The following is a 143,548-nucleotide window of genomic DNA, read 5'->3' as shown; positions in this document are numbered from 1 at the left end:
GTTAGGACAAAGATTCTAGTAGAGGTGGCCTCTTTTACCCCGTTCCAAAAAATTGGAAAACTACCTTCAGAATACACTGACAATGACCATCTACTGTCTCCTCTAACTGTGTATTGTCATCATGCATATCTTGTGTATTATTTATTGTAGTTGGTTTTGTCATTCTGTAAAGAAGCCACCTTTCAAGGCACTATATAAAATAATGTTTGTTATTATTATTTACATTTTTCATCGTTAAATCTGGCGAAGAGTCTTAAGAGAATATCAAAGAACACGTTGCTCTTACCTTTCCATTCCAAGAAATGCCCTCAGCTCGGATTGCAGAGATTGACCTCTCTGTCTCAAATTCTGAGAAACATAGACTCGATTGAAAAATGACCATTTCCTAAGATTCACATAACATCACCAGTCAACATTTGCCACTTGACATCAATAGAAACCATAGAGTACATGACATTTCCAATCAGTTTTCTTTCAAGGTACAATACCAATCGCCTTGCCAGAAGAGTTATACTGCGGTAGATAAATATTACAAATGTCAGATACACGCAGAGTTGTTTGGATTACTATGAAAAGATTGGCAAATATATTTATGTTCATTATATTTCTTGGAGTGACAGAGCTAAAGAGAAAACAATACTTACCTTTATCTCTGCAGACAGGATCGCAAGGGATTCCCTTATACTGGGTTCCTATGTAAGAAATAATACATTATTCAAAAAACATGATATTTCTCTGTCCATTGGCAGCATGATTGTTTATCATTACAGTTTTAGTTAGCTTTAATTTTGTAAACCCCAAGTAAACATAGTTTGTGCCTTTCTCTGAACTTTTTGGCATTTCAATTCAGTTGTTTGTAAGCTTATTTTACAGTTGCTAGGTTGATGAAGTTCCTGAACTGTGCAGTATTTCTTTTGGGTTTGGTGCGAATCATATTCTAGCGGTTGGGGGAAAAAAGCACAGGTGCCATCCCACCATTAAACCCTGAAACTTACCTTAGCCGATTCTTCAACTAAACCAGACATGTTAACTAAGTGTTACAGTATGTTTCAAAGTGTGTATTTTAGCAAACACAACTGAAGTTCTGTTGTTTCCTTGGAGACACCTGGAACTGGTGTGATGCTGGTTCTATGACATCATTCGTTCTAAATGTAAATGCAGGTATTGGCACAACATAGTAAATTGATGTAAAGTTATGGATCCATTTATGATTTTCACTCAGTTTGAAAGAGTTCCTGTCGTGTGGTTAAACTTTGTGTTACGGAGGGTTAACTGGGGTTCTGGCTACTAGTTAGGCTTGGTCATTCAGTCATCTGGTTCATGAAATAGGAAGCTAAGAGATCTGTGTTTTAGTTTTACTGTTTGTTTTTGTTCCATAGAATAAGAAATGTTTCATTAATATTAGTAATAGAGTAGCTGTTTCTCTAAACAGTGTGTGTCAGTTTGCACTGCAGGTGTGCCAGGTAGAGACCATTTAAGAACCCAAAAATATGCTGTCATTTACTGCCGTGGCTAATTTCTGTTAACCTTGTCTCTCACTCACTTTGATGAGCAAAATGTTCATACATAAAGCATACATTTCTGATTGGTCAGAAGAAGCTTCTTAACATATAAGGTATAAAGAAAGTCAGAAAGTTAGGCACTTAGGTCAGCCTTAGGCCGTTAACCAAGACCATAATCCGATAAGAAGCTATTCCCTTTCATGTTGCTAAATCACATGTAGGATACATGAGTTACACCTCCACTTAAGAGACCTTAAAGAGACCTTGGCCAGCCAGGAGTGTAGAAAACCGTAAAACAGTTCTTGAGGACCTAATTGTTAACTCTTAACAGGCAAAGGTTCCTTCAGTCCTATGAGAAATATTTTAGAATTGAACTAAAGTGTGTTTCCGATACAGGAGCATATGTCTGTCAGGGCCTGTTGGAGAGGCCCTGGATGAGAACCCCTGGCTGCAGTTCCACATCCCCCTGAAAGTAAATAGAGCCATAAGCACGGAGCTAAGGACACTGCTCCAGGACATGCTGGCTGTCGATCCTGTCCAGCGACCAGAAGCCATCCAGCAGAAGAAGCAAGTCAGGCAAGCCATGGCACGAGAGAAAACATCTTTGTAGTGACTGATAGCAAGATGTCCGTGACCAAGGGCAATTCGTCTGAGTAAAGTCTGATTTCATTTTTATGTCCCGAAAGGCCACTGCCTTTGTGCTGTAGATTTCTGATTTAGACGGGCATTTCTATGGACAACTTTGACTTTTCTGTGGGTCCAATGAAAATAAGTTTTTTAACTTATTCTTTGTTACAGTTTTCGAAAGTTTAGAGACATTCACTGAGTTGACGATAAAGGAAAAGTTTCATCTTTCACCTCTTGGAAGGTAGGCCGGTCAGAGGTACAATATATGTCTTCATGTCTTCATCCTCCATGTTTGTAACTACAGGTTTCACAGTGTTGAGCTAAGACACAAAAACACCTACAAATGGCAGATCCAAATGTATAAACCTGGGCTGAAAAAGTGTGTACAGTATATACTCTGTGTAGGTCTGATAAAAGTATTCGAGTCAAAGTGTCATATGGATACAAATTCTCATGATTTTGTATTGTGTGTTTTTTCTCTGTTCTGCTTTATTGAAAGAAATCAGATGCTCTTCCTGAAACTTACCTTAGCTGATTCTTCAGCTAAACCAGACAGACTTCTGAAATTCTCAAATATTATCAAATCTTGTTGGTGCAGAGGTGGTGGAGCCCATTACCAACAGACTCACAGCTGAAATTGCTGTGAAAAGGGCTTCTACCAAATATTAACATGTGGGTGAAAATGTATACAATTGTAATATTTCTTTTTTTCCCATTGAAAGTATAACATATGTGGTGTGAGATAGAGGTCCTCATTTAATTGCATGAAACTCTGGCACTGGCGCAACAAACTGAACAAAGTTCAAGGGGGTATACGCTTTCTGTAGACACTTTATTTCCTCTATTTCCATACTCTAAGAAATGATTTGGGAAACCTGTGGGACACTGGAGGTCATTATACATGAGCCTCTTTCTGCACCTTTTAAGCCATTGAAACCTAGTTGCCTTGTTACAAGGTCTAATATTACAGTAGGTGTGGTTTCCGTCTCCTAATTTCTGAGAATGATCAAATTGGGGAATAAGTTGTAGGGAATACCACTCTTGCACTTCTAAGAAAAGACTATCTCAAATGAAACTCGCTATAGAAAGACATCTTGTTGAAAAATTCTTTATTTTTTGTCATTTCTAAAGAAAAAACATTCATCAAGTCCTTCACAAATGTTTTGTTTGTGACTTTCTCTGTTGTTCCCTTTCACACTCAACTGAACTATGTGTTATGTCTTGTAAACGTAATCAAACATTTCACTTAGGTGTGTGGGTTAACACAAACCCATATTGTATGAAACATTCAGTTTTTCATTCCCGTTTTTTCTAACAATTGCATCCATGCTAGGACTACAGTAAACAACACTTTTTACTAAAGTAAATGAAATTGTTCATTAAACAAGACACATTGTTTTAAATGTATGCAATACGACGACACTAAAAACAACACTGAAACTTTTCATTGAAATACTGGACGAGATTGTGCATATTCAATGGATTTCTCCTGGTGCTTTTTTTCATCAGTCTTTTCATATTCTTGTTCTCTACTCAGGTGTCTCCTGTTCCTTTGGTGATGTCTGCTGTACACACATGGTATCATACACTTGAGCAAAGTGTGATACCACCGTTTGTTCTTCTCCTAAAATAAAGATGAACATTGACAAAAGTCAGAAGCACTCTTTTCTTTGACAGACGAACAAAACAATGCAAGAATAACCATACTCTCTGTTCCTTACTCATTTCTACCTGCCTGTTTGACCACTTTGTCTGCTTCAGTCAGGACAGGGTGCTGGGGCTGACTCTGAGCAATCTGAGAAGAGCTCTCTGTGATCTTCTCCCCTACAGTGGCTACATTGTACTCTGTTTGAAATCCAGGTATCGCCTCCGGTAAGTTCCTCGGTCCTTTTTGGGACTTGAAAGGGTAGAATCATTTTGTGACTACATTTCCTTGTCATGCACTGATATGTTCTGGTTTGTGTTCGATTACTGCAGGCGTTCAAGTACTTTCTTTTTGTTCTAGATTGACAGTGTTTGAGATGGTAGGAACTTGTCATATTCTCAACTCTGAATGCTCTGTAAACATACTATTTTAGCAATTCTTAGAAATCTGAAAGCAGTGTTACCTGTATCATTTTTTGTCTTGGTAGTAGTATTGCAGCTCCAACATCAGCACTTAAATAATGGTTTGTGATGTTACTTGTCCTTGGAGTTAGTATACTCCTGAGAAGTCAAGAGAAATCTTACGTAAGCATTAATTATGTTTCACTTTTGAAAGCAAAGTACGTGTCAAGTACTTTGAAGGCATTTGTTGATACTTTTAAGCACTTTCGTTGATTATTATTATCCTTCAATAAGTTATTACAAGTCCAACATTCTCTACATGATCTCACTCCATATTCAGAATGTGGGAATACAATTGTTTTAAGGAAATGCCACTGAATAGATAGTAGCTGCACTCTACAAAGATGAATTTGCTAATTAATCAGTCAGGGACACAGCTTATACTTCAGTAGTCTTAGATCATGTAATGATGATTATTGTACTTTATAACTAGCAAAATCCCCATATCCTGTTCATTGCCCCTTTTTCAGTTATGTGGATTGACTTATCCCTGAAGTGGTTAATTCTCACCTTGACATCTCATAGAACAACTGAATCTCTACCAAGGGTGAATGTGTCCTTCCTCTTAATGTCTAAAAGAAAAGGTTAAAATTCATTGAAGCAAAATGCAACAACCCAAAATGTTGGGGAGGTCGTTTCCACAGTTATTTCATATGACAGTGCTTGGAGTGAAACTACATGACCATGGTGAAGAAGAAAAAACACTTTACCTTGTTCCTCCTGACTGATGTCCTTATGCGTGTTTTGCACAGTTGAGCGTTTTGTGTCTTGTCGTCTGTGTAGGCAACAGCCCTCTTCCCTGGGATAGAACTAGGTGATATTTAGACACGTTAATTTGACTTTTCCATTGCTCACATTGATGTGGATATGATTATAATGCTCTGTTTTGTGGGCTTCCCAAGAAAACAATAAATCCCTTACTACTTGTTCGAAATGCAGTAGCACAGATCCTAACAAATACAAGAAAGAGAATAGCATTCCTGTTTTGAAAAAACTTCACTGGTCACCTGTATTATCTAGGATAAATTTGAAAGTTCTTTTACTTGTTTTTAAAGCTTTAAGCGACCTAGCACGTCTGTACCTGAATGTCTGTCTTCATATGTTCCTATACGTGACCTGAGATCTGCACATACTGGCCTACTGCAAATACCACATGTGAAATGCAGAAAGAGTGGAGAGGCTGCTTTTTGTTTTTATGCTTCTAAATTATGAAACTCACTTCCACTTTTTATTAGGCAGTCAAGCTCGGTACATTGTTTTGAAAAACATTTGAAAATGTTGCTTTTAGTTAAAGTGGTTCTTTGTTCTTTCTATTTCTGTTTCTTTTTTTAGTTCTCTTTAATTGTTCTTATTTTATTACGACTTTCCTAATTTTTATTTATTTAATTGACATGTATGTTGCTTTACTGTATTGCTGTATTTTCCTTTACAACTGAAAGTATATCTCTCAATTTTAATATTTTATTTTTACGCTTGGTTTTTAAAGCACCAAAGCACTATTTGTATGAAAGGTGCTCTATAGATAAAGTTTATTATTATTATTTTTAATATTATTATTATACTTTGTTACATTTTTGGTTAGGACAAAGATTCTAGTAGAGGTGGCCTCTTTTACCCCGTTCCAAAAAATTGGAAAACTACCTTCAGAATACACTGACAATGACCATCTACTGTCTCCTCTAACTGTGTATTGTCATCATGCATATCTTGTGTATTATTTATTGTAGTTGGTTTTGTCATTCTGTAAAGAAGCCACCTTTCAAGGCACTATATAAAATAATGTTTGTTATTATTATTTACATTTTTCATCGTTAAATCTGGCGAAGAGTCTTAAGAGAATATCAAAGAACACGTTGCTCTTACCTTTCCATTCCAAGAAATGCCCTCAGCTCGGATTGCAGAGATTGACCTCTCTGTCTCAAATTCTGAGAAACATAGACTCGATTGAAAAATGACCATTTCCTAAGATTCACATAACATCACCAGTCAACATTTGCCACTTGACATCAATAGAAACCATAGAGTACATGACATTTCCAATCAGTTTTCTTTCAAGGTACAATACCAATCGCCTTGCCAGAAGAGTTATACTGCGGTAGATAAATATTACAAATGTCAGATACACGCAGAGTTGTTTGGATTACTATGAAAAGATTGGCAAATATATTTATGTTCATTATATTTCTTGGAGTGACAGAGCTAAAGAGAAAACAATACTTACCTTTATCTCTGCAGACAGGATCGCAAGGGATTCCCTTATACTGGGTTCCTATGTAAGAAATAATACATTATTCAAAAAACATGATATTTCTCTGTCCATTGGCAGCATGATTGTTTATCATTACAGTTTTAGTTAGCTTTAATTTTGTAAACCCCAAGTAAACATAGTTTGTGCCTTTCTCTGAACTTTTTGGCATTTCAATTCAGTTGTTTGTAAGCTTATTTTACAGTTGCTAGGTTGATGAAGTTCCTGAACTGTGCAGTATTTCTTTTGGGTTTGGTGCGAATCATATTCTAGCGGTTGGGGGAAAAAAGCACAGGTGCCATCCCACCATTAAACCCTGAAACTTACCTTAGCCGATTCTTCAACTAAACCAGACATGTTAACTAAGTGTTACAGTATGTTTCAAAGTGTGTATTTTAGCAAACACAACTGAAGTTCTGTTGTTTCCTTGGAGACACCTGGAACTGGTGTGATGCTGGTTCTATGACATCATTCGTTCTAAATGTAAATGCAGGTATTGGCACAACATAGTAAATTGATGTAAAGTTATGGATCCATTTATGATTTTCACTCAGTTTGAAAGAGTTCCTGTCGTGTGGTTAAACTTTGTGTTACGGAGGGTTAACTGGGGTTCTGGCTACTAGTTAGGCTTGGTCATTCAGTCATCTGGTTCATGAAATAGGAAGCTAAGAGATCTGTGTTTTAGTTTTACTGTTTGTTTTTGTTCCATAGAATAAGAAATGTTTCATTAATATTAGTAATAGAGTAGCTGTTTCTCTAAACAGTGTGTGTCAGTTTGCACTGCAGGTGTGCCAGGTAGAGACCATTTAAGAACCCAAAAATATGCTGTCATTTACTGCCGTGGCTAATTTCTGTTAACCTTGTCTCTCACTCACTTTGATGAGCAAAATGTTCATACATAAAGCATACATTTCTGATTGGTCAGAAGAAGCTTCTTAACATATAAGGTATAAAGAAAGTCAGAAAGTTAGGCACTTAGGTCAGCCTTAGGCCGTTAACCAAGACCATAATCCGATAAGAAGCTATTCCCTTTCATGTTGCTAAATCACATGTAGGATACATGAGTTACACCTCCACTTAAGAGACCTTAAAGAGACCTTGGCCAGCCAGGAGTGTAGAAAACCGTAAAACAGTTCTTGAGGACCTAATTGTTAACTCTTAACAGGCAAAGGTTCCTTCAGTCCTATGAGAAATATTTTAGAATTGAACTAAAGTGTGTTTCCGATACAGGAGCATATGTCTGTCAGGGCCTGTTGGAGAGGCCCTGGATGAGAACCCCTGGCTGCAGTTCCACATCCCCCTGAAAGTAAATAGAGCCATAAGCACGGAGCTAAGGACACTGCTCCAGGACATGCTGGCTGTCGATCCTGACCAGCGACCAGAAGCCATCCAGCAGAAGAAGCAAGTCAGGCAAGCCATGGCACGAGAGAAAACATCTTTGTAGTGACTGATAGCAAGATGTCCGTGACCAAGGGCAATTCGTCTGAGTAAAGTCTGATTTCATTTTTATGTCCTGAAAGGCCACTGCCTTTGTGCTGTAGATTTCTGATTTAGACGGGCATTTCTATGGACAACTTTGACTTTTCTGTGGGTCCAATGAAAATAAGTTTTTTAACTTATTCTTTGTTACAGTTTTCGAAAGTTTAGAGACATTCACTGAGTTGACGATAAAGGAAAAGTTTCATCTTTCACCTCTTGGAAGGTAGGCCGGTCAGAGGTACAATATATGTCTTCATGTCTTCATCCTCCATGTTTGTAACTACAGGTTTCACAGTGTTGAGCTAAGACACAAAAACACCTACAAATGGCAGATCCAAATGTATAAACCTGGGCTGAAAAAGTGTGTACAGTATATACTCTGTGTAGGTCTGATAAAAGTATTCGAGTCAAAGTGTCATATGGATACAAATTCTCATGATTTTGTATTGTGTGTTTTTTCTCTGTTCTGCTTTATTGAAAGAAATCAGATGCTCTTCCTGAAACTTACCTTAGCTGATTCTTCAGCTAAACCAGACAGACTTCTGAAATTCTCAAATATTATCAAATCTTGTTGGTGCAGAGGTGGTGGAGCCCATTACCAACAGACTCACAGCTGAAATTGCTGTGAAAAGGGCTTCTACCAAATATTAACATGTGGGTGAAAATGTATACAATTGTAATATTTCCTTTTTTCCCATTGAAAGTATAACATATGTGGTGTGAGATAGAGGTCCTCATTTAATTGCATGAAACTCTGGCACTGGCGCAACAAACTGAACAAAGTTCAAGGGGGTATACGCTTTCTGTAGACACTTTATTTCCTCTTTTTCCATAGTCTAAGAAATGATTTGGGAAACCTGTGGGACACTGGAGGTCATTATACATGAGCCTCTTTCTGCACCTTTTAAGCCATTGAAACCTAGTTGCCTTGTTACAAGGTCTAATATTACAGTAGGTGTGGTTTCCGTCTCCTAATTTCTGAGAATGATCAAATTGGGGAATAAGTTGTAGGGAATACCACTCTTGCACTTCTAAGAAAAGACTATCTCAAATGAAACTCGCTATAGAAAGACATCTTGTTGAAAAATTCTTTATTTTTTGTCATTTCTAAAGAAAAAACATTCATCAAGTCCTTCACAAATGTTTTGTTTGTGACTTTCTCTGTTGTTCCCTTTCACACTCAACTGAACTATGTGTTATGTCTTGTAAACGTAATCAAACATTTCACTTAGGTGTGTGGGTTAACACAAACCCATATTGTATGAAACATTCAGTTTTTCATTCCCGTTTTTTCTAACAATTGCATCCATGCTAGGACTACAGTAAACAACACTTTTTACTAAAGTAAATGAAATTGTTCATTAAACAAGACACATTGTTTTAAATGTATGCAATACGACGACACTAAAAACAACACTGAAACTTTTCATTGAAATACTGGACGAGATTGTGCATATTCAATGGATTTCTCCTGGTGCTTTTTTTCATCAGTCTTTTCATATTCTTGTTCTCTACTCAGGTGTCTCCTGTTCCTTTGGTGATGTCTGCTGTACACACATGGTATCATACACTTGAGCAAAGTGTGATACCACCGTTTGTTCTTCTCCTAAAATAAAGATGAACATTGACAAAAGTCAGAAGCACTCTTTTCTTTGACAGACGAACAAAACAATGCAAGAATAACCATACTCTCTGTTCCTTACTCATTTCTACCTGCCTGTTTGACCACTTTGTCTGCTTCAGTCAGGACAGGGTGCTGGGGCTGACTCTGAGCAATCTGAGAAGAGCTCTCTGTGATCTTCTCCCCTACAGTGGCTACATTGTACTCTGTTTGAAATCCAGGTATCGCCTCCGGTAAGTTCCTCGGTCCTTTTTGGGACTTGAAAGGGTAGAATCATTTTGTGACTACATTTCCTTGTCATGCACTGATATGTTCTGGTTTGTGTTCGATTACTGCAGGCGTTCAAGTACTTTCTTTTTGTTCTAGATTGGCAGTGTTTGAGATGGTAGGAACTTGTCATATTCTCAACTCTGAATGCTCTGTAAACATACTATTTTAGCAATTCTTAGAAATCTGAAAGCAGTGTTACCTGTATCATTTTTTGTCTTGGTAGTAGTATTGCAGCTCCAACATCAGCACTTAAATAATGGTTTGTGATGTTACTTGTCCTTGGAGTTAGTATACTCCTGAGAAGTCAAGAGAAATCTTACGTAAGCATTAATTATGTTTCACTTTTGAAAGCAAAGTACGTGTCAAGTACTTTGAAGGCATTTGTTGATACTTTTAAGCACTTTCGTTGATTATTATTATCCTTCAATAAGTTATTACAAGTCCAACATTCTCTACATGATCTCACTCCATATTCAGAATGTGGGAATACAATTGTTTTAAGGAAATGCCACTGAATAGATAGTAGCTGCACTCTACAAAGATGAATTTGCTAATTAATCAGTCAGGGACACAGCTTATACTTCAGTAGTCTTAGATCATGTAATGATGATTATTGTACTTTATAACTAGCAAAATCCCCATATCCTGTTCATTGCCCCTTTTTCAGTTATGTGGATTGACTTATCCCTGAAGTGGTTAATTCTCACCTTGACATCTCATAGAACAACTGAATCTCTACCAAGGGTGAATGTGTCCTTCCTCTTAATGTCTAAAAGAAAAGGTTAAAATTCATTGAAGCAAAATGCAACAACCCAAAATGTTGGGGAGGTCGTTTCCACAGTTATTTCATATGACAGTGCTTGGAGTGAAACTACATGACCATGGTGAAGAAGAAAAAACACTTTACCTTGTTCCTCCTGACTGATGTCCTTATGCGTGTTTTGCACAGTTGAGCGTTTTGTGTCTTGTCGTCTGTGTAGGCAACAGCCCTCTTCCCTGGGATAGAACTAGATGATATTTAGACACGTTAATTTGACTTCTCCATTGCTCACATTGATGTGGATATGATTATAATGCTCTGTTTTGTGGGCTTCCCAAGAAAACAATAAATCCCTTACTACTTGTTCGAAATGCAGTAGCACAGATCCTAACAAATACAAGAAAGAGAATATCATTCCTGTTTTGAAAAAACTTCACTGGTCACCTGTATTATCTAGGATAAATTTGAAAGTTCTTTTACTTGTTTTTAAAGCTTTAAGCGACCTAGCACGTCTGTACCTTACTGAATGTCTGTCTTCATATGTTCCTATACGTGACCTGAGATCTGCACATACTGGCCTACTGCAAATACCACATGTGAAATGCAGAAAGAGTGGAGAGGCTGCTTTTTGTTTTTATGCTTCTAAATTATGAAACTCACTTCCACTTTTTATTAGGCAGTCAAGCTCGGTACATTGTTTTGAAAAACATTTGAAAATGTTGCTTTTAGTTAAAGTGGTTCTTTGTTCTTTCTATTTCTGTTTCTTTTTTTAGTTCTCTTTAATTGTTCTTATTTTATTACGACTTTCCTAATTTTTATTTATTTAATTGACATGTATGTTGCTTTACTGTATTGCTGTATTTTCCTTTACAACTGAAAGTATATCTCTCAATTTTAATATTTTATTTTTACGCTTGGTTTTTAAAGCACCAAAGCACTATTTGTATGAAAGGTGCTCTATAGATAAAGTTTATTATTATTATTTTTAATATTATTATTATACTTTGTTACATTTTTGGTTAGGACAAAGATTCTAGTAGAGGTGGCCTCTTTTACCCCGTTCCAAAAAATTGGAAAACTACCTTCAGAATACACTGACAATGACCATCTACTGTCTCCTCTAACTGTGTATTGTCATCATGCATATCTTGTGTATTATTTATTGTAGTTGGTTTTGTCATTCTGTAAAGAAGCCACCTTTCAAGGCACTATATAAAATAATGTTTGTTATTATTATTTACATTTTTCATCGTTAAATCTGGCGAAGAGTCTTAAGAGAATATCAAAGAACACGTTGCTCTTACCTTTCCATTCCAAGAAATGCCCTCAGCTCGGATTGCAGAGATTGACCTCTCTGTCTCAAATTCTGAGAAACATAGACTCGATTGAAAAATGACCATTTCCTAAGATTCACATAACATCACCAGTCAACATTTGCCACTTGACATCAATAGAAACCATAGAGTACATGACATTTCCAATCAGTTTTCTTTCAAGGTACAATACCAATCGCCTTGCCAGAAGAGTTATACTGCGGTAGATAAATATTACAAATGTCAGATACACGCAGAGTTGTTTGGATTACTATGAAAAGATTGGCAAATATATTTATGTTCATTATATTTCTTGGAGTGACAGAGCTAAAGAGAAAACAATACTTACCTTTATCTCTGCAGACAGGATCGCAAGGGATTCCCTTATACTGGGTTCCTATGTAAGAAATAATACATTATTCAAAAAACATGATATTTCTCTGTCCATTGGCAGCATGATTGTTTATCATTACAGTTTTAGTTAGCTTTAATTTTGTAAACCCCAAGTAAACATAGTTTGTGCCTTTCTCTGAACTTTTTGCCATTTCAATTCAGTTGTTTGTAAGCTTATTTTACAATTGCTAGGTTGATGAAGTTCCTGACCTGTGCAGTATTTCTTTTGGGTTTGGTGCGAATCATATTCTAGCGGTTGGGGGAAAAAAGCACAGGTGCCATCCCACCATTAAACCCTGAAACTTGCCTTAGCCGATTCTTCAACTAAACCAGACATGTTAACTAAGTGTTACAGTATGTTTCAAAGTGTGTATTTTAGCAAACACAACTGAAGTTCTGTTGTCTCCTTGGAGACACCTGGAACTGGTGTGATGCTGGTTCTATGACATCATTCGTTCTAAATGTAAATGCAGGTATTGGCACAACATAGTAAATTGATGTAAAGTTATGGATCCATTTATGATTTTCACTCAGTTTGAAAGAGTTCCTGTCGTGTGGTTCAACTTTGTGTTACGGAGGGTTAACTGGGGTTCTGGCTACTAGTTAGGCTTGGTCATTCAGTCATCTGGTTCATGAAATAGGAAGCTAAGAGATCTGTGTTTTAGTTTTACTGTTTGTTTTTGTTCCATAGAATAAGAAATGTTTCATTAATATTAGTAATAGAGTAGCTGTTTCTCTAAACAGTGTGTGTCAGTTTGCACTGCAGGTGTGCCAGGTAGAGACCATTTAAGAACCCAAAAATATGCTGTCATTTACTGCCGTGGCTAATTTCTGTTAACCTTGTCTCTCACTCACTTTGATGAGCAAAATGTTCATACATAAAGCATACATTTCTGATTGGTCAGAAGAAGCTTCTTAACATATAAGGTATAAAGAAAGTCAGAAAGTTAGGCACTTAGGTCAGCCTTAGGCAGTTAACCAAGACCATAATCCGATAAGAAGCTATTCCCTTTCATGTTGCTAAATCACATGTAGGATACATGAGTTACACCTCCACTTAAGAGACCTTAAAGAGACCTTGGCCAGCCAGGAGTGTAGAAAACCGTAAAACAGTTCTTGAGGACCTAATTGTTAACTCTTAACAGGCAAAGAACTTGAACTTGAACTTGAACTTTATTGCCATATGTAACCGGTACTGGTACAATGGAATTCTTACTTACAGAAAGTCTCTCGATTGTAAAACAAGTGTAAAAACAAAACAAAGTGCAAACAGTGCATCAAGACAATGTGCAAACAATAGACAATGTGCAAGTAAACATGCAGGCAGTTTGAATGTAAACAATACAGACATGTAAACAATGACTGGAGACGTACAATAAATAAATTACAATGAGGTAGATGGTGATGGTGTGGGTGTGGTCCGAGGGGGATGGCTAAATGTGTTCGCCAGTCTCACTGCTTGTGGATAGAAGCTATTGAAGAATCTAGTGGTAAGTGTCCGTATGCTCTTATATCTCTTGCCTGAGGGCAGTGGGGTGAAGAGCTCATGCCCGGGGTGGTGACTGTCCTCTGTGATGGCCAGAATTCTACCACGGCAGCGGTCCTCATAGAGCTGTTTAATCTCGGTGAGACCGCAGCCAATGATCTTCTGGGCCATATTGACCATTCTCTGCAGTGCCTTTCTTTCTCGCGAAGAGGTGTTGCCATACCACACGGTGATCCCGTTGGTGAGGACGCTCTCGATAGTGCAGCGGTAGAAGTTCACCAACACATGTATTGGCATCCCCCATCGCTTGAGGCACCTTAAGAAATAGAGGCGCTGCTGAGCCTTCTTCATGATAGAGTCAGTGTTCACAGTCCAGGTTAGATCTTTAGAGATGTGAATCTTTAGAAAGGTTCCTTCAGTCCTATGAGAAATATTTTAGAATTGAACTAAAGTGTGTTTCCGATACAGGAGCATATGTCTGTCAGGGCCTGTTGGAGAGGCCCTGGATGAGAACCCCTGGCTGCAGTTCCACATCCCCCTGAAAGTAAATAGAGCCATAAGCACGGAGCTAAGGACACTGCTCCAGGACATGCTGGCTGTCGATCCTGACCAGCGACCAGAAGCCATCCAGCAGAAGAAGCAAGTCAGGCAAGCCATGGCACGAGAGAAAACATCTTTGTAGTGACTGATAGCAAGATGTCCGTGACCAAGGGCAATTCGTCTGAGTAAAGTCTGATTTCATTTTTATGTCCCGAAAGGCCACTGCCTTTCTGCTGTAGATTTCTGATTTAGACGGGCATTTCTATGGACAACTTTGACTTTTCTGTGGGTCCAATGAAAATAAGTTTTTTAACTTATTCTTTGTTACAGTTTTCGAAAGTTTAAAGACATTCACTGAGTTGACGATAAAGGAAAAGTTTCATCTTTCACCTCTTGGAAGGTAGGCCGGTCAGAGGTACAATATATGTCTTCATGTCTTCATCCTCCATGTTTGTAACTACAGGTTTCACAGTGTTGAGCTAAGACACAAAAACACCTACAAATGGCAGATCCAAATGTATAAACCTGGGCTGAAAAAGTGTGTACAGTATATACTCTGTGTAGGTCTGATAAAAGTATTCGAGTCAAAGTGTCATATGGATACAAATTCTCATGATTTTGTATTGTGTGTTTTTTCTCTGTTCTGCTTTATTGAAAGAAATCAGATGCTCTTCCTGAAACTTACCTTAGCTGATTCTTCAGCTAAACCAGACAGACTTCTGAAATTCTCAAATATTATCAAATCTTGTTGGTGCAGAGGTGGTTGAGCCCATTACCAACAGACTCACAGCTGAAATTGCTGTGAAAAGGGCTTCTACCAAATATTAACATGTGGGTGAAAATGTATACAATTGTAATATTTCCTTTTTTCCCATTGAAAATATAACATATGTGGTGTGAGATAGAGGTCCTCATTTAATTGCATGAAACTCTGGCACTGGCGCAACAAACTGAACAAAGTTCAAGGGGGTATACGCTTTCTGTAGACACTTTATTTCCTCTTTTTCCATACTCTAAGAAATGATTTGGGAAACCTGTGGGACACTGGAGGTCATTATACATGAGCCTCTTTCTGCACCTTTTAAGCCATTGAAACCTAGTTGCCTTGTTACAAGGTCTAATATTACAGTAGGTGTGGTTTCCGTCTCCTAATTTCTGAGAATGATCAAATTGGGGAATAAGTTGTAGGGAATACCACTCTTGCACTTCTAAGAAAAGACTATCTCAAATGAAACTCGCTATAGAAAGACATCTTGTTGAAAAATTCTTTATTTTTTGTCATTTCTAAAGAAAAAACATTCAAGTCCTTCACAAATGTTTTGTTTGTGACTTTCTCTGTTGTTCCCTTTCACACTCAACTGAACTATGTGTTATGTCTTGTAAACGTAATCAAACATTTCACTTAGGTGTGTGGGTTAACACAAACCCATATTGTATGAAACATTCAGTTTTTCATTCAAGTTTTTTCTAACAATTGCATCCATGCTAGGACTACAGTAAACAACACTTTTTACTAAAGTAAATGAAATTGTTCATTAAACAAGACACATTGTTTTAAATGTATGCAATACGACGACACTAAAAACAACACTGAAACTTTTCATTGAAATACTGGACGAGATTGTGCATATTCAATGGATTTCTCCTGGTGCTTTTTTTCATCAGTCTTTTCATATTCTTGTTCTCTACTCAGGTGTCTCCTGTTCCTTTGGTGATGTCTGCTGTACACACATGGTATCATACACTTGAGCAAAGTGTGATACCACCGTTTGTTCTTCTCCTAAAATAAAGATGAACATTGACAAAAGTCAGAAGCACTCTTTTCTTTGACAGACGAACAAAACAATGCAAGAATAACCATACTCTCTGTTCCTTACTCATTTCTACCTGCCTGTTTGACCACTTTGTCTGCTTCAGTCAGGACAGGGTGCTGGGGCTGACTCTGAGCAATCTGAGAAGAGCTCTCTGTGATCTTCTCCCCTACAGTGGCTACATTGTACTCTGTTTGAAATCCAGGTATCGCCTCCGGTAAGTTCCTCGGTCCTTTTTGGGACTTGAAAGGGTAGAATCATTTTGTGACTACATTTCCTTGTCATGCACTGATATGTTCTGGTTTGTGTTCCATTACTGTAGGCGTTCAAGTACTTTCTTTTTGTTCTAGATTGGCAGTGTTTGAGATGGTAGGAACTTGTCATATTCTCAACTCTGAATGCTCTGTAAACATACTATTTTAGCAATTCTTAGAAATCTGAAAGCAGTGTTACCTGTATCATTTTTTGTCTTGGTAGTAGTATTGCAGCTCCAACATCAGCACTTAAATAATGGTTTGTGATGTTACTTGTCCTTGGAGTTAGTATACTCCTGAGAAGTCAAGAGAAATCTTACGTAAGCATTAATTATGTTTCACTTTTGAAAGCAAAGTACGTGTCAAGTACTTTGAAGGCATTTGTTGATACTTTTAAGCACTTTCGTTGATTATTATTATCCTTCAATTAGTTATTACAAGTCCAACATTCTCTACATGATCTCACTCCATATTTAGAATGTGGGAATACAGTTGTTTTAAGGAAATGCCACTGAATAGATAGTAGCTGCACTCTACAAAGATGAATTTGCTAATTAATCAGTCAGGGACACAGCTTATACTTCAGTAGTCTTAGATCATGTAATGATGATTATTGTACTTTATAACTAGCAAAATCCCCATATCCTGTTCATTGCCCCTTTTTCAGTTATGTGGATTGACTTATGCCTGAAGTGGTTAATTCTCACCTTGACATCTCATAGAACAACTGAATCTCTACCAAGGGTGAATGTGTCCTTCCTCTTAATGTCTAAAAGAAAAGGTTAAAATTCATTGAAGCAAAATGCAACAACCCAAAATGTTGGGGAGGTCGTTTCCACAGTTATTTCATATGACAGTGCTTGGAGTGAAACTACATGACCATGGTGAAGAAGAAAAAACACTTTACCTTGTTCCTCCTGACTGATGTCCTTATGCGTGTTTTGCACAGTTGAGCGTTTTGTGTCTTGTCGTCTGTGTAGGCAACAGCCCTCTTCCCTGGGATAGAACTAGATGATATTTAGACACGTTAATTTGACTTCTCCATTGCTCACATTGATATGGATATGATTTTATTGCTCTGTTTTGTGAGCTTCCCAAGAAAACAATAAATCCCTTACTACTTGTTCGAAATGCAGTAGCACAGATCCTAACAAATACAAGAAAGAGAATAGCATTCCTGTTTTGAAAAAACTTCACTGGTCACCTGTATTATCTAGGATAAATTTGAAAGTTCTTTTACTTGTTTTTAAAGCTTTAAGCGACCTAGCACGTCTGTACCTTACTGAATGTCTGTCTTCATATGTTCCTATACGTGACCTGAGATCTGCACATACTGGCCTACTGCAAATACCACATGTGAAATGCAGAAAGAGTGGAGAGGCTGCTTTTTGTTTTTATGCTTCTAAATTATGAAACTCACTTCCACTTTTTATTAGGCAGTCAAGCTCGGTACATTGTTTTGAAAAACATTTGAAAATGTTGCTTTTAGTTAAAGTGGTTCTTTGTTCTTTCTATTTCTGTTTCTTTTTTTAGTTCTCTTTAATTGTTCTTATTTTATTACGACTTTCCTAATTTTTATTTATTTAATTGACATGTATGTTGCTTTACTGTATTGCTGTATTTTCCTTTACAACTGAAAGTATATCTCTCAATTTTAATATTTTATTTTTACGCTTGGTTTTTAAAGCACCAAAGCACTATTTGTATGAAAGGTGCTCTATAGATAAAGTTTATTATTATTCTTTTTAATATTATTATTATTATACTTTGTTACATTTTTGGTTAGGACAAAGATTCTAGTAGAGGTGGCCTCTTTTACCCCGTTCCAAAAAATTGGAAAACTACCTTCAGAATACACTGACAATGACCATCTACTGTCTCCTCTAACTGTGTATTGTCATCATGCATATCTTGTGTATTATTTATTGTAGTTGGTTTTGTCATTCTGTAAAGAAGCCACCTTTCAAGGCACTATATAAAATAATGTTTGTTATTATTATTTACATTTTTCATCGTTAAATCTGGCGAAGAGTCTTAAGAGAATATCAAAGAACACGTTGCTCTTACCTTTCCATTCCAAGAAATGCCCTCAGCTCGGATTGCAGAGATTGACCTCTCTGTCTCAAATTCTGAGAAACATAGACTCGATTGAAAAATGACCATTTCCTAAGATTCACATAACATCACCAGTCAACATTTGCCACTTGACATCAATAGAAACCATAGAGTACATGACATTTCCAATCAGTTTTCTTTCAAGGTACAATACCAATCGCCTTGCCAGAAGAGTTATACTGCGGTAGATAAATATTACAAATGTCAGATACACGCAGAGTTGTTTGGATTACTATGAAAAGATTGGCAAATATATTTATGTTCATTATATTTCTTGGAGTGACAGAGCTAAAGAGAAAACAATACTTACCTTTATCTCTGCAGACAGGATCGCAAGGGATTCCCTTATACTGGGTTCCTATGTAAGAAATAATACATTATTCAAAAAACATGATATTTCTCTGTCCATTGGCAGCATGATTGTTTATCATTACAGTTTTAGTTAGCTTTAATTTTGTAAACCCCAAGTAAACATAGTTTGTGCCTTTCTCTGAACTTTTTGGCATTTCAATTCAGTTGTTTGTAAGCTTATTTTACAGTTGCTAGGTTGATGAAGTTCCTGAACTGTGCAGTATTTCTTTTGGGTTTGGTGCGAATCATATTCTAGCGGTTGGGGGAAAAAAGCACAGGTGCCATCCCACCATTAAACCCTGAAACTTACCTTAGCCGATTCTTCAACTAAACCAGACATGTTAACTAAGTGTTACAGTATGTTTCAAAGTGTGTATTTTAGCAAACACAACTGAAGTTCTGTTGTCTCCTTGGAGACACCTGGAACTGGTGTGATGCTGGTTCTATGACATCATTCGTTCTAAATGTAAATGCAGGTATTGGCACAACATAGTAAATTGATGTAAAGTTATGGATCCATTTATGATTTTCACTCAGTTTGAAAGAGTTCCTGTCGTGTGGTTAAACTTTGTGTTACGGAGGGTTAACTGGGGTTCTGGCTACTAGTTAGGCTTGGTCATTCAGTCATCTGGTTCATGAAATAGGAAGCTAAGAGATCTGTGTTTTAGTTTTACTGTTTGTTTTTGTTCCATAGAATAAGAAATGTTTCATTAATATTAGTAATAGAGTAGCTGTTTCTCTAAACAGTGTGTGTCAGTTTGCACTGCAGGTGTGCCAGGTAGAGACCATTTAAGAACCCAAAAATATGCTGTCATTTACTGCCGTGGCTAATTTCTGTTAACCTTGTCTCTCACTCACTTTGATGAGCAAAATGTTCATACATAAAGCATACATTTCTGATTGGTCAGAAGAAGCTTCTTAACATATAAGGTATAAAGAAAGTCAGAAAGTTAGGCACTTAGGTCAGCCTTAGGCAGTTAACCAAGACCATAATCCGATAAGAAGCTATTCCCTTTCATGTTGCTAAATCACATGTAGGATACATGAGTTACACCTCCACTAAGAGACCTTAAAGAGACCTTGGCCAGCCAGGAGTGTAGAAAACCGTAAAACAGTTCTTGAGGACCTAATTGTTAACTCTTAACAGGCAAATAACTTGAACTTGAACTTGAACTTGAACTTTATTGCCATATGTAACCGGTACTGGTACAATGGAATTCTTACTTACAGAAAGTCTCTCGATTGTAAAACAAGTGTAAAAACAAAACAAAGTGCAAACAGTGCATCAAGACAATGTGCAAACAATAGACAATGTGCAAGTAAACATGCAGGCAGTTTGAATGTAAACAATACAGACATGTAAACAATGACTGGAGACGTACAATAAATAAATTACAATGAGGTAGATGGTGATGGTGTGGGTGTGGTCCGAGGGGGATGGCTAAATGTGTTCGCCAGTCTCACTGCTTGTGGATAGAAGCTATTGAAGAATCTAGTGGTAAGTGTCCGTATGCTCTTATATCTCTTGCCTGAGGGCAGTGGGGTGAAGAGCTCATGCCCGGGGTGGTGACTGTCCTCTGTGATGGCCAGAATTCTACCACGGCAGCGGTCCTCATAGAGCTGTTTAATCTCGGTGAGACCGCAGCCAATGATCTTCTGGGCCATATTGACCATTCTCTGCAGTGCCTTTCTTTCTCGCGAAGAGGTGTTGCCATACCACACGGTGATCCCGTTGGTGAGGACGCTCTCGATAGTGCAGCGGTAGAAGTTCACCAACACATGTATTGGCATCCCCCATCGCTTGAGGCACCTTAAGAAATAGAGGCGCTGCTGAGCCTTCTTCATGATAGAGTCAGTGTTCACAGTCCAGGTTAGATCTTTAGAGATGTGAATCTTTAGAAAGGTTCCTTCAGTCCTATGAGAAATATTTTAGAATTGAACTAAAGTGTGTTTCCGATACAGGAGCATATGTCTGTCAGGGCCTGTTGGAGAGGCCCTGGATGAGAACCCCTGGCTGCAGTTCCACATCCCCCTGAAAGTAAATAGAGCCATAAGCACGGAGCTAAGGACACTGCTCCAGGACATGCTGGCTGTCGATCCTGACCAGCGACCAGAAGCCATCCAGCAGAAGAAGCAAGTCAGGCAAGCCATGGCACGAGAGAAAACATCTTTGTAGTGACTGATAGCAAGATGTCCGTGACCAAGGGCAATTCGTCTGAGTAAAGTCTGATTTCATTTTTATGTCCCGAAAGGCCACTGCCTTTCTGCTGTAGATTTCTGATTTAGACGGGCATTTCTATGGACAACTTTGACTTTTCTGTGGGTCCAATGAAAATAAGTTTTTTAACTTATTCTTTGTTACAGTTTTCGAAAGTTTAAAGACATTCACTGAGTTGACGATAAAGGAAAAGTTTCATCTTTCACCTCTTGGAAGGTAGGCCGGTCAGAGGTACAATATATGTCTTCATGTCTTCATCCTCCATGTTTGTAACTACAGGTTTCACAGTGTTGAGCTAAGACACAAAAACACCTACAAATGGCAGATCCAAATGTATAAACCTGGGCTGAAAAAGTGTGTACAGTATATACTCTGTGTAGGTCTGATAAAAGTATTCGAGTCAAAGTGTCATATGGATACAAATTCTCATGATTTTGTATTGTGTGTTTGTTCTCTGTTCTGCTTTATTGAAAGAAATCAGATGCTCTTCCTGAAACTTACCTTAGCTGATTCTTCAGCTAAACCAGACAGACTTCTGAAATTCTCAAATATTATCAAATCTTGTTGGTGCAGAGGTGGTGGAGCCCATTACCAACAGACTCACAGCTGAAATTGCTGTGAAAAGGGCTTCTACCAAATATTAACATGTGGGTGAAAATGTAAACAATTGTAATATTTCCTTTTTTCCCTTTGAAAGTATAACATATGTGGTGTGAGAAAGAGGTCCTCATTTCTCATTGAAACTCTGGCACTGGCGCAACAAACTGAACAAAGTTCAAGGGGGTATACGCTTTCTGTAGACACTTTATTTCCTCTTTTTCCATACTCTAAGAAATGATTTGGGAAACCTGTGGGACACTGGAAGTCATTATACATGAGCCTCTTTCTGCACCTTTTAAGCCATTGAAACCTAGTTGCCTTGTTACAAGGTCTAATATTACAGTAGGTGTGGTTTCCGTCTCCTAATTTCTGAGAATGATCAAATTGGGGAATAAGTTGTAGGGAATACCACTCTTGCACTTCTAAGAAAAGACTATCTCAAATGAAACTCGCTATAGAAAGACATCTTGTTGAAAAATTCTTTATTTTTTGTCATTTCTAAAGAAAAAACATTCATCAAGTCCTTCACAAATGTTTTGTTTGTGACTTTCTCTGTTGTTCCCTTTCACACTCAACTGAACTATGTGTTATGTCTTGTAAACGTAATCAAACATTTCACTTAGGTGTGTGGGTTAACACAAACCCATATTGTATGAAACATTCAGTTTTTCATTCCCGTTTTTTCTAACAATTGCATCCATGCTAGGACTACAGTAAACAACACTTTTTACTAAAGTAAATGAAATTGTTCATTAAACAAGACACATTGTTTTAAATGTATGCAATACGACGACACTAAAAACAACACTGAAACTTTTCATTGAAATACTGGACGAGATTGTGCATATTCAATGGATTTCTCCTGGTGCTTTTTTTCATCAGTCTTTTCATATTCTTGTTCTCTACTCAGGTGTCTCCTGTTCCTTTGGTGATGTCTGCTGTACACACATGGTATCATACACTTGAGCAAAGTGTGATACCACCGTTTGTTCTTCTCCTAAAATAAAGATGAACATTGACAAAAGTCAGAAGCACTCTTTTCTTTGACAGACGAACAAAACAATGCAAGAATAACCATACTCTCTGTTCCTTACTCATTTCTACCTACCTGTTTGACCACTTTGTCTGCTTCAGTCAGGACAGGGTGCTGGGGCTGACTCTGAGCAATCTGAGAAGAGCTCTCTGTGATCTTCTCCCCTACAGTGGCTACATTGTACTCTGTTTGAAATCCAGGTATCGCCTCCGGTAAGTTCCTCGGTCCTTTTTGGGACTTGAAAGGGTAGAATCATTTTGTGACTACATTTCCTTGTCATGCACTGATATGTTCTGGTTTGTGTTCGATTACTGCAGGCGTTCAAGTACTTTCTTTTTGTTCTAGATTGGCAGTGTTTGAGATGGTAGGAACTTGTCATATTCTCAACTCTGAATGCTCTGTAAACATACTATTTTAGCAATTCTTAGAAATCTGAAAGCAGTGTTACCTGTATCATTTTTTGTCTTGGTAGTAGTATTGCAGCTCCAACATCAGCACTTAAATAATGGTTTGTGATGTTACTTGTCCTTGGAGTTAGTATACTCCTGAGAAGTCAAGAGAAATCTTACGTAAGCATTAATTATGTTTCACTTTTGAAAGCAAAGTACGTGTCAAGTACTTTGAAGGCATTTGTTGATACTTTTAAGCACTTTCGTTGATTATTATTATCCTTCAATTAGTTATTACAAGTCCAACATTCTCTACATGAACTCACTCCATATTCAGAATGTGGGAATACAATTGTTTTAAGGAAATGCCACTGAATAGATAGTAGCTGCACTCTACAAAGCTGAATTTGCTAATTAATGAGTCAGGGACACAGCTTATACTTCAGTAGTCTTAGATCATGTAATGATGATTATTGTACTTTATAACTAGCAAAATCCCCATATCCTGTTCATTGCCCCTTTTTCAGTTATGTGGATTGACTTATCCCTGAAGTGGTTAATTCTCACCTTGACATCTCATAGAACAACTGAATCTCTACCAAGGGTGAATGTGTCCTTCCTCTAAATGTCTAAAAGAAAAGGTTAAAATTCATTGAAGCAAAATGCAACAACCCAAAATGTTGGGGAGGTCGTTTCCACAGTTATTTCATATGACAGTGCTTGGAGTGAAACTACATGACCATGGTGAAGAAGAAAAAACACTTTACCTTGTTCCTCCTGACTGATGTCCTTATGCGTGTTTTGGACAGTTGAGCGTTTTGTGTCTTGTCGTCTGTGTAGGCAACAGCCCTCTTCCCTGGGATAGAACTAGATGATATTTAGACACGTTAATTTGACTTCTCCATTGCTCACATTGATGTGGATATGATTATAATGCTCTGTTTTGTGGGCTTCCCAAGAAAACAATAAATCCCTTACTACTTGTTCGAAATGCAGTAGCACAGATCCTAACAAATACAAGAAAGAGAATATCATTCCTGTTTTGAAAAAACTTCACTGGTCACCTGTATTATCTAGGATAAATTTGAAAGTTCTTTTACTTGTTTTTAAAGCTTTAAGCAACCTAGCACGTCTGTACCTTACTGAATGTCTGTCTTCATATGTTCCTATACGTGACCTGAGATCTGCACATACTGGCCTACTGCAAATACCACATGTGAAATGCAGAAAGAGTGGAGAGGCTGCTTTTTGTTTTTATGCTTCTAAATTATGAAACTCACTTCCACTTTTTATTAGGCAGTCAAGCTCGGTACATTGTTTTAAAAAAACATTTGAAAATGTTGCTTTAAGTTAAAGTGGTTCTTTGTTCTTTCTATTTCTGTTTCTTTTTTTAGTTCTCTTTAATTGTTCTTATTTTATTACGACTTTCCTAATTTTTATTTATTTAATTGACATGTATGTTGCTTTACTGTATTGCTGTATTTTCCTTTACAACTGAAAGTATATCTCTCAATTTTAATATTTTATTTTTACGCTTGGTTTTTAAAGCACCAAAGCACTATTTGTATGAAAGGTGCTCTATAGATAAAGTTTATTATTATTATTTTTAATATTATTATTATACTTTGTTACATTTTTGGTTAGGACAAAGATTCTAGTAGAGGTGGCCTCTTTTACCCCGTTCCAAAAAATTGGAAAACTTCCTTCAGAATACACTGACAATGACCATCTACTGTCTCCTCTAACTGTGTATTGTCATCATGCATATCTTGTGTATTATTTATTGTAGTTGGTTTTGTCATTCTGTAAAGAAGCCACCTTTCAAGGCACTATATCAAATAATGTTTGTTATTATTATTTACATTTTTCATCGTTAAATCTGGCGAAGAGTCTTAAGAGAATATCAAAGAACACGTTGCTCTTACCTTTCCATTCCAAGAAATGCCCTCAGCTCGGATTGCAGAGATTGACCTCTCTGTCTCAAATTCTGAGAAACATAGACTCGATTGAAAAATGACCATTTCCTAAGATTCACATAACATCACCAGTCAACATTTGCCACTTGACATCAATAGAAACCATAGAGTACATGACATTTCCAATCAGTTTTCTTTCAAGGTACAATACCAATCGCCTTGCCAGAAGAGTTATACTGCGGTAGATAAATATTACAAATGTCAGATACACGCAGAGTTGTTTGGATTACTATGAAAAGATTGGCAAATATATTTATGTTCATTATATTTCTTGGAGTGACAGAGCTAAAGAGAAAACAATACTTACCTTTATCTCTGCAGACAGGATCGCAAGGGATTCCCTTATACTGGGTTCCTATGTAACAAATAATACATTATTCAAAAAACATGATATTTCTCTGTCCATTGGCAGCATGATTGTTTATCATTACAGTTTTAGTTAGCTTTAATTTTGTAAACCCCAAGTAAACATAGTTTGTGCCTTTCTCTGAACTTTTTGGCATTTCAATTCAGTTGTTTGTAAGCTTATTTTACAATTGCTAGGTTGATGAAGTTCCTGAACTGTGCAGTATTTCTTTTGGGTTTGGTGCGAATCATATTCTAGCGGTTGGGGGAAAAAAGCACAGGTGCCATCCCACCATTAAACCCTGAAACTTACCTTAGCCGATTCTTCAACTAAACCAGACATGTTAACTAAGTGTTACAGTATGTTTCAAAGTGTGTATTTTAGCAAACACAACTGAAGTTCTGTTGTCTCCTTGGAGACACCTGGAACTGGTGTGATGCTGGTTCTATGACATCATTCGTTCTAAATGTAAATGCAGGTATTGGCACAACATAGTAAATTGATGTAAAGTTATGGATCCATTTATGATTTTCACTCAGTTTGAAAGAGTTCCTGTCGTGTGGTTCAACTTTGTGTTACGGAGGGTTAACTGGGGTTCTGGCTACTAGTTAGGCTTGGTCATTCAGTCATCTGGTTCATGAAATAGGAAGCTAAGAGATCTGTGTTTTAGTTTTACTGTTTGTTTTTGTTCCATAGAATAAGAAATGTTTCATTAATATTAGTAATAGAGTAGCTGTTTCTCTAAACAGTGTGTGTCAGTTTGCACTGCAGGTGTGCCAGGTAGAGACCATTTAAGAACCCAAAAATATGCTGTCATTTACTGCCGTGGCTAATTTCTGTTAACCTTGTCTCTCACTCACTTTGATGAGCAAAATGTTCATACATAAAGCATACATTTCTGATTGGTCAGAAGAAGCTTCTTAACATATAAGGTATAAAGAAAGTCAGAAAGTTAGGCACTTAGGTCAGCCTTAGGCAGTTAACCAAGACCATAATCCGATAAGAAGCTATTCCCTTTCATGTTGCTAAATCACATGTAGGATACATGAGTTACACCTCCACTTAAGAGACCTTAAAGAGACCTTGGCCAGCCAGGAGTGTAGAAAACCGTAAAACAGTTCTTGAGGACCTAATTGTTAACTCTTAACAGGCAAAGAACTTGAACTTGAACTTGAACTTTATTGCCATATGTAACCGGTACTGGTACAATGGAATTCTTACTTACAGAAAGTCTCTCGATTGTAAAACAAGTGTAAAAACAAAACAAAGTGCAAACAGTGCATCAAGACAATGTGCAAACAATAGACAATGTGCAAGTAAACATGCAGGCAGTTTGAATGTAAACAATACAGACATGTAAACAATGACTGGAGACGTACAATAAATAAATTACAATGAGGTAGATGGTGATGGTGTGGGTGTGGTCCGAGGGGGATGGCTAAATGTGTTCGCCAGTCTCACTGCTTGTGGATAGAAGCTATTGAAGAATCTAGTGGTAAGTGTCCGTATGCTCTTATATCTCTTGCCTGAGGGCAGTGGGGTGAAGAGCTCATGCCCGGGGTGGTGACTGTCCTCTGTGATGGCCAGAATTCTACCACGGCAGCGGTCCTCATAGAGCTGTTTAATCTCGGTGAGACCGCAGCCAATGATCTTCTGGGCCATATTGACCATTCTCTGCAGTGCCTTTCTTTCTCGCGAAGAGGTGTTGCCATACCACACGGTGATCCCGTTGGTGAGGACGCTCTTGATAGTGCTGCGGTAGAAGTTCACCAACACATGTATTGGCATCCCCCATCGCTTGAGGCACCTTAAGAAATAGAGGCGCTGCTGAGCCTTCTTCATGATAGAGTCAGTGTTCACAGTCCAGGTTAGATCTTTAGAGATGTGAATCTTTAGAAAGGTTCCTTCAGTCCTATGAGAAATATTTTAGAATTGAACTAAAGTGTGTTTCCGATACAGGAGCATATGTCTGTCAGGGCCTGTTGGAGAGGCCCTGGATGAGAACCCCTGGCTGCAGTTCCACATCCCCCTGAAAGTAAATAGAGCCATAAGCACGGAGCTAAGGACACTGCTCCAGGACATGCTGGCTGTCGATCCTGACCAGCGACCAGAAGCCATCCAGCAGAAGAAGCAAGTCAGGCAAGCCATGGCACGAGAGAAAACATCTTTGTAGTGACTGATAGCAAGATGTCCGTGACCAAGGGCAATTCGTCTGAGTAAAGTCTGATTTCATTTTTATGTCCCGAAAGGCCACTGCCTTTGTGCTGTAGATTTCTGATTTAGACGGGCATTTCTATGGACAACTTTGACTTTTCTGTGGGTCCAATGAAAATAAGTTTTTTAACTTATTCTTTGTTACAGCTTTCGAAAGTTTAGAGACATTCACTGAGTTGACGATAAAGGAAAAGTTTCATCTTTCACCTCTTGGAAGGTAGGCCGGTCAGAGGTACAATATATGTCTTCATGTCTTCATCCTCCATGTTTGTAACTACAGGTTTCACAGTGTTGAGCTAAGACACAAAAACACCTACAAATGGCAGATCCAAATGTATAAACCTGGGCTGAAAAAGTGTGTACAGTATATACTCTGTGTAGGTCTGATAAAAGTATTCGAGTCAAAGTGTCATATGGATACAAATTCTCATGATTTTGTATTGTGTGTTTTTTCTCTGTTCTGCTTTATTGAAAGAAATCAGATGCTCTTCCTGAAACTTACCTTAGCTGATTCTTCAGCTAAACCAGACAGACTTCTGAAATTCTCAAATATTATCAAATCTTGTTGGTGCAGAGGTGGTGGAGCCCATTACCAACAGACTCACAGCTGAAATTGATGTGAAAAGGGCTTCTACCAAATATTAACATGTGGGTGAAAATGTATACAATTGTAATATTTCCTTTTTTCCCATTGAAAGTATAACATATGTGGTGTGAGATAGAGGTCCTCATTTAATTGCATGAAACTCGGGCACTGGCGCAACAAACTGAACAAAGTTCAAGGGGGTATACGCTTTCTGTAGACACTTTATTTCCTCTTTTTCCATACTCTAAGAAATGATTTGGGAAACCTGTGGGACACTGGAGGTCATTATACATGAGCCTCTTTCTGCACCTTTTAAGCCATTGAAACCTAGTTGCCTTGTTACAAGGTCTAATATTACAGTAGGTGTGGTTTCCGTCTCCTAATTTCTGAGAATGATCAAATTGGGGAATAAGTTGTAGGGAATACCACTCTTGCACGTCTAAGAAAAGACTATCTCAAATGAAACTCACTATAGAAAGACATCTTGTTGAAAAATTCTTTATTTTTTGTCATTTCTAAAGAAAAAACATTCATCAAGTCCTTCACAAATGTTTTGTTTGTGACTTTCTCTGTTGTTCCCTTTCACACTCAACTGAACTATGTGTTATGTCTTGTAAACGTAATCAAACATTTCACTTAGGTGTGTGGGTTAACACAAACCCATATTGTATGAAACATTCAGTTTTTCATTCCCGTTTTTTCTAACAATTGCATCCATGCTAGGACTACAGTAAACAACACTTTTTACTAAAGTAAATGAAATTGTTCATTAAATAAGACACATTGTTTTAAATGTATGCAATACGACGACACTAAAAACAACACTGAAACTTTTCATTGAAATACTGGACGAGATTGTGCATATTCAATGGATTTCTCCTGGTGCTTTTTTTCATCAGTCTTTTCATATTCTTGTTCTCTACTCAGGTGTCTCCTGTTCCTTTGGTGATGTCTGCTGTACACACATGGTATCATACACTTGAGCAAAGTGTGATACCACCGTTTGTTCTTCTCCTAAAATAAAGATGAACATTGACAAAAGTCAGAAGCACTCTTTTCTTTGACAGACGAACAAAACAATGCAAGAATAACCATACTCTCTGTTCCTTACTCATTTCTACCTACCTGTTTGACCACTTTGTCTGCTTCAGTCAGGACAGGGTGCTGGGGCTGACTCTGAGCAATCTGAGAAGAGCTCTCTGTGATCTTCTCCCCTACAGTGGCTACATTGTACTCTGTTTGAAATCCAGGTATCGCCTCCGGTAAGTTCCTCGGTCCTTTTTGGGACTTGAAAGGGTAGAATCATTTTGTGACTACATTTCCTTGTCATGCACTGATATGTTCTGGTTTGTGTTCGATTACTGCAGGCGTTCAAGTACTTTCTTTTTGTTCTAGATTGGCAGTGTTTGAGATGGTAGGAACTTGTCATATTCTCAACTCTGAATGCTCTGTAAACATACTATTTTAGCAATTCTTAGAAATCTGAAAGCAGTGTTACCTGTATCATTTTTTGTCTTGGTAGTAGTATTGCAGCTCCAACATCAGCACTTAAATAATGGTTTGTGATGTTACTTGTCCTTGGAGTTAGTATACTCCTGAGAAGTCAAGAGAAATCTTACGTAAGCATTAATTATGTTTCACTTTTGAAAGCAAAGTACGTGTCAAGTACTTTGAAGGCATTTGTTGATACTTTTAAGCACTTTCGTTGATTATTATTATCCTTCAATTAGTTATTACAAGTCCAACATTCTCTACATGATCTCACTCCATATTCAGAATGTGGGAATACAATTGTTTTAAGGAAATGCCACTGAATAGATAGTAGCTGCACTCTACAAAGCTGAATTTGCTAATTAATCAGTCAGGGACACAGCTTATACTTCAGTAGTCTTAGATCATGTAATGATGATTATTGTACTTTATAACTAGCAAAATCCCCATATCCTGTTCATTGCCCCTTTTTCAGTTATGTGGATTGACTTATCCCTGAAGTGGTTAATTCTCACCTTGACATCTCATAGAACAACTGAATCTCTACCAAGGGTGAATGTGTCCTTCCTCTTAATGTCTAAAAGAAAAGGTTAAAATTCATTGAAGCAAAATGCAACAACCCAAAATGTTGGGGAGGTCGTTTCCACAGTTATTTCATATGACAGTGCTTGGAGTGAAACTACATGACCATGGTGAAGAAGAAAAAACACTTTACCTTGTTCCTCCTGACTGATGTCCTTATGCGTGTTTTGCACAGTTGAGCGTTTTGTGTCTTGTCGTCTGTGTAGGCAACAGCCCTCTTCCCTGGGATAGAACTAGATGATATTTAGACACGTTAATTTGACTTCTCCATTGCTCACATTGATATGGATATGATTTTATTGCTCTGTTTTGTGAGCTTCCCAAGAAAACAATAAATCCCTTACTACTTGTTCGAAATGCAGTAGCACAGATCCTAACAAATACAAGAAAGAGAATATCATTCCTGTTTTGAAAAAACTTCACTGGTCACCTGTATTATCGAGGATAAATTTGAAAGTTCTTTTACTTGTTTTTAAAGCTTTAAGCGACCTAGCACGTCTGTACCTTACTGAATGTCTGTCATCATATGTTCCTATACGTGACCTGAGATCTGCACATACTGGCCTACTGCAAATACCACATGTGAAATGCAGAAAGAGTGGAGAGGCTGCTTTTTGTTTTTATGCTTCTAAATTATGAAACTCACTTCCACTTTTTATTAGGCAGTCAAGCTCGGTACATTGTTTTGAAAAACATTTGAAAATGTTGCTTTTAGTTAAAGTGGTTCTTTGTTCTTTCTATTTCTGTTTCTTTTTTTAGTTCTGTTTAATTGTTCTTATTTTATTACGACTTTCCTAATTTTTATTTATTTAATTGACATGTATGTTGCTTTACTGTATTGCTGTATTTTCCTTTACAACTGAAAGTATATCTCTCAATTTTAATATTTTATTTTTACGTTTGGTTTTTAAAGCACCAAAGCACTATTTGTATGAAAGGTGCTCTATAGATAAAGTTTATCATTATTATTTTTAATATTATTATTATACTTTGTTACATTTTTGGTTAGGACAAAGATTCTAGTAGAGGTGGCCTCTTTTACCCCGTTCCAAAAAATTGGAAAACTACCTTCAGAGTACACTGACAATGACCATCTACTGTTTCCTCTAACTGTGTATTGTCATCGTGCATATCTTGTGTATTATTTATTGTAGTTGGTTTTGTCATTCTGTAAAGAAGCCACCTTTCAAGGCACTATATCAAATAATGTTTGTTATTATTATTTACATTTTTCATCGTAAAATCTGGCGAAGAGTCTTAAGAGAAATCAAAGAACACGTTGCTCTTACCTTTCCATTCCAAGAAATGCCCTCAGCTCGGATTGCAGAGATTGACCTCTCTGTCTCAAATTCTGAGAAACATAGACTCGATTGAAAAATGACCATTTCCTATGATTCACATAACATCACCAGTCAACATTTGCCACTTGACATTGAAGAATGATGTGAAGACGGGGGTTTGAATTTAATCCTTTCTGTAGGGGGTTTAGACTTCTAAGTCACAAGCTGGGGTTTATGGCAGGAAAGGGGGTTAACTGATAAGGACTGCAGATGCAAGCTAGGAACCCCCCTGGGTGTAATCTTAAACTGACCATTTGTCCAGAACATCGTAAACTGGCCAAATACCATGAACCCCCCTCTTTACCATCAGACCAAGTGACGTCAGAAACGGAGAAGAAAACACTATATAACCCAAAAGTTTGTAACAGTACGGCTAACAATACTTCGGTTTTGTTGTTTCTTGCGGGAAACAAGACTTCGGCTTTATTGTTCCTTGCATGCAATAAACTCATTTGTTTTACTTCATCTCGGGATCAAGAACCTTATTTCTTCTGTTACAACAGTCCCCTACAAGTCTGATGTGCCCTACCACTGAGCAATTTCCATATGAGAATAGCCAGAGTGGAAACCCTCAGCTGGTGCCCTGTGAACTGTGTCACAGGAAGTTTGCTGTAGAGAGGTTGGAGAAACACAGCAAGATCTGCAAGAAGCTTCAGAATTCAAAGAGGAAGGTTTTTGACTCTTTCAAGCACAGGGCCAAGGGAACAGAACTGGAGACATACATCCATAAGAAGAAGGTTAGACCGCCAATCGTGGTAAGGGCTATCCTTAAACTCTTTCCAAGCTTCCCTTGTTTTCTCCTAGAGTCAGACTCAGCTTATAAATCAATGTAAACAATAAATAAGTGTTTTATGAAGTACTCTTCTGAAAAACTGCCGCAAAGGCACATTTGCCAGACAGAATAAATGGGTCTTAGTGACTTCTGAATTCTGTTGTAAAAATCTACATGAGATATCAAGCAAATAGCACTCACGGGAAACAAAACCATAACTAAATTGTACTCTCTACCCAATGACATGAAAGGTAGGCCCAGAAAGCTAAGTTATTACTGTATTGATATTTTCTTGCCTTGTGAATGGTTTGCAACCAGACTGTGTATGCAGTGCTAGTCTGGACTTTTTCTGGAAGCTGTTTCATTGGTTTCATTTCCTGTTCCCAGCTGAGAAAGAACAACTGGAGGCAGAAGCACGAGGATTTCATTCGGAGCATCAAATAGGCCAGGGAGGTGCAGCAGGTGATCACGCAAAGAGGGAAGGTTGTGAACCTGCCCCAGCCCCCCGCGAATCCAAACCCCGACTACGTGCCCTGCCCTCACTGCGGCCGGCGCTTTGCCCCCAGGCCGGCACAGAGGCACATCCCCAAGTGTCAGCACATCAGGAGCCGCCCTCCTCCTCCTCCTCACAGATGAAAACTGATGTGAAGAAGAGTAAAAGAGTCATGATCTTGGCTCACGACTCACGTCCTGCTTTTTCTTTTTAGAAATATATTTAGCACAGTTAATCCGTATGATGATAAAAAAAATGTTACCTTGTTTTAATAAAATGATTTTTTTTTTGGTGGACTGGTGTTTGCGTAACTGTGGTTATTTCAGTTTTTTTCCCTTGCGAAAATGTGTGTCGACCGTGAAAATAAATTTCAAGCTGTTCTTATCATTCATACACCTTGACCTCCTAAAAATAATTGTTCAACCTGGAACGTACAATTAGGAGGCAATAGAACAGGTCACATTGGCCTTGGAACCATCAAAAAGTAGTATTCACACATTCTCTGCATCAATTTTCCTTTAAAACAACTGAAAAAGCAAGGTAAAGTGTGATTGATTTTTTTAATGAAAGTTATTTGATTTAATTTATTTAATTTTCATAATATTTGAAATATGTTGGGATTAATGTGACTCAATATTATCTGCAGCTCTTACACTCCAGGCACCTGATAAAATGGAACGCAGTGTCTTTGCCTTACATGGCGCTCAGCTCTTCCTCAATCCCAGCAGAAGCAGCAGCCTCCGGGTCCTGCCTCATGCACAGCTTAAAATGCAACACCGAGTAATACAACAAACAACAGGGAAAACCATTCACGATCAGACACATCCGTTGATTGCTGGCTCTCAGTAAAGGGACATTGCTGTGGTCCACGCATGAATCTGTTTTCTAAGTGCCTTATCCAATACAGTGTTGAGGCCAGTTTTCCCAGAAGCCATCTAAAGGGGAACACACAATAACTTGTAAAACCTCCAATTTACATCACAAAATAGACTACATTTCAAGGTTAAAGAATTACCATGTTCTGCGATTCAGAACGAGGCAGCAAAACTTCCTGTAATCTGATGTGGCCCTGTGACATTGTAAAGGAGCAGGCTTGTGAATACATCTCGTTTAATCCAATGGAAATATTGCTCTCAACTTTTTTACATTTTTGCCAATAAATAATATTACATTGTTAACTCTGCATAAAGAACCTTGGAATGGAACGTTTTTTGCAGTGAAATGTTTGCTGCATAACCTATACCTTTTCTCTCCTACATCACATTGCATTAGTCATTACAGTGATTAGTGAGCAGGAAGGGCTGCATCACATCGCAATTTGTGTGGAACTTGAATGCGAATTTGTTACAACATGGCGTAACTTACAGTACTTTCACAAAATTCATGATTTTGTGCTCAATTTTGAGTTTATAAAGTTTTTCTATAATCTCAATGATTTTATTTTGTGACTGAAATTAAATACTTTTGTGTCTGCAAAATTGGGACTGTAGTTCCACCTTAACCTACTAGTACTGTATGTCTTTGGACTGTGGGAAGAAACTGGAGCACCTGGAAGAAATCCACACAAATGAAGGGAGAACATACAATTCCATCCAGACTGCACCCCAGGAATTGAACCCAGGACCCCAGCTCTGTGAACCACGGTGCCACCTCATTGCTATAGTCACTATAATTAATGTCAAAACTCATTTGCAAATGAGCCGCCTGGGATCCAAAAGGATCAAGACAAGGATCCAAACAAAGCACTATCCCATAGCTTGGCTTTGTACAGTATATCATACAGGGCTTGATGCAGAAGGCAGATAATCTAAGTCCATGCAATAATTGCTAAGGGAAAGTGACTTTGTGTTTTTGGAGGGAAGTCACTCAACATGGAGCTGTGTTAGTGAAATGATTGTTCTGATGTACGGCTGATGTCCAAACACTGAAAACATGATTGTGTATGTAATCGCACTCCTGAGCTCCATTGGGTATGGTTAAAATAACTTTTTATAGTTCATCACATTCAAAGTGTGTGTACCTGATGAAAGTGTAACACGCATTTGGAGGAGTTATTCAGGATTTTCTTTCATTCAACTATTTCAAGACCCATTATTTTCAGATGTTGTAGTATACGTGAATAATGAAAGGCCTTCATATTACACAATGAAGGAATGACTTCGCAGGTGTGAAGAATAAAAGATTAATTCATCTCACTTTGGGGAGTTTCACAATGGCCCTCCTTAAAGAAATGTGGGTTTGATTAAAGGAGTGAAGAAAAAGCACTGAATAATATTTGCTTCTGTAAACGTAATCATCTCAAAATATGGTTGAAGAAATTGAAGAAGGTTAAACATAATCCAAAACGTATAAGGTCAATTTAAGTACAACCAGAATTCTAGTGTTTATGCAATGCATCTGTGGGTTGATATGAAACTTAAACTAAATGAGGTTATCGAGAGCATATTCAGAGTACGGCTGTGGCCAGTTGTACTGTGAACTGCGAGGACCGTATCTTATCCTGAACTGGCTGTGCGAATACCGTCCTCTGCTGGCAGAAGGAATAGATTACAACGGCACTGTATTGGCGATTAGTCCTATTGCTAGAATATTGAAACAACAAGGAGTCCGCGGAGTCAAGCAATGCTGAATGAACAAGTACCTGAAATTCAATAGGATTTTGTGTATTGATTACAAATAGGTGTGAAATTCTCATGTACAGTGGTATTCATGGATTCCTTACACAAGCAGCCGTTGTTATGATACTTTCGTAATCTGAATATAAATCTGTTATCTACTTGAAACTGTAATTATTGAATAGATTAATGTCTTTGAAATGCTTCATTAACTGGGCAGTTTCCATGTTTGGAAATGTTTTTATTTTGATTGCTGATTGCTAGATACTGTATGTTTAATAGGCATGCTGTTAATATTTTCTACAAGAGCCAAATAAGACAGTTATGCTGTAGTAAGTTCTATATAAGTTATATAACATAAGTTATATTTTGTTCTGAGGTCAATTTGAATCTCATACTAAATAACTGGTGTCCTTTTATCTGAGAAACACTACCTGATTGATCACCTGATGCCTAGAAATTAGCATGCACAGTAGCCCAGCGTTTAGCATTGCTAGCTCACAGTGCTGAGGCCCTGGGTACACTTCTGGACCTGGGGTGCTATCTGTATGGAGCTTGTATGTTCTCCCCATGTTTGCATGAGTTTGCTTTGGGTGCTCCGGCTTCCTCCCACAGTTCAAAGAACTACTGGTAGGTTAATTGGCTTCTGGGATAATTGGTGAGTGTCTGTGTCTTCCCTGCATTGGACTACCATCCAGTCCCAGGTATCTCCTGCTTATTACTTTCTGAGGCTCTGGCTCCCCCGTGCCCCGCGACCCCCTGACCACCTGACCCTGAATTGGATGAAGCGGTTAGAAAATGGGTGGTTTCTGTTATGCTCTGGTCATGCTCTGCCATAGCAACAACTTGTAAAAAATGCAGATGCTAGGATTTAACTCAAAGAAGGAGCTCAGATCACTGTGTTGGCATCACTGTACAGGTGTCCGGTGTGTTTTAGAACATATGTTAAAATCTTATTTACTAACTTCTAGACTTTTTACCCCCCATATCAGTCTGCAGGTGCACAGTGGTCTGTGGACACCCTCCTTGCTCTGTCGTAAAACAGGAAATAAAAAGCAACTGGTTTTGACTTTAATGCACTGAGACTGTGGAACTCACAGAACTCTCTTGTCAGAAAGGCAGCTTCTAACAGCTTTTAAGTGAAGACTAAGAACACTTTTCTATTTTATTAAAATAGATGATATATGTTTTGTTTAAATATATGTTATAAATGTTAAAACGACAGCTCGTATAAGCTTGTATTTTTACCTTTCGATCATTTTTAGAATTGCTTTGAGTTGCTTTTACCATGATAAACAGTACAAAATATGAGGTGTTGAACTTGTCAAAAGTTTTAAAGCGCTTTATGACGTAAAGTGTGATGACAGTCCTTGGCGGTCTATGTAACAATTCTTCTTGAAGTAGGTCATCGGGCCAACAGTATATAAACATTACAGCTCAAGTGCTTTTGTATCTGAACGCTTTTAGGTAAGTAATTTAGCAGCTGCGGTATTAATCGTGATTTTAATGGCAAATTCAATTGCAGGTAAAATAAAAATGGCGGATAACTTTCTTTCTAGCTTCGTGAAGCGGTCGCGCCACATTATACATATATACCATAATAAGAAACATAATATGTACAGTAGAATTTTTCACCTTAAGCTGGCGCCCTTGTATTTGATTAGAAACTTGCATAATTTCTTAACTTGACCCCATTATCCTAAAAAAAAAACGGCCAGGCCCAGACCAAAGCATGAAGGCTGCGAGGATCGGGGGACTCTCATTTTTGGTCACAGCGTACAGTAGTAGATCAGTAACCTTTGTTTATCGTGATAACCTTTAATTATTTTCCAGTACTTTTTTAAATGATAAAACACATTGTCTCGCCAGTTTTGCTAAAGATACGGTTTTAGTGTTTACGCATAAATTTGTAAGCCGTAGGTTTAAATCTCGTGTTCTTATTTGCCGCATTTTCATCGTAAGAGAGGCGCTCGTTTGCGATTAAAATGAATCTGTGCCGGCTCCGAACATTAAAAAAACTATATCTAGACTGCAAATACATCCCAATCTTACTATCAACACGTTTTAAGAGCGCTCTCCTTTCCACCGGTATACAAGCTAAGAGAGAAATATTGGAAATCCCATCTGAAGTAGCCCTCGTCTCAGCTTCGGAGCTGTGAGCGATGGGAATCATAATTAAAAGGGGTACAGTTACTTTGAAAATGTGTATGTGATAAATTTAACTAAAATAAAAAGATAAATTATATAACACAGACTGCTTATCAATGTCCATGTGTTTAAGACGTATGAATCGGTTTTAAAACAGGCACACCCCTTTACTTCTCACAAATCCAACTGGAGTCTCAGTCCGTCGTTGCGATGAATTAGGAGCTCAGATGTAGGCTAAGTGATTGCAATTTACTTATTTAAAAGAACCACTTCAAATCAAAAGGGAGACATTTTGTAATGGTAGTTATCGTATTATACAGTATACGTAATTGAAGATATACAGTACATAAAGGGTATGAAAAGGTGTGAGCTTTTTCTGTATATTTAATATTTTATCTGACCCATTTGTAGAAACCGCCTACTCAGATTTAGTTAAGTGGTCTGCCACCATAAAGACAGAAAAATATAATGACACCCTGTTACATTAACTGTAAAATAAACGCCGTAACTGCGGCCATATGAAAATTTGGATAAAGATTATACAAACATCCTAAGGAGCTCTATGACATATGAGCGTTGTAATAATGGTTGGTGACCTGACGTAACAGTGCTCCCTGAATTACGTGATCTGTATATACCCAAATACAGGTATATCACCTAGGGAGATGCAGTCAAACATTGCATTGCTATCGTCGTGGTGAACTATTTCTCCGCTGTTTAAAACTTGTTTGGTAAGTGTCATCAAATATGCTTGTCAATTTGTAGCGAAATCGATATACTGTATCATAATCCTTCAGCTATCTATAATGTAGTGAAACGGCTAATTAATATTGATAAATTCCCTTATTCACAGTGACTTTTGCTCAAACCCCTGTTGCATAATGGGTTAATTTTATATAAAAAACATTTATATCATAGATATAATACAAGCTTTGAAATGAAATAGTACATTTCCAGGTTTCAGTTAAACATTTTTAAAAAAGCTCATGACTTCTCAGATGAAGATGAAAATCTTTCCAATATGTCAAATACGCTGCGGAGAAGAAGACGGGGAACAGCTATCGCTTCCAAGCCCAACAGGGCCCCGAGAAGAACATTGTGAGGTATGATCGGTCTTACCCCCTGAAGCCTATGGGTAACAGGAAAGTCTCCGGCCCTGGTGAGGTTCCGGCTGTGGACCGCCCGGAAGCACAGAGTGATTCCTTGTTTGCCCCCACCCCGCCTCAGGATGGTCATGAGAGGCCCTGCGAGAGGCCGGGCAGGAGGGGCTCCAGAGTACGCAAACCTAAGGACAGGACTGTCCTCCCCATGGTGGCGACCCCTCCAGGGCAATGCCTTCTCATGCCAATGGGAAGGAACACTTTCAGTTGCAAGAGGAGCTACGAAAAGTGGCCGAGGCAGAGGCCGCGCTGAAGGAGGAGCATCGCTGGAGGGAGGCCAGTCTGCAGGATGTGATGCGCCAGAAGGAGGCCATGATGAAGGACGAGATTCGCCAGAAGGAGGCCATGATGCAGGCGAAGCTCTTTAGAGCTCAGGAGGAGCTGAGGATGGTTCAGAGAGAGATGGAAGACTCCAGAGAGGTGGCCGGAAGGGAAAATAGAGGACTCCTGACCCGAAGGAAGACACTCCAGGCGAGGCAGAGCGAGCTTCGCCCCAGAGGACCGTGGGCCAACCACTGCTCTAAGGCCGTGCCTCTTCTGACCTGCAGAATGGAGAAGCAAAAAGCCTTCACTCCAAGGAAAGCCCTTCCTTTCAAAGGAGACAACCTTGATTATGGTTCTCCAATGGAAGACGGCGGATGCGCAGAATCGCACTTTCCCTCTGCGCTTTCCCATCAGGAGAGACGTCAAGTGAGCCCTTACAGCCGTGGGCTAGAAGACGTCCCCTGTGGAAGGAGAAAGTACCTCAAGAAAGCAAGGCTCCCTGAAAGTGACGTGTCAGCGGCACAGGCTGCGCAGGCCCACTTCAGAAATAACACCGCATGTCTGGATGAACAAACTCTGTCAGTGGAAAACAGATATTTGTCCCCTACAAGTCTGATGTGCCCTATCGCTGAGCAATTTCCATATGAGAATAGCCAGACTGGAAACCCTCAGCTGGTGCCCTGTGAACTGTGTCACAGGAAGTTTGCTGTAGAGAGGTTGGAGAAACACAGCAAGATCTGCAAGAAGCTTCAGAATTCAAAGAGGAAGGTTTTTGACTCTTTCAAGCACAGGGCCAAGGGAACAGAACTGGAGACATACATCCATAAGAAGAAGGTTAGACCGCCAATCGTGGTAAGGGCTATCCTTAAACTCTTTCCAAGCTTCCCTTGTTTTCTCCTAGAGTCAGACTCAGCTTATAAATCAATGTAAACAATAAATAAGTGTTTTATGAAGTACTCTTCTGAAAAACTGCCGCAAAGGCACATTTGCCAGACAGAATAAATGGGTCTTAGTGACCTCTGAATTCTGTTGTAAAAATCTACATGAGATATCAAGCAAATAGCACTCACGGGAAACAAAACCATAACTAAATTGTACTCTCTACCCAATGACATGAAAGGTAGGCCCAGAAAGCTACGTTATTACTGTATTGATATTTTCTTGCCTTGTGAATGGTTTGCGACCAGACTGTGTGCGCAGTGCTAGTCTGGACTTTTTCTGGAAGCTGTTTCATTGGTTTCATTTCCTGTTCCCAGCTGAGAAAGAACAACTGGAGGCAGAAGCACGAGGATTTCATTCGGAGCATCAAATAGGCCAGGGAGGTGCAGCAGGTGATCACGCAAGGAGGGAAGGTTGTGAACCTGCCCCAGCCCCCCGCGAATCCAAACCCCGACTACGTGCCCTGCCCTCACTGCGGCCGGCGCTTTGCCCCCAGGCCGGCACAGAGGCACATCCCCAAGTGTCAGCACATCAGGAGCCGCCCCCCTCCTCCTCCTCACAGATGAAAACTGATGTGAAGAAGAGTAAAAGAGTCATGATCTTGGCTCACGACTCACGTCCTGCTTTTTCTTTTTAGAAATATATTTAGCACAGTTCATCCGTATGATGATAAAAAAAATGTTACCTTGTTTTAATAAAATGATTTTTTTTTTGGTGGACTGGTGTTTGCGTAACTGTGGTTATTTCAGTTTTTTCCCTTGCGAAAATGTGTGTCGACCGTGAAAATAAATTTCAAGCTGTTCTTATCATTCATACACCTTGACTTCCTAAAATTAATTGTTCAAACTGGAACGTACAATTAGCAGGCAATAGAACAGGTCACATTGGCCTTGGAACCATCAAAAAGTAGTATTCACACATTCTCGGCATCAATTTTCCTTAAAAACAACTGAAAAAGCAAGGTAAAGAGTGATTGATTTTTTTAATGAAAGTTATTTGATTTAATTTATTTAATTTTCATAATATTTGAAATATGTTGGGATTAATGTGACTCAATATTATCTGCAGCTCTTACACTCCAGGCACCTGATAAAGTGGAACGCAGTGTCTTTGCCTTACATGGCGCTCAGCTCTTCCTCAATCCCAGCAGAAGCAGCAGCCTCCTGGTCCTGCCTCATGCACAGCTTAAAATGCAACACCGAGTAATACAACAAACAACAGGGAAAACCATTCACGATCAGACACATCCGTTGATTGCTGGCTCAGTAAAGGGACATTGCTGTGGTCCACGCATGAATCTGTTTTCTAAGTGCCTTATCCAATACAGTGTTGAGGCCAGTTTTCCCAGAAGCCATCTAAAGGGGAACACACAATAACTTATAAAACCTCCAATTTACATCACAAAATAGACTACATTTCAAGCTTAAAGAATTACCATGTTCTGCGATTCAGAACGAGGCAACAAAACTTCATGTAATCTGATGTGGCCCTGTGACATTGTAAAGGAGCAGGCTTGTGAATACATCTCGTTTAATCCAATGGAAATATTGCTCTCAACTTTTTTACGTTTTTGCCAATAAATAATATTACATTGTTAACTCTGCATAAAGAACCTTGGAATGGAACGTTTTTTGCAGTGAAATGTTTGCTGCATAACCTATACCTTTTCTCTCCTACATCACATTGCATTAGTCATTACAGTGATTAGTGAGCAGGAAGGGCTGCATCACATCGCAATTTGTGTGGAACTTGAATGCGAATTTGTTACAACATGGCGTAACTTACAGTACTTTCACAAAATTCATGATTTTGTGCTCAATTTTGAGTTTGTAAAGTTTTTCTATAATGTCAATGATTTTATTTTGTGACTGAAATTAAATACTTTTGTGTCTGCAAAATTGGGACTGTAGTTCCACCTTAACCTACTAGTACTGTATGTCTTTGGACTGTGGGAAGAAACTGGAGCACCTGGAAGAAATCCACACAAATGAAGGGAGAACATACAATTCCATCCAGACTGCACCCCAGGAATTGAACCCAGGACCCCAGCTCTGTGAACCACAGTGCCACCTCATTGCTATAGTCACTATTATTAATGTCAAAACTCATTTGCAAATGAGCAGCCTGGGATCCAAAAGGATCAAGACAAGGATCCAAACAAAGCACTCGCACTCCCGAGCTCCATTGGGTATGGTTAAAATAACTTTTTATAGTTCATCACATTCAAAGTGTGTGTACCTGATGAAAGTGTAACGCATTTGGAGGAGTTATTCAGGATTTTCTTTCATTCAACTATTTCAAGACCCATTATTTTCAGATGTTGTAGTATACGTGAATAATGAAAGGCCTTTATATTACACAATGAAGGAATGACTTCGCAGGTGTGAAGAATAAAAGATTAATTCAGCTCACTTTGGGGAGTTTCACAATGGCCCTCCTTAAAGAAATGTGGGTTTGATTAAAGGAGTGAAGAAAAAGCTGAATAATATTTGCTTCTGTAAACGTAATCATCTCAAAATATGGTTGAAGAAATTGAAGAAGGTTAAACATAATCCAAAACGTATACGGTCAATTTAAGTACAACCAGAATTCTAGTGTTTATGCAATGCATCTGTGGGTTGATATGAAATACGGCCGTTCTTAAACTAAACGAGGTTATCGAGAGCATATTCCGAGTACGGCTGTGGCCAGTTGTACTTTGATCTGCGAGGACCGTATCTTATCCTGAACTGGCTGTGCGAATACCGTCCTCTGCTGGCAGAAGGAATAGATTACAACGGCACTGTATTGGCGATTAGTCCTATTGCTAAAATATTGAAACAACAAGGAGTCCGTGGAGTCAAGCAATGCTGAATGAACAAGTACCTGAAATTCAATAGGATTTTGTGTATTGATTACAAATAGGTGTAAAATTCTCATGTACAGTGGTATTCATGGATTCCTTACACAAGCAGCCGTTGTTATGATACTTTCGTAATCTGAATATAAATCTTTTATCTACTTGAAACTGTAATTATTGAATAGATTAATGTCTTTGAAATGCTTCATTAACTGGGCAGTTTCCATGTTTGGAAATGTTTTTATTTTGATTGCTGATTGCTAGATACTGTATGTTTAATAGGCATGCTGTTAATATTTTCTACAAGAGCCAAATAAGACAGTTATGCTGTAGTAAGTTCTATATAAGTTATATAACATAAGTTATATTTTGTTCTGAGGTCAATTTGAATCTCATTCTAAATTACTGGTGTCCTTTTATCTGAGAAACACTACCTGATTGATCACCTGATGCCTAGAAATTAGCATGCACAGTAGCCCAGCGTTTAGCATTGCTAGCTCACAGTGCTGAGGCCCTGGGTACACTTCTGGACCTGGGGTGCTATCTGTATGGAGCTTGTATGTTCTCCCCATGTTTGCATGAGTTTGCTTTGGGTGCTCCGGCTTCCTCCCACAGTTCAAAGAACTACTGGTAGGTTAATTGGCTTCTGGGATAATTGGTGAGTGTCTGTGTCTTCCCTGCATTGGACTACCATCCAGTCCCAGGTATCTCCTGCTTATTACTTTCTGAGGCTCTGGCTCCCCCGTGCCCCGCGACCCCCTGACCCCCTGACCCTGAATTGGATGAAGCGGTTAGAAAATGGGTGGTTTCTGTTATGCTCTGGTCATGCTCTGCCATAGCAACAACTTGTAAAAAATGCAGATGCTAGGATTTAACTCAAAGAAGGAGCTCAGATCACTGTGTTGGCATCACTGTACAGGTGTCCGGTGTGTTTTAGAACATATGTTAAAATCTTATTTACTAACTTCTAGACTTTTTACCCCCCATATCAGCCTGCAGGTGCACAGTGGTCTGTGGACACCCTCCTTGCTCTGTCGTAAAACAGGAAATAAAAAGCAACTGGTTTTGACTTTAATGCACTGAGACTGTGGAACTCACAGAACTCTCTTGTCAGAAAGGCAGCTTCTAACAGCTTTTAAGTGAAGACTAAGAACACTTTTCTATTTTATTAAAATAGATGATATATGTTTTGTTTAAATATATGTTATAAATGTTAAAACGACAGCTCGTATAAGCTTGTATTTTTACCTTTCGATCATTTTTAGAATTGCTTTGAGTTGCTTTTACCATGATAAACAGTACAAAATATGAGGTGTTGAACTTGTCAAAAGTTTTAAAGCGCTTTATGACGTAAAGTGTGATGACAGTCCTTGGCGGTCTATGTAACAATTCTTCTTGAAGTAGGTCATCAGGCCAACAGTATATAAACATTACAGCTCAAGTGCTTTTGTATCTGAACGCTTTTAGGTAAGTAATTTAGCAGCTGCGGTATTAATCGTGATTTTAATGGCAAATTCAATTGCAGGTAAAATAAAAATGGCGGATAACTTTCTTTCTAGCTTCGTGAAGCGGTCGCGCCACATTATACATATATACCATAATAAGAAACATAATATGTACAATAGAATTTTTCACTTTAAGCTGGCATTATCCAGAACCGGGTCAGGGCCCGGACCCGGACCGTGCAGTGTGGTCCGTCGGCCTTCTAAAGATGTTTAGGAGATCGAGGCGCCCTTGGATTTGATTAGAAACTTGCATAATTTCTTAACTTGACCCCATTATCCTAAAAAAAAAACGGCCAGGCCCAGACCAAAGCATGAAGGCTGCGAGGATCGGGGGACTCTCATTTTTGGTCACAGCGTACAGTAGTAGATCAGTAACCTCTGTTTATCGTGATAACATTTAATTATTTTCCAGTACTTTTTTAAATGATAAAACACATTGTCTCGCCAGTTTTGCTAAAGATACGGTTTTAGTGTTTACGCATAAATTTGTAAGCCGTAGGTTTAAATCTCGTGTTCTTATTTGCCTCATTTTCATCGTAAGAGAGGCGCTCGTTTGCGATTTACGCGCTGAATATTGTAAGCAGAGGAGCCTTAAGGCACAGCCTCGCCTTAACACCATCGTTTGCATTGTTATTGTCATCCAGAAAAGCAGTCGTAAGAAAATGAATCTGTGCCAGCTCCGAACATTAAAAAAACTATATCTAGACTGCAAATACATCCCAATCTTACTATCAACACGTTTTAAGAGCCCTCTCCTTTCCACCGGTATACAAGCTAAGAGAGAAATGTTGGAAATCCCATCTGAAGTAGCCCTCGTCTCAGCTTCGGAGCTGTGAGCGATGGGGATCATAATTAAAAGGGGTACAGTTACTTTGAAATTGTGTATGTGATACTTAAATTTAAATAAAATAAAAAGATAAATTATATAACACAGACTGCTATCAATGTCCATGTGTTTAAGACGTATGAATCGGTTTTAAATCAGGCACACCCCTTTACTTCTCACAAATCCAACTGGAGTCTCAGTCCGTCGTCGCGATGAATTAGGAGCTCAGATGTAGGCTAAGTGATTGCAATTTACTTATTTAAAAGAACCACTTCAAATCAAAAGGGAGACATTTTGTAATGGTAGTTATCGTATTATACAGTATACGTAATTGTAGATATACAGTACATAAAGGGTATGAATAGGTGTGAGCTTTTACTGTATATTTAATATTTTATCTGACCCATTTGTAGAAACCGCCTACTCAGATTTAGTTAAGTGGTCTGCCACCATAAAGACAGAAAAATATAATGACATCCTGTTACATTAACTGTAAAATAAACGCCGTAACTGCGGCCATATGAAAATTTGGATAAAGATTATACAAACATCCTAAGGAGCTCTATGACATATGAGCGTCGTAATAATGGTTTACCCAAATACAGATATATCACATAGGGAGATGCAGTCAAACATTGCATTGCTATCGTCGTGGTGAACTATTTCTCCGCTGTTTGAGACTTGTTTGGTTAGTGTCATCAAATATTCTTGTCAATTTGTAGCGAAATCGATATACTGTATCATAATCCTTCAGCTATCTATAATGTAGTGAAACGGCTAATTAATATTGATAAATTCCCTTATTCACAGTGACTTTTGCTCAAACCCCTGTTGCATAATGGGTTAATTTTATATAAAAAACATTTATATCATAGATATAATACAAGCTTTGAAATGAAATAGTACATTTCCAGGTTTCAGTTAAACATTTTTAAAAAAGCTCATGACTTTAAGCATTCTGAACATTGAGAATGTTATTTGGGAATCAAATGTTTATTATAATGTTTATGTTTAAGATCTGTCTCCTACTGAGTCAGCATGCAGCATTCAACACCATTAGGTTTAATATTAAAAAGTTGTGTATTTCCTGAATTGTTTTTTTTATTCTTTTCTATTAGACCATACTAGACTGTGCAGGATATCATTTATTTGCAATTTTTGCCTTTTCCAGATACCTGGGAAACAAAGCTCATATCTCATTTGCCAATGGAGCCCAGTCCTAAGCCTGGTGCTCTGTCCCCCTCCCCGAAGGACACAGACTCGAATCGACCCGCGCCCTTAAGGCGACAGGATCTGATCTCCACGTACTGCCCGCCTCCCAAGATACAGCTTCTGAAGGACACCTTCCAAGAGAAACTGATGCAGGAAAAGGAGAAAAAAATGATCGCCATATACAATCGACGGCAGGAGGCGGCTCTACAGAAGATGAGAAAATCTTTCCAATATGTCAAATACGCTGCGGAGAAGAAGACGGGGAACAGCTATCGCTTCCAAACCCAACAGGGCCCCGAGAAGAACATTGTGGGGTATGATCGGTCTTACCCCCTGAAGCCTATGGGTAACAGGAAAGTCTCCGGCCCTGGTGAGGTTCGGGCTGTGGACCGCCCGGAAGCACAGAGTGATTCCTTGTTTGCCCCCACCTCGCCTCAGGAGGGTCATGAGAGGCCCTGCGGCAGGAGGGACTCAAGAGTACGCAAACCTAAGGACAGGACTGTCCTCCCCATGGTGGCGACCCCTCCAGGGCAATGCCCTTCTCATGCCAATGGGAAGGAGCACTTTCAGTTGCAAGAGGAGCTAAGAAAAATGGCCGAGGCAGAGGCCGCGCTGAAGGAGGAGCATCGCCGGAGGGAGGCCAGTCTGCAGGATGTGATGCCCCGGAAGGAGGCCATGATGAAGGACGAGATTCGCCAGAAGGAGGCCATGATGCAGGCGAAGCTCTTTAGAGCTCAGGAGGAGCTGAGGATGGTTCAGAGAGAGATGGAAGACTCCAGAGAGGTGGCCGGAAGGGAAAATAGAGGACTCCTGACCCGAAGGAAGACACTCCAGGCGAGGCAGAGCGAGCTTCGCCCCAGAGGACCGTGGGCCAACCACCGCTCTAAGGCCGTGCCTCTTCTGACCTGCAGAATGGAGAAGCAAAAAGCCTTCACTCCAAGGAAAGCCCTTCCTTTCAAAGGACACAACCTTGATTATGGTTCAATGGAAGACGGCGGATGCGCAGAATCGCACTTTCCCTCTGCGCTTTCCCATCGGGAGAGACGTCAAGTGAGCCCTTGCAGCCGTGTGCTAGAAGACGTCCCCTGTGGAAGGAGAAAGTACCTCAAGAAAGCAAGGCTCCCTGAAAGTGACGTGTCAGCGGCACAGGCCGCGCAGGCCCACTTCAGAAATAACACTGCATGTCTGGATGAACAAACTCTGTCAGTGGAAAACAGATATTTGTCCCCTACAAGTCTGATGTGCCCTATCGCTGAGCAATTTCCATATGAGAATAGCCAGAGTGGAAACCCTCAGCTGGTGCCCTGTGAACAGTGTCACAGGAAGTTTGCTGTAGAGAGGTTGGAGAAACACAGCAAGATCTGCAAGAAGCTTCAGAATTCAAAGAGGAAGGTTTTTGACTCTTTCAAGCACAGGGCCAAGGGAAAAGAACTGGAGACATACATCCATAAGAAGAAGGTTAGACCGCCAATCGTGGTAAGGGCTATCCTTAAACTCTTTCCAAGCTTCCCTTGTTTTCTCCTAGAGTCAGACTCAGCTTATAAATCAATGTAAACAATAAATAAGTGTTTTATGAAGTACTCTTCTGAAAAACTGCCGCAAAGGCACATTTGCCAGACAGAATAAATGGGTCTTAGTGACTTCTGAATTCTGTTGTAAAAATCTACATGAGATATCAAGCAAATAGCACTCACGGGAAACAAAACCATAACTAAATTGTACTCTCTACCCAATGACATGAAAGGTAGGCCCAGAAAGCTACGTTATTACTGTATTGATATTTTCTTGCCTTGTGAATGGTTTGCGACCAGACTGTGTACGCAGTGCTAGTCTGGACTTTTTCTGGAAGCTGTTTCATTGGTTTCATTTCCTGTTCCCAGCTGAGAAAGAACAACTGGAGGCAGAAGCACGAGGATTTCATTCGGAGCATCAAACAGGCCAGGGAGGTGCAGCAGGTGATCACGCAAGGAGGGAAGGTTGTGAACCTGCCCCAGCCCCCCGCGAATCCAAACCCCGACTACATGCCCTGCCCTCACTGCGGCCGGCGCTTTGCCCCCAGGCCGGCACAGTGGCACATCCCCAAGTGTCAGCACATCAGGAGCCGCCCTCCTCCTCCTCACAGATGAAAACTGATGTGAAGAAGAGTAAAAGAGTCATGATCTTGGCTCACGACTCACGTCCTGCTTTTTCTTTTTAGAAATATATTTAGCACAGTTCATCCGTATGATGATAAAAAAAATGTTACCTTGTTTTAATAAAATGATTTTTATTTGGTGGACTGGTGTTTGCGTAACTGTGGTTATTTCAGTTTTTTTCCCTTGCGAAAATGTGTGTCGACCGTGAAAATAAATTTCAAGCTGTTCTTATCATTCATACACCTTGACCTCCTAAAAATAATTGTTCAACCTGGAACGTACAATTAGCAGGCAATAGAACAGGTCACATTGGCCTTGGAACCATCAAAAAGTAGTATTCACACATTCTCTGCATCAATTTTCCTTTAAAAGAACTGAAAAAGCAAGGTAAAGTGTGATTGATTTTTTTAATGAAAGTTATTTGATTTAATTTATTTAATTTTCATAATATTTGAAATATGTTGGGATTAATGTGACTCAATATTATCTGCAGCTCTTACACTCCAGGCACCTGATAAAGTGGAACGCAGTGTCTTTGCCTTACATGGCGCTCAGCTCTTCCTCAATCCCAGCAGAAGCAGCAGCCTCCGGGTCCTGCCTCATGCACAGCTTAAAATGCAACACCGAGTAATACAACAAACAACAGGGAAAACCATTCACGATCAGACACATCCGTTGATTGCTGGCTCTGTTAATATTTTCTACAAGAGCCAAATAAGACAGTTATGCTGTAGTAAGTTCTATATAAGTTATATTTTCTTCTGAGGTCAATTTGAATCTCATACTAAATTACTGGTGTCCTTTTATCTGAGAAACACTACCTGATTGATCACCTGATGCCTAGAAATTAGCATGCACAGTAGCCCAGCGTTTAGCATTGCTAGCTCACAGTGCTGAGGCCCTGGGTACACTTATGGACCTGGGGTGCTATCTGTATGGAGCTTGTATGTTCTCCCCATGTTTGCATGAGTTTGCTTTGGGTGCTCCGGCTTCCTCCCACAGTTCAAAGAACTACTGGTAGGTTAATTGGCTTCTGGGATAATTGGTGAGTGTCTGTGTCTTCCCTACATTGGACTACCATCCAGTCCCAGGTATCTCCTGCTTATTACTTTCTGAGGCTCTGGCTCCCCCGTGACCCCCCGACCCCTGACCCCCTGACCCTGAATTGGATGAAGCGGTTAGAAAATGGGTGGTTTCTGTTAAGCTCTGGTCATGCTCTGCCATAGCAACAACTTGTAAAAAATGCAGATGCTAGGATTTAACTCAAAGAAGGAGCCAACCACCGCTCTAAGGCCGTGCCTCTTCTGACCTGCAGAATGGAGAAGCAAAAAGCCTTCACTCCAAGGAAAGCCCTTCCTTTCAAAGGAGACAACCTTGATTATGGTTCTCCAATGGAAGACGGCGGATGCGCAGAATCGCACTTTCCCTCTGCGCTTTCCCATCAGGAGAGACGTCAAGTGAGCCCTTGCAGCCGTGGGCTAGAAGACGTCCCCTGTGGAAGGAGAAAGTACCTCAAGAAAGCAAGGCTCCCTGAAAGTGACGTGTCAGCGGCACAGGCCGCGCAGGCCCACTTCGAATGAAATGCTCCGAATGAAATCCTCGTGCTTCTGCCTCCAGTTGTTCTTTCTCAGCTGGGAACAGGAAATGAAACCAATGAAACAGCTTCCAGAAAAAGTCCAGACTAGCACTGCGTACACAGTCTGGTCGCAAACCATTCACAAGGCAAGAAAATATCAATACAGTAATAACGTAGCTTTCTGGGCCTACCTTTCATGTCATTGGGTAGAGAGTACAATTTAGTTATGGTTTTGTTTCCCGTGAGTGCTATTTGCTTGATATCTCATGTAGATTTTTACAACAGAATTCAGAAGTCACTAAGACCCATTTATTCTGTCTGGCAAATGTGCCTTTGCGGCAGTTTTTCAGAAGAGTACTTCATAAAACACTTATTTATTGTTTACATTGATTTATAAGCTGAGTCTGACTCTAGGAGAAAACAAGGGAAGCTTGGAAAGAGTTTAAGGATAGCCCTTACCACGATTGGCGGTCTAACCTTCTTCTTATGGATGTATGTCTCCAGTTCTTTTCCCTTGGCCCTGTGCTTGAAAGAGTCAAAAACCTTCCTCTTTGAATTCTGAAGCTTCTTGCAGATCTTGCTGTGTTTCTCCAACCTCTCTACAGCAAACTTCCTGTGACACTGTTCACAGGGCACCAGCTGAGGGTTTCCACTCTGGCTATTCTCATATGGAAATTGCTCAGCAGTAGGGCACATCAGACTTGTAGGGGACAAATATCTGTTTTCCACTGACAGAGTTTGTTCATCCAGACATGCAGTGTTATTTCTGAAGTGGGCCTGCGCGGCCTGTGCCGCTGACACGTCACTTTCAGGGAGCCTTGCTTTCTTGAGGTACTTTCTCCTTCCACAGGGGACGTCTTCTAGCACACGGCTGCAAGGGCTCACTTGACGTCTCTCCCGATGGGAAAGCGCAGAGGGAAAGTGCGATTCTGCGCATCCGCCGTCTTCCATTGAACCATAATCAAGGTTGTGTCCTTTGAAAGGAAGGGCTTTCCTTGGAGTGAAGGCTTTTTGCTTCTCCATTCTGCAGGTCAGAAGAGGCACGGCCTTAGAGCGGTGGTTGGCCCACGGTCCTCTGGGGCGAAGCTCGCTCTGCCTCGCCTGGAGTGTCTTCCTTCGGGTCAGGAGTCCTCTATTTTCCCTTCCGGCCACCTCTCTGGACTCTTCCATCTCTCTCTGAACCATCCTCAGCTCCTCCTGAGCTCTAAAGAGCTTCGCCTGCATCATGGCCTCCTTCTGGCGAATCTCGTCCTTCATCATGGCCTCCTTCCGGGGCATCACATCCTGCAGACTGGCCTCCCTCCGGCGATGCTCCTCCTTCAGCCTCTGCCTCGGCCACTTTTCGTAGCTCCTCTTGCAACTGAAAGTGCTCCTTCCCATTGGCATGAGAAGGGCATTGCCCTGGAGGGGTCGCCACCATGGGGAGGACAGTCCTGTCCTTAGGTTTGCGTACTCTTGAGTCCCTCCTGCCCGGCCTCTCGCAGGGCCTCTCATGACCATCCTGAGGCGGGGTGGGGGCAAACAAGGAATCACTCTGTGCTTCCGGGCGGTCCACAGCCCGAACCTCACCAGGGCCGGAGACTTTCCTGTTACCCATAGGCTTCAGGGGGTAAGACCGATCATACCCCACAATGTTCTTCTCGGGGCCCTGTTGGGTTTGGAAGCGATAGCTGTTCCCCGTCTTCTTCTCCGCAGCGTATTTGACATATTGGAAAGATTTTCTCATCTTCTGTAGAGTCGCCTCCTGCCGTCGATTGTATATGGCGATCATTTTTTTCTCCTTTTCCTGCATCAGTTTCTCTTGGAAGGTGTCCTTCAGAAGCTGTATCTTGGGAGGCGGGCAGTACGTGGAGATCAGATCCTGTCGCCTTAAGGGCGCGGGTCGATTCGAGTCTGTGTCCTTCGGGGAGGGGGACAGAGCACCAGGCTTAGGACTGGGCTCCATTGGCAAATGAGATATGAGCTTTGTTTCCCAGGTATCTGGAAAAGGCAAAAATGGCAAATAAATGATATCCTGCACAGTCTAGTATGGTCTAATAGAAAAGAATAAAAAAAACAATTCAGGAAATACACAACTTTTTAATATTAAACCTAATGGTGTTGAATGCTGCATGCTGACTCAGTAGGAGACAGATCCTAAACATAAACATTATAATAAACATTTGTTTCCCAAATAACATTCTCAATGTTCAGAATGCTTAAAGTCATGAGCTTTTTTAAAAATGTTTAACTGAAACCTGGAAATGTACTATTTCATTTCAAAGCTTGTATTATATCTATGATATAAATGTTTTTTATATAAAATTAACCCATTATGCAACAGGGGTTTGAGCAAAAGTCACTGTGAATAAGGGAATTTATCAATATTAATTAGCCGTTTCACTACATTATAGATAGCTGAAGGATTATGATACAGTATATCGATTTCGCTACAAATTGACAAGAATATTTGATGACACTTACCAAACAAGTTTTAAACAGCGGAGAAATAGTTCACCACGACGATAGCAATGCAATGTTTGACTGCATCTCCCTATGTGATATATCTGTATTTGGGTATATACAGATCACGTAATTCAGGGAGCACTGTTACGTCAGGTCACCAACCATTATTACGACGCTCATATGTCATAGAGCTCCTTAGGATGTTTGTATAATCTTTATCCAAATTTTCATATGGCCGCAGTTACGGCGTTTATTTTACAGTTAATGTAACAGGGTGTCATTATATTTTTCTGTCTTTATGGTGGCAGACCACTTAAATAAATCTGAGTAGGCGGTTTCTACAAGTGGGTCAGATAAAATATTAAATATACAGTAAAAGCTCACACCTATTCATACCCTTTATGTACTGTATATCTACAATTACGTATACTGTATAATACGATAACTACCATTACAAAATGTCTCCCTTTTGATTTGAAGTGGTTCTTTTAAATAAGTAAATTGCAATCACTTAGCCTACATCTGAGCTCCTAATTCATCGCGACGACGGACTGAGACTCCAGTTGGATTTGTGAGAAGTAAAGGGGTGTGCCTGATTTAAAACCGATTCATACGTCTTAAACACATGGACATTGATAGCAGTCTGTGTTATATAATTTATCTTTTTATTTTATTTAAATTTAAGTATCACATACACATTTTCTAAGTAACTGTACCCCTTTTAATTATGATCCCCATCGCTCACAGCTCCGAAGCTGAGACGAGGGCTACTTCAGATGGGATTTCCAACATTTCTCTCTTAGCTTGTATACCGGTGGAAAGGAGAGGGCTCTTAAAACGTGTTGATAGTAAGATTGGGATGTATTTGCAGTCTAGATATAGTTTTTTTAATGTTCGGAGCCGGCACAGATTCATTTTCTTACGACTGCTTTTCTGGATGACAATAACAATGCAAACGATGGTGTTAAGGTGAGGCTGTGCCTTAAGGCTCCTCTGCTTACAATATTCAGCGCGTAAATCGCAAACGAGCGCCTCTCTTACGATGAAAATGAGGCAAATAAGAACACGAGATTTAAACCTACGGCTTACAAATTTATGCGTAAACACTAAAACCGTATCTTTAGCAAAACTGGCGAGACAATGTGTTTTATCATTTAAAAAAGTACTGGAAAATAATTAAAGGTTATCACGATAAACAGAGGTTACTGATCTACTACTGTACGCTGTGACCAAAAATGAGAGTCCCCCGATCCTTGCAGCCTTCATGCTTTGGTCTGGGCCTGGCCGTTTTTTTTTTAGGATAATTATGCAAGTTTCTAATCAAATCCAAGGGCGCCTCGATCTCCTAAACATCTTTAGAAGGCCGACGGACCACACTGCACGGTCCGGGTCCGGGCCCTGACCCGGTTCTGGATAATGCCAGCTTAAAGTGAAAAATTCTACTGTACATATTATGTTTCTTATTATTGTATATATGTATAATGTGGCGCGACCGCTTCACGAAGCTAGAAAGAAAGTTATCCGCCATTTTTATTTTACCTGCAATTGAATTTGCCATTAAAATCACGATTAATACCGCAGCTGCTAAATTACTTACCTAAAAGCGTTCAGATACAAAAGCACTTGAGCTGTAATGTTTATATACTGTTGGCCCGATGACCTACTTCAAGAAGAATTGTTACATAGACCGCCAAGGACTGTCATCACACTTTACGTCATAAAGCGCTTTAAAACTTTTGACAAGTTCAACACCTCATATTTTGTACTGTTTATCATGGTAAAAGCAACTCAAAGCAATTCTAAAAATGATCGAAAGGTAAAAATACAAGCTTATACGAGCTGTCGTTTTAACATTTATAACATATATTTAAACAAAACATATATAATCTATTTTAATAAAATAGAAAAGTGTTCTTAGTCTTCACTTAAAAGCTGTTAGAAGCTGCCTTTCTGACAAGAGAGTTCTGTGAGTTCCACAGTCTCAGTGCATTAAAGTCAAAACCAGTTGCTTTTTATTTCCTGTTTTACGACAGAGCAAGGAGGGTGTCCACAGACCACTGTGCACCTGCAGACTGATATGGGGGGTAAAAAGTCTAGAAGTTAGTAAATAAGATTTTAACATATGTTCTAAAACACACCGGACACCTGTACAGTGATGCCAACACAGTGATCTGAGCTCCTTCTTTGAGTTAAATCCTAGCATCTGCATTTTTTACAAGTTGTTGCTATGGCAGAGCATGACCAGAGCATAACAGAAACCACCCATTTTCTAACCGCTTCATCCAATTCAGGGTCAGGTGGTCAGGGGGTCGGGGGGTCACGGGGGAGCCAGAGACTCAGAAAGTAATAAGCAGGAGATACCTGGGACTGGATGGTAGTCCAATGCAGGGAAGACACAGACACTCACCAATTATCCCAGAAGCCAATTAACCTACCAGTAGTTCTTTGAACTTTGGGAGGAAGCTGGAGCACCCAAAGCAAACTCATGCAAACATGGGGAGAACATACAAGCTCCATACAGATAGCACCCCAGGTCCAGAAGTGTACCCAGGGCCTCAGCACTGTGAGCTAGCAATGCTAAACGCTGGGCTACTGTGCATGCTAATTTCTAGGCATCAGGTGATCAATCAGGTAGTGTTTCTCAGATAAAAGGACACCAGTAATTTAGTATGAGATTCAAATTGACCTCAGAACAAAATATAACTTATGTTATATAACTTATATAGAACTTACTACAGCATAACTGTCTTATTTGGCTCTTGTAGAAAATATTAACAGCATGCCTATTAAACATACAGTATCTAGCAATCAGCAATCAAAATAAAAACATTTCCAAACATGGAAACTGCCCAGTTAATGAAGCATTTCAAAGACATTAATCTATTCAATAATTACAGTTTCAAGTAGATAACAGATTTATATTCAGATTACGAAAGTATCATAACAACGGCTGCTTTTGTAAGGAATCTATGAATACCACTGTACATGAGAATTTCACATCTATTTGTAATCAATACACAAAATCCTATTGAATTTCAGGTACTTGTTCATTCAGCATTGCTTGACTCCGCGGACTCCTTGTTTTTTCAATATTCTAGCAATAGGACTAATCGCCAATACAGTGCCGTTGTAATCTATTCCTTCTGCCAGCAGAGGACGGTATTCGCACAGCCAGTTCAGGATAAGATACAGTCCTCGCAGTTCACAGTACAACTGGCCACAGCCATACTCGGAATATGCTCTCGATAACCTCGTTTAGTTTAAGAACGGCCGTATTTCATATCAACCCACAGATGCATTGCATAAACACTAGAATTCTGGTTGTACTTAAATTGACCTTATACGTTTTGGATTATGTTTAACCTTCTTCAATTTCTTCAACCATATTTTGAGATGATTACGTTTACAGAAGCAAATATTATTAAGTGCTTTTTCTTCACTCCTTTAATCAAACCCACATTTCTATAAGGAGGGCCATTGTGAAACTCCCCAAAGTGAGCTGAATTAATCTTTTATTCTTCACACCTGCGAAGTCATTCCTTCATTGTGTAATATGAAGGCCTTTCATTATTCACGTATACTACAACATCTGAAAATAATGGGTCTTGAAATAGTTGAATGAAAGAAAATCCTGAATAACTCCTCCAAATGCGTGTTACACTTTCATCAGGTACACACACTTTGAATGTGATGAACTATAAAAAGTTATTTTAACCATACCCAATGGAGCTCGGGAGTGCGATTGCATACACAATCATGTTTTCAGTGTTTGGACATCAGCCGTACATCAGAACAATCATTTCACTAACACAGCTCCATGTTGAGTGACTTCCCTCCAAAAACACAAAGTCACTTTCCCTTAGCAATTATTGCATGGACTTAGATTATCTGCCTTCTGCATCAAGCCCTGTATGATATACTGTACAAAGCCAAGCTTTGGGATAGTGCTTTGTTTGGATCCTTGTCTTGATCCTTTTGGATCCCAGGCTGCTCATTTGCAAATGAGTTTTGACATTAATTATAGTGACTATAGCAATGAGGTGGCACTGTGGTTCACAGAGCTGGGGTCCTGGGTTCAATTCCTGGGGTGCAGTCTGGATGGAATTGTATGTTCTCCCTTCATTTGTGTGCATTTCTTCCAGGTGCTCCAGTTTCTTCCCACAGTCCAAAGACATACAGTACTAGTAGGTTAAGGTGGAACTACAGTCCCAATTTTGCAGACACAAAAGTATTTAATTTCAGTCACAAAATAAAATCATTGACATTATAGAAAAACTTTACAAACTCAAAATTGAGCACAAAATCATGAATTTTGTGAAAGTACTGTAAGTTACGCCATGTTGTAACAAATTCGCATTCAAGTTCCACACAAATTGCGATGTGATGCAGCCCTTCCTGCTCACTAATCACTGTAATGACTAATGCAATGTGATGTAGGAGAGAAAAGGTATAGGTTATGCAGCAAACATTTCACTGCAAAAAACGTTCCATTCCAAGGTTCTTTATGCAGAGTTAACAATGTAATATTATTTATTGGCAAAAACGTAAAAAAGTTGAGAGCAATATTTCCATTGGATTAAACGAGATGTATTCACAAGCCTGCTCCTTTACAATGTCACAGGGCCACATCAGATTACAGGAAGTTTTGCTGCCTCGTTCTGAATCGCAGAACATGGTAATTCTTTAACCTTGAAATGTAGTCTATTTTGTGATGTAAATTGGAGGTTTTACAAGTTATTGTGTGTTCCCCTTTAGATGGCTTCTGGGAAAACTGGCCTCAACACTGTATTGGATAAGGCACTTAGAAAACAGATTCATGCGTGGACCACAGCAATGTCCCTTTACTGAGAGCCAGCAATCAACGGATGTGTCTGATCGTGAATGGTTTTCCCTGTTGTTTGTTGTATTACTCGGTGTTGCATTTTAAGCTGTGCATGAGGCAGGACCCGGAGGCTGCTGCTTCTGCTGGGATTGAGGAAGAGCTGAGCGCCATGTAAGGCAAAGACACTGCGTTCCACTTTATCAGGTGCCTGGAGTGTAAGAGCTGCAGATAATATTGAGTCACATTAATCCCAACATATTTCAAATATTATGAAAATTAAATAAATTAAATCAAATAACTTTCATTAAAAAAATCAATCACACTTTACCTTGCTTTTTCAGTTGTTTTAAAGGAAAATTGATGCAGAGAATGTGTGAATACTACTTTTTGATGGTTCCAAGGCCAATGTGACCTGTTCTATTGCCTGCTAATTGTACGTTCCAGGTTGAACAGTTATTTTTAGGAGGTCAAGGTGTATGAATGATAAGAACAGCTTGAAATTTATTTTCACGGTCGACACACATTTTCGCAAGGGAAACAAACTGAAATAACCACAGTTACGCAAACACCAGTCCACCAAAAAAAAATCATTTTATTAAAACAAGGTAACATTTTTTTTATCATCATACGGATGAACTGTGCTAAATATATTTCTAAAAAGAAAAAGCAGGACGTGAGTCGTGAGCCAAGATCATGACTCTTTTACTCTTCTTCACATCAGTTTTCATCTGTGAGGAGGAGGAGGGCGGCTCCTGATGTGCTGACACTTGGGGATGTGCCACTGTGCCGGCCTGGGGGCAAAGCGCCGGCCGCAGTGAGGGCAGGGCATGTAGTCGGGGTTTGGATTCGCGGGGGGCTGGGGCAGGTTCACAACCTTCCCTCCTTGCGTGATCACCTGCTGCACCTCTCTGGCCTATTTGATGCTCCGAATGAAATCCTCGTGCTTCTGCCTCCAGTTGTTCTTTCTCAGCTGGGAACAGGAAATGAAACCAATGAAACAGCTTCCAGAAAAAGTCCAGACTAGCACTGCGTACACAGTCTGGTCGCAAACCATTCACAAGGCAAGAAAATATTAATACAGTAATAACTTAGCTTTCTGGGCCTACCTTTCATGTCATTGGGTAGAGAGTACAATTTAGTTATGGTTTTGTTTCCCGTGAGTGCTATTTGCTTGATATCTCATGTAGATTTTTACAACAGAATTCAGAAGTCACTAAGACCCATTTATTCTGTCTGGCAAATGTGCCTTTGCGGCAGTTTTTCAGAAGAGTACTTCATAAAACACTTATTTATTGTTTACATTGATTTATAAGCTGAGTCTGACTCTAGGAGAAAACAAGGGAAGCTTGGAAAGAGTTTAAGGATAGCCCTTACCACGATTGGCGGTCTAACCTTCTTCTTATGGATGTATGTCTCCAGTTCTGTTCCCTTGGCCCTGTGCTTGAAAGATTCAAAAACCTTCCTCTTTGAATTCTGAAGCTTCTTGCAGATCTTGCTGTGTTTCTCCAACCTCTCTACAGCAAACTTCCTGTGACACTGTTCACAGGGCACCAGCTGAGGGTTTCCACTCTGGCTATTCTCATATGGAAATTGCTCAGCGATAGGGCAGATCAGACTTGTAGGGGACAAATATCTGTTTTCCACTGACAGAGTTTGTTCATCCAGACATGCAGTGTTATTTCTGAAGTGGGCCTGCGCGGCCTGTGCCGCTGACACGTCACTTTCAGGGAGCCTTGCTTTCTTGAGGTACTTTCTCCTTCCACAGGGGACGTCTTCTAGCCCACGGCTGCAAGGGCTCACTTGACGTCTCTCCTGATGGGAAAGCGCAGAGGGAAAGTGCGATTCTGCGCATCCGCCGTCTTCCATTGGAGAACCATAAACAAGGTTGTCTGCTTTGAAAGGAAGGGCTTTCCTTGGAGTGAAGGCTTTTTGCTTCTCCATTCTGCAGGTCAGAAGAGGCACGGCCTTAGAGCGGTGGTTGGCCCACGGTCCTCTGGGGCGAAGCTCGCTCTGCCTCGCCTGGGGTGTCTTCCTTCGGGTCAGGAGTCCTCTATTTTCCCTTCCGGCCACCTCTCTGGACTCTTCCATCTCTCTCTGAACCATCCTCAGCTCCTCCTGAGCTCTAAAGAGCTTCGCCTGCATCATGGCCTCCTTCTGGCGAATCTCGTCCTTCATCATGGCTTCCTTCCGGCGCATCACATCCTGCAGACTGGCCTCCCTCCGGCGATGCTCCTCCTTCAGCGCGGCCTCTGCCTCGGCCACTTTTCGTAGCTCCTCTTGCAACTGAAAGTGCTCCTTCCCATTGGCATGAGAAGGGCATTGCCCTGGAGGGGTCGCCACCATGGGGAGGACAGTCCTGTCCTTAGGTTTGCGTACTCTTGAGCACCTCCTGCCCGGCCTCTCGCAGGGCCTCTCATGACCATCCTGAGGCGGGGTGGGGGCAAACAAGGAATCACTCTGTGCGTCCGGGCGGTCCACAGCCCGAACCTCACCAGGGCCGGAGACTTTCCTGTTACCCATAGGCTTCAGGGGGTAAGACCGATCATACCCCACAATGTTCTTCTCGGGGCCCTGTTGGGTTTGGAAGCGATAGCTGTTCCCCGTCTTCTTCTCCGCAGCGTATTTGACATATTGGAAAGATTTTCTCATCTTCTGTAGAGCCGCCTCCTGCCGTCGATTGTATATGGCGATAATTTTTTTCTCCTTTTCCTGCATCAGTTTCTCTTGGAAGGTGTCCTTCAGAAGCTGTATCTTGGGAGGCGGGCAGTACGTGGAGATCAGATCCTGTCGCCTTAAGGGCGCGGGTCGATTCGAGTCTGTGTCCTTCGGGGAGGGGGACAGAGCACCAGGCTTAGGACTGGGCTCCATTGGCAAATGAGATATGAGCTTTGTTTCCCAGGTATCTGGAAAAGGCAAAAATGGCAAATAAATGATATCCTGCACAGTCTAGTATGGTCTAATAGAAAAGAATAAAAAAAACAATTCAGGAAATACACAACTTTTTAATATTAAACCTAATGGTGTTGAATGCTGCATGCTGACTCAGTAGGAGACAGATCCTAAACATAAACATTATAATAAACATTTGTTTCCCAAATAACATTCTCAATGTTCAGAATGCTTAAAGTCATGAGCTTTTTTAAAAATGTTTAACTGAAACCTGGAAATGTACTATTTCATTTCAAAGCTTGTATTATATCTATGATATAAATGTTTTTTATATAAAGTTAACCTATTATGCAACAGGGGTTTGAGCAAAAGTCACTGTGAATAAGGGAATTTATCAATATTAATTAGCCGTTTCACTACATTATAGATAGCTGAAGGATTATGATACAGTATATCGATTTCGCTACAAATTGACAAGAATATTTGATGACACTTACCAAACAAGTCTCAAACAGCGGAGAAATAGTTCACCACGACGATAGCAATGCAATGTTTGACTGCATCTCCCTATGTGATATATCTGTATTTGGGTAAATACAGATCACGTAATTCAGGGAGCACTGTTACGTCAGGTCACCAACCATTATTACGACGCTCATATGTCATAGAGCTCCTTAGGATGTTTGTATAATCTTTATCCAAATTTTCATATGGCCGCAGTTACGGCGTTTATTTTACAGTTAATGTAACAGGATGTCATTATATTTTTCTGTCTTTATGGTGGCAGACCACTTAACTAAATCTGAGAAGGCGGTTTCTACAAATGGGTCAGATAAAATATTAAATATACAGTAAAAGCTCACACCTATTCATACCCTTTATGTACTGTATATCTTCAATTACGTATACTGTATAATACGATAACTACCATTACAAAATGTCTCCCTTTTGATTTGAAGTGGTTCTTTTAAATAAGTAAATTGCAATCACTTAGCCTACATCTGAGCTCCTAATTCATCGCGACGATGGACTGAGACTCCAGTTGGATTTGTGAGAAGTAAAGGGTTGTGCCTGATTTAAAACCGATTCATACGTCTTAAACACATGGACATTGATAGCAGTCTGTGTTATATAATTTATCTTTTTATTTTATTTAAATTTAAGTATCACATACACATTTTCAAAGTAACTGTACCCCTTTTAATTATGATCCCCATCGCTCACAGCTCCGAAGCTGAGACGAGGGCTACTTCAGATGGGATTTCCAACATTTCTCTCTTAGCTTGTATACCGGTGGAAAGGAGAGGGCTCTTAAAACGTGTTGATAGTAAGATTGGGATGTATTTGCAGTCTAGATATAGTTTTTTTAATGTTCGGAGCTGGCACAGATTCATTTTCTTACGACTGCTTTTCTGGATGACAATAACAATGCAAACGATGGTGTTAAGGCGAGGCTGTGCCTTAAGGCTCCTCTGCTTACAATATTCAGCGCGTAAATCGCAAACGAGCGCCTCTCTTACGATGAAAATGAGGCAAATAAGAACACGAGATTTAAACCTATGGCTTACAAATTTATGCGTAAACACTAAAACCGTATCTTTAGCAAAACTGGCGAGACAATGTGTTTTATCATATAAAAAAGTACTGGAAAATAATTAAATGTTATCACGATAAACAGAGGTTACTGATCTACTACTGTACGCTGTGACCAAAAATGAGAGTCCCCCGATCCTCGCAGCCTTCATGCTTTGGTCTGGGCCTGGCCGTTTTTTTTTTAGGATAATGGGGTCAAGTTAAGAAATTATGCAAGTTTCTAATCAAATCCAAGGGCGCCTCGATCTCCTAAACATCTTTAGAAGGCCGACGGACCACACTGCACGGTCCGGGTCCGGGCCCTGACCCGGTTCTGGATAATGCCAGCTTAAAGTGAAAAATTCTATTGTACATATTATGTTTCTTATTATGGTATATATGTATAATGTGGCGCGACCGCTTCACGAAGCTAGAAAGAAAGTTATCCGCCATTTTTATTTTACCTGCAATTGAATTTGCCATTAAAATCACGATTAATACCGCAGCTGCTAAATTACTTACCTAAAAGCGTTCAGATACAAAAGCACTTGAGCTGTAATGTTTATATACTGTTGGCCTGATGACCTACTTCAAGAAGAATTGTTACATAGACCGCCAAGGACTGTCATCACACTTTACGTCATAAAGCGCTTTAAAACTTTTGACAAGTTCAACACCTCATATTTTGTACTGTTTATCATGGTAAAAGCAACTCAAAGCAATTCTAAAAATGATTGAAAGGTAAAAATACAAGCTTATACGAGCTGTCGTTTTAACATTTATAACATATATTTAAACAAAACATATATCATCTATTTTAATAAAATAGAAAAGTGTTCTTAGTCTTCACTTAAAAGCTGTTAGAAGCTGCCTTTCTGACAAGAGAGTTCTGTGAGTTCCACAGTCTCAGTGCATTAAAGTCAAAACCAGTTGCTTTTTATTTCCTGTTTTACGACAGAGCAAGGAGGGTGTCCACAGACCACTGTGCACCTGCAGGCTGATATGGGGGGTAAAAAGTCTAGAAGTTAGTAAATAAGATTTTAACATATGTTCTAAAACACACCGGACACCTGTACAGTGATGCCAACACAGTGATCTGAGCTCCTTCTTTGAGTTAAATCCTAGCATCTGCATTTTTTACAAGTTGTTGCTATGGCAGAGCATGACCAGAGCATAACAGAAACCACCCATTTTCTAACCGCTTCATCCAATTCAGGGTCAGGTGGTCAGGGGGTCGGGGGGTCACGGGGGAGCCAGAGACTCAGAAAGTAATAAGCAGGAGATACCTGGGACTGGATGGTAGTCCAATGCAGGGAAGACACAGACACTCACCAATTATCCCAGAAGCCAATTAACCTACCAGTAGTTCTTTGAACTTTGGGAGGAAGCTGGAGCACCCAAAGCAAACTCATGCAAACATGGGGAGAACATACAAGCTCCATACAGATAGCACCCCAGGTCCAGAAGTGTACCCAGGGCCTCAGCACTGTGAGCTAGCAATGCTAAACGCTGGGCTACTGTGCATGCTAATTTCTAGGCATCAGGTGATCAATCAGGTAGTGTTTCTCAGATAAAAGGACACCAGTAATTTAGTATGAGATTCAAATTGACCTCAGAACAAAATATAACTTATGTTATATAACTTATATAGAACTTACTACAGCATAACTGTCTTATTTGGCTCTTGTAGAAAATATTAACAGCATGCCTATTAAACATACAGTATCTAGCAATCAGCAATCAAAATAAAAACATTTCCAAACATGGAAACTGCCCAGTTAATGAAGCATTTCAAAGACATTAATCTATTCAATAATTACAGTTTCAAGTAGATAACAGATTTATATTCAGATTACGAAAGTATCATAACAACGGCTGCTTTTGTAAGGAATCTATGAATACCACTGTACATGAGAATTTCACATCTATTTGTAATCAATACACAAAATCCTATTGAATTTCAGGTACTTGTTCATTCAGCATTGCTTGACTCCGCGGACTCCTTGTTTTTTCAATATTCTAGCAATAGGACTAATCGCCAATACAGTGCCGTTGTAATCTATTCCTTCTGCCAGCAGAGGACGGTATTCGCACAGCCAGTTCAGGATAAGATACAGTCCTCGCAGTTCACAGTACAACTGGCCACAGCCATACTCGGAATATGCTCTCGATAACCTCGTTTAGTTTAAGAACGGCCGTATTTCATATCAACCCACAGATGCATTGCATAAACACTAGAATTCTGGTTGTACTTAAATTGACCTTATACGTTTTGGATTATGTTTAACCTTCTTCAATTTCTTCAACCATATTTTGAGATGATTACGTTTACAGAAGCAAATATTATTAAGTGCTTTTTCTTCACTCCTTTAATCAAACCCACATTTCTATAAGGAGGGCCATTGTGAAACTCCCCAAAGTGAGCTGAATTAATCTTTTATTCTTCACACCTGCGAAGTCATTCCTTCATTGTGTAATATGAAGGCCTTTCATTATTCACGTATACTACAACATCTGAAAATAATGGGTCTTGAAATAGTTGAATGAAAGAAAATCCTGAATAACTCCTCCAAATGCGTGTTACACTTTCATCAGGTACACACACTTTGAATGTGATGAACTATAAAAAGTTATTTTAACCATACCCAATGGAGCTCGGGAGTGCGATTGCATACACAATCATGTTTTCAGTGTTTGGACATCAGCCGTACATCAGAACAATCATTTCACTAACACAGCTCCATGTTGAGTGACTTCCCTCCAAAAACACAAAGTCACTTTCCCTTAGCAATTATTGCATGGACTTAGATTATCTGCCTTCTGCATCAAGCCCTGTATGATATACTGTACAAAGCCAAGCTTTGGGATAGTGCTTTGTTTGGATCCTTGTCTTGATCCTTTTGGATCCCAGGCTGCTCATTTGCAAATGAGTTTTGACATTAATTATAGTGACTATAGCAATGAGGTGGCACTGTGGTTCACAGAGCTGGGGTCCTGGGTTCAATTCCTGGGGTGCAGTCTGGATGGAATTGTATGTTCTCCCTTCATTTGTGTGCATTTCTTCCAGGTGCTCCAGTTTCTTCCCACAGTCCAAAGACATACAGTACTAGTAGGTTAAGGTGGAACTACAGTCCCAATTTTGCAGACACAAAAGTATTTAATTTCAGTCACAAAATAAAATCATTGACATTATAGAAAAACTTTACAAACTCAAAATTGAGCACAAAATCATGAATTTTGTGAAAGTACTGTAAGTTACGCCATGTTGTAACAAATTCGCATTCAAGTTCCACACAAATTGCGATGTGATGCAGCCCTTCCTGCTCACTAATCACTGTAATGACTAATGCAATGTGATGTAGGAGAGAAAAGGTATAGGTTATGCAGCAAACATTTCACTGCAAAAAACGTTCCATTCCAAGGTTCTTTATGCAGAGTTAACAATGTAATATTATTTATTGGCAAAAACGTAAAAAAGTTGAGAGCAATATTTCCATTGGATTAAACGAGATGTATTCACAAGCCTGCTCCTTTACAATGTCACAGGGCCACATCAGATTACATGAAGTTTTGCTGCCTCGTTCTGTATCGCAGAACATGGTAATTCTTTAACCTTGAAATGTAGTCTATTTTGTGATGTAAATTGGAGGTTTTATAAGTTATTGTGTGTTCCCCTTTAGATGGCTTCTGGGAAAACTGGCCTCAACACTGTATTGGATAAGGCACTTAGAAAACAGATTCATGCGTGGACCACAGCAATGTCCCTTTACTGAGCCAGCAATCAACGGATGTGTCTGATCGTGAATGGTTTTCCCTGTTGTTTGTTGTATTACTCGGTGTTGCATTTTAAGCTGTGCATGAGGAAGGACCAGGAGGCTGCTGCTTCTGCTGGGATTGAGGAAGAGCTGAGCGCCATGTAAGGCAAAGACACTGCGTTCCACTTTATCAGGTGCCTGGAGTGTAAGAGCTGCAGATAATATTGAGTCACATTAATCCCAACATATTTCAAATATTATGAAAATTAAATAAATTAAATCAAATAACTTTCATTAAAAAAATCAATCACTCTTTACCTTGCTTTTTCAGTTGTTTTTAAGGAAAATTGATGCCGAGAATGTGTGAATACTACTTTTTGATGGTTCCAAGGCCAATGTGACCTGTTCTATTGCCTGCTAATTGTACGTTCCAGGTTGAACAATTATTTTTAGGAGGTCAAGGTGTATGAATGATAAGAACAGCTTGAAATTTATTTTCACGGTCGACACACATTTTCGCAAGGGAAACAAACTGAAATAACCACAGTTACGCAAACACCAGTCCACCAAAAAAAAATCATTTTATTAAAACAAGGTAACATTTTTTTTATCATCATACGGATGAACTGTGCTAAATATATTTCTAAAAAGAAAAATCAGGACGTGAGTCGTGAGCCAAGATCATGACTCTTTTACTCTTCTTCACATCAGTTTTCATCTGTGAGGAGGAGGAGGGGGGCGGCTCGTGATGTGCTGACACTTGGGGATGTGCCTCTGTGCCGGCCTGGGGGCAAAGCGCCGGCCGCAGTGAGGGCAGGGCACGTAGTCGGGGTTTGGATTCGCGGGGGGCTGGGGCAGGTTCACAACCTTCCCTCCTTGCGTGATCACCTGCTGCACCTCCCTGGCCTATTTGATGCTCCGAATGAAATCCTCGTGCTTCTGCCTCCAGTTGTTCTTTCTCAGCTGGGAACAGGAAATGAAACCAATGAAACAGCTTCCAGAAAAAGTCCAGACTAGCACTGCGTACACAGTCTGGTCGCAAACCATTCACAAGGCAAGAAAATATCAATACAGTAATAACGTAGCTTTCTGGGCCTACCTTTCATGTCATTGGGTAGAGAGTACAATTTAGTTATGGTTTTGTTTCCCGTGAGTGCTATTTGCTTGATATCTCATGTAGATTTTTACAACAGAATTCAGAGGTCACTAAGACCCATTTATTCTGTCTGGCAAATGTGCCTTTGCGGCAGTTTTTCAGAAGAGTACGGGGTGGGGGCAAACAAGGAATCACTCTGTGCTTCCGGGCGGTCCACAGCCGGAACCTCACCAGGGCCGGAGACTTTCCTGTTACCCATAGGCTTCAGGGGGTTAGGGTTAGGGTTAGGGTTAGGGTTAGGGTAGGGGAACAAAGCTCTTTCTCCCAGATTTTCTCTAAAAAGGGACCATCTGGGACAAGGAGTGTTGCACTCTCCTTCCAACGACTGAAACCCTCCCAGTTTATTTTCTGATGTTCAGGCCTTGTGGAAAGGTAGTATGAAGTCTTTTGATCCACTCCGTTTCCTTTTTCTTTTTTTCCATCTCTGTCCAGTTGGGGTTGCTCTCCAGTCCTGTGGCCTCCAGCGCTTCCAGCCCGTGCTGTAGGAAGTGTGCCACCAGGTGAGTCCTCCTTTCCCGCTGGTTACGGATGTTGTACCTGTGTTGTGCCAGTCGGGTTCGGATGGAGTTACCTGTTTCCCCCACATAGGTTGGGTTGGGGTTGGGGTTAGGGTTAGGGGTTAGGGGTTAGGGTTAGGGTTAGGGTTAGGGTTAGGGTAGGGGAACAAAGCTCTTTCTCCCAGATTTTCTCTAAAAAGGGACCATCTGGGACAAGGAGTGTTGCACTCTCCTTCCAACGACTGAAACCCTCCCAGTTTATTTTCTGATGTTCAGGCCTTGTGCAAAGGTAGTATGAAGTCTTTTGATCCACTCCGTTTCCTTTTTCTTTCTTTCCATCTCTGTCCAGTTGGGGTTGCTCTCCAGTCCTGTGGCCTCCAGCGCTTCCAGCCCGTGCTGTAGGAAGTGTGCCACCAGGTGAGGCCTCCTTTACCGCTTGTTCCGGATGTTGTACCTGTGTTGTGCCAGTCGGGTTCGGATGGAGTTACCTGTTTCCCCCACATAGGTCACCCCGCACGTTTTGCACTGGATGCCATAGACAGCGTTATTGGTGTTTTCTGAGAGCGCCCTTTGCAACTGGAAGATTTCTTTGGTTTTGTTGTTTTGGATCGTTGTTTTCTGTTTGAAGTGTTTGGCTTTGGTGTATTTGATCTGTTTTGTACAGGTCAGGGTCAGGGTCAGGGTCAGGGTTAGGGTTAGGGTTAGGGGTTAGGGGTTAGGGTTAGGGTTAGGGTTAGGGTAGGGGAACAAAGCTCTTTCTCCCAGATTTTCTGTAAGAAGGGACCATCTGGGACAAGGAGTGTTGCACTCTCCTTCCAACGACTGAAACCTTCCCAGTTTATTTTCTGATGTTCAGGCCTTGTGGAAAGGTAGTATGAAGTCTTTTGATCCACTCCGTTTCCTTTTTCTTTTTTTCCATCTCTGTCCAGTTGGGGTTGCTCTCCAGTCCTGTGGCCTCCAGCGCTTCCAGCCCGTGCTGTAGGAAGTGTGCCACCAGGTGAGTCCTCCTTTCCCGCTGGTTACGGATGTTGTACCTGTGTTGTGCCAGTCGGGTTCGGATGGAGTTACCTGTTTCCCCCACATAGGTTGGGTTGGGGTTGGGGTTAGGGTTAGGGGTTAGGGGTTAGGGTTAGGGTTAGGGTTAGGGTAGGGGAACAAAGCTCTTTCTCCCAGATTTTCTCTAAAAAGGGACCATCTGGGACAAGGAGTGTTGCACTCTCCTTCCAACGACTGAAACCCTCCCAGTTTATTTTCTGATGTTCAGGCCTTGTGGAAAGGTAGTATGAAGTCTTTTGATCCACTCCGTTTCCTTTTTCTTTCTTTCCATCTCTGTCCAGTTGGGGTTGCTCTCCAGTCCTGTGGCCTCCAGCGCTTCCAGCCCGTGCATTAGGAGGTGTGCCACCAGGTGAGTCCTCCTTTCCCGCTGGTTCCGGATGTTGTACCTGTGTTGTGCCAGTCGGGTTCGGATGGAGTTACCTGTTTCCCCCACATAGGTCACCCCGCACGTTTTGCACTGGATGCCATAGACAGCGTTATTGGTGTTTTCTGAGAGCGCCCTTTGCAACTGGAAACTTTCTTTGGTTTTGTTGTTTTGGATCGTTGTTTTCTGTTTGAAGTGTTTGGCTTTTGGTGTATTTGATCTGTTTTGTACAGGTTTTAGTTTGCTTTGGACTAAATAATCCTGTAGGTTTTTGTTTTTTCTATATGCAGATATGATTTTGTGTTCCCTCAGTAGGTTTGTGTTTTCTAATATCGTGGTGAATGTAGACTTTAGTTTTTGGTTGGTTATTACGCTGAGTTGGGAGTATGTTGTGATGAGGGGTATTATTTTGCTGTCATCAGGTGTTTTTCTGTTTAGAAATGTTTGTGCCACATTTCTGAGGAAACTTCGTGTGTATCCTCTCAGGCGTAGAGCTTGGAAGAGTGTGTGTTTGGCTTCCTCAAAGTCTTGTTGTTGTGTGCAGATTTTGTGGAAGCGTAGGAGTTGTGATTTTACCAGTCCTTTGAAAGTATGTTTTGGATGGAAGCTGTCTTTGTGCAGTAAGCCGTGTGTGTCCGTGTCTTTGAAATATACCTTAATGTCCAGTTTGCCTGTGTTGTTGAAGGAGGAACCCTTGTATGTGGTGGTGTCTAGGAAATCTATCTGGTTTTCCTGCTTGGTGTATTTGATTTTAATGGACCTGTGGTGTGTGTTGAGGGTGTTAATGAATTCTTGAAAGGCCTGTGGGCCGTGCGTCCAGGTTCCCCAGATGTCGTCGAGGTACCTGAAGTAGTGTGTAGGTTTGTGTGTGCATTTTGGGAATACTGTGGCTTCCCAATGGGCCATATAGATGTCAGCATAGGCCGGAGCAAAGCGCTTCCCCATAGCAGTTCCTTTTATTTGTAAGTAGTGATGCTCTTCAAATTCAAAATCGTTTTTGTTGAGGCTAATTTCCAATAGCTTCAGAATTTGGGTTTCTGGTCTGTTGCGGTCAGGGTATTTGAGAAACCACTCCCGGACTGCTTTCAGTCCCTCCGTAGTTTCAATGTTGGTGTATAAACTGTCAATGTCAATGGTGAACAGGAAGGCTTCCTGTTGTATTGTAGTATTTTTGACTTTGGCTACAAAGTCATAGGTGTCTTTGATGTAACTTGGGTGGTGTTTAGAAATGGGGTTGAGGAAATGGTCTAGATATTCTGCTATTCTGTAGGATTCACTGTTGCAGTCGGACACTATGGGCCTCCCAGGTGGAATTTCGTAGGGGAGTGGCCATGTTTCTGGGGCTTTATGAATTTTTGGGAGGAGGTAGAAGATCCTCGGTCGTGGTGATTCCTCTCCTCTTAGGTAGAATGCCTGTTTTTTTGTTAGGTGTTTTAGTTCAACCAGAGTTTGTAGGATTTGCCCTATTTCTAGTGCTGTTTGTTTGTACAGCGGTTCTTCCAAAGTAGTATAGTGTTCCTGATTATTTAATTGTCTGTGTGCTTCTGCAATGTATTGTTCTCTATCCATGATAACTATTGCACTCCCTTTGTCTGCTGGTTTTATGACTATATGTTTGTTTTCCTTTAAATGTTTTAAGGCTACGGTTTCCTCCTTTGTTATGTTGTGTGAGTCCCTGTATGGTCGGAGTTTTTGTAGAATTGTGTTGTCCTCTTGGATTATTTCCTGGATTTCTGGTGGCAGTTGGTTTTCCCTTGGTTCCCAACTGGATTTAGGCAGGAAGGGAACCCTTTCTGTGTCGGTGTCTTTATCCTCAAAGAAGGCAGTCAGTTTAAGGCGACGGTGGTATTGTCGGATTTCGCTTTTCAGTCGGGTTTTCTGACCTTTCTTTGTCCCTACTGTGGGGACAAATGATAAGCCCTTATTGAGGAGGTTTATTTGTTCAGTTGTGGGCTGGAAGTTGTTGCTTAGATTTACAATGTTTTTTTTGTTCTTGTCCCCATCTTGTTCTGCGGCTTTGGGGCTTACCAGTTTAAATGTTGTGACCAGTGGTCTAGCATTTTTTGAGCTGTTGCGGTGGTCCAGTGAATTCCATCTCTTTCTGTCTTGAAAAGGGCTTCTTCCAGTTTGGGGAGGTATGGCATGTTTTGCTGTATGTGATTGTTTATTGTGTCCAGGTTTTTCCTGAATCCTGGTTCCAGGTCTCTGGAGTAATTAATCAGTGGGATGTATATTTCTGCAGATGGGAAGGTTCCCTTAGCTTCCCGTAGCATCTGTTGTAGTTGTTTGATGGCTGTTTCCTTTGCTTTTTGTGCCTTGTTATTGATTCCAAAGGACAGAATGATTTTCTCCACTCCTGTGTTGCGGGGGGTGTGTTGTAGGAGGTTTGCTGCATTGTAAAATGATGCTCCTGGGTAGCTTTCCATCTGTAGATCTGGATTTTCATAGGGGGGTATTCTTGATAAATTGGAGTCCCCTATGCAGAGCCAGCGTTTGTGGGTTTCCAGCTTCCAGTCCGTTAGCTTTCTTGTGGTCTTGTCATGTCGGTGTGGTCTGTATCTTGGTTGGGCTGGTGGTGGTGTGGGGGGGTAATAGTCGGGGTCGGAGTCAGGGTTAGGATCAGGGTCGGGGTTGGGATCAGGGTTGATGTCAGGGTTAAGATTAGGGTTAGGGTTAGGATCAGGGTCGGGGTTAGGATCAGGGTTAATGTCAGTGTCAGTGTTAGTATTAGGGTTAGGGTTAGGGTTAGGGTTAGGGGAACAAAGCTCTTTCTCCCAGATTTTCTCTAAAAAGGGACCATCTGGGACAAGGAGTGTTGCACTCTCCTTCCAACGACTGAAACCCTCCCAGTTTATTTTCTGATGTTCAGGCCTTGTGGAAAGGTAGTATGAAGTCTTTTGATCCACTCCGTTTCCTTTTTCTTTCTTTCCATCTCTGTCCAGTTGGGGTTGCTCTCCAGTCCTGTGGCCTCCAGCGCTTCCAGCCCGTGCTGTAGGAAGTGTGCCACCAGGTGCGTCCTCCTTTCCCGCTGGTTCCGGATGTTGTACCTGTGTTGTGCCAGTCGGGTTCGGATGGAGTTACCTGTTTCCCCCACATAGGTCATCCCGCACGTTTTGCACTGGATGCCATAGACAGCGTTATTGGTGTTTTCTGAGAGCGCCCTTTGCAACTGGAAGATTTCTTTGGTTTTGTTGTTTTGGATCGTTGTTTTCTGTTTGAAGTGTTTGGCTTTTGGTGTATTTGATCTGTTTTGTACAGGTTTTAGTTTGCTTTGGACTAAATAATCCTGTAGGTTTTTGTTTTTTCTATATGCAGATATGATTTTGTGTTCCCTCAGTAGGTTTGTGTTTTCTAATATCGTGGTGAATGTAGACTTCAGTTTTTGGTTGGTTATTACGCTGAGTTGGGAGTATGTTGTGATGAGGGGTATTATTTTGCTGTCATCAGGTGTTTTTCTGTTTAGAAATGTTTGTGCCACATTTCTGAGGAAACTTCGTGTGTATCCTCTCAGGCGTAGAGCTTGGAAGAGTGTGTGTTTGGCTTCCTCAAAGTCTTGTTGTTGTGTGCAGATTTTGTGGAAGCGTAGGAGTTGTGATTTTACCAGTCCTTTGAAAGTATGTTTTGGATGGAAGCTGTCTTTGTGCAGTAAGCCGTGTGTGTCCGTGTCTTTGAAATATACCTTAATGTCCAGTTTGCCTGTGTTGTTGAAGGAGGAACCCTTGTATGTGGTGGTGTCTAGGAAATCTATCTGGTTTTCCTGCTTGGTGTATTTGAGTTTAATGGACCTGTGGTGTGTGTTGAGGGTGTTAATGAATTCTTGAAAGGCCTGTGGGCCGTGCGTCCAGGTTCCCCAGATGTCGTCGAGGTACCTGAAGTAGTGTGTAGGTTTGTGTGTGCATTTTGGGAATACTGTGGCTTCCCAATGGGCCATATAGATGTCAGCATAGGCCGGAGCAAAGCGCTTCCCCATAGCAGTTCCTTTTATTTGTAAGTAGTGATGCTCTTCAAATTCAAAATCGTTTTTGTTGAGGCTAATTTCCAATAGCTTCAGAATTTGGGTTTCTGGTCTGTTGCGGTCAGGGTATTTGAGAAACCACTCCCGGACTGCTTTCAGTCCCTCCGTAGTTTCAATGTTGGTGTATAAACTGTCAATGTCAATGGTGAACAGGAAGGCTTCCTGTTGTATTGTAGTATTTTTTACTTTGGCTACAAAGTCATAGGTGTCTTTGATGTAACTTGGGTGGTGTTTAGAAATGGGGTTGAGGAAATGGTCTAGATATTCTGCTATTCTGTAGGATTCACTGTTGCAGTCGGACACTATGGGCCTCCCAGGTGGAATTTCGTAGGGGAGTGGCCATGTTTCTGGGGCTTTATGAATTTTTGGGAGGAGGTAGAAGATCCTCGGTCGTGGTGATTCCTCTCCTCTTAGGTAGAATGCCTGTTTTTTTGTTAGGTGTTTTAGTTCAACCAGAGTTTGTAGGATTTGCCCTATTTCTAGTGCTGTTTGTTGGTACAGAGGTTCTTCCAAAGTAGTATAGTGTTCCTGATTATTTAATTGTCTGTGTGCTTCTGCAATGTATTGTTCTCTATCCATGATAACTATTGCACTCCCTTTGTCTGCTGGTTTTATGACTATATGTTTGTTTTCCTTTAAATGTTTTAAGGCTACGGTTTCCTCCTTTGTTATGTTGTGTGAGTCCCTGTATGGTCGGAGTTTTTGTAGAAGTGTGTTGTCCTCTTGGATTATTTCCTGGATTTCTGGTGGCAGTTGGTTTTCCCTTGGTTCCCAACTGGATTTAGGCAGGAAGGGAACCCTTTCTGTGTCGGTGTCTTTATCCTCAAAGAAGGCAGTCAGTTTAAGGCGACGGTGGTATTGTCGGATTTCGCTTTTCAGTCGGGTTTTCTGACCTTTCTTTGTCCCTACTGTGGGGACAAATGATAAGCCCTTATTGAGGAGGTTTATTTGTTCAGTTGTGGGGTGGAAGTTGTTGCTTAGATTTACAATGTTTTTGTTGTTCTTGTCCCCATCTTGTTCTGCGGCTTTGGGGCTTACCAGTTTAAATGTTGTGACCAGTGGTCTAGCATTTTTTGAGCTGTTGCGGTGGTCCAGTGAATTCCATCTCTTTCTGTCTTGAAAAGGGCTTCTTCCAGTTTGGGGAGGTATGGCATGTTTTGCTGTATGTGATTGTTTATTGTGTCCAGGTTTTTCCTGAATCCTGGTTCCAGGTCTCTGGAGTAATTAATCAGTGGGATGTATATTTCTGCAGATGGGAAGGTTCCCTTAGCTTCCCGTAGCATCTGTTGTAGTTGTTTGATGGCTGTTTCCTTTGCTTTTTGTGCCTTGTTATTGATTCCAAAGGACAGAATGATTTTCTCCACTCCTGTGTTGCGGGGGGTGTGTTGTAGGAGGTTTGCTGCATTGTAAAATGATGCTCCTGGGTAGCTTTCCATCTGTAGATCTGGATTTTCATAGGGGGGTATTCTTGATAAATTGGAGTCCCCTATGCAGAGCCAGCGTTTGTGGGTTTCCAGCTTCCAGTCCGTTAGCTTTCTTGTGGTCTTGTCATGTCGGTGTGGTCTGTATCTTGGTTGGGCTGGTGGTGGTGTGGGGGGGTAATAGTCGGGGTCGGAGTCAGGGTTAGGATCAGGGTCGGGGTTGGGATCAGGGTTGATGTCAGGGTTAAGATTAGGGTTAGGGTTAGGATCAGGGTCGGGGTTAGGATCAGGGTTAATGTCAGTGTTAGTATTAGGGTTAGGGTTAGGATCAGGGTCGGGGTTAGGATCAGGGTTAATGTCAGTGTTAGTATTAGGGTTAGGGTTAGGATCAGGGTCGGGGTTAGGATCAGGGTTAATGTCAGTGTTAGTATTAGGGTTAGGGTTAGGATCAGGGTCGGGGTTAGGATCGGGGTTAATGTCAGGGTTAGGATTAGGGTTGGGTTAGGGTTAGGGTTAGGGTTGGTGTCGGGGTTGGTGTTAACGTCAGTATAAGCGTTAGGGTTAGGGCTGAGGTTAGGGTCAGAGCTAGAGTCCTGGGAGAGGTGTACCCTGGTGGTGCTGTTTGGGATACAGATTCCAGTTAGGGTGTTTCTCATGGTTCCCTCTTGTCTTCTCTGCTCTCTTCGGATCCTTTGTGGCATGGGGATCGGAGGAAAGTCATCTATTTCCGGAGTATATGCTCTGGCTCTCATGGGGCCAGATTGCTGGGTTGGATGTCTGCTTTCCCAGTGTCTCTTCACTGGTTCTGGATGGGATTCTGCCTGGGTTACGTATGTCTCTTCCGAGCCATTTACCTCTTCCCTGATTAGTGTGTCGAGTATTTGGAATCTGTTTGGAGACGTGGGGATAGTGGATTCCTTGTTGCTAAGTGTAGCAGTAACCATAGCTTGTGTATGGTCCAACGTGTCCTTCTGTATTTTCCTCCCATAATTTTTCTTTGCCCAGTTGGAGGCAACCGCGAAAGCTTGTTCCCAGCGGGGAAGCTCCAGGTCCTCCAGTCGTCTGGACAGATGTGTGAGAGTTTCCTCGTAGTGCTCTTCGAGGATCTGCAATGAGGTGTGGAGCCAGTTTTTGGCATTGCTTACTAGCTTCAAACATGTGAGTGCGGTTGGGTTGGCCGGTCTTATGAGGTGCTTGAGTTCCTCTGTCTTCCGTCGTAGGCTGGCGGGTGCCTGGTTCTCCCCTCCGGAAACTGCTGTGTTTTTTAGGTGGTGGACTGTCTGGATCATTTTGTAGATGATCCTGGTTCCTAGTTGGAAGGTATCCTGTCTGTTTGATGTGTTTGATGTGGTGTGGTTTGGTGTGTAGGCGGTGTGGGCGGCGGTGTGGAGAGTGACCGTACGGCAGCGTGCGTTGTCAACTCTGGGTTGACGCATACCATAACGATCCATACTTACCAGTAAAATGCCTAAAGCTTCGTTGGCACCGTTAGGTTTCCACTGTTAGGCAATTTACCTCTGTAGAGTCTGTGGCTCCGTGAAAAGGCAATCTTGCTTTTCTTTGTGTCGCGACGTTTCGACCTGCCTGGGTCTTCTTCAGGCGTTGTTATGGGGCACTGTGTCCCTGTTGGCCTGTTTTTATCTTGTTTTCAAAGGGGCGGTGAGTGTAGTTCCTCCCAGGGGGGTGGTTTGAATACTATTCCTTTTGTTTCTGTGTTTGTAGGTGCAGTTTCAGTGGGTGAATGGGTTTCTGCTTTCCTGCTTAGGATTATGTATGGGCCGTTAACCTCTCAATAGGCCGTTAGGGTCTTTTGTTTTCCTTCCTGGTAGGACTGGTGTGTGGGCTGTGAAAGTTTCAATTGGTTTTAGGTCTTCTTTTGTTTGTTGCCTGAGTGCTGAAACAGTGACTGTGAAGAGTTCCAGTCCCTGTAGGATCTGGCTAGTTAGGGTAGGGGAACAAAGCTCTTTCTCCCAGATTTTCTGTAAGAAGGGATCATCTGGGACAAGGAGTGTTGCACTCTCCTTCCAACGACTGAAACCTTCCCAGTTTATTTTCTGATGTTCAGGCCTTGTGGAAAGGTAGTATGAAGTCTTTTGATCCACTCCGTTTCATTTTTCTTTTTTTCCATCTCTGTCCAGTTGGGGTTGCTCTCCAGTCCTGTGGCCTCCAGCGCTTCCAGCCCGTGCTGTAGGAAGTGTGCCACCAGGTGAGTCCTCCTTTCCCGCTGGTTACGGATGTTGTACCTGTGTTGTGCCAGTCGGGTTCGGATGGAGTTACCTGTTTCCCCCACATAGGTTGGGTTGGGGTTGGGGTTAGGGGTTAGGGTTAGGGTTAGGGTTAGGGTAGGGGAACAAAGCTCTTTCTCCCAGATTTTCTCTAAAAAGGGACCATCTGGGACAAGGAGTGTTGCACTCTCCTTCCAACGACTGAAACCCTCCCAGTTTATTTTCTGATGTTCAGGCCTTGTGGAAAGGTAGTATGAAGTCTTTTGATCCACTCCGTTTCCTTTTTCTTTCTTTCCATCTCTGTCCAGTTGGGGTTGCTCTCCAGTCCTGTGGCCTCCAGCGCTTCCAGCCCGTGCTGTAGGAAGTGTGCCACCAGGTGAGTCCTCCTTTCCCGCTGGTTCCGGATGTTGTACCTGTGTTGTGCCAGTCGGGTTCGGATGGAGTTACCTGTTTCCCCCACATAGGTCACCCCGCACGTTTTGCACTGGATGCCATAGACAGCGTTATTGGTGTTTTCTGAGAGCGCCCTTTGCAACTGGAAAATTTCTTTGGTTTTGTTGTTTTGGATCGTTGTTTTCTGTTTGAAGTGTTTGGCTTTTGGTGTATTTGATCTGTTTTGTACAGGTTTTAGTTTGCTTTGGACTAAATAATCCTGTAGGTTTTTGTTTTTTCTATATGCAGATATGATTTTGTGTTCCCTCAGTAGGTTTGTGTTTTCTAATATCGTGGTGAATGTAGACTTTAGTTTTTGGTTGGTTATTACGCTGAGTTGGGAGTATGTTGTGATGAGGGGTATTATTTTGCTGTCATCAGGTGTTTTTCTGTTTAGAAATGTTTGTGCCACATTTCTGAGGAAACTTCGTGTGTATCCTCTCAGGCGTAGAGCTTGGAAGAGTGTGTGTTTGGCTTCCTCAAAGTCTTGTTGTTGTGTGCAGATTTTGTGGAAGCGTAGGAGTTGTGATTTTACCAGTCCTTTGAAAGTATGTTTTGGATGGAAGCTGTCTTTGTGCAGTAAGCCGTGTGTGTCCGTGTCTTTGAAATATACCTTAATGTCCAGTTTGCCTGTGTTGTTGAAGGAGGAACCCTTGTATGTGGTGGTGTCTAGGAAATCTATCTGGTTTTCCTGCTTGGTGTATTTGATTTTAATGGACCTGTGGTGTGTGTTGAGGGTGTTAATGAATTCTTGAAAGGCCTGTGGGCCGTGCGTCCAGGTTCCCCAGATGTCGTCGAGGTACCTGAAGTAGTGTGTAGGTTTGTGTGTGCATTTTGGGAATACTGTGGCTTCCCAATGGGCCATATAGATGTCAGCATAGGCCGGAGCAAAGCGCTTCCCCATAGCAGTTCCTTTTATTTGTAAGTAGTGATGCTCTTCAAATTCAAAATCGTTTTTGTTGAGGCTAATTTCCAATAGCTTCAGAATTTGGGTTTCTGGTCTGTTGCGGTCAGGGTATTTGAGAAACCACTCCCGGACTGCTTTCAGTCCCTCCGTAGTTTCAATGTTGGTGTATAAACTGTCAATGTCAATGGTGAACAGGAAGGCTTCCTGTTGTATTGTAGTATTTTTGACTTTGGCTACAAAGTCATAGGTGTCTTTGATGTAACTTGGGTGGTGTTTAGAAATGGGGTTGAGGAAATGGTCTAGATATTCTGCTATTCTGTAGGATTCACTGTTGCAGTCGGACACTATGGGCCTCCCAGGTGGAATTTCGTAGGGGAGTGGCCATGTTTCTGGGGCTTTATGAATTTTTGGGAGGAGGTAGAAGATCCTCGGTCGTGGTGATTCCTCTCCTCTTAGGTAGAATGCCTGTTTTTTTGTTAGGTGTTTTAGTTCAACCAGAGTTTGTAGGATTTGCCCTATTTCTAGTGCTGTTTGTTTGTACAGCGGTTCTTCCAAAGTAGTATAGTGTTCCTGATTATTTAATTGTCTGTGTGCTTCTGCAATGTATTGTTCTCTATCCATGATAACTATTGCACTCCCTTTGTCTGCTGGTTTTATGACTATATGTTTGTTTTCCTTTAAATGTTTTAAGGCTACGGTTTCCTCCTTTGTTATGTTGTGTGAGTCCCTCTATGGTCGGAGTTTTTGTAGAATTGTGTTGTCCTCTTGGATTATTTCCTGGATTTCTGGTGGCAGTTGGTTTTCCCTTGGTTCCCAACTGGATTTAGGCAGGAAGGGAACCCTTTCTGTGTCGGTGTCTTTATCCTCAAAGAAGGCAGTCAGTTTAAGGCGACGGTGGTATTGTCGGATTTCGCTTTTCAGTCGGGTTTTCTGACCTTTCTTTGTCCCTACTGTGGGGACAAATGATAAGCCCTTATTGAGGAGGTTTATTTGTTCAGTTGTGGGCTGGAAGTTGTTGCTTAGATTTACAATGTTTTTTTTGTTCTTGTCCCCATCTTGTTCTGCGGCTTTGGGGCTTACCAGTTTAAATGTTGTGACCAGTGGTCTAGCATTTTTTGAGCTGTTGCGGTGGTCCAGTGAATTCCATCTCTTTCTGTCTTGAAAAGGGCTTCTTCCAGTTTGGGGAGGTATGGCATGTTTTGCTGTATGTGATTGTTTATTGTGTCCAGGTTTTTCCTGAATCCTGGTTCCAGGTCTCTGGAGTAATTAATCAGTGGGATGTATATTTCTGCAGATGGGAAGGTTCCCTTAGCTTCCCGTAGCATCTGTTGTAGTTGTTTGATGGCTGTTTCCTTTGCTTTTTGTGCCTTGTTATTGATTCCAAAGGACAGAATGATTTTCTCCACTCCTGTGTTGCGGGGGGTGTGTTGTAGGAGGTTTGCTGCATTGTAAAATGATGCTCCTGGGTAGCTTTCCATCTGTAGATCTGGATTTTCATAGGGGGGTATTCTTGATAAATTGGAGTCCCCTATGCAGAGCCAGCGTTTGTGGGTTTCCAGCTTCCAGTCCGTTAGCTTTCTTGTGGTCTTGTCATGTCGGTGTGGTCTGTATCTTGGTTGGGCTGGTGGTGGTGTGGGGGGGTAATAGTCGGGGTCGGAGTCAGGGTTAGGATCAGGGTCGGGGTTGGGATCAGGGTTGATGTCAGGGTTAAGATTAGGGTTAGGGTTAGGATCAGGGTCGGGGTTAGGATCAGGGTTAATGTCAGTGTCAGTGTTAGTATTAGGGTTAGGGTTAGGGTTAGGGTTAGGGTTAGGGGAACAAAGCTCTTTCTCCCAGATTTTCTCTAAAAAGGGACCATCTGGGACAAGGAGTGTTGCACTCTCCTTCCAACGACTGAAACCCTCCCAGTTTATTTTCTGATGTTCAGGCCTTGTGGAAAGGTAGTATGAAGTCTTTTGATCCACTCCGTTTCCTTTTTCTTTCTTTCCATCTCTGTCCAGTTGGGGTTGCTCTCCAGTCCTGTGGCCTCCAGCGCTTCCAGCCCGTGCTGTAGGAAGTGTGCCACCAGGTGCGTCCTCCTTTCCCGCTGGTTCCGGATGTTGTACCTGTGTTGTGCCAGTCGGGTTCGGATGGAGTTACCTGTTTCCCCCACATAGGTCATCCCGCACGTTTTGCACTGGATGCCATAGACAGCGTTATTGGTGTTTTCTGAGAGCGCCCTTTGCAACTGGAAGATTTCTTTGGTTTTGTTGTTTTGGATCGTTGTTTTCTGTTTGAAGTGTTTGGCTTTTGGTGTATTTGATCTGTTTTGTACAGGTTTTAGTTTGCTTTGGACTAAATAATCCTGTAGGTTTTTGTTTTTTCTATATGCAGATATGATTTTGTGTTCCCTCAGTAGGTTTGTGTTTTCTAATATCGTGGTGAATGTAGACTTCAGTTTTTGGTTGGTTATTACGCTGAGTTGGGAGAATGTTGTGATGAGGGGTATTATTTTGCTGTCATCAGGTGTTTTTCTGTTTAGAAATGTTTGTGCCACATTTCTGAGGAAACTTCGTGTGTATCCTCTCAGGCGTAGAGCTTGGAAGAGTGTGTGTTTGGCTTCCTCAAAGTCTTGTTGTTGTGTGCAGATTTTGTGGAAGCGTAGGAGTTGTGATTTTACCAGTCCTTTGAAAGTATGTTTTGGATGGAAGCTGTCTTTGTGCAGTAAGCCGTGTGTGTCCGTGTCTTTGAAATATACCTTAATGTCCAGTTTGCCTGTGTTGTTGAAGGAGGAACCCTTGTATGTGGTGGTGTCTAGGAAATCTATCTGGTTTTCCTGCTTGGTGTATTTGAGTTTAATGGACCTGTGGTGTGTGTTGAGGGTGTTAATGAATTCTTGAAAGGCCTGTGGGCCGTGCGTCCAGGTTCCCCAGATGTCGTCGAGGTACCTGAAGTAGTGTGTAGGTTTGTGTGTGCATTTTGGGAATACTGTGGCTTCCCAATGGGCCATATAGATGTCAGCATAGGCCGGAGCAAAGCGCTTCCCCATAGCAGTTCCTTTTATTTGTAAGTAGTGATGCTCTTCAAATTCAAAATCGTTTTTGTTGAGGCTAATTTCCAATAGCTTCAGAATTTGGGTTTCTGGTCTGTTGCGGTCAGGGTATTTGAGAAACCACTCCCGGACTGCTTTCAGTCCCTCCGTAGTTTCAATGTTGGTGTATAAACTGTCAATGTCAATGGTGAACAGGAAGGCTTCCTGTTGTATTGTAGTATTTTTGACTTTGGCTACAAAGTCATAGGTGTCTTTGATGTAACTTGGGTGGTGTTTAGAAATGGGGTTGAGGAAATGGTCTAGATATTCTGCTATTCTGTAGGATTCACTGTTGCAGTCGGACACTATGGGCCTCCCAGGTGGAATTTCGTAGGGGAGTGGCCATGTTTCTGGGGCTTTATGAATTTTTGGGAGGAGGTAGAAGATCCTCGGTCGTGGTGATTCCTCTCCTCTTAGGTAGAATGCCTGTTTTTTTGTTAGGTGTTTTAGTTCAACCAGAGTTTGTAGGATTTGCCCTATTTCTAGTGCTGTTTGTTGGTACAGAGGTTCTTCCAAAGTAGTATAGTGTTCCTGATTATTTAATTGTCTGTGTGCTTCTGCAATGTATTGTTCTCTATCCATGATAACTATTGCACTCCCTTTGTCTGCTGGTTTTATGACTATATGTTTGTTTTCCTTTAAATGTTTTAAGGCTACGGTTTCCTCCTTTGTTATGTTGTGTGAGTCCCTGTATGGTCGGAGTTTTTGTAGAAGTGTGTTGTCCTCTTGGATTATTTCCTGGATTTCTGGTGGCAGTTGGTTTTCCCTTGGTTCCCAACTGGATTTAGGCAGGAAGGGAACCCTTTCTGTGTCGGTGTCTTTATCCTCAAAGAAGGCAGTCAGTTTAAGGCGACGGTGGTATTGTCGGATTTCGCTTTTCAGTCGGGTTTTCTGACCTTTCTTTGTCCCTACTGTGGGGACAAATGATAAGCCCTTATTGAGGAGGTTTATTTGTTCAGTTGTGGGGTGGAAGTTGTTGCTTAGATTTACAATGTTTTTGTTGTTCTTGTCCCCATCTTGTTCTGCGGCTTTGGGGCTTACCAGTTTAAATGTTGTGACCAGTGGTCTAGCATTTTTTGAGCTGTTGCGGTGGTCCAGTGAATTCCATCTCTTTCTGTCTTGAAAAGGGCTTCTTCCAGTTTGGGGAGGTATGGCATGTTTTGCTGTATGTGATTGTTTATTGTGTCCAGGTTTTTCCTGAATCCTGGTTCCAGGTCTCTGGAGTAATTAATCAGTGGGATGTATATTTCTGCAGATGGGAAGGTTCCCTTAGCTTCCCGTAGCATCTGTTGTAGTTGTTTGATGGCTGTTTCCTTTGCTTTTTGTGCCTTGTTATTGATTCCAAAGGACAGAATGATTTTCTCCACTCCTGTGTTGCGGGGGGTGTGTTGTAGGAGGTTTGCTGCATTGTAAAATGATGCTCCTGGGTAGCTTTCCATCTGTAGATCTGGATTTTCATAGGGGGGTATTCTTGATAAATTGGAGTCCCCTATGCAGAGCCAGCGTTTGTGGGTTTCCAGCTTCCAGTCCGTTAGCTTTCTTGTGGTCTTGTCATGTCGGTGTGGTCTGTATCTTGGTTGGGCTGGTGGTGGTGTGGGGGGGTAATAGTTGGGGTCGGAGTCAGGGTTAGGATCAGGGTCGGGGTTGGGATCAGGGTTGATGTCAGGGTTAAGATTAGGGTTAGGGTTAGGATCAGGGTCGGGGTTAGGATCAGGGTTAATGTCAGTGTCAGTGTTAGTATTAGGGTTAGGGTTAGGGTTAGGGTTAGGGTTAGGGGAACAAAGCTCTTTCTCCCAGATTTTCTCTAAAAAGGGACCATCTGGGACAAGGAGTGTTGCACTCTCCTTCCAACGACTGAAACCCTCCCAGTTTATTTTCTGATGTTCAGGCCTTGTGGAAAGGTAGTATGAAGTCTTTTGATCCACTCCGTTTCCTTTTTCTTTCTTTCCATCTCTGTCCAGTTGGGGTTGCTCTCCAGTCCTGTGGCCTCCAGCGCTTCCAGCCCGTGCTGTAGGAAGTGTGCCACCAGGTGCGTCCTCCTTTCCCGCTGGTTCCGGATGTTGTACCTGTGTTGTGCCAGTCGGGTTCGGATGGAGTTACCTGTTTCCCCCACATAGGTCAACCCGCACGTTTTGCACTGGATGCCATAGACAGCGTTATTGGTGTTTTCTGAGAGCGCCCTTTGCAACTGGAAGATTTCTTTGGTTTTGTTGTTTTGGATCGTTGTTTTCTGTTTGAAGTGTTTGGCTTTTGGTGTATTTGATCTGTTTTGTACAGGTTTTAGTTTGCTTTGGACTAAATAATCCTGTAGGTTTTTGTTTTTTCTATATGCAGATATGATTTTGTGTTCCCTCAGTAGGTTTGTGTTTTCTAATATCGTGGTGAATGTAGACTTCAGTTTTTGGTTGGTTATTACGCTGAGTTGGGAGTATGTTGTGATGAGGGGTATTATTTTGCTGTCATCAGGTGTTTTTCTGTTTAGAAATGTTTGTGCCACATTTCTGAGGAAACTTCGTGTGTATCCTCTCAGGCGTAGAGCTTGGAAGAGTGTGTGTTTGGCTTCCTCAAAGTCTTGTTGTTGTGTGCAGATTTTGTGGAAGCGTAGGAGTTGTGATTTTACCAGTCCTTTGAAAGTATGTTTTGGATGGAAGCTGTCTTTGTGCAGTAAGCCGTGTGTGTCCGTGTCTTTGAAATATACCTTAATGTCCAGTTTGCCTGTGTTGTTGAAGGAGGAACCCTTGTATGTGGTGGTGTCTAGGAAATCTATCTGGTTTTCCTGCTTGGTGTATTTGAGTTTAATGGACCTGTGGTGTGTGTTGAGGGTGTTAATGAATTCTTGAAAGGCCTGTGGGCCGTGCGTCCAGGTTCCCCAGATGTCGTCGAGGTACCTGAAGTAGTGTGTAGGTTTGTGTGTGCATTTTGGGAATACTGTGGCTTCCCAATGGGCCATATAGATGTCAGCATAGGCCGGAGCAAAGCGCTTCCCCATAGCAGTTCCTTTTATTTGTAAGTAGTGATGCTCTTCAAATTCAAAATCGTTTTTGTTGAGGCTAATTTCCAATAGCTTCAGAATTTGGGTTTCTGGTCTGTTGCGGTCAGGGTATTTGAGAAACCACTCCCGGACTGCTTTCAGTCCCTCCGTAGTTTCAATGTTGGTGTATAAACTGTCAATGTCAATGGTGAACAGGAAGGCTTCCTGTTGTATTGTAGTATTTTTGACTTTGGCTACAAAGTCATAGGTGTCTTTGATGTAACTTGGGTGGTGTTTAGAAATGGGGTTGAGGAAATGGTCTAGATATTCTGCTATTCTGTAGGATTCACTGTTGCAGTCGGACACTATGGGCCTCCCAGGTGGAATTTCGTAGGGGAGTGGCCATGTTTCTGGGGCTTTATGAATTTTTGGGAGGAGGTAGAAGATCCTCGGTCGTGGTGATTCCTCTCCTCTTAGGTAGAATGCCTGTTTTTTTGTTAGGTGTTTTAGTTCAACCAGAGTTTGTAGGATTTGCCCTATTTCTAGTGCTGTTTGTTGGTACAGAGGTTCTTCCAAAGTAGTATAGTGTTCCTGATTATTTAATTGTCTGTGTGCTTCTGCAATGTATTGTTCTCTATCCATGATAACTATTGCACTCCCTTTGTCTGCTGGTTTTATGACTATATGTTTGTTTTCCTTTAAATGTTTTAAGGCTACGGTTTCCTCCTTTGTTATGTTGTGTGAGTCCCTGTATGGTCGGAGTTTTTGTAGAAGTGTGTTGTCCTCTTGGATTATTTCCTGGATTTCTGGTGGCAGTTGGTTTTCCCTTGGTTCCCAACTGGATTTAGGCAGGAAGGGAACCCTTTCTGTGTCGGTGTCTTTATCCTCAAAGAAGGCAGTCAGTTTAAGGCGACGGTGGTATTGTCGGATTTCGCTTTTCAGTCGGGTTTTCTGACCTTTCTTTGTCCCTACTGTGGGGACAAATGATAAGCCCTTATTGAGGAGGTTTATTTGTTCAGTTGTGGGGTGGAAGTTGTTGCTTAGATTTACAATGTTTTTGTTGTTCTTGTCCCCATCTTGTTCTGCGGCTTTGGGGCTTACCAGTTTAAATGTTGTGACCAGTGGTCTAGCATTTTTTGAGCTGTTGCGGTGGTCCAGTGAATTCCATCTCTTTCTGTCTTGAAAAGGGCTTCTTCCAGTTTGGGGAGGTATGGCATGTTTTGCTGTATGTGATTGTTTATTGTGTCCAGGTTTTTCCTGAATCCTGGTTCCAGGTCTCTGGAGTAATTAATCAGTGGGTTGTATATTTCTGCAGATGGGAAGGTTCCCTTAGCTTCCCGTAGCATCTGTTGTAGTTGTTTGATGGCTGTTTCCTTTGCTTTTTGTGCCTTGTTATTGATTCCAAAGGACAGAATGATTTTCTCCACTCCTGTGTTCCGGGGGGTGTGTTGTAGGAGGTTTGCTGCATTGTAAAATGATGCTCCTGGGTAGCTTTCTATCTGTAGATCTGGATTTTCATAGGGGGGTATTCTTGATAAATTGGAGTCCCCTATGCAGAGCCAGCGTTTGTGGGTTTCCAGCTTCCAGTCCGTTAGCTTTCTTGTGGTCTTGTCATGTCGGTGTGGTCTGTATCTTGGTTGGGCTGGTGGTGGTGTGGGGGGGTAATAGTCGGGGTCGGAGTCAGGGTTAGGATCAGGGTCGGGGTTAGGATCAGGGTTGATGTCAGTGTTAGTATTAGGGTTAGGGTTAGGATCAGGGTCGGGGTTAGGATCAGGGTTAATGTCAGTGTTAGTATTAGGGTTAGGGTTAGGATCAGGGTCGGGGTTAGGATCAGGGTTAATGTCAGTGTTAGTATTAGGGTTAGGGTTAGGATCAGGGTCGGGGTTAGGATCGGGGTTAATGTCAGGGTTAGGATTAGGGTTGGGGATAAGGTTAGGGTTAGGGTTGGTGTCGGGGTTGGTGTTAACGTCAGTATAAGCGTTAGGGTTAGGGCTGAGGTTAGGGTCAGAGCTAGAGTCCTGGGAGAGGTGTACCCTGGTGGTGCTGTTTGGGATACAGATTCCAGTTAGGGTGTTTCTCATGGTTCCCTCTTGTCTTCTCTGCTCTCTTCGGATCCTTTGTGGCATGGGGATCGGAGGAAAGTCATCTATTTCCGGAGTATATGCTCTGGCTCTCATGGGGCCAGATTGCTGGGTTGGATGTCTGCTTTCCCAGTGTCTCTTCACTGGTTCTGGATGGGATTCTGCCTGGGTTACGTATGTCTCTTCCGAGCCATTTACCTCTTCCCTGATTAGTGTGTCGAGTATTTGGAATCTGTTTGGAGACGTGGGGATAGTGGATTCCTTGTTGCTAAGTGTAGCAGTAACCATAGCTTGTGTATGGTCCAACATGTCCTTCTGTATTTTCCTCCCATAATTTTTCTTTGCCCAGTTGGAGGCAACCGCGAAAGCTTGTTCCCAGCGGGGAAGCTCCAGGTCCTCCAGTCGTCTGGACAGATGTGTGAGAGTTTCCTCGTAGTGCTCTTCGAGGATCTGCAATGAGGTGTGGAGCCAGTTTTTGGCATTGCTTACTAGCTTCAAACATGTGAGTGCGGTTGGGTTGGCCGGTCTTATGAGGTGCTTGAGTTCCTCTGTCTTCCGTCGTAGGCTGGCGGGTGCCTGGTTCTCCCCTCCGGAAACTGCTGTGTTTTTTAGGTGGTGGACTGTCTGGATCATTTTGTAGATGATCCTGGTTCCTAGTTGGAAGGTATCCTGTCTGTTTGATGTGTTTGATGTGGTGTGGTTTGGTGTGTAGGCGGTGTGGGCGGCGGTGTGGAGAGTGACCGTACGGCAGCGTGCGTTGTCAACTCTGGGTTGACGCATACCATAACGATCCATACTTACCAGTAAAATGCCTAAAGCTTCGTTGGCACCGTTAGGTTTCCACTGTTAGGCAATTTACCTCTGTAGAGTCTGTGGCTCCGTGAAAAGGCAATCTTGCTTTTCTTTGTGTCGCGACGTTTCGACCTGCCTGGGTCTTCTTCAGGCGTTGTTATGGGGCACTGTGTCCCTGTTGGCCTGTTTTTATCTTGTTTTCAAAGGGGCGGTGAGTGTAGTTCCTCCCAGGGGGGTGGTTTGAATACTATTCCTTTTGTTTCTGTGTTTGTAGGTGCAGTTTCAGTGGGTGAATGGGTTTCTGCTTTCCTGCTTAGGATTATGTATGGGCCGTTAACCTCTCAATAGGCCGTTAGGGTCTTTTGTTTTCCTTCCTGGTAGGACTGGTGTGTGGGCTGTGAAAGTTTCAATTGGTTTTAGGTCTTCTTTTGTTTGTTGCCTGAGTGCTGAAACAGTGACTGTGAAGAGTTCCAGTCCCTGTAGGATCTGGCTAGTTAGGGTAGGGGAACAAAGCTCTTTCTCCCAGATTTTCTGTAAGAAGGGACCATCTGGGACAAGGAGTGTTGCACTCTCCTTCCAACGACTGAAACCTTCCCAGTTTATTTTCTGATGTTCAGGCCTTGTGGAAAGGTAGTATGAAGTCTTTTGATCCACTCCGTTTCCTTTTTCTTTTTTTCCATCTCTGTCCAGTTGGGGTTGCTCTCCAGTCCTGTGGCCTCCAGCGCTTCCAGCCCGTGCTGTAGGAAGTGTGCCACCAGGTGAGTCCTCCTTTCCCGCTGGTTACGGATGTTGTACCTGTGTTGTGCCAGTCGGGTTCGGATGGAGTTACCTGTTTCCCCCACATAGGTTGGGTTGGGGGTTAGGGGTTAGGGTTAGGGTTAGGGTTAGGGTTAGGGTAGGGGAACAAAGCTCTTTCTCCCAGATTTTCTCTAAAAAGGGACCATCTGGGACAAGGAGTGTTGCACTCTCCTTCCAACGACTGAAACCCTCCCAGTTTATTTTCTGATGTTCAGGCCTTGTGGAAAGGTAGTATGAAGTCTTTTGATCCACTCCGTTTCCTTTTTCTTTCTTTCCATCTCTGTCCAGTTGGGGTTGCTCTCCAGTCCTGTGGCCTCCAGCGCTTCTAGCCCGTGCTGTAGGAAGTGTGCCACCAGGTGAGTCCTCCTTTCCCGCTGGTTCCGGATGTTGTACCTGTGTTGTGCCAGTCGGGTTCGGATGGAGTTACCTGTTTCCCCCACATAGGTCACCCCGCACGTTTTGCACTGGATGCCATAGACAGCGTTATTGGTGTTTTCTGAGAGCGCCCTTTGCAACTGGAAAATTTCTTTGGTTTTGTTGTTTTGGATCGTTGTTTTCTGTTTGAAGTGTTTGGCTTTTGGTGTATTTGATCTGTTTTGTACAGGTTTTAGTTTGCTTTGGACTAAATAATCCTGTAGGTTTTTGTTTTTTCTATATGCAGATATGATTTTGTGTTCCCTCAGTAGGTTTGTGTTTTCTAATATCGTGGTGAATGTAGACTTTAGTTTTTGGTTGGTTATTACGCTGAGTTGGGAGTATGTTGTGATGAGGGGTATTATTTTGCTGTCATCAGGTGTTTTTCTGTTTAGAAATGTTTGTGCCACATTTCTGAGGAAACTTCGTGTGTATCCTCTCAGGCGTAGAGCTTGGAAGAGTGTGTGTTTGGCTTCCTCAAAGTCTTGTTGTTGTGTGCAGATTTTGTGGAAGCGTAGGAGTTGTGATTTTACCAGTCCTTTGAAAGTATGTTTTGGATGGAAGCTGTCTTTGTGCAGTAAGCCGTGTGTGTCCGTGTCTTTGAAATATACCTTAATGTCCAGTTTGCCTGTGTTGTTGAAGGAGGAACCCTTGTATGTGGTGGTGTCTAGGAAATCTATCTGGTTTTCCTGCTTGGTGTATTTGATTTTAATGGACCTGTGGTGTGTGTTGAGGGTGTTAATGAATTCTTGAAAGGCCTGTGGGCCGTGCGTCCAGGTTCCCCAGATGTCGTCGAGGTACCTGAAGTAGTGTGTAGGTTTGTGTGTGCATTTTGGGAATACTGTGGCTTCCCAATGGGCCATATAGATGTCAGCATAGGCCGGAGCAAAGCGCTTCCCCATAGCAGTTCCTTTTATTTGTAAGTAGTGATGCTCTTCAAATTCAAAATCGTTTTTGTTGAGGCTAATTTCCAATAGCTTCAGAATTTGGGTTTCTGGTCTGTTGCGGTCAGGGTATTTGAGAAACCACTCCCGGACTGCTTTCAGTCCCTCCGTAGTTTCAATGTTGGTGTATAAACTGTCAATGTCAATGGTGAACAGGAAGGCTTCCTGTTGTATTGTAGTATTTTTGACTTTGGCTACAAAGTCATAGGTGTCTTTGATGTAACTTGGGTGGTGTTTAGAAATGGGGTTGAGGAAATGGTCTAGATATTCTGCTATTCTGTAGGATTCACTGTTGCAGTCGGACACTATGGGCCTCCCAGGTGGAATTTCGTAGGGGAGTGGCCATGTTTCTGGGGCTTTATGAATTTTTGGGAGGAGGTAGAAGATCCTCGGTCGTGGTGATTCCTCTCCTCTTAGGTAGAATGCCTGTTTTTTTGTTAGGTGTTTTAGTTCAACCAGAGTTTGTAGGATTTGCCCTATTTCTAGTGCTGTTTGTTTGTACAGCGGTTCTTCCAAAGTAGTATAGTGTTCCTGATTATTTAATTGTCTGTGTGCTTCTGCAATGTATTGTTCTCTATCCATGATAACTATTGCACTCCCTTTGTCTGCTGGTTTTATGACTATATGTTTGTTTTCCTTTAAATGTTTTAAGGCTACGGTTTCCTCCTTTGTTATGTTGTGTGAGTCCCTGTATGGTCGGAGTTTTTGTAGAATTGTGTTGTCCTCTTGGATTATTTCCTGGATTTCTGGTGGCAGTTGGTTTTCCCTTGGTTCCCAACTGGATTTAGGCAGGAAGGGAACCCTTTCTGTGTCGGTGTCTTTATCCTCAAAGAAGGCAGTCAGTTTAAGGCGACGGTGGTATTGTCGGATTTCGCTTTTCAGTCGGGTTTTCTGACCTTTCTTTGTCCCTACTGTGGGGACAAATGATAAGCCCTTATTGAGGAGGTTTATTTGTTCAGTTGTGGGGTGGAAGTTGTTGCTTAGATTTACAATGTTTTTGTTGTTCTTGTCCCCATCTTGTTCTGCGGCTTTGGGGCTTACCAGTTTAAATGTTGTGACCAGTGGTCTAGCATTTTTTGAGCTGTTGCGGTGGTCCAGTGAATTCCATCTCTTTCTGTCTTGAAAAGGGCTTCTTCCAGTTTGGGGAGGTATGGCATGTTTTGCTGTATGTGATTGTTTATTGTGTCCAGGTTTTTCCTGAATCCTGGTTCCAGGTCTCTGGAGTAATTAATCAGTGGGATGTATATTTCTGCAGATGGGAAGGTTCCCTTAGCTTCCCGTAGCATCTGTTGTAGTTGTTTGATGGCTGTTTCCTTTGCTTTTTGTGCCTTGTTATTGATTCCAAAGGACAGAATGATTTTCTCCACTCCTGTGTTGCGGGGGGTGTGTTGTAGGAGGTTTGCTGCATTGTAAAATGATGCTCCTGGGTAGCTTTCCATCTGTAGATCTGGATTTTCATAGGGGGGTATTCTTGATAAATTGGAGTCCCCTATGCAGAGCCAGCGTTTGTGGGTTTCCAGCTTCCAGTCCGTTAGCTTTCTTGTGGTCTTGTCATGTCGGTGTGGTCTGTATCTTGGTTGGGCTGGTGGTGGTGTGGGGGGGTAATAGTCGGGGTCGGAGTCAGGGTTAGGATCAGGGTCGGGGTTGGGATCAGGGTTGATGTCAGGGTTAAGATTAGGGTTAGGGTTAGGATCAGGGTCGGGGTTAGGATCAGGGTTAATGTCAGTGTCAGTGTTAGTATTAGGGTTAGGGTTAGGGTTAGGGTTAGGGTTAGGGGAACAAAGCTCTTTCTCCCAGATTTTCTCTAAAAAGGGACCATCTGGGACAAGGAGTGTTGCACTCTCCTTCCAACGACTGAAACCCTCCCAGTTTATTTTCTGATGTTCAGGCCTTGTGGAAAGGTAGTATGAAGTCTTTTGATCCACTCCGTTTCCTTTTTCTTTCTTTCCATCTCTGTCCAGTTGGGGTTGCTCTCCAGTCCTGTGGCCTCCAGCGCTTCCAGCCCGTGCTGTAGGAAGTGTGCCACCAGGTGCGTCCTCCTTTCCCGCTGGTTCCGGATGTTGTACCTGTGTTGTGCCAGTCGGGTTCGGATGGAGTTACCTGTTTCCCCCACATAGGTTGGGTTGGGGGTTAGGGGTTAGGGTTAGGGTTAGGGTTAGGGTTAGGGTAGGGGAACAAAGCTCTTTCTCCCAGATTTTCTCTAAAAAGGGACCATCTGGGACAAGGAGTGTTGCACTCTCCTTCCAACGACTGAAACCCTCCCAGTTTATTTTCTGATGTTCAGGCCTTGTGGAAAGGTAGTATGAAGTCTTTTGATCCACTCCGTTTCCTTTTTCTTTCTTTCCATCTCTGTCCAGTTGGGGTTGCTCTCCAGTCCTGTGGCCTCCAGCGCTTCCAGCCCGTGCTGTAGGAAGTGTGCCACCAGGTGAGTCCTCCTTTCCCGCTGGTTCCGGATGTTGTACCTGTGTTGTGCCAGTCGGGTTCGGATGGAGTTACCTGTTTCCCCCACATAGGTCACCCCGCACGTTTTGCACTGGATGCCATAGACAGCGTTATTGGTGTTTTCTGAGAGCGCCCTTTGCAACTGGAAAATTTCTTTGGTTTTGTTGTTTTGGATCGTTGTTTTCTGTTTGAAGTGTTTGGCTTTTGGTGTATTTGATCTGTTTTGTACAGGTTTTAGTTTGCTTTGGACTAAATAATCCTGTAGGTTTTTGTTTTTTCTATATGCAGATATGATTTTGTGTTCCCTCAGTAGGTTTGTGTTTTCTAATATCGTGGTGAATGTAGACTTTAGTTTTTGGTTGGTTATTACGCTGAGTTGGGAGTATGTTGTGATGAGGGGTATTATTTTGCTGTCATCAGGTGTTTTTCTGTTTAGAAATGTTTGTGCCACATTTCTGAGGAAACTTCGTGTGTATCCTCTCAGGCGTAGAGCTTGGAAGAGTGTGTGTTTGGCTTCCTCAAAGTCTTGTTGTTGTGTGCAGATTTTGTGGAAGCGTAGGAGTTGTGATTTTACCAGTCCTTTGAAAGTATGTTTTGGATGGAAGCTGTCTTTGTGCAGTAAGCCGTGTGTGTCCGTGTCTTTGAAATATACCTTAATGTCCAGTTTGCCTGTGTTGTTGAAGGAGGAACCCTTGTATGTGGTGGTGTCTAGGAAATCTATCTGGTTTTCCTGCTTGGTGTATTTGATTTTAATGGACCTGTGGTGTGTGTTGAGGGTGTTAATGAATTCTTGAAAGGCCTGTGGGCCGTGCGTCCAGGTTCCCCAGATGTCGTCGAGGTACCTGAAGTAGTGTGTAGGTTTGTGTGTGCATTTTGGGAATACTGTGGCTTCCCAATGGGCCATATAGATGTCAGCATAGGCCGGAGCAAAGCGCTTCCCCATAGCAGTTCCTTTTATTTGTAAGTAGTGATGCTCTTCAAATTCAAAATCGTTTTTGTTGAGGCTAATTTCCAATAGCTTCAGAATTTGGGTTTCTGGTCTGTTGCGGTCAGGGTATTTGAGAAACCACTCCCGGACTGCTTTCAGTCCCTCCGTAGTTTCAATGTTGGTGTATAAACTGTCAATGTCAATGGTGAACAGGAAGGCTTCCTGTTGTATTGTAGTATTTTTGACTTTGGCTACAAAGTCATAGGTGTCTTTGATGTAACTTGGGTGGTGTTTAGAAATGGGGTTGAGGAAATGGTCTAGATATTCTGCTATTCTGTAGGATTCACTGTTGCAGTCGGACACTATGGGCCTCCCAGGTGGAATTTCGTAGGGGAGTGGCCATGTTTCTGGGGCTTTATGAATTTTTGGGAGGAGGTAGAAGATCCTCGGTCGTGGTGATTCCTCTCCTCTTAGGTAGAATGCCTGTTTTTTTGTTAGGTGTTTTAGTTCAACCAGAGTTTGTAGGATTTGCCCTATTTCTAGTGCTGTTTGTTTGTACAGCGGTTCTTCCAAAGTAGTATAGTGTTCCTGATTATTTAATTGTCTGTGTGCTTCTGCAATGTATTGTTCTCTATCCATGATAACTATTGCACTCCCTTTGTCTGCTGGTTTTATGACTATATGTTTGTTTTCCTTTAAATGTTTTAAGGCTACGGTTTCCTCCTTTGTTATGTTGTGTGAGTCCCTGTATGGTCGGAGTTTTTGTAGAATTGTGTTGTCCTCTTGGATTATTTCCTGGATTTCTGGTGGCAGTTGGTTTTCCCTTGGTTCCCAACTGGATTTAGGCAGGAAGGGAACCCTTTCTGTGTCGGTGTCTTTATCCTCAAAGAAGGCAGTCAGTTTAAGGCGACGGTGGTATTGTCGGATTTCGCTTTTCAGTCGGGTTTTCTGACCTTTCTTTGTCCCTACTGTGGGGACAAATGATAAGCCCTTATTGAGGAGGTTTATTTGTTCAGTTGTGGGGTGGAAGTTGTTGCTTAGATTTACAATGTTTTTGTTGTTCTTGTCCCCATCTTGTTCTGCGGCTTTGGGGCTTACCAGTTTAAATGTTGTGACCAGTGGTCTAGCATTTTTTGAGCTGTTGCGGTGGTCCAGTGAATTCCATCTCTTTCTGTCTTGAAAAGGGCTTCTTCCAGTTTGGGGAGGTATGGCATGTTTTGCTGTATGTGATTGTTTATTGTGTCCAGGTTTTTCCTGAATCCTGGTTCCAGGTCTCTGGAGTAATTAATCAGTGGGATGTATATTTCTGCAGATGGGAAGGTTCCCTTAGCTTCCCGTAGCATCTGTTGTAGTTGTTTGATGGCTGTTTCCTTTGCTTTTTGTGCCTTGTTATTGATTCCAAAGGACAGAATGATTTTCTCCACTCCTGTGTTGCGGGGGGTGTGTTGTAGGAGGTTTGCTGCATTGTAAAATGATGCTCCTGGGTAGCTTTCCATCTGTAGATCTGGATTTTCATAGGGGGGTATTCTTGATAAATTGGAGTCCCCTATGCAGAGCCAGCGTTTGTGGGTTTCCAGCTTCCAGTCCGTTAGCTTTCTTGTGGTCTTGTCATGTCGGTGTGGTCTGTATCTTGGTTGGGCTGGTGGTGGTGTGGGGGGGTAATAGTCGGGGTCGGAGTCAGGGTTAGGATCAGGGTCGGGGTTGGGATCAGGGTTGATGTCAGGGTTAAGATTAGGGTTAGGGTTAGGATCAGGGTCGGGGTTAGGATCAGGGTTAATGTCAGTGTCAGTGTTAGTATTAGGGTTAGGGTTAGGGTTAGGGTTAGGGTTAGGGTTAGGGTTAGGGGAACAAAGCTCTTTCTCCCAGATTTTCTCTAAAAAGGGACCATCTGGGACAAGGAGTGTTGCACTCTCCTTCCAACGACTGAAACCCTCCCAGTTTATTTTCTGATGTTCAGGCCTTGTGGAAAGGTAGTATGAAGTCTTTTGATCCACTCCGTTTCCTTTTTCTTTCTTTCCATCTCTGTCCAGTTGGGGTTGCTCTCCAGTCCTGTGGCCTCCAGCGCTTCCAGCCCGTGCTGTAGGAAGTGTGCCACCAGGTGCGTCCTCCTTTCCCGCTGGTTCCGGATGTTGTACCTGTGTTGTGCCAGTCGGGTTCGGATGGAGTTACCTGTTTCCCCCACATAGGTTGGGTTGGGGGTTAGGGGTTAGGGTTAGGGTTAGGGTTAGGGTTAGGGTAGGGGAACAAAGCTCTTTCTCCCAGATTTTCTCTAAAAAGGGACCATCTGGGACAAGGAGTGTTGCACTCTCCTTCCAACGACTGAAACCCTCCCAGTTTATTTTCTGATGTTCAGGCCTTGTGGAAAGGTAGTATGAAGTCTTTTGATCCACTCCGTTTCCTTTTTCTTTCTTTCCATCTCTGTCCAGTTGGGGTTGCTCTCCAGTCCTGTGGCCTCCAGCGCTTCCAGCCCGTGCTGTAGGAAGTGTGCCACCAGGTGAGTCCTCCTTTCCCGCTGGTTCCGGATGTTGTACCTGTGTTGTGCCAGTCGGGTTCGGATGGAGTTACCTGTTTCCCCCACATAGGTCACCCCGCACGTTTTGCACTGGATGCCATAGACAGCGTTATTGGTGTTTTCTGAGAGCGCCCTTTGCAACTGGAAAATTTCTTTGGTTTTGTTGTTTTGGATCGTTGTTTTCTGTTTGAAGTGTTTGGCTTTTGGTGTATTTGATCTGTTTTGTACAGGTTTTAGTTTGCTTTGGACTAAATAATCCTGTAGGTTTTTGTTTTTTCTATATGCAGATATGATTTTGTGTTCCCTCAGTAGGTTTGTGTTTTCTAATATCGTGGTGAATGTAGACTTTAGTTTTTGGTTGGTTATTACGCTGAGTTGGGAGTATGTTGTGATGAGGGGTATTATTTTGCTGTCATCAGGTGTTTTTCTGTTTAGAAATGTTTGTGCCACATTTCTGAGGAAACTTCGTGTGTATCCTCTCAGGCGTAGAGCTTGGAAGAGTGTGTGTTTGGCTTCCTCAAAGTCTTGTTGTTGTGTGCAGATTTTGTGGAAGCGTAGGAGTTGTGATTTTACCAGTCCTTTGAAAGTATGTTTTGGATGGAAGCTGTCTTTGTGCAGTAAGCCGTGTGTGTCCGTGTCTTTGAAATATACCTTAATGTCCAGTTTGCCTGTGTTGTTGAAGGAGGAACCCTTGTATGTGGTGGTGTCTAGGAAATCTATCTGGTTTTCCTGCTTGGTGTATTTGATTTTAATGGACCTGTGGTGTGTGTTGAGGGTGTTAATGAATTCTTGAAAGGCCTGTGGGCCGTGCGTCCAGGTTCCCCAGATGTCGTCGAGGTACCTGAAGTAGTGTGTAGGTTTGTGTGTGCATTTTGGGAATACTGTGGCTTCCCAATGGGCCATATAGATGTCAGCATAGGCCGGAGCAAAGCGCTTCCCCATAGCAGTTCCTTTTATTTGTAAGTAGTGATGCTCTTCAAATTCAAAATCGTTTTTGTTGAGGCTAATTTCCAATAGCTTCAGAATTTGGGTTTCTGGTCTGTTGCGGTCAGGGTATTTGAGAAACCACTCCCGGACTGCTTTCAGTCCCTCCGTAGTTTCAATGTTGGTGTATAAACTGTCAATGTCAATGGTGAACAGGAAGGCTTCCTGTTGTATTGTAGTATTTTTGACTTTGGCTACAAAGTCATAGGTGTCTTTGATGTAACTTGGGTGGTGTTTAGAAATGGGGTTGAGGAAATGGTCTAGATATTCTGCTATTCTGTAGGATTCACTGTTGCAGTCGGACACTATGGGCCTCCCAGGTGGAATTTCGTAGGGGAGTGGCCATGTTTCTGGGGCTTTATGAATTTTTGGGAGGAGGTAGAAGATCCTCGGTCGTGGTGATTCCTCTCCTCTTAGGTAGAATGCCTGTTTTTTTGTTAGGTGTTTTAGTTCAACCAGAGTTTGTAGGATTTGCCCTATTTCTAGTGCTGTTTGTTTGTACAGCGGTTCTTCCAAAGTAGTATAGTGTTCCTGATTATTTAATTGTCTGTGTGCTTCTGCAATGTATTGTTCTCTATCCATGATAACTATTGCACTCCCTTTGTCTGCTGGTTTTATGACTATATGTTTGTTTTCCTTTAAATGTTTTAAGGCTACGGTTTCCTCCTTTGTTATGTTGTGTGAGTCCCTGTATGGTCGGAGTTTTTGTAGAATTGTGTTGTCCTCTTGGATTATTTCCTGGATTTCTGGTGGCAGTTGGTTTTCCCTTGGTTCCCAACTGGATTTAGGCAGGAAGGGAACCCTTTCTGTGTCGGTGTCTTTATCCTCAAAGAAGGCAGTCAGTTTAAGGCGACGGTGGTATTGTCGGATTTCGCTTTTCAGTCGGGTTTTCTGACCTTTCTTTGTCCCTACTGTGGGGACAAATGATAAGCCCTTATTGAGGAGGTTTATTTGTTCAGTTGTGGGGTGGAAGTTGTTGCTTAGATTTACAATGTTTTTGTTGTTCTTGTCCCCATCTTGTTCTGCGGCTTTGGGGCTTACCAGTTTAAATGTTGTGACCAGTGGTCTAGCATTTTTTGAGCTGTTGCGGTGGTCCAGTGAATTCCATCTCTTTCTGTCTTGAAAAGGGCTTCTTCCAGTTTGGGGAGGTATGGCATGTTTTGCTGTATGTGATTGTTTATTGTGTCCAGGTTTTTCCTGAATCCTGGTTCCAGGTCTCTGGAGTAATTAATCAGTGGGATGTATATTTCTGCAGATGGGAAGGTTCCCTTAGCTTCCCGTAGCATCTGTTGTAGTTGTTTGATGGCTGTTTCCTTTGCTTTTTGTGCCTTGTTATTGATTCCAAAGGACAGAATGATTTTCTCCACTGCTGTTTTGCGGGGGGTGTGTTGTAGGAGGTTTGCTGCATTGTAAAATGATGCTCCTGGGTAGCTTTCCATCTGTAGATCTGGATTTTCATAGGGGGGTATTCTTGATAAATTGGAGTCCCCTATGCAGAGCCAGCGTTTGTGGGTTTCCAGCTTCCAGTCCGTTAGCTTTCTTGTGGTCTTGTCATGTCGGTGTGGTCTGTATCTTGGTTGGGCTGGTGGTGGTGTGGGGGGGTAATAGTCGGGGTCGGAGTCAGGGTTAGGATCAGGGTCGGGGTTGGGATCAGGGTTGATGTCAGGGTTAAGATTAGGGTTAGGGTTAGGATCAGGGTCGGGGTTAGGATCAGGGTTAATGTCAGTGTCAGTGTTAGTATTAGGGTTAGGGTTAGGGTTAGGGTTAGGGTTAGGGGAACAAAGCTCTTTCTCCCAGATTTTCTCTAAAAAGGGACCATCTGGGACAAGGAGTGTTGCACTCTCCTTCCAACGACTGAAACCCTCCCAGTTTATTTTCTGATGTTCAGGCCTTGTGGAAAGGTAGTATGAAGTCTTTTGATCCACTCCGTTTCCTTTTTCTTTCTTTCCATCTCTGTCCAGTTGGGGTTGCTCTCCAGTCCTGTGGCCTCCAGCGCTTCCAGCCCGTGCTGTAGGAAGTGTGCCACCAGGTGCGTCCTCCTTTCCCGCTGGTTCCGGATGTTGTACCTGTGTTGTGCCAGTCGGGTTCGGATGGAGTTACCTGTTTCCCCCACATAGGTCATCCCGCACGTTTTGCACTGGATGCCATAGACAGCGTTATTGGTGTTTTCTGAGAGCGCCCTTTGCAACTGGAAGATTTCTTTGGTTTTGTTGTTTTGGATCGTTGTTTTCTGTTTGAAGTGTTTGGCTTTTGGTGTATTTGATCTGTTTTGTACAGGTTTTAGTTTGCTTTGGACTAAATAATCCTGTAGGTTTTTGTTTTTTCTATATGCAGATATGATTTTGTGTTCCCTCAGTAGGTTTGTGTTTTCTAATATCGTGGTGAATGTAGACTTCAGTTTTTGGTTGGTTATTACGCTGAGTTGGGAGTATGTTGTGATGAGGGGTATTATTTTGCTGTCATCAGGTGTTTTTCTGTTTAGAAATGTTTGTGCCACATTTCTGAGGAAACTTCGTGTGTATCCTCTCAGGCGTAGAGCTTGGAAGAGTGTGTGTTTGGCTTCCTCAAAGTCTTGTTGTTGTGTGCAGATTTTGTGGAAGCGTAGGAGTTGTGATTTTACCAGTCCTTTGAAAGTATGTTTTGGATGGAAGCTGTCTTTGTGCAGTAAGCCGTGTGTGTCCGTGTCTTTGAAATATACCTTAATGTCCAGTTTGCCTGTGTTGTTGAAGGAGGAACCCTTGTATGTGGTGGTGTCTAGGAAATCTATCTGGTTTTCCTGCTTGGTGTATTTGAGTTTAATGGACCTGTGGTGTGTGTTGAGGGTGTTAATGAATTCTTGAAAGGCCTGTGGGCCGTGCGTCCAGGTTCCCCAGATGTCGTCGAGGTACCTGAAGTAGTGTGTAGGTTTGTGTGTGCATTTTGGGAATACTGTGGCTTCCCAATGGGCCATATAGATGTCAGCATAGGCCGGAGCAAAGCGCTTCCCCATAGCAGTTCCTTTTATTTGTAAGTAGTGATGCTCTTCAAATTCAAAATCGTTTTTGTTGAGGCTAATTTCCAATAGCTTCAGAATTTGGGTTTCTGGTCTGTTGCGGTCAGGGTATTTGAGAAACCACTCCCGGACTGCTTTCAGTCCCTCCGTAGTTTCAATGTTGGTGTATAAACTGTCAATGTCAATGGTGAACAGGAAGGCTTCCTGTTGTATTGTAGTATTTTTGACTTTGGCTACAAAGTCATAGGTGTCTTTGATGTAACTTGGGTGGTGTTTAGAAATGGGGTTGAGGAAATGGTCTAGATATTCTGCTATTCTGTAGGATTCACTGTTGCAGTCGGACACTATGGGCCTCCCAGGTGGAATTTCGTAGGGGAGTGGCCATGTTTCTGGGGCTTTATGAATTTTTGGGAGGAGGTAGAAGATCCTCGGTCGTGGTGATTCCTCTCCTCTTAGGTAGAATGCCTGTTTTTTTGTTAGGTGTTTTAGTTCAACCAGAGTTTGTAGGATTTGCCCTATTTCTAGTGCTGTTTGTTGGTACAGAGGTTCTTCCAAAGTAGTATAGTGTTCCTGATTATTTAATTGTCTGTGTGCTTCTGCAATGTATTGTTCTCTATCCATGATAACTATTGCACTCCCTTTGTCTGCTGGTTTTATGACTATATGTTTGTTTTCCTTTAAATGTTTTAAGGCTACGGTTTCCTCCTTTGTTATGTTGTGTGAGTCCCTGTATGGTCGGAGTTTTTGTAGAAGTGTGTTGTCCTCTTGGATTATTTCCTGGATTTCTGGTGGCAGTTGGTTTTCCCTTGGTTCCCAACTGGATTTAGGCAGGAAGGGAACCCTTTCTGTGTCGGTGTCTTTATCCTCAAAGAAGGCAGTCAGTTTAAGGCGACGGTGGTATTGTCGGATTTCGCTTTTCAGTCGGGTTTTCTGACCTTTCTTTGTCCCTACTGTGGGGACAAATGATAAGCCCTTATTGAGGAGGTTTATTTGTTCAGTTGTGGGGTGGAAGTTGTTGCTTAGATTTACAATGTTTTTGTTGTTCTTGTCCCCATCTTGTTCTGCGGCTTTGGGGCTTACCAGTTTAAATGTTGTGACCAGTGGTCTAGCATTTTTTGAGCTGTTGCGGTGGTCCAGTGAATTCCATCTCTTTCTGTCTTGAAAAGGGCTTCTTCCAGTTTGGGGAGGTATGGCATGTTTTGCTGTATGTGATTGTTTATTGTGTCCAGGTTTTTCCTGAATCCTGGTTCCAGGTCTCTGGAGTAATTAATCAGTGGGATGTATATTTCTGCAGATGGGAAGGTTCCCTTAGCTTCCCGTAGCATCTGTTGTAGTTGTTTGATGGCTGTTTCCTTTGCTTTTTGTGCCTTGTTATTGATTCCAAAGGACAGAATGATTTTCTCCACTCCTGTGTTCCGGGGGGTGTGTTGTAGGAGGTTTGCTGCATTGTAAAATGATGCTCCTGGGTAGCTTTCTATCTGTAGATCTGGATTTTCATAGGGGGGTATTCTTGATAAATTGGAGTCCCCTATGCAGAGCCAGCGTTTGTGGGTTTCCAGCTTCCAGTCCGTTAGCTTTCTTGTGGTCTTGTCATGTCGGTGTGGTCTGTATCTTGGTTGGGCTGGTGGTGGTGTGGGGGGGTAATAGTCGGGGTCGGAGTCAGGGTTAGGATCAGGGTCGGGGTTAGGATCAGGGTTGATGTCAGTGTTAGTATTAGGGTTAGGGTTAGGATCAGGGTCGGGGTTAGGATCAGGGTTAATGTCAGTGTTAGTATTAGGGTTAGGGTTAGGATCAGGGTCGGGGTTAGGATCAGGGTTAATGTCAGTGTTAGTATTAGGGTTAGGGTTAGGATCAGGGTCGGGGTTAGGATCGGGGTTAATGTCAGGGTTAGGATTAGGGTTGGGGATAAGGTTAGGGTTAGGGTTGGTGTCGGGGTTGGTGTTAACGTCAGTATAAGCGTTAGGGTTAGGGCTGAGGTTAGGGTCAGAGCTAGAGTCCTGGGAGAGGTGTACCCTGGTGGTGCTGTTTGGGATACAGATTCCAGTTAGGGTGTTTCTCATGGTTCCCTCTTGTCTTCTCTGCTCTCTTCGGATCCTTTGTGGCATGGGGATCGGAGGAAAGTCATCTATTTCCGGAGTATATGCTCTGGCTCTCATGGGGCCAGATTGCTGGGTTGGATGTCTGCTTTCCCAGTGTCTCTTCACTGGTTCTGGATGGGATTCTGCCTGGGTTACGTATGTCTCTTCCGAGCCATTTACCTCTTCCCTGATTAGTGTGTCGAGTATTTGGAATCTGTTTGGAGACGTGGGGATAGTGGATTCCTTGTTGCTAAGTGTAGCAGTAACCATAGCTTGTGTATGGTCCAACGTGTCCTTCTGTATTTTCCTCCCATAATTTTTCTTTGCCCAGTTGGAGGCAACCGCGAAAGCTTGTTCCCAGCGGGGAAGCTCCAGGTCCTCCAGTCGTCTGGACAGATGTGTGAGAGTTTCCTCGTAGTGCTCTTCGAGGATCTGCAATGAGGTGTGGAGCCAGTTTTTGGCATTGCTTACTAGCTTCAAACATGTGAGTGCGGTTGGGTTGGCCGGTCTTATGAGGTGCTTGAGTTCCTCTGTCTTCCGTCGTAGGCTGGCGGGTGCCTGGTTCTCCCCTCCGGAAACCGCTGTGTTTTTTAGGTGGTGGACTGTCTGGATCATTTTGTAGATGATCCTGGTTCCTAGTTGGAAGGTATCCTGTCTGTTTGATGTGTTTGATGTGGTGTGGTTTGGTGTGTAGGCGGTGTGGGCGGCGCTGTGGAGAGTGACCGTACGGCAGCGTGCGTTGTCAACTCTGGGTTGACGCATACCATAACGATCCATACTTACCAGTAAAATGCCTAAAGCTTCGTTGGCACCGTTAGGTTTCCACTGTTAGGCAATTTACCTCTGTAGAGTCTGTGGCTCCGTGAAAAGGCAATCTTGCTTTTCTTTGTGTCGCGACGTTTCGACCTGCCTGGGTCTTCTTCAGGCGTTGTTATGGGGCACTGTGTCCCTGTTGGCCTGTTTTTATCTTGTTTTCAAAGGGGCGGTGAGTGTAGTTCCTCCCAGGGGGGTGGTTTGAATACTATTCCTTTTGTTTCTGTGTTTGTAGGTGCAGTTTCAGTGGGTGAATGGGTTTCTGCTTTCCTGCTTAGGATTATGTATGGGCCGTTAACCTCTCAATAGGCCGTTAGGGTCTTTTGTTTTCCTTCCTGGTAGGACTGGTGTGTGGGCTGTGAAAGTTTCAATTGGTTTTAGGTCTTCTTTTGTTTGTTGCCTGAGTGCTGAAACAGTGACTGTGAAGAGATCCAGTCCCTGTAGGATCTGGCTAGTTAGGGTAGGGGAACAAAGCTCTTTCTCCCAGATTTTCTGTAAGAAGGGACCATCTGGGACAAGGAGTGTTGCACTCTCCTTCCAACGACTGAAACCTTCCCAGTTTATTTTCTGATGTTCAGGCCTTGTGGAAAGGTAGTATGAAGTCTTTTGATCCACTCCGTTTCCTTTTTCTTTTTTTCCATCTCTGTCCAGTTGGGGTTGCTCTCCAGTCCTGTGGCCTCCAGCGCTTCCAGCCCGTGCTGTAGGAAGTGTGCCACCAGGTGAGTCCTCCTTTCCCGCTGGTTACGGATGTTGTACCTGTGTTGTGCCAGTCGGGTTCGGATGGAGTTACCTGTTTCCCCCACATAGGTTGGGTTGGGGTTAGGGGTTAGGGTTAGGGTTAGGGTTAGGGTTAGGGTAGGGGAACAAAGCTCTTTCTCCCAGATTTTCTCTAAAAAGGGACCATCTGGGACAAGGAGTGTTGCACTCTCCTTCCAACGACTGAAACCCTCCCAGTTTATTTTCTGATGTTCAGGCCTTGTGGAAAGGTAGTATGAAGTCTTTTGATCCACTCCGTTTCCTTTTTCTTTCTTTCCATATCTGTCCAGTTGGGGTTGCTCTCCAGTCCTGTGGCCTCCAGCGCTTCCAGCCCGTGCTGTAGGAAGTGTGCCACCAGGTGAGTCCTCCTTTCCCGCTGGTTCCGGATGTTGTACCTGTGTTGTGCCAGTCGGGTTCGGATGGAGTTACCTGTTTCCCCCACATAGGTCACCCCGCACGTTTTGCACTGGATGCCATAGACTGCGTTATTGGTGTTTTCTGAGAGCGCCCTTTGCAACTGGAAAATTTCTTTGGTTTTGTTGTTTTGGATCGTTGTTTTCTGTTTGAAGTGTTTGGCTTTTGGTGTATTTGATCTGTTTTGTACAGGTTTTAGTTTGCTTTGGACTAAATAATCCTGTAGGTTTTTGTTTTTTCTATATGCAGATATGATTTTGTGTTCCCTCAGTAGGTTTGTGTTTTCTAATATCGTGGTGAATGTAGACTTTAGTTTTTGGTTGGTTATTACGCTGAGTTGGGAGTATGTTGTGATGAGGGGTATTATTTTGCTGTCATCAGGTGTTTTTCTGTTTAGAAATGTTTGTGCCACATTTCTGAGGAAACTTCGTGTGTATCCTCTCAGGCGTAGAGCTTGGAAGAGTGTGTGTTTGGCTTCCTCAAAGTCTTGTTGTTGTGTGCAGATTTTGTGGAAGCGTAGGAGTTGTGATTTTACCAGTCCTTTGAAAGTATGTTTTGGATGGAAGCTGTCTTTGTGCAGTAAGCCGTGTGTGTCCGTGTCTTTGAAATATACCTTAATGTCCAGTTTGCCTGTGTTGTTGAAGGAGGAACCCTTGTATGTGGTGGTGTCTAGGAAATCTATCTGGTTTTCCTGCTTGGTGTATTTGATTTTAATGGACCTGTGGTGTGTGTTGAGGGTGTTAATGAATTCTTGAAAGGCCTGTGGGCCGTGCGTCCAGGTTCCCCAGATGTCGTCGAGGTACCTGAAGTAGTGTGTAGGTTTGTGTGTGCATTTTGGGAATACTGTGGCTTCCCAATGGGCCATATAGATGTCAGCATAGGCCGGAGCAAAGCGCTTCCCCATAGCAGTTCCTTTTATTTGTAAGTAGTGATGCTCTTCAAATTCAAAATCGTTTTTGTTGAGGCTAATTTCCAATAGCTTCAGAATTTGGGTTTCTGGTCTGTTGCGGTCAGGGTATTTGAGAAACCACTCCCGGACTGCTTTCAGTCCCTCCGTAGTTTCAATGTTGGTGTATAAACTGTCAATGTCAATGGTGAACAGGAAGGCTTCCTGTTGTATTGTAGTATTTTTGACTTTGGCTACAAAGTCATAGGTGTCTTTGATGTAACTTGGGTGGTGTTTAGAAATGGGGTTGAGGAAATGGTCTAGATATTCTGCTATTCTGTAGGATTCACTGTTGCAGTCGGACACTATGGGCCTCCCAGGTGGAATTTCGTAGGGGAGTGGCCATGTTTCTGGGGCTTTATGAATTTTTGGGAGGAGGTAGAAGATCCTCGGTCGTGGTGATTCCTCTCCTCTTAGGTAGAATGCCTGTTTTTTTGTTAGGTGTTTTAGTTCAACCAGAGTTTGTAGGATTTGCCCTATTTCTAGTGCTGTTTGTTTGTACAGCGGTTCTTCCAAAGTAGTATAGTGTTCCTGATTATTTAATTGTCTGTGTGCTTCTGCAATGTATTGTTCTCTATCCATGATAACTATTGCACTCCCTTTGTCTGCTGGTTTTATGACTATATGTTTGTTTTCCTTTAAATGTTTTAAGGCTACGGTTTCCTCCTTTGTTATGTTGTGTGAGTCCCTGTATGGTCGGAGTTTTTGTAGAAGTGTGTTGTCCTCTTGGATTATTTCCTGGATTTCTGGTGGCAGTTGGTTTTCCCTTGGTTCCCAACTGGATTTAGGCAGGAAGGGAACCCTTTCTGTGTCGGTGTCTTTATCCTCAAAGAAGGCAGTCAGTTTAAGGCGACGGTGGTATTGTCGGATTTCGCTTTTCAGTCGGGTTTTCTGACCTTTCTTTGTCCCTACTGTGGGGACAAATGATAAGCCCTTATTGAGGAGGTTTATTTGTTCAGTTGTGGGGTGGAAGTTGTTGCTTAGATTTACAATGTTTTTGTTGTTCTTGTCCCCATCTTGTTCTGCGGCTTTGGGGCTTACCAGTTTAAATGTTGTGACCAGTGGTCTAGCATTTTTTGAGCTGTTGCGGTGGTCCAGTGAATTCCATCTCTTTCTGTCTTGAAAAGGGCTTCTTCCAGTTTGGGGAGGTATGGCATGTTTTGCTGTATGTGATTGTTTATTGTGTCCAGGTTTTTCCTGAATCCTGGTTCCAGGTCTCTGGAGTAATTAATCAGTGGGATGTATATTTCTGCAGATGGGAAGGTTCCCTTAGCTTCCCGTAGCATCTGTTGTAGTTGTTTGATGGCTGTTTCCTTTGCTTTTTGTGCCTTGTTATTGATTCCAAAGGACAGAATGATTTTCTCCACTCCTGTGTTGCGGGGGGTGTGTTGTAGGAGGTTTGCTGCATTGTAAAATGATGCTCCTGGGTAGCTTTCCATCTGTAGATCTGGATTTTCATAGGGGGGTATTCTTGATAAATTGGAGTCCCCTATGCAGAGCCAGCGTTTGTGGGTTTCCAGCTTCCAGTCCGTTAGCTTTCTTGTGGTCTTGTCATGTCGGTGTGGTCTGTATCTTGGTTGGGCTGGTGGTGGTGTGGGGGGGTAATAGTCGGGGTCGGAGTCAGGGTTAGGATCAGGGTCGGGGTTGGGATCAGGGTTGATGTCAGGGTTAAGATTAGGGTTAGGGTTAGGATCAGGGTCGGGGTTAGGATCAGGGTTAATGTCAGTGTCAGTGTTAGTATTAGGGTTAGGGTTAGGGTTAGGGTTAGGGTTAGGGTTAGGGGAACAAAGCTCTTTCTCCCAGATTTTCTCTAAAAAGGGACCATCTGGGACAAGGAGTGTTGCACTCTCCTTCCAACGACTGAAACCCTCCCAGTTTATTTTCTGATGTTCAGGCCTTGTGGAAAGGTAGTATGAAGTCTTTTGATCCACTCCGTTTCCTTTTTCTTTCTTTCCATCTCTGTCCAGTTGGGGTTGCTCTCTAGTCCTGTGGCCTCCAGCGCTTCCAGCCCGTGCTGTAGGAAGTGTGCCACCAGGTGCGTCCTCCTTTCCCGCTGGTTCCGGATGTTGTACCTGTGTTGTGCCAGTCGGGTTCGGATGGAGTTACCTGTTTCCCCCACATAGGTCATCCCGCACGTTTTGCACTGGATGCCATAGACAGCGTTATTGGTGTTTTCTGAGAGCGCCCTTTGCAACTGGAAGATTTCTTTGGTTTTGTTGTTTTGGATCGTTGTTTTCTGTTTGAAGTGTTTGGCTTTTGGTGTATTTGATCTGTTTTGTACAGGTTTTAGTTTGCTTTGGACTAAATAATCCTGTAGGTTTTTGTTTTTTCTATATGCAGATATGATTTTGTGTTCCCTCAGTAGGTTTGTGTTTTCTAATATCGTGGTGAATGTAGACTTCAGTTTTTGGTTGGTTATTACGCTGAGTTGGGAGTATGTTGTGATGAGGGGTATTATTTTGCTGTCATCAGGTGTTTTTCTGTTTAGAAATGTTTGTGCCACATTTCTGAGGAAACTTCGTGTGTATCCTCTCAGGCGTAGAGCTTGGAAGAGTGTGTGTTTGGCTTCCTCAAAGTCTTGTTGTTGTGTGCAGATTTTGTGGAAGCGTAGGAGTTGTGATTTTACCAGTCCTTTGAAAGTATGTTTTGGATGGAAGCTGTCTTTGTGCAGTAAGCCGTGTGTGTCCGTGTCTTTGAAATATACCTTAATGTCCAGTTTGCCTGTGTTGTTGAAGGAGGAACCCTTGTATGTGGTGGTGTCTAGGAAATCTATCTGGTTTTCCTGCTTGGTGTATTTGAGTTTAATGGACCTGTGGTGTGTGTTGAGGGTGTTAATGAATTCTTGAAAGGCCTGTGGGCCGTGCGTCCAGGTTCCCCAGATGTCGTCGAGGTACCTGAAGTAGTGTGTAGGTTTGTGTGTGCATTTTGGGAATACTGTGGCTTCCCAATGGGCCATATAGATGTCAGCATAGGCCGGAGCAAAGCGCTTCCCCATAGCAGTTCCTTTTATTTGTAAGTAGTGATGCTCTTCAAATTCAAAATCGTTTTTGTTGAGGCTAATTTCCAATAGCTTCAGAATTTGGGTTTCTGGTCTGTTGCGGTCAGGGTATTTGAGAAACCACTCCCGGACTGCTTTCAGTCCCTCCGTAGTTTCAATGTTGGTGTATAAACTGTCAATGTCAATGGTGAACAGGAAGGCTTCCTGTTGTATTGTAGTATTTTTGACTTTGGCTACAAAGTCATAGGTGTCTTTGATGTAACTTGGGTGGTGTTTAGAAATGGGGTTGAGGAAATGGTCTAGATATTCTGCTATTCTGTAGGATTCACTGTTGCAGTCGGACACTATGGGCCTCCCAGGTGGAATTTCGTAGGGGAGTGGCCATGTTTCTGGGGCTTTATGAATTTTTGGGAGGAGGTAGAAGATCCTCGGTCGTGGTGATTCCTCTCCTCTTAGGTAGAATGCCTGTTTTTTTGTTAGGTGTTTTAGTTCAACCAGAGTTTGTAGGATTTGCCCTATTTCTAGTGCTGTTTGTTGGTACAGAGGTTCTTCCAAAGTAGTATAGTGTTCCTGATTATTTAATTGTCTGTGTGCTTCTGCAATGTATTGTTCTCTATCCATGATAACTATTGCACTCCCTTTGTCTGCTGGTTTTATGACTATATGTTTGTTTTCCTTTAAATGTTTTAAGGCTACGGTTTCCTCCTTTGTTATGTTGTGTGAGTCCCTGTATGGTCGGAGTTTTTGTAGAAGTGTGTTGTCCTCTTGGATTATTTCCTGGATTTCTGGTGGCAGTTGGTTTTCCCTTGGTTCCCAACTGGATTTAGGCAGGAAGGGAACCCTTTCTGTGTCGGTGTCTTTATCCTCAAAGAAGGCAGTCAGTTTAAGGCGACGGTGGTATTGTCGGATTTCGCTTTTCAGTCGGGTTTTCTGACCTTTCTTTGTCCCTACTGTGGGGACAAATGATAAGCCCTTATTGAGGAGGTTTATTTGTTCAGTTGTGGGGTGGAAGTTGTTGCTTAGATTTACAATGTTTTTGTTGTTCTTGTCCCCATCTTGTTCTGCGGCTTTGGGGCTTACCAGTTTAAATGTTGTGACCAGTGGTCTAGCATTTTTTGAGCTGTTGCGGTGGTCCAGTGAATTCCATCTCTTTCTGTCTTGAAAAGGGCTTCTTCCAGTTTGGGGAGGTATGGCATGTTTTGCTGTATGTGATTGTTTATTGTGTCCAGGTTTTTCCTGAATCCTGGTTCCAGGTCTCTGGAGTAATTAATCAGTGGGATGTATATTTCTGCAGATGGGAAGGTTCCCTTAGCTTCCCGTAGCATCTGTTGTAGTTGTTTGATGGCTGTTTCCTTTGCTTTTTGTGCCTTGTTATTGATTCCAAAGGACAGAATGATTTTCTCCACTCCTGTGTTCCGGGGGGTGTGTTGTAGGAGGTTTGCTGCATTGTAAAATGATGCTCCTGGGTAGCTTTCTATCTGTAGATCTGGATTTTCATAGGGGGGTATTCTTGATAAATTGGAGTCCCCTATGCAGAGCCAGCGTTTGTGGGTTTCCAGCTTCCAGTCCGTTAGCTTTCTTGTGGTCTTGTCATGTCGGTGTGGTCTGTATCTTGGTTGGGCTGGTGGTGGTGTGGGGGGGTAATAGTCGGGGTCGGAGTCAGGGTTAGGATCAGGGTCGGGGTTAGGATCAGGGTTGATGTCAGTGTTAGTATTAGGGTTAGGGTTAGGATCAGGGTCGGGGTTAGGATCAGGGTTAATGTCAGTGTTAGTATTAGGGTTAGGATCAGGGTCGGGGTTAGGATCAGGGTTAATGTCAGTGTTAGTATTAGGGTTAGGGTTAGGATCAGGGTCGGGGTTAGGATCGGGGTTAATGTCAGGGTTAGGATTAGGGTTGGGGATAAGGTTAGGGTTAGGGTTGGTGTCGGGGTTGGTGTTAACGTCAGTATAAGCGTTAGGGTTAGGGCTGAGGTTAGGGTCAGAGCTAGAGTCCTGGGAGAGGTGTACCCTGGTGGTGCTGTTTGGGATACAGATTCCAGTTAGGGTGTTTCTCATGGTTCCCTCTTGTCTTCTCTGCTCTCTTCGGATCCTTTGTGGCATGGGGATCGGAGGAAAGTCATCTATTTCCGGAGTATATGCTCTGGCTCTCATGGGGCCAGATTGCTGGGTTGGATGTCTGCTTTCCCAGTGTCTCTTCACTGGTTCTGGATGGGATTCTGCCTGGGTTACGTATGTCTCTTCCGAGCCATTTACCTCTTCCCTGATTAGTGTGTCGAGTATTTGGAATCTGTTTGGAGACGTGGGGATAGTGGATTCCTTGTTGCTAAGTGTAGCAGTAACCATAGCTTGTGTATGGTCCAACGTGTCCTTCTGTATTTTCCTCCCATAATTTTTCTTTGCCCAGTTGGAGGCAACCGCGAAAGCTTGTTCCCAGCGGGGAAGCTCCAGGTCCTCCAGTCGTCTGGACAGATGTGTGAGAGTTTCCTCGTAGTGCTCTTCGAGGATCTGCAATGAGGTGTGGAGCCAGTTTTTGGCATTGCTTACTAGCTTCAAACATGTGAGTGCGGTTGGGTTGGCCGGTCTTATGAGGTGCTTGAGTTCCTCTGTCTTCCGTCGTAGGCTGGCGGGTGCCTGGTTCTCCCCTCCGGAAACCGCTGTGTTTTTTAGGTGGTGGACTGTCTGGATCATTTTGTAGATGATCCTGGTTCCTAGTTGGAAGGTATCCTGTCTGTTTGATGTGTTTGATGTGGTGTGGTTTGGTGTGTAGGCGGTGTGGGCGGCGCTGTGGAGAGTGACCGTACGGCAGCGTGCGTTGTCAACTCTGGGTTGACGCATACCATAACGATCCATACTTACCAGTAAAATGCCTAAAGCTTCGTTGGCACCGTTAGGTTTCCACTGTTAGGCAATTTACCTCTGTAGAGTCTGTGGCTCCGTGAAAAGGCAATCTTGCTTTTCTTTGTGTCGCGACGTTTCGACCTGCCTGGGTCTTCTTCAGGCGTTGTTATGGGGCACTGTGTCCCTGTTGGCCTGTTTTTATCTTGTTTTCAAAGGGGCGGTGAGTGTAGTTCCTCCCAGGGGGGTGGTTTGAATACTATTCCTTTTGTTTCTGTGTTTGTAGGTGCAGTTTCAGTGGGTGAATGGGTTTCTGCTTTCCTGCTTAGGATTATGTATGGGCCGTTAACCTCTCAATAGGCCGTTAGGGTCTTTTGTTTTCCTTCCTGGTAGGACTGGTGTGTGGGCTGTGAAAGTTTCAATTGGTTTTAGGTCTTCTCTTGTTTGTTGCCTGAGTGCTGAAACAGTGACTGTGAAGAGATCCAGTCCCTGTAGGATCTGGCTAGTTAGGGTAGGGGAACAAAGCTCTTTCTCCCAGATTTTCTGTAAGAAGGGACCATCTGGGACAAGGAGTGTTGCACTCTCCTTCCAACGACTGAAACCTTCCCAGTTTATTTTCTGATGTTCAGGCCTTGTGGAAAGGTAGTATGAAGTCTTTTGATCCACTCCGTTTCCTTTTTCTTTCTTTCCATCTCTGTCCAGTTGGGGTTGCTCTCCAGTCCTGTGGCCTCCAGCGCTTCCAGCCCGTGCTGTAGGAAGTGTGCCACCAGGTGAGTCCTCCTTTCCCGCTGGTTACGGATGTTGTACCTGTGTTGTGCCAGTCGGGTTCGGATGGAGTTACCTGTTTCCCCCACATAGGTTGGGTTGGGGTTAGGGGTTAGGGTTAGGGTTAGGGTTAGGGTTAGGGTAGGGGAACAAAGCTCTTTCTCCCAGATTTTCTCTAAAAAGGGACCATCTGGGACAAGGAGTGTTGCACTCTCCTTCCAACGACTGAAACCCTCCCAGTTTATTTTCTGATGTTCAGGCCTTGTGGAAAGGTAGTATGAAGTCTTTTGATCCACTCCGTTTCCTTTTTCTTTCTTTCCATCTCTGTCCAGTTGGGGTTGCTCTCCAGTCCTGTGGCCTCCAGCGCTTCCAGCCCGTGCTGTAGGAAGTGTGCCACCAGGTGAGTCCTCCTTTCCCGCTGGTTCCGGATGTTGTACCTGTGTTGTGCCAGTCGGGTTCGGATGGAGTTACCTGTTTCCCCCACATAGGTCACCCCGCATGTTTTGCACTGGATGCCATAGACAGCGTTATTGGTGTTTTCTGAGAGCGCCCTTTGCAACTGGAAAATTTCTTTGGTTTTGTTGTTTTGGATCGTTGTTTTCTGTTTGAAGTGTTTGGCTTTTGGTGTATTTGATCTGTTTTGTACAGGTTTTAGTTTGCTTTGGACTAAATAATCCTGTAGGTTTTTGTTTTTTCTATATGCAGATATGATTTTGTGTTCCCTCAGTAGGTTTGTGTTTTCTAATATCGTGGTGAATGTAGACTTTAGTTTTTGGTTGGTTATTACGCTGAGTTGGGAGTATGTTGTGATGAGGGGTATTATTTTGCTGTCATCAGGTGTTTTTCTGTTTAGAAATGTTTGTGCCACATTTCTGAGGAAACTTCGTGTGTATCCTCTCAGGCGTAGAGCTTGGAAGAGTGTGTGTTTGGCTTCCTCAAAGTCTTGTTGTTGTGTGCAGATTTTGTGGAAGCGTAGGAGTTGTGATTTTACCAGTCCTTTGAAAGTATGTTTTGGATGGAAGCTGTCTTTGTGCAGTAAGCCGTGTGTGTCCGTGTCTTTGAAATATACCTTAATGTCCAGTTTGCCTGTGTTGTTGAAGGAGGAACCCTTGTATGTGGTGGTGTCTAGGAAATCTATCTGGTTTTCCTGCTTGGTGTATTTGATTTTAATGGACCTGTGGTGTGTGTTGAGGGTGTTAATGAATTCTTGAAAGGCCTGTGGGCCGTGCGTCCAGGTTCCCCAGATGTCGTCGAGGTACCTGAAGTAGTGTGTAGGTTTGTGTGTGCATTTTGGGAATACTGTGGCTTCCCAATGGGCCATATAGATGTCAGCATAGGCCGGAGCAAAGCGCTTCCCCATAGCAGTTCCTTTTATTTGTAAGTAGTGATGCTCTTCAAATTCAAAATCGTTTTTGTTGAGGCTAATTTCCAATAGCTTCAGAATTTGGGTTTCTGGTCTGTTGCGGTCAGGGTATTTGAGAAACCACTCCCGGACTGCTTTCAGTCCCTCCGTAGTTTCAATGTTGGTGTATAAACTGTCAATGTCAATGGTGAACAGGAAGGCTTCCTGTTGTATTGTAGTATTTTTGACTTTGGCTACAAAGTCATAGGTGTCTTTGATGTAACTTGGGTGGTGTTTAGAAATGGGGTTGAGGAAATGGTCTAGATATTCTGCTATTCTGTAGGATTCACTGTTGCAGTCGGACACTATGGGCCTCCCAGGTGGAATTTCGTAGGGGAGTGGCCATGTTTCTGGGGCTTTATGAATTTTTGGGAGGAGGTAGAAGATCCTCGGTCGTGGTGATTCCTCTCCTGTTAGGTAGAATGCCTGTTTTTTTGTTAGGTGTTTTAGTTCAACCAGAGTTTGTAGGATTTGCCCTATTTCTAGTGCTGTTTGTTTGTACAGCGGTTCTTCCAAAGTAGTATAGTGTTCCTGATTATTTAATTGTCTGTGTGCTTCTGCAATGTATTGTTCTCTATCCATGATAACTATTGCACTCCCTTTGTCTGCTGGTTTTATGACTATATGTTTGTTTTCCTTTAAATGTTTTAAGGCTACGGTTTCCTCCTTTGTTATGTTGTGTGAGTCCCTGTATGGTCGGAGTTTTTGTAGAATTGTGTTGTCCTCTTGGATTATTTCCTGGATTTCTGGTGGCAGTTGGTTTTCCCTTGGTTCCCAACTGGATTTAGGCAGGAAGGGAACCCTTTCTGTGTCGGTGTCTTTATCCTCAAAGAAGGCAGTCAGTTTAAGGCGACGGTGGTATTGTCGGATTTCGCTTTTCAGTCGGGTTTTCTGACCTTTCTTTGTCCCTACTGTGGGGACAAATGATAAGCCCTTATTGAGGAGGTTTATTTGTTCAGTTGTGGGGTGGAAGTTGTTGCTTAGATTTACAATGTTTTTTTTGTTCTTGTCCCCATCTTGTTCTGCGGCTTTGGGGCTTACCAGTTTAAATGTTGTGACCAGTGGTCTAGCATTTTTTGAGCTGTTGCGGTGGTCCAGTGAATTCCATCTCTTTCTGTCTTGAAAAGGGCTTCTTCCAGTTTGGGGAGGTATGGCATGTTTTGCTGTATGTGATTGTTTATTGTGTCCAGGTTTTTCCTGAATCCTGGTTCCAGGTCTCTGGAGTAATTAATCAGTGGGATGTATATTTCTGCAGATGGGAAGGTTCCCTTAGCTTCCCGTAGCATCTGTTGTAGTTGTTTGATGGCTGTTTCCTTTGCTTTTTGTGCCTTGTTATTGATTCCAAAGGACAGAATGATTTTCTCCACTCCTGTGTTGTGGGGGGTGTGTTGTAGGAGGTTTGCTGCATTGTAAAATGATGCTCCTGGGTAGCTTTCCATCTGTAGATCTGGATTTTCATAGGGGGGTATTCTTGATAAATTGGAGTCCCCTATGCAGAGCCAGCGTTTGTGGGTTTCCAGCTTCCAGTCCGTTAGCTTTCTTGTGGTCTTGTCATGTCGGTGTGGTCTGTATCTTGGTTGGGCTGGTGGTGGTGTGGGGGGGTAATAGTCGGGGTCGGAGTCAGGGTTAGGATCAGGGTCGGGGTTGGGATCAGGGTTGATGTCAGGGTTAAGATTAGGGTTAGGGTTAGGATCAGGGTCGGGGTTAGGATCAGGGTTAATGTCAGTGTCAGTGTTAGTATTAGGGTTAGGGTTAGGGTTAGGGTTAGGGTTAGGGTTAGGGGAACAAAGCTCTTTCTCCCAGATTTTCTCTAAAAAGGGACCATCTGGGACAAGGAGTGTTGCACTCTCCTTCCAACGACTGAAACCCTCCCAGTTTATTTTCTGATGTTCAGGTCTTGTGGAAAGGTAGTATGAAGTCTTTTGATCCACTCCGTTTCCTTTTTCTTTCTTTCCATCTCTGTCCAGTTGGGGTTGCTCTCCAGTCCTGTGGCCTCCAGCGCTTCCAGCCCGTGCTGTAGGGTTAGGGTTAGGGTTAGGGTTAGGGTTAGGGTTAGGGTAGGGGAACAAAGCTCTTTCTCCCAGATTTTCTCCAAAAAGGGACCATCTGGGACAAGGAGTGTTGCACTCTCCTTCCAACGACTGAAACCCTCCCAGTTTATTTTCTGATGTTCAGGCCTTGTGGAAAGGTAGTATGAAGTCTTTTGATCCACTCCGTTTCCTTTTTCTTTCTTTCCATCTCTGTCCAGTTGGGGTTGCTCTCCAGTCCTGTGGCCTCCAGCGCTTCCAGCCCGTGCTGTAGGAAGTGTGCCACCAGGTGAGTCCTCCTTTCCCGCTGGTTCCGGATGTTGTACCTGTGTTGTGCCAGTCGGGTTCGGATGGAGTTACCTGTTTCCCCCACATAGGTCACCCCGCACGTTTTGCACTGGATGCCATAGACAGCGTTATTGGTGTTTTCTGAGAGCGCCCTTTGCAACTGGAAGATTTCTTTGGTTTTGTTGTTTTGGATCGTTGTTTTCTGCTTGAAGTGTTTGGCTTTTGGTGTATTTGATCTGTTTTGTACAGGTTTTAGTTTGCTTTGGACTAAATAATCCTGTAGGTTTTTGTTTTTTCTATATGCAGATATGATTTTGTGTTCCCTCAGTAGGTTTGTGTTTTCTAATATCGTGGTGAATGTAGACTTTAGTTTTTGGTTGGTTATTACGCTGAGTTGGGAGTATGTTGTGATGAGGGGTATTATTTTGCTGTCATCAGGTGTTTTTCTGTTTAGAAATGTTTGTGCCACATTTCTGAGGAAACTTCGTGTGTATCCTCTCAGGCGTAGAGCTTGGAAGAGTGTGTGTTTGGCTTCCTCAAAGTCTTGTTGTTGTGTGCAGATTTTGTGGAAGCGTAGGAGTTGTGATTTTACCAGTCCTTTGAAAGTATGTTTTGGATGGAAGCTGTCTTTGTGCAGTAAGCCGTGTGTGTCCGTGTCTTTGAAATATACCTTAATGTCCAGTTTGCCTGTGTTGTTGAAGGAGGAACCCTTGTATGTGGTGGTGTCTAGGAAATCTATCTGGTTTTCCTGCTTGGTGTATTTGAGTTTAATGGACCTGTGGTGTGTGTTGAGGGTGTTAATGAATTCTTGAAAGGCCTGTGGGCCGTGCGTCCAGGTTCCCCAGATGTCGTCGAGGTACCTGAAGTAGTGTGTAGGTTTGTGTGTGCATTTTGGGAATACTGTGGCTTCCCAATGGGCCATATAGATGTCAGCATAGGCCGGAGCAAAGCGCTTCCCCATAGCAGTTCCTTTTATTTGTAAGTAGTGATGCTCTTCAAATTCAAAATCGTTTTTGTTGAGGCTAATTTCCAATAGCTTCAGAATTTGGGTTTCTGGTCTGTTGCGGTCAGGGTATTTGAGAAACCACTCCCGGACTGCTTTCAGTCCCTCCGTAGTTTCAATGTTGGTGTATAAACTGTCAATGTCAATGGTGAACAGGAAGGCTTCCCGTTGTATTGTAGCATTTTTGACTCTAGCTACAAAGTCATAGGTGTCTTTGATGTAACTTGGGTGGTGTTTAGAAATGGGGTTGAGGAAATGGTCTAGATATTCTGCTATTCTATAGGATTCACTGTTGCAGTCGGACACTATGGGCCTCCCAGGTGGAATTTCGTAGGGGAGTGGCCATGTTTCTGGGGCTTTATGAATTTTTGGGAGGAGGTAGAAGATCCTCGGTCGTGGTGATTCCTCTCCTCTTAGGTAGAATGCCTGTTTTTTTGTTAGGTGTTTTAGTTCAACCAGAGTTTGTAGGATTTGCCCTATTTCTAGTGCTGTTTGTTTGTACAGCGGTTCTTCCAAAGTAGTATAGTGTTCCTGATTATTTAATTGTCTGTGTGCTTCTGCAATGTATTGTTCTCTATCCATGATAACTATTGCACTCCCTTTGTCTGCTGGTTTTATGACTATATGTTTGTTTTCCTTTAAATGTTTTAAGGCTACGGTTTCCTCCTTTGTTATGTTGTGTGAGTCCCTGTATGGTCGCAGTTTTTGTAGAATTGTGTTGTCCTCTTGGATTATTTCCTGGATTTCTGGTGGCAGTTGGTTTTCCCTTGGTTCCCAACTGGATTTAGGCAGGAAGGGAACCCTTTCTGTGTCGGTGTCTTTATCCTCAAAGAAGGCAGTCAGTTTAAGGCGACGGTGGTATTGTCGGATTTCGCTTTTCAGTCGGGTTTTCTGACCTTTCTTTGTCCCTACTGTGGGGACAAATGATAAGCCCTTATTGAGGAGGTTTATTTGTTCAGTTGTGGGGTGGAAGTTGTTGCTTAGATTTACAATGTTTTTGTTGTTCTTGTCCCCATCTTGTTCTGCGGCTTTGGGGCTTACCAGTTTAAATGTTGTGACCAGTGGTCTAGCATTTTTTGAGCTGTTGCAGTGGTCCAGTGAATTCCATCTCTTTCTGTCTTGAAAAGGGCTTCTTCCAGTTTGGGGAGGTATGGCATGTTTTGCTGTATGTGATTGTTTATTGTGTCCAGGTTTTTCCTGAATCCTGGTTCCAGGTCTCTGGAGTAATTAATCAGTGGGATGTATATTTCTGCAGATGGGAAGGTTCCCTTAGCTTCCCGTAGCATCTGTTGTAGTTGTTTGATGGCTGTTTCCTTTGCTTTTTGTGCCTTGTTATTGATTCCAAAGGACAGAATGATTTTCTCCACTCCTGTGTTCCGGGGGGTGTGTTGTAGGAGGTTTGCTGCATTGTAAAATGATGCTCCTGGGTAGCTTTCTATCTGTAGATCTGGATTTTCATAGGGGGGTATTCTTGATAAATTGGAGTCCCCTATGCAGAGCCAGCGTTTGTGGGTTTCCAGCTTCCAGTCCGTTAGCTTTCTTGTGGTCTTGTCATGTCGGTGTGGTCTGTATCTTGGTTGGGCTGGTGGTGGTGTGGGGGGGTAATAGTCGGGGTCGGAGTCAGGGTTAGGATCAGGGTCGGGGTTAGGATCAGGGTTGATGTCAGGGTTAAGATTAGGGTTAGGGTTAGGATCAGGGTCGGGGTTAGGATCAGGGTTAATGTCAGTGTTAGTATTAGGGTTAGGGTTAGGATCAGGGTCGGGGTTAGGATCAGGGTTAATGTCAGTGTTAGTATTAGGGTTAGGGTTAGGATCAGGGTCGGGGTTAGGATCGGGGTTAATGTCAGGGTTAGGATTAGGGTTGGGGATAAGGTTAGGGTTAGGGTTGGTGTCGGGGTTGGTGTTAACGTCAGTATAAGCGTTAGGGTTAGGGCTGAGGTTAGGGTCAGAGCTAGAGTCCTGGGAGAGGTGTACCCTGGTGGTGCTGTTTGGGATACAGATTCCAGTTAGGGTGTTTCTCATGGTTCCCTCTTGTCTTCTCTGCTCTCTTCGGATCCTTTGTGGCATGGGGATCGGAGGAAAGTCATCTATTTCCGGAGTATATGCTCTGGCTCTCATGGGGCCAGATTGCTGGGTTGGATGTCTGCTTTCCCAGTGTCTCTTCACTGGTTCTGGATGGGATTCTGCCTGGGTTACGTATGTCTCTTCCGAGCCATTTACCTCTTCCCTGATTAGTGTGTCGAGTATTTGGAATCTGTTTGGAGACGTGGGGATAGTGGATTCCTTGTTGCTAAGTGTAGCAGTAACCATAGCTTGTGTATGGTCCAACGTGTCCTTCTGTATTTTCCTCCCATAATTTTTCTTTGCCCAGTTGGAGGCAACCGCGAAAGCTTGTTCCCAGCGGGGAAGCTCCAGGTCCTCCAGTCGTCTGGACAGATGTGTGAGAGTTTCCTCGTAGTGCTCTTCGAGGATCTGCAATGAGGTGTGGAGCCAGTTTTTGGCATTGCTTACTAGCTTCAAACATGTGAGTGCGGTTGGGTTGGCCGGTCTTATGAGGTGCTTGAGTTCCTCTGTCTTCCGTCGTAGGCTGGCGGGTGCCTGGTTCTCCCCTCCGGAAACTGCTGTGTTTTTTAGGTGGTGGACTGTCTGGATCATTTTGTAGATGATCCTGGTTCCTAGTTGGAAGGTATCCTGTCTGTTTGATGTGTTTGATGTGGTGTGGTTTGGTGTGTAGGCGGTGTGGGCGGCGGTGTGGAGAGTGACCGTACGGCAGCGTGCGTTGTCAACTCTGGGTTGACGCATACCATAACGATCCATACTTACCAGTAAAATGCCTAAAGCTTCGTTGGCACCGTTAGGTTTCCACTGTTAGGCAATTTACCTCTGTAGAGTCTGTGGCTCCGTGAAAAGGCAATCTTGCTTTTCTTTGTGTCGCGACGTTTCGACCTGCCTGGGTCTTCTTCAGGCGTTGTTATGGGGCACTGTGTCCCTGTTGGCCTGTTTTTATCTTGTTTTCAAAGGGGCGGTGAGTGTAGTTCCTCCTAGGGGGGTGGTTTGAATCCTATTCCTTTTGTTTCTGTGTGAGTAGGTGCAGTTTCAGTGGGTGAATGGGTTTCTGCTTTCCTGCTTAGGATTATGTATGGGCCGTTAACCTCTCAATAGGCCGTTAGGGTCTTTTGTTTTCCTTCCTGGTAGGACTGGTGTGTGGGCTGTGAAAGTTTCAATTGGTTTTAGGTCTTCTTTTGTTTGTTGCCTGAGTGCTGGAACAGTGACTGTGAAGAGTTCCAGTCCCTGTAGGATCTGGCTAGTTAGGGTAGGGGAACAAAGCTCTTTCTCCCAGATTTTCTCCAAAAAGGGACCATCTGGGACAAGGAGTGTTGCACTCTCCTTCCAACGACTGAAACCCTCCCAGTTTATTTTCTGATGTTCAGGCCTTGTGGAAAGGTAGTATGAAGTCTATTGATCCACTCCGTTTCCTTTTTCTTTCTTTCCATCTCTGTCCAGTTGGGGTTGCTCTCCAGTCCTGTGGCCTCCAGCGCTTCCAGCCCGTGCTGTAGGAAGTGTGCCACCAGGTGAGTCCTCCTTTCCCGCTGGTTCCGGATGTTGTACCTGTGTTGTGCCAGTCGGGTTCGGATGGAGTTACCTGTTTCCCCCACATAGGTCACCCCGCACGTTTTGCACTGGATGCCATAGACAGCGTTATTGGTGTTTTCTGAGAGCGCCCTTTGCAACTGGAAGATTTCTTTGGTTTTGTTGTTTTGGATCGTTGTTTTCTGTTTGAAGTGTTTGGCTTTTGGTGTATTTGATCTGTTTTGTACAGGTTTTAGTTTGCTTTGGACTAAATAATCCTGTAGGTTTTTGTTTTTTCTATATGCAGATATGATTTTGTGTTCCCTCAGTAGGTTTGTGTTTTCTAATATCGTGGTGAATGTAGACTTTAGTTTTTGGTTGGTTATTACGCTGAGTTGGGAGTATGTTGTGATGAGGGGTATTATTTTGCTGTCATCAGGTGTTTTTCTGTTTAGAAATGTTTGTGCCACATTTCTGAGGAAACTTCGTGTGTATCCTCTCAGGCGTAGAGCTTGGAAGAGTGTGTGTTTGGCTTCCTCAAAGTCTTGTTGTTGTGTGCAGATTTTGTGGAAGCGTAGGAGTTGTGATTTTACCAGTCCTTTGAAAGTATGTTTTGGATGGAAGCTGTCTTTGTGCAGTAAGCCGTGTGTGTCCGTGTCTTTGAAATATACCTTAATGTCCAGTTTGCCTGTGTTGTTGAAGGAGGAACCCTTGTATGTGGTGGTGTCTAGGAAATCTATCTGGTTTACCTGCTTGGTGTATTTGAGTTTAATGGACCTGTGGTGTGTGTTGAGGGTGTTAATGAATTCTTGAAAGGCCTGTGGGCCGTGCGTCCAGGTTCCCCAGATGTCGTCGAGGTACCTGAAGTAGTGTGTAGGTTTGTGTGTGCATTTTGGGAATACTGTGGCTTCCCAATGGGCCATATAGATGTCAGCATAGGCCGGAGCAAAGCGCTTCCCCATAGCAGTTCCTTTTATTTGTAAGTAGTGATGCTCTTCAAATTCAAAATCGTTTTTGTTGAGGCTAATTTCCAATAGCTTCAGAATTTGGGTTTCTGGTCTGTTGCGGTCAGGGTATTTGAGAAACCACTCCCGGACTGCTTTCAGTCCCTCCGTAGTTTCAATGTTGGTGTATAAACTGTCAATGTCAATGGTGAACAGGAAGGCTTCCCGTTGTATTGTAGCATTTTTGACTTTGGCTACAAAGTCATAGGTGTCTTTGATGTAACTTGGGTGGTGTTTAGAAATGGGGTTGAGGAAATGGTCTAGATATTCTGCTATTCTATAGGATTCACTGTTGCAGTCGGACACTATGGGCCTCCCAGGTGGAATTTCGTAGGGGAGTGGCCATGTTTCTGGGGCTTTATGAATTTTTGGGAGGAGGTAGAAGATCCTCGGTCGTGGTGATTCCTCTCCTCTTAGGTAGAATGCCTGTTTTTTTGTTAGGTGTTTTAGTTCAACCAGAGTTTGTAGGATTTGCCCTATTTCTAGTGCTGTTTGTTTGTACAGCGGTTCTTCCAAAGTAGTATAGTGTTCCTGATTATTTAATTGTCTGTGTGCTTCTGCAATGTATTGTTCTCTATCCATGATAACTATTGCACTCCCTTTGTCTGCTGGTTTTATGACTATATGTTTGTTTTCCTTTAAATGTTTTAAGGCTACGGTTTCCTCCTTTGTTATGTTGTGTGAGTCCCTGTATGGTCGCAGTTTTTGTAGAATTGTGTTGTCCTCTTGGATTATTTCCTGGATTTCTGGTGGCAGTTGGTTTTCCCTTGGTTCCCAACTGGATTTAGGCAGGAAGGGAACCCTTTCTGTGTCGGTGTCTTTATCCTCAAAGAAGGCAGTCAGTTTAAGGCGACGGTGGTCTTGTCGGATTTCGCTTTTCAGTCGGGTTTTCTGACCTTTCTTTGTCCCTACTGTGGGGACAAATGATAAGCCCTTATTGAGGAGGTTTATTTGTTCAGTTGTGGGGTGGAAGTTGTTGCTTAGATTTACAATGTTTTTGTTGTTCTTGTCCCCATCTTGTTCTGCGGCTTTGGGGCTTACCAGTTTAAATGTTGTGACCAGTGGTCTAGCATTTTTTGAGCTGTTGCAGTGGTCCAGTGAATTCCATCTCTTTCTGTCTTGAAAAGGGCTTCTTCCAGTTTGGGGAGGTATGGCATGTTTTGCTGTATGTGATTGTTTATTGTGTCCAGGTTTTTCCTGAATCCTGGTTCCAGGTCTCTGGAGTAATTAATCAGTGGGATGTATATTTCTGCAGATGGGAAGGTTCCCTTAGCTTCCCGTAGCATCTGTTGTAGTTGTTTGATGGCTGTTTCCTTTGCTTTTTGTGCCTTGTTATTGATTCCAAAGGACAGAATGATTTTCTCCACTCCTGTGTTCCGGGGGGTGTGTTGTAGGAGGTTTGCTGCATTGTAAAATGATGCTCCTGGGTAGCTTTCTATCTGTAGATCTGGATTTTCATAGGGGGGTATTCTTGATAAATTGGAGTCCCCTATGCAGAGCCAGCGTTTGTGGGTTTCCAGCTTCCAGTCCGTTAGCTTTCTTGTGGTCTTGTCATGTCGGTGTGGTCTGTATCTTGGTTGGGCTGGTGGTGGTGTGGGGGGGTAATAGTCGGGGTCGGAGTCAGGGTTAGGATCAGGGTCGGGGTTAGGATCAGGGTTGATGTCAGGGTTAAGATTAGGGTTAGGGTTAGGATCAGGGTCGGGGTTAGGATCAGGGTTAATGTCAGTGTTAGTATTAGGGTTAGGGTTAGGATCAGGGTCGGGGTTAGGATCAGGGTTAATGTCAGTGTTAGTATTAGGGTTAGGGTTAGGATCAGGGTCGGGGTTAGGATCGGGGTTAATGTCAGGGTTAGGATTAGGGTTGGGGATAAGGTTAGGGTTAGGGTTGGTGTCGGGGTTGGTGTTAACGTCAGTATAAGCGTTAGGGTTAGGGCTGAGGTTAGGGTCAGAGCTAGAGTCCTGGGAGAGGTGTACCCTGGTGGTGCTGTTTGGGATACAGATTCCAGTTAGGGTGTTTCTCATGGTTCCCTCTTGTCTTCTCTGCTCTCTTCGGATCCTTTGTGGCATGGGGATCGGAGGAAAGTCATCTATTTCCGGAGTATATGCTCTGGCTCTCATGGGGCCAGATTGCTGGGTTGGATGTCTGCTTTCCCAGTGTCTCTTCACTGGTTCTGGATGGGATTCTGCCTGGGTTACGTATGTCTCTTCCGAGCCATTTACCTCTTCCCTGATTAGTGTGTCGAGTATTTGGAATCTGTTTGGAGACGTGGGGATAGTGGATTCCTTGTTGCTAAGTGTAGCAGTAACCATAGCTTGTGTATGGTCCAACGTGTCCTTCTGTATTTTCCTCCCATAATTTTTCTTTGCCCAGTTGGAGGCAACCGCGAAAGCTTGTTCCCAGCGGGGAAGCTCCAGGTCCTCCAGTCGTCTGGACAGATGTGTGAGAGTTTCCTCGTAGTGCTCTTCGAGGATCTGCAATGAGGTGTGGAGCCAGTTTTTGGCATTGCTTACTAGCTTCAAACATGTGAGTGCGGTTGGGTTGGCCGGTCTTATGAGGTGCTTGAGTTCCTCTGTCTTCCGTCGTAGGCTGGCGGGTGCCTGGTTCTCCCCTCCGGAAACCGCTGTGTTTTTTAGGTGGTGGACTGTCTGGATCATTTTGTAGATGATCCTGGTTCCTAGTTGGAAGGTATCCTGTCTGTTTGATGTGTTTGATGTGGTGTGGTTTGGTGTGTAGGCGGTGTGGGCGGCGCTGTGGAGAGTGACCGTACGGCAGCGTGCGTTGTCAACTCTGGGTTGACGCATACCATAACGATCCATACTTACCAGTAAAATGCCTAAAGCTTCGTTGGCACCGTTAGGTTTCCACTGTTAGGCAATTTACCTCTGTAGAGTCTGTGGCTCCGTGAAAAGGCAATCTTGCTTTTCTTTGTGTCGCGACGTTTCGACCTGCCTGGGTCTTCTTCAGGCGTTGTTATGGGGCACTGTGTCCCTGTTGGCCTGTTTTTATCTTGTTTTCAAAGGGGCGGTGAGTGTAGTTCCTCCTAGGGGGGTGGTTTGAATCCTATTCCTTTTGTTTCTGTGTGAGTAGGTGCAGTTTCAGTGGGTGAATGGGTTTCTGCTTTCCTGCTTAGGATTATGTATGGGCCGTTAACCTCTCAATAGGCCGTTAGGGTCTTTTGTTTTCCTTCCTGGTAGGACTGGTGTGTGGGCTGTGAAAGTTTCAATTGGTTTTAGGTCTTCTTTTGTTTGTTGCCTGAGTGCTGGAACAGTGACTGTGAAGAGTTCCAGTCCCTGTAGGATCTGGCTAGTTAGGGTAGGGGAACAAAGCTCTTTCTCCCAGATTTTCTCCAAAAAGGGACCATCTGGGACAAGGAGTGTTGCACTCTCCTTCCAACGACTGAAACCCTCCCAGTTTATTTTCTGATGTTCAGGCCTTGTGGAAAGGTAGTATGAAGTCTTTTGATCCACTCCGTTTCCTTTTTCTTTCTTTCCATCTCTGTCCAGTTGGGGTTGCTCTCCAGTCCTGTGGCCTCCAGCGCTTCCAGCCCGTGCTGTAGGAAGTGTGCCACCAGGTGAGTCCTCCTTTCCCGCTGGTTCCGGATGTTGTACCTGTGTTGTGCCAGTCGGGTTCGGATGGAGTTACCTGTTTCCCCCACATAGGTCACCCCGCACGTTTTGCACTGGATGCCATAGACAGCGTTATTGGTGTTTTCTGAGAGCGCCCTTTGCAACTGGAAGATTTCTTTGGTTTTGTTGTTTTGGATCGTTGTTTTCTGTTTGAAGTGTTTGGCTTTTGGTGTATTTGATCTGTTTTGTACAGGTTTTAGTTTGCTTTGGACTAAATAATCCTGTAGGTTTTTGTTTTTTCTATATGCAGATATGATTTTGTGTTCCCTCAGTAGGTTTGTGTTTTCTAATATCGTGGTGAATGTAGACTTTAGTTTTTGGTTGGTTATTACGCTGAGTTGGGAGTATGTTGTGATGAGGGGTATTATTTTGCTGTCATCAGGTGTTTTTCTGTTTAGAAATGTTTGTGCCACATTTCTGAGGAAACTTCGTGTGTATCCTCTCAGGCGTAGAGCTTGGAAGAGTGTGTGTGTAGGGTTAGGGTTAGGGTTAGGGTTAGGGTTAGGGTTAGGGTTAGGGGAACAAAGCTCTTTCTCCCAGATTTTCTCTAAAAAGGGACCATCTGGGACAAGGAGTGTTGCACTCTCCTTCCAACGACTGAAACCCTCCCAGTTTATTTTCTGATGTTCAGGCCTTGTGGAAAGGTAGTATGAAGTCTTTTGATCCACTCCGTTTCCTTTTTCTTTCTTTCCATCTCTGTCCAGTTGGGGTTGCTCTCCAGTCCTGTGGCCTCCAGCGCTTCCAGCCCGTGCTGTAGGGTCAGGGTCAGGGTCAGGGTCAGGGTTAGGGGTTAGGGGTTAGGGGTTAGGGGTTAGGGTTAGGGTTAGGGTTAGGGTTAGGGGAACAAAGCTCTTTCTCCCAGATTTTCTCTAAAAAGGGACCATCTGGGACAAGGAGTGTTGCACTCTCCTTCCAACTACTGAAACCCTCCCAGTTTATTTTCTGATGTTCAGGCCTTGTGGAAAGGTAGTATGAAGTCTTTTGATCCACTCCGTTTCCTTTTTCTTTCTTTCCATCTCTGTCCAGTTGGGGTTGCTCTCCAGTCCTGTGGCCTCCAGCGCTTCCAGCCCGTGCTGTAGGAAGTGTGCCACCAGGTGAGTCCTCCTTTCCCGCTGGTTCCGGATGTTGTTCCTGTGTTGTGCCAGTCGGGTTCGGATGGAGTTACCTGTTTCCCCCACATAGGTCACCCCGCACGTTTTGCACTGGATGCCATAGACAGCGTTATTGGTGTTTTCTGAGAGCGCCCTTTGCAACTGGAAGATTTCTTTGGTTTTGTTGTTTTGGATCGTTGTTTTCTGTTTGAAGTGTTTGGCTTTTGGTGTATTTGATCTGTTTTGTACAGGTTTTAGTTTGCTTTGGACTAAATAATCCTGTAGGTTTTTGTTTTTTCTATATGCAGATATGATTTTGTGTTCCCTCAGTAGGTTTGTGTTTTCTAATATCGTGGTGAATGTAGACTTCAGTTTTTGGTTGGTTATTACGCTGAGTTGGGAGTATGTTGTGATGAGGGGTATTATTTTGCTGTCATCAGGTGTTTTTCTGTTTAGAAATGTTTGTGCCACATTTCTGAGGAAACTTCGTGTGTATCCTCTCAGGCGTAGAGCTTGGAAGAGTGTGTGTTTGGCTTCCTCAAAGTCTTGTTGTTGTGTGCAGATTTTGTGGAAGCGTAGGAGTTGTGATTTTACCAGTCCTTTGAAAGTATGTTTTGGATGGAAGCTGTCTTTGTGCAGTAAGCCGTGTGTGTCCGTGTCTTTGAAATATACCTTAATGTCCAGTTTGCCTGTGTTGTTGAAGGAGGAACCCTTGTATGTGGTGGTGTCTAGGAAATCTATCTGGTTTTCCTGCTTGGTGTATTTGAGTTTAATGGACCTGTGGTGTGTGTTGAGGGTGTTAATGAATTCTTGAAAGGCCTGTGGGCCGTGCGTCCAGGTTCCCCAGATGTCGTCGAGGTACCTGAAGTAGTGTGTAGGTTTGTGTGTGCATTTTGGGAATACTGTGGCTTCCCAATGGGCCATATAGATGTCAGCATAGGCCGGAGCAAAGCGCTTCCCCATAGCAGTTCCTTTTATTTGTAAGTAGTGATGCTCTTCAAATTCAAAATCGTTTTTGTTGAGGCTAATTTCCAATAGCTTCAGAATTTGGGTTTCTGGTCTGTTGCGGTCAGGGTATTTGAGAAACCACTCCCGGACTGCTTTCAGTCCCTCCGTAGTTTCAATGTTGGTGTATAAACTGTCAATGTCAATGGTGAACAGGAAGGCTTCCTGTTGTATTGTAGCATTTTTGACTTTGGCTACAAAGTCATAGGTGTCTTTGATGTAACTTGGGTGGTGTTTAGAAATGGGGTTGAGGAAATGGTCTAGATATTCTGCTATTCTGTAGGATTCACTGTTGCAGTCGGACACTATGGGCCTCCCAGGTGGAATTTCGTAGGGGAGTGGCCATGTTTCTGGGGCTTTATGAATTTTTGGGAGGAGGTAGAAGATCCTCGGTCGTGGTGATTCCTCTCCTCTTAGGTAGAATGCCTGTTTTTTTGTTAGGTGTTTTAGTTCAACCAGAGTTTGTAGGATTTGCCCTATTTCTAGTGCTGTTTGTTTGTACAGCGGTTCTTCCAAAGTAGTATAGTGTTCCTGATTGTTTAATTGTCTGTGTGCTTCTGCAATGTATTGTTCTCTATCCATGATAACTATTGCACTCCCTTTGTCTGCTGGTTTTATGACTATATGTTTGTTTTCCTTTAAATGTTTTAAGGCTACGGTTTCCTCCTTTGTTATGTTGTGTGAGTCCCTGTATGGTCGGAGTTTTTGTAGAATTGTGTTGTCCTCTTGGATTATTTCCTGGATTTCTGGTGGCAGTTGGTTTTCCCTTGGTTCCCAACTGGATTTAGGCAGGAAGGGAACCCTTTCTGTGTCGGTGTCTTTATCCTCAAAGAAGGCAGTCAGTTTAAGGCGACGGTGGTATTGTCGGATTTCGCTTTTCAGTCGGGTTTTCTGACCTTTCTTTGTCCCTACTGTGGGGACAAATGATAAGCCCTTATTGAGGAGGTTTATTTGTTCAGTTGTGGGGTGGAAGTTGTTGCTTAGATTTACAATGTTTTTGTTGTTCTTGTCCCCATCTTGTTCTGCGGCTTTGGGGCTTACCAGTTTAAATGTTGTGACCAGTGGTCTAGCATTTTTTGAGCTGTTGCGGTGGTCCAGTGAATTCCATCTCTTTCTGTCTTGAAAAGGGCTTCTTCCAGTTTGGGGAGGTATGGCATGTTTTGCTGTATGTGATTGTTTATTGTGTCCAGGTTTTTCCTGAATCCTGGTTCCAGGTCTCTGGAGTAATTCATCAGTGGGATGTATATTTCTGCAGATGGGAAGGTTCCCTTAGCTTCCCGTAGCATCTGTTGTAGTTGTTTGATGGCTGTTTCCTTTGCTTTTTGTGCCTTGTTATTGATTCCAAAGGACAGAATGATTTTCTCCACTCCTGTGTTCCGGGGGGTGTGTTGTAGGAGGTTTGCTGCATTGTAAAATGATGCTCCTGGGTAGCTTTCTATCTGTAGATCTGGATTTTCATACGGGGGTATTCTTGATAAATTGGAGTCCCCTATGCAGAGCCAGCGTTTGTGGGTTTCCAGCTTCCAGTCCGTTAGCTTTCTTGTGGTCTTGTCATGTCGGTGTGGTCTGTATCTTGGTTGGGCTGGTGGTGGTGTGGGGGGGTAATAGTCGGGGTCGGAGTCAGGGTTAGGATCAGGGTCGGGGTTAGGATCAGGGTTGATGTCAGGGTTAAGATTAGGGTTAGGGTTAGGATCAGGGTCGGGGTTAGGATCAGGGTTAATGTCAGTGTTAGTATTAGGGTTAGGGTTAGGATCAGGGTCGGGGTTAGGATCAGGGTTAATGTCAGTGTTAGTATTAGGGTTAGGGTTAGGATCAGGGTCGGGGTTAGGATCGGGGTTAATGTCAGGGTTAGGATTAGGGTTGGGGATAAGGTTAGGGTTAGGGTTGGTGTCGGGGTTGGTGTTAACGTCAGTATAAGCGTTAGGGTTAGGGCTGAGGTTAGGGTCAGAGCTAGAGTCCTGGGAGAGGTGTACCCTGGTGGTGCTGTTTGGGATACAGATTCCAGTTAGGGTGTTTCTCATGGTTCCCTCTTGTCTTCTCTGCTCTCTTCGGATCCTTTGTGGCATGGGGATCGGAGGAAAGTCATCTATTTCCGGAGTATATGCTCTGGCTCTCATGGGGCCAGATTTCTGGGTTGGATGTCTGCTTTCCCAGTGTCTCTTCACTGGTTCTGGATGGGATTCTGCCTGGGTTACGTATGTCTCTTCCGAGCCATTTACCTCTTCCCTGATTAGTGTGTCGAGTATTTGGAATCTGTTTGGAGACGTGGGGATAGTGGATTCCTTGTTGCTAAGTGTAGCAGTAACCATAGCTTGTGTATGGTCCAACGTGTCCTTCTGTATTTTCCTCCCATAATTTTTCTTTGCCCAGTTGGAGGCAACCGCGAAAGCTTGTTCCCAGCGGGGAAGCTCCAGGTCCTCCAGTCGTCTGGACAGATGTGTGAGAGTTTCCTCGTAGTGCTCTTCGAGGATCTGCAATGAGGTGTGGAGCCAGTTTTTGGCATTGCTTACTAGCTTCAAACATGTGAGTGCGGTTGGGTTGGCCGGTCTTATGAGGTGCTTGAGTTCCTCTGTCTTCCGTCGTAGGCTGGCGGGTGCCTGGTTCTCCCCTCCGGAAACTGCTGTGTTTTTTAGGTGGTGGACTGTCTGGATCATTTTGTAGATGATCCTGGTTCCTAGTTGGAAGGTATCCTGTCTGTTTGATGTGTTTGATGTGGTGTGGTTTGGTGTGTAGGCGGTGTGGGCTGCGGTGTGGAGAGTGACTGTACGGCAGCGTGCGTTGTCAACTCTGGGTTGACGCATACCATAACGATCCATACTTACCAGTAAAATGCCTAAAGCTTCGTTGGCACCGTTAGGTTTCCACTGTTAGGCAATTTACCTCTGTAGAGTCTGTGGCTCCGTGAAAAGGCAATCTTGCTTTTCTTTGTGTCGCGACGTTTCGACCTGCCTGGGTCTTCTTCAGGCGTTGTTATGGGGCACTGTGTCCCTGTTGGCCTGTTTTTATCTTGTTTTCAAAGGGGCGGTGAGTGTAGTTCCTCCTAGGGGGGTGGTTTGAATCCTATTCCTTTTGTTTCTGTGTGAGTAGGTGCAGTTTCAGTGGGTGAATGGGTTTCTGCTTTCCTGCTTAGGATTATGTATGGGCCGTTAACCTCTCAATAGGCCGTTAGGGTCTTTTGTTTTCCTTCCTGGTAGGACTGGTGTGTGGGCTGTGAAAGTTTCAATTGGTTTTAGGTCTTCTTTTGTTTGTTGCCTGAGTGCTGGAACAGTGACTGTGAAGAGTTCCAGTCCCTGTAGGATCTGGCTAGTTAGGGTAGGGGAACAAAGCTCTTTCTCCCAGATTTTCTCTAAAAAGGGACCATCTGGGACAAGGAGTGTTGCACTCTCCTTCCAACGACTGAAACCCTCCCAGTTTATTTTCTGATGTTCAGGCCTTGTGGAAAGGTAGTATGAAGTCTTTTGATCCACTCCGTTTCCTTTTTCTTTCTTTCCATCTCTGTCCAGTTGGGGTTGCTCTCCAGTCCTGTGGCCTCCAGCGCTTCCAGCCCGTGCTGTAGGAAGTGTGCCACCAGGTGAGTCCTCCTTTCCCGCTGGTTCCGGATGTTGTTCCTGTGTTGTGCCAGTCGGGTTCGGATGGAGTTACCTGTTTCCCCCACATAGGTCACCCCGCACGTTTTGCACTGGATGCCATAGACAGCGTTATTGGTGTTTTCTGAGAGCGCCCTTTGCAACTGGAAGATTTCTTTGGTTTTGTTGTTTTGGATCGTTGTTTTCTGTTTGAAGTGTTTGGCTTTTGGTGTATTTGATCTGTTTTGTACAGGTTTTAGTTTGCTTTGGACTAAATAATCCTGTAGGTTTTTGTTTTTTCTATATGCAGATATGATTTTGTGTTCCCTCAGTAGGTTTGTGTTTTCTAATATCGTGGTGAATGTAGACTTCAGTTTTTGGTTGGTTATTACGCTGAGTTGGGAGTATGTTGTGATGAGGGGTATTATTTTGCTGTCATCAGGTGTTTTTCTGTTTAGAAATGTTTGTGCCACATTTCTGAGGAAACTTCGTGTGTATCCTCTCAGGCGTAGAGCTTGGAAGAGTGTGTGTTTGGCTTCCTCAAAGTCTTGTTGTTGTGTGCAGATTTTGTGGAAGCGTAGGAGTTGTGATTTTACCAGTCCTTTGAAAGTATGTTTTGGATGGAAGCTGTCTTTGTGCAGTAAGCCGTGTGTGTCCGTGTCTTTGAAATATACCTTAATGTCCAGTTTGCCTGTGTTGTTGAAGGAGGAACCCTTGTATGTGGTGGTGTCTAGGAAATCTATCTGGTTTTCCTGCTTGGTGTATTTGAGTTTAATGGACCTGTGGTGTGTGTTGAGGGTGTTAATGAATTCTTGAAAGGCCTGTGGGCCGTGCGTCCAGGTTCCCCAGATGTCGTCGAGGTACCTGAAGTAGTGTGTAGGTTTGTGTGTGCATTTTGGGAATACTGTGGCTTCCCAATGGGCCATATAGATGTCAGCATAGGCCGGAGCAAAGCGCTTCCCCATAGCAGTTCCTTTTATTTGTAAGTAGTGATGCTCTTCAAATTCAAAATCGTTTTTGTTGAGGCTAATTTCCAATAGCTTCAGAATTTGGGTTTCTGGTCTGTTGCGGTCAGGGTATTTGAGAAAGCACTCCCGGACTGCTTTCAGTCCCTCCGTAGTTTCAATGTTGGTGTATAAACTGTCAATGTCAATGGTGAACAGGAAGGCTTCCTGTTGTATTGTAGCATTTTTGACTTTGGCTACAAAGTCATAGGTGTCTTTGATGTAACTTGGGTGGTGTTTAGAAATGGGGTTGAGGAAATGGTCTAGATATTCTGCTATTCTGTAGGATTCACTGTTGCAGTCGGACACTATGGGCCTCCCAGGTGGAATTTCGTAGGGGAGTGGCCATGTTTCTGGGGCTTTATGAATTTTTGGGAGGAGGTAGAAGATCCTCGGTCGTGGTGATTCCTCTCCTCTTAGGTAGAATGCCTGTTTTTTTGTTAGGTGTTTTAGTTCAACCAGAGTTTGTAGGATTTGCCCTATTTCTAGTGCTGTTTGTTTGTACAGCGGTTCTTCCAAAGTAGTATAGTGTTCCTGATTGTTTAATTGTCTGTGTGCTTCTGCAATGTATTGTTCTCTATCCATGATAACTATTGCACTCCCTTTGTCTGCTGGTTTTATGACTATATGTTTGTTTTCCTTTAAATGTTTTAAGGCTACGGTTTCCTCCTTTGTTATGTTGTGTGAGTCCCTGTATGGTCGGAGTTTTTGTAGAATTGTGTTGTCCTCTTGGATTATTTCCTGGATTTCTGGTGGCAGTTGGTTTTCCCTTGGTTCCCAACTGGATTTAGGCAGGAAGGGAACCCTTTCTGTGTCGGTGTCTTTATCCTCAAAGAAGGCAGTCAGTTTAAGGCGACGGTGGTATTGTCGGATTTCGCTTTTCAGTCGGGTTTTCTGACCTTTCTTTGTCCCTACTGTGGGGACAAATGATAAGCCCTTATTGAGGAGGTTTATTTGTTCAGTTGTGGGGTGGAAGTTGTTGCTTAGATTTACAATGTTTTTGTTGTTCTTGTCCCCATCTTGTTCTGCGGCTTTGGGGCTTACCAGTTTAAATGTTGTGACCAGTGGTCTAGCATTTTTTGAGCTGTTGCGGTGGTCCAGTGAATTCCATCTCTTTCTGTCTTGAAAAGGGCTTCTTCCAGTTTGGGGAGGTATGGCATGTTTTGCTGTATGTGATTGTTTATTGTGTCCAGGTTTTTCCTGAATCCTGGTTCCAGGTCTCTGGAGTAATTCATCAGTGGGATGTATATTTCTGCAGATGGGAAGGTTCCCTTAGCTTCCCGTAGCATCTGTTGTAGTTGTTTGATGGCTGTTTCCTTTGCTTTTTGTGCCTTGTTATTGATTCCAAAGGACAGAATGATTTTCTCCACTCCTGTGTTCCGGGGGGTGTGTTGTAGGAGGTTTGCTGCATTGTAAAATGATGCTCCTGGGTAGCTTTCTATCTGTAGATCTGGATTTTCATAGGGGGGTATTCTTGATAAATTGGAGTCCCCTATGCAGAGCCAGCGTTTGTGGGTTTCCAGCTTCCAGTCCGTTAGCTTTCTTGTGGTCTTGTCATGTCGGTGTGGTCTGTATCTTGGTTGGGCTGGTGGTGGTGTGGGGGGGTAATAGTCGGGGTCGGAGTCAGGGTTAGGATCAGGGTCGGGGTTAGGATCAGGGTTGATGTCAGGGTTAAGATTAGGGTTAGGGTTAGGATCAGGGTCGGGGTTAGGATCAGGGTTAATGTCAGTGTTAGTATTAGGGTTAGGGTTAGGATCAGGGTCGGGGTTAGGATCAGGGTTAATGTCAGTGTTAGTATTAGGGTTAGGGTTAGGATCAGGGTCGGGGTTAGGATCGGGGTTAATGTCAGGGTTAGGATTAGGGTTGGGGATAAGGTTAGGGTTAGGGTTGGTGTCGGGGTTGGTGTTAACGTCAGTATAAGCGTTAGGGTTAGGGCTGAGGTTAGGGTCAGAGCTAGAGTCCTGGGAGAGGTGTACCCTGGTGGTGCTGTTTGGGATACAGATTCCAGTTAGGGTGTTTCTCATGGTTCCCTCTTGTCTTCTCTGCTCTCTTCGGATCCTTTGTGGCATGGGGATCGGAGGAAAGTCATCTATTTCCGGAGTATATGCTCTGGCTCTCATGGGGCCAGATTTCTGGGTTGGATGTCTGCTTTCCCAGTGTCTCTTCACTGGTTCTGGATGGGATTCTGCCTGGGTTACGTATGTCTCTTCCGAGCCATTTACCTCTTCCCTGATTAGTGTGTCGAGTATTTGGAATCTGTTTGGAGACGTGGGGATAGTGGATTCCTTGTTGCTAAGTGTAGCAGTAACCATAGCTTGTGTATGGTCCAACGTGTCCTTCTGTATTTTCCTCCCATAATTTTTCTTTGCCCAGTTGGAGGCAACCGCGAAAGCTTGTTCCCAGCGGGGAAGCTCCAGGTCCTCCAGTCGTCTGGACAGATGTGTGAGAGTTTCCTCGTAGTGCTCTTCGAGGATCTGCAATGAGGTGTGGAGCCAGTTTTTGGCATTGCTTACTAGCTTCAAACATGTGAGTGCGGTTGGGTTGGCCGGTCTTATGAGGTGCTTGAGTTCCTCTGTCTTCCGTCGTAGGCTGGCGGGTGCCTGGTTCTCCCCTCCGGAAACTGCTGTGTTTTTTAGGTGGTGGACTGTCTGGATCATTTTGTAGATGATCCTGGTTCCTAGTTGGAAGGTATCCTGTCTGTTTGATGTGTTTGATGTGGTGTGGTTTGGTGTGTAGGCGGTGTGGGCGGCGGTGTGGAGAGTGACCGTACGGCAGCGTGCGTTGTCAACTCTGGGTTGACGCATACCATAACGATCCATACTTACCAGTAAAATGCCTAAAGCTTCGTTGGCACCGTTAGGTTTCCACTGTTAGGCAATTTACCTCTGTAGAGTCTGTGGCTCCGTGAAAAGGCAATCTTGCTTTTCTTTGTGTCGCGACGTTTCGACCTGCCTGGGTCTTCTTCAGGCGTTGTTATGGGGCACTGTGTCCCTGTTGGCCTGTTTTTATCTTGTTTTCAAAGGGGCGGTGAGTGTAGTTCCTCCTAGGGGGGTGGTTTGAATCCTATTCCTTTTGTTTCTGTGTGAGTAGGTGCAGTTTCAGTGGGTGAATGGGTTTCTGCTTTCCTGCTTAGGATTATGTATGGGCCGTTAACCTCTCAATAGGCCGTTAGGGTCTTTTGTTTTCCTTCCTGGTAGGACTGGTGTGTGGGCTGTGAAAGTTTCAATTGGTTTTAGGTCTTCTTTTGTTTGTTGCCTGAGTGCTGGAACAGTGACTGTGAAGAGTTCCAGTCCCTGTAGGATCTGGCTAGTTAGGGTAGGGGAACAAAGCTCTTTCTCCCAGATTTTCTCTAAAAAGGGACCATCTGGGACAAGGAGTGTTGCACTCTCCTTCCAACGACTGAAACCCTCCCAGTTTATTTTCTGATGTTCAGGCCTTGTGGAAAGGTAGTATGAAGTCTTTTGATCCACTCCGTTTCCTTTTTCTTTCTTTCCATCTCTGTCCAGTTGGGGTTGCTCTCCAGTCCTGTGGCCTCCAGCGCTTCCAGCCCGTGCTGTAGGAAGTGTGCCACCAGGTGAGTCCTCCTTTCCCGCTGGTTCCGGATGTTGTTCCTGTGTTGTGCCAGTCGGGTTCGGATGGAGTTACCTGTTTCCCCCACATAGGTCACCCCGCACGTTTTGCACTGGATGCCATAGACAGCGTTATTGGTGTTTTCTGAGAGCGCCCTTTGCAACTGGAAGATTTCTTTGGTTTTGTTGTTTTGGATCGTTGTTTTCTGTTTGAAGTGTTTGGCTTTTGGTGTATTTGATCTGTTTTGTACAGGTTTTAGTTTGCTTTGGACTAAATAATCCTGTAGGTTTTTGTTTTTTCTATATGCAGATATGATTTTGTGTTCCCTCAGTAGGTTTGTGTTTTCTAATATCGTGGTGAATGTAGACTTCAGTTTTTGGTTGGTTATTACGCTGAGTTGGGAGTATGTTGTGATGAGGGGTATTATTTTGCTGTCATCAGGTGTTTTTCTGTTTAGAAATGTTTGTGCCACATTTCTGAGGAAACTTCGTGTGTATCCTCTCAGGCGTAGAGCTTGGAAGAGTGTGTGTTTGGCTTCCTCAAAGTCTTGTTGTTGTGTGCAGATTTTGTGGAAGCGTAGGAGTTGTGATTTTACCAGTCCTTTGAAAGTATGTTTTGGATGGAAGCTGTCTTTGTGCAGCAAGCCGTGTGTGTCCGTGTCTTTGAAATATACCTTAATGTCCAGTTTGCCTGTGTTGTTGAAGGAGGAACCCTTGTATGTGGTGGTGTCTAGGAAATCTATCTGGTTTTCCTGCTTGGTGTATTTGAGTTTAATGGACCTGTGGTGTGTGTTGAGGGTGTTAATGAATTCTTGAAAGGCCTGTGGGCCGTGCGTCCAGGTTCCCCAGATGTCGTCGAGGTACCTGAAGTAGTGTGTAGGTTTGTGTGTGCATTTTGGGAATACTGTGGCTTCCCAATGGGCCATATAGATGTCAGCATAGGCCGGAGCAAAGCGCTTCCCCATAGCAGTTCCTTTTATTTGTAAGTAGTGATGCTCTTCAAATTCAAAATCGTTTTTGTTGAGGCTAATTTCCAATAGCTTCAGAATTTGGGTTTCTGGTCTGTTGCGGTCAGGGTATTTGAGAAAGCACTCCCGGACTGCTTTCAGTCACTCCGTAGTTTCAATGTTGGTGTATAAACTGTCAATGTCAATGGTGAACAGGAAGGCTTCCTGTTGTATTGTAGCATTTTTGACTTTGGCTACAAAGTCATAGGTGTCTTTGATGTAACTTGGGTGGTGTTTAGAAATGGGGTTGAGGAAATGGTCTAGATATTCTGCTATTCTGTAGGATTCACTGTTGCAGTCGGACACTATGGGCCTCCCAGGTGGAATTTCGTAGGGGAGTGGCCATGTTTCTGGGGCTTTATGAATTTTTGGGAGGAGGTAGAAGATCCTCGGTCGTGGTGATTCCTCTCCTCTTAGGTAGAATGCCTGTTTTTTTGTTAGGTGTTTTAGTTCAACCAGAGTTTGTAGGATTTGCCCTATTTCTAGTGCTGTTTGTTTGTACAGCGGTTCTTCCAAAGTAGTATAGTGTTCCTGATTGTTTAATTGTCTGTGTGCTTCTGCAATGTATTGTTCTCTATCCATGATAACTATTGCACTCCCTTTGTCTGCTGGTTTTATGACTATATGTTTGTTTTCCTTTAAATGTTTTAAGGCTACGGTTTCCTCCTTTGTTATGTTGTGTGAGTCCCTGTATGGTCGGAGTTTTTGTAGAATTGTGTTGTCCTCTTGGATTATTTCCTGGATTTCTGGTGGCAGTTGGTTTTCCCTTGGTTCCCAACTGGATTTAGGCAGGAAGGGAACCCTTTCTGTGTCGGTGTCTTTATCCTCAAAGAAGGCAGTCAGTTTAAGGCGACGGTGGTATTGTCGGATTTCGCTTTTCAGTCGGGTTTTCTGACCTTTCTTTGTCCCTACTGTGGGGACAAATGATAAGCCCTTATTGAGGAGGTTTATTTGTTCAGTTGTGGGGTGGAAGTTGTTGCTTAGATTTACAATGTTTTTGTTGTTCTTGTCCCCATCTTGTTCTGCGGCTTTGGGGCTTACCAGTTTAAATGTTGTGACCAGTGGTCTAGCATTTTTTGAGCTGTTGCGGTGGTCCAGTGAATTCCATCTCTTTCTGTCTTGAAAAGGGCTTCTTCCAGTTTGGGGAGGTATGGCATGTTTTGCTGTATGTGATTGTTTATTGTGTCCAGGTTTTTCCTGAATCCTGGTTCCAGGTCTCTGGAGTAATTCATCAGTGGGATGTATATTTCTGCAGATGGGAAGGTTCCCTTAGCTTCCCGTAGCATCTGTTGTAGTTGTTTGATGGCTGTTTCCTTTGCTTTTTGTGCCTTGTTATTGATTCCAAAGGACAGAATGATTTTCTCCACTCCTGTGTTCCGGGGGGTGTGTTGTAGGAGGTTTGCTGCATTGTAAAATGATGCTCCTGGGTAGCTTTCTATCTGTAGATCTGGATTTTCATAGGGGGGTATTCTTGATAAATTGGAGTCCCCTATGCAGAGCCAGCGTTTGTGGGTTTCCAGCTTCCAGTCCGTTAGCTTTCTTGTGGTCTTGTCATGTCGGTGTGGTCTGTATCTTGGTTGGGCTGGTGGTGGTGTGGGGGGGTAATAGTCGGGGTCGGAGTCAGGGTTAGGATCAGGGTCGGGGTTAGGATCAGGGTTGATGTCAGGGTTAAGATTAGGGTTAGGGTTAGGATCAGGGTCGGGGTTAGGATCAGGGTTAATGTCAGTGTTAGTATTAGGGTTAGGGTTAGGATCAGGGTCGGGGTTAGGATCAGGGTTAATGTCAGTGTTAGTATTAGGGTTAGGGTTAGGATCAGGGTCGGGGTTAGGATCAGGGTTAATGTCAGTGTTAGTATTAGGGTTAGGGTTAGGATCAGGGTCGGGGTTAGGATCGGGGTTAATGTCAGGGTTAGGATTAGGGTTGGGGATAAGGTTAGGGTTAGGGTTGGTGTCGGGGTTGGTGTTAACGTCAGTATAAGCGTTAGGGTTAGGGCTGAGGTTAGGGTCAGAGCTAGAGTCCTGGGAGAGGTGTACCCTGGTGGTGCTGTTTGGGATACAGATTCCAGTTAGGGTGTTTCTCATGGTTCCCTCTTGTCTTCTCTGCTCTCTTCGGATCCTTTGTGGCATGGGGATCGGAGGAAAGTCATCTATTTCCGGAGTATATGCTCTGGCTCTCATGGGGCCAGATTTCTGGGTTGGATGTCTGCTTTCCCAGTGTCTCTTCACTGGTTCTGGATGGGATTCTGCCTGGGTTACGTATGTCTCTTCCGAGCCATTTACCTCTTCCCTGATTAGTGTGTCGAGTATTTGGAATCTGTTTGGAGACGTGGGGATAGTGGATTCCTTGTTGCTAAGTGTAGCAGTAACCATAGCTTGTGTATGGTCCAACGTGTCCTTCTGTATTTTCCTCCCATAATTTTTCTTTGCCCAGTTGGAGGCAACCGCGAAAGCTTGTTCCCAGCGGGGAAGCTCCAGGTCCTCCAGTCGTCTGGACAGATGTGTGAGAGTTTCCTCGTAGTGCTCTTCGAGGATCTGCAATGAGGTGTGGAGCCAGTTTTTGGCATTGCTTACTAGCTTCAAACATGTGAGTGCGGTTGGGTTGGCCGGTCTTATGAGGTGCTTGAGTTCCTCTGTCTTCCGTCGTAGGCTGGCGGGTGCCTGGTTCTCCCCTCCGGAAACTGCTGTGTTTTTTAGGTGGTGGACTGTCTGGATCATTTTGTAGATGATCCTGGTTCCTAGTTGGAAGGTATCCTGTCTGTTTGATGTGTTTGATGTGGTGTGGTTTGGTGTGTAGGCGGTGTGGGCGGCGGTGTGGAGAGTGACCGTACGGCAGCGTGCGTTGTCAACTCTGGGTTGACGCATACCATAACGATCCATACTTACCAGTAAAATGCCTAAAGCTTCGTTGGCACCGTTAGGTTTCCACTGTTAGGCAATTTACCTCTGTAGAGTCTGTGGCTCCGTGAAAAGGCAATCTTGCTTTTCTTTGTGTCGCGACGTTTCGACCTGCCTGGGTCTTCTTCAGGCGTTGTTATGGGGCACTGTGTCCCTGTTGGCCTGTTTTTATCTTGTTTTCAAAGGGGCGGTGAGTGTAGTTCCTCCTAGGGGGGTGGTTTGAATCCTATTCCTTTTGTTTCTGTGTGAGTAGGTGCAGTTTCAGTGGGTGAATGGGTTTCTGCTTTCCTGCTTAGGATTATGTATGGGCCGTTAACCTCTCAATAGGCCGTTAGGGTCTTTTGTTTTCCTTCCTGGTAGGACTGGTGTGTGGGCTGTGAAAGTTTCAATTGGTTTTAGGTCTTCTTTTGTTTGTTGCCTGAGTGCTGGAACAGTGACTGTGAAGAGTTCCAGTCCCTGTAGGATCTGGCTAGTTAGGGTAGGGGAACAAAGCTCTTTCTCCCAGATTTTCTCTAAAAAGGGACCATCTGGGACAAGGAGTGTTGCACTCTCCTTCCAACGACTGAAACCCTCCCAGTTTATTTTCTGATGTTCAGGCCTTGTGGAAAGGTAGTATGAAGTCTTTTGATCCACTCCGTTTCCTTTTTCTTTCTTTCCATCTCTGTCCAGTTGGGGTTGCTCTCCAGTCCTGTGGCCTCCAGCGCTTCCAGCCCGTGCTGTAGGAAGTGTGCCACCAGGTGAGTCCTCCTTTCCCGCTGGTTCCGGATGTTGTTCCTGTGTTGTGCCAGTCGGGTTCGGATGGAGTTACCTGTTTCCCCCACATAGGTCACCCCGCACGTTTTGCACTGGATGCCATAGACAGCGTTATTGGTGTTTTCTGAGAGCGCCCTTTGCAACTGGAAGATTTCTTTGGTTTTGTTGTTTTGGATCGTTGTTTTCTGTTTGAAGTGTTTGGCTTTTGGTGTATTTGATCTGTTTTGTACAGGTTTTAGTTTGCTTTGGACTAAATAATCCTGTAGGTTTTTGTTTTTTCTATATGCAGATATGATTTTGTGTTCCCTCAGTAGGTTTGTGTTTTCTAATATCGTGGTGAATGTAGACTTCAGTTTTTGGTTGGTTATTACGCTGAGTTGGGAGTATGTTGTGATGAGGGGTATTATTTTGCTGTCATCAGGTGTTTTTCTGTTTAGAAATGTTTGTGCCACATTTCTGAGGAAACTTCGTGTGTATCCTCTCAGGCGTAGAGCTTGGAAGAGTGTGTGTTTGGCTTCCTCAAAGTCTTGTTGTTGTGTGCAGATTTTGTGGAAGCGTAGGAGTTGTGATTTTACCAGTCCTTTGAAAGTATGTTTTGGATGGAAGCTGTCTTTGTGCAGTAAGCCGTGTGTGTCCGTGTCTTTGAAATATACCTTAATGTCCAGTTTGCCTGTGTTGTTGAAGGAGGAACCCTTGTATGTGGTGGTGTCTAGGAAATCTATCTGGTTTTCCTGCTTGGTGTATTTGAGTTTAATGGACCTGTGGTGTGTGTTGAGGGTGTTAATGAATTCTTGAAAGGCCTGTGGGCCGTGCGTCCAGGTTCCCCAGATGTCGTCGAGGTACCTGAAGTAGTGTGTAGGTTTGTGTGTGCATTTTGGGAATACTGTGGCTTCCCAATGGGCCATATAGATGTCAGCATAGGCCGGAGCAAAGCGCTTCCCCATAGCAGTTCCTTTTATTTGTAAGTAGTGATGCTCTTCAAATTCAAAATCGTTTTTGTTGAGGCTAATTTCCAATAGCTTCAGAATTTGGGTTTCTGGTCTGTTGCGGTCAGGGTATTTGAGAAAGCACTCCCGGACTGCTTTCAGTCACTCCGTAGTTTCAATGTTGGTGTATAAACTGTCAATGTCAATGGTGAACAGGAAGGCTTCCTGTTGTATTGTAGCATTTTTGACTTTGGCTACAAAGTCATAGGTGTCTTTGATGTAACTTGGGTGGTGTTTAGAAATGGGGTTGAGGAAATGGTCTAGATATTCTGCTATTCTGTAGGATTCACTGTTGCAGTCGGACACTATGGGCCTCCCAGGTGGAATTTCGTAGGGGAGTGGCCATGTTTCTGGGGCTTTATGAATTTTTGGGAGGAGGTAGAAGATCCTCGGTCGTGGTGATTCCTCTCCTCTTAGGTAGAATGCCTGTTTTTTTGTTAGGTGTTTTAGTTCAACCAGAGTTTGTAGGATTTGCCCTATTTCTAGTGCTGTTTGTTTGTACAGCGGTTCTTCCAAAGTAGTATAGTGTTCCTGATTGTTTAATTGTCTGTGTGCTTCTGCAATGTATTGTTCTCTATCCATGATAACTATTGCACTCCCTTTGTCTGCTGGTTTTATGACTATATGTTTGTTTTCCTTTAAATGTTTTAAGGCTACGGTTTCCTCCTTTGTTATGTTGTGTGAGTCCCTGTATGGTCGGAGTTTTTGTAGAATTGTGTTGTCCTCTTGGATTATTTCCTGGATTTCTGGTGGCAGTTGGTTTTCCCTTGGTTCCCAACTGGATTTAGGCAGGAAGGGAACCCTTTCTGTGTCGGTGTCTTTATCCTCAAAGAAGGCAGTCAGTTTAAGGCGACGGTGGTATTGTCGGATTTCGCTTTTCAGTCGGGTTTTCTGACCTTTCTTTGTCCCTACTGTGGGGACAAATGATAAGCCCTTATTGAGGAGGTTTATTTGTTCAGTTGTGGGGTGGAAGTTGTTGCTTAGATTTACAATGTTTTTGTTGTTCTTGTCCCCATCTTGTTCTGCGGCTTTGGGGCTTACCAGTTTAAATGTTGTGACCAGTGGTCTAGCATTTTTTGAGCTGTTGCGGTGGTCCAGTGAATTCCATCTCTTTCTGTCTTGAAAAGGGCTTCTTCCAGTTTGGGGAGGTATGGCATGTTTTGCTGTATGTGATTGTTTATTGTGTCCAGGTTTTTCCTGAATCCTGGTTCCAGGTCTCTGGAGTAATTCATCAGTGGGATGTATATTTCTGCAGATGGGAAGGTTCCCTTAGCTTCCCGTAGCATCTGTTGTAGTTGTTTGATGGCTGTTTCCTTTGCTTTTTGTGCCTTGTTATTGATTCCAAAGGACAGAATGATTTTCTCCACTCCTGTGTTCCGGGGGGTGTGTTGTAGGAGGTTTGCTGCATTGTAAAATGATGCTCCTGGGTAGCTTTCTATCTGTAGATCTGGATTTTCATAGGGGGGTATTCTTGATAAATTGGAGTCCCCTATGCAGAGCCAGCGTTTGTGGGTTTCCAGCTTCCAGTCCGTTAGCTTTCTTGTGGTCTTGTCATGTCGGTGTGGTCTGTATCTTGGTTGGGCTGGTGGTGGTGTGGGGGGGTAATAGTCGGGGTCGGAGTCAGGGTTAGGATCAGGGTCGGGGTTAGGATCAGGGTTGATGTCAGGGTTAAGATTAGGGTTAGGGTTAGGATCAGGGTCGGGGTTAGGATCAGGGTTAATGTCAGTGTTAGTATTAGGGTTAGGGTTAGGATCAGGGTCGGGGTTAGGATCAGGGTTAATGTCAGTGTTAGTATTAGGGTTAGGGTTAGGATCAGGGTCGGGGTTAGGATCAGGGTTAATGTCAGTGTTAGTATTAGGGTTAGGGTTAGGATCAGGGTCGGGGTTAGGATCGGGGTTAATGTCAGGGTTAGGATTAGGGTTGGGGATAAGGTTAGGGTTAGGGTTGGTGTCGGGGTTGGTGTTAACGTCAGTATAAGCGTTAGGGTTAGGGCTGAGGTTAGGGTCAGAGCTAGAGTCCTGGGAGAGGTGTACCCTGGTGGTGCTGTTTGGGATACAGATTCCAGTTAGGGTGTTTCTCATGGTTCCCTCTTGTCTTCTCTGCTCTCTTCGGATCCTTTGTGGCATGGGGATCGGAGGAAAGTCATCTATTTCCGGAGTATATGCTCTGGCTCTCATGGGGCCAGATTTCTGGGTTGGATGTCTGCTTTCCCAGTGTCTCTTCACTGGTTCTGGATGGGATTCTGCCTGGGTTACGTATGTCTCTTCCGAGCCATTTACCTCTTCCCTGATTAGTGTGTCGAGTATTTGGAATCTGTTTGGAGACGTGGGGATAGTGGATTCCTTGTTGCTAAGTGTAGCAGTAACCATAGCTTGTGTATGGTCCAACGTGTCCTTCTGTATTTTCCTCCCATAATTTTTCTTTGCCCAGTTGGAGGCAACCGCGAAAGCTTGTTCCCAGCGGGGAAGCTCCAGGTCCTCCAGTCGTCTGGACAGATGTGTGAGAGTTTCCTCGTAGTGCTCTTCGAGGATCTGCAATGAGGTGTGGAGCCAGTTTTTGGCATTGCTTACTAGCTTCAAACATGTGAGTGCGGTTGGGTTGGCCGGTCTTATGAGGTGCTTGAGTTCCTCTGTCTTCCGTCGTAGGCTGGCGGGTGCCTGGTTCTCCCCTCCGGAAACTGCTGTGTTTTTTAGGTGGTGGACTGTCTGGATCATTTTGTAGATGATCCTGGTTCCTAGTTGGAAGGTATCCTGTCTGTTTGATGTGTTTGATGTGGTGTGGTTTGGTGTGTAGGCGGTGTGGGCGGCGGTGTGGAGAGTGACCGTACGGCAGCGTGCGTTGTCAACTCTGGGTTGACGCATACCATAACGATCCATACTTACCAGTAAAATGCCTAAAGCTTCGTTGGCACCGTTAGGTTTCCACTGTTAGGCAATTTACCTCTGTAGAGTCTGTGGCTCCGTGAAAAGGCAATCTTGCTTTTCTTTGTGTCGCGACGTTTCGACCTGCCTGGGTCTTCTTCAGGCGTTGTTATGGGGCACTGTGTCCCTGTTGGCCTGTTTTTATCTTGTTTTCAAAGGGGCGGTGAGTGTAGTTCCTCCTAGGGGGGTGGTTTGAATCCTATTCCTTTTGTTTCTGTGTGAGTAGGTGCAGTTTCAGTGGGTGAATGGGTTTCTGCTTTCCTGCTTAGGATTATGTATGGGCCGTTAACCTCTCAATAGGCCGTTAGGGTCTTTTGTTTTCCTTCCTGGTAGGACTGGTGTGTGGGCTGTGAAAGTTTCAATTGGTTTTAGGTCTTCTTTTGTTTGTTGCCTGAGTGCTGGAACAGTGACTGTGAAGAGTTCCAGTCCCTGTAGGATCTGGCTAGTTAGGGTAGGGGAACAAAGCTCTTTCTCCCAGATTTTCTCTAAAAAGGGACCATCTGGGACAAGGAGTGTTGCACTCTCCTTCCAACGACTGAAACCCTCCCAGTTTATTTTCTGATGTTCAGGCCTTGTGGAAAGGTAGTATGAAGTCTTTTGATCCACTCCGTTTCCTTTTTCTTTCTTTCCATCTCTGTCCAGTTGGGGTTGCTCTCCAGTCCTGTGGCCTCCAGCGCTTCCAGCCCGTGCTGTAGGAAGTGTGCCACCAGGTGAGTCCTCCTTTCCCGCTGGTTCCGGATGTTGTTCCTGTGTTGTGCCAGTCGGGTTCGGATGGAGTTACCTGTTTCCCCCACATAGGTCACCCCGCACGTTTTGCACTGGATGCCATAGACAGCGTTATTGGTGTTTTCTGAGAGCGCCCTTTGCAACTGGAAGATTTCTTTGGTTTTGTTGTTTTGGATCGTTGTTTTCTGTTTGAAGTGTTTGGCTTTTGGTGTATTTGATCTGTTTTGTACAGGTTTTAGTTTGCTTTGGACTAAATAATCCTGTAGGTTTTTGTTTTTTCTATATGCAGATATGATTTTGTGTTCCCTCAGTAGGTTTGTGTTTTCTAATATCGTGGTGAATGTAGACTTCAGTTTTTGGTTGGTTATTACGCTGAGTTGGGAGTATGTTGTGATGAGGGGTATTATTTTGCTGTCATCAGGTGTTTTTCTGTTTAGAAATGTTTGTGCCACATTTCTGAGGAAACTTCGTGTGTATCCTCTCAGGCGTAGAGCTTGGAAGAGTGTGTGTTTGGCTTCCTCAAAGTCTTGTTGTTGTGTGCAGATTTTGTGGAAGCGTAGGAGTTGTGATTTTACCAGTCCTTTGAAAGTATGTTTTGGATGGAAGCTGTCTTTGTGCAGTAAGCCGTGTGTGTCCGTGTCTTTGAAATATACCTTAATGTCCAGTTTGCCTGTGTTGTTGAAGGAGGAACCCTTGTATGTGGTGGTGTCTAGGAAATCTATCTGGTTTTCCTGCTTGGTGTATTTGAGTTTAATGGACCTGTGGTGTGTGTTGAGGGTGTTAATGAATTCTTGAAAGGCCTGTGGGCCGTGCGTCCAGGTTCCCCAGATGTCGTCGAGGTACCTGAAGTAGTGTGTAGGTTTGTGTGTGCATTTTGGGAATACTGT

The sequence above is a fragment of the Lepisosteus oculatus genome, unplaced genomic scaffold (assembly GCF_040954835.1).
Source record: "Lepisosteus oculatus isolate fLepOcu1 unplaced genomic scaffold, fLepOcu1.hap2 HAP2_SCAFFOLD_42, whole genome shotgun sequence".
NCBI lineage: Eukaryota > Metazoa > Chordata > Actinopteri > Semionotiformes > Lepisosteidae > Lepisosteus > Lepisosteus oculatus.
The sequence above is the reverse complement of the archived record's forward strand: the minus strand, read 5'-3'. Positions refer to the sequence as shown.